This window comes from Zophobas morio, unplaced genomic scaffold, assembly GCF_036711695.1.
Source record: "Zophobas morio isolate AGI-343-1 ecotype UQ-CSIRO unplaced genomic scaffold, CSIRO_AGI_Zmor_V1 ptg000007l, whole genome shotgun sequence".
In the NCBI taxonomy this organism is placed as follows: Eukaryota; Metazoa; Arthropoda; class Insecta; order Coleoptera; family Tenebrionidae; genus Zophobas; species Zophobas morio.
The window spans coordinates 8518858-8631286 of record NW_026972112.1 but is presented as its reverse complement, the minus strand read 5'-3'; the positions used below and the strand labels follow the sequence as shown (position 1 = coordinate 8631286).

The 112429-nt window shown below is 32.9% G+C and overlaps 11 protein-coding genes across 14 annotated transcripts; 6 read left to right on the top strand and 5 right to left on the bottom strand.

Annotated features, from left to right (window-relative positions):
* Positions 1-2025: 2025 nt before the first annotated feature.
* Positions 2026-3755, top strand: Rbsn-5 (Rabenosyn-5). Its single transcript, XM_064049479.1, has 3 exons — positions 2026-2204; positions 2254-2667; positions 2717-3755. The coding sequence occupies exons 1-3, from the start codon at positions 2069-2071 to the stop codon at positions 3469-3471; spliced, it is 1305 nt and encodes a 434-aa protein (XP_063905549.1). The 5' UTR covers positions 2026-2068; the 3' UTR covers positions 3472-3755.
* Positions 3756-3837: 82 nt separating this feature from the next.
* On the top strand, positions 3838-7423 carry LOC135124426 (uncharacterized). The gene is made up of 5 exons (XM_064049478.1): positions 3838-3984; positions 4032-6480; positions 6534-6791; positions 6839-7150; positions 7196-7423. Exons 1-5 carry the CDS (start codon positions 3838-3840, stop codon positions 7375-7377), a joined length of 3348 nt encoding a protein of 1115 aa, XP_063905548.1. The 3' UTR covers positions 7378-7423.
* Positions 7424-7518: 95 nt separating this feature from the next.
* On the top strand, positions 7519-17597 carry LOC135124425 (Fanconi anemia group M protein-like). Its single transcript, XM_064049477.1, has 12 exons — positions 7519-7659; positions 7712-7850; positions 7898-8491; positions 8537-8661; positions 13315-13427; positions 13480-13601; positions 13719-13943; positions 13999-14500; positions 14554-14733; positions 14783-14875; positions 14924-17301; positions 17349-17597. Exons 1-12 carry the CDS (start codon positions 7622-7624, stop codon positions 17526-17528), a joined length of 4689 nt encoding a protein of 1562 aa, XP_063905547.1. The 5' UTR covers positions 7519-7621; the 3' UTR covers positions 17529-17597.
* Positions 17598-22200: 4603 nt separating this feature from the next.
* LOC135123916 (UMP-CMP kinase-like) lies at positions 22201-22994 on the bottom strand. The gene is made up of 2 exons (XM_064048775.1): positions 22908-22994; positions 22201-22849 (listed from the first exon to the last, which is right to left on the bottom strand). Exons 1-2 carry the CDS (start codon positions 22937-22939, stop codon positions 22201-22203), a joined length of 681 nt encoding a protein of 226 aa, XP_063904845.1. The 5' UTR covers positions 22940-22994.
* On the top strand, positions 22922-32736 carry LOC135124424 (T-complex protein 1 subunit gamma). The gene is made up of 7 exons (XM_064049476.1): positions 22922-23006; positions 23068-23129; positions 23285-23659; positions 23715-23951; positions 31589-31672; positions 31729-32052; positions 32108-32736. The coding sequence occupies exons 1-7, from the start codon at positions 22970-22972 to the stop codon at positions 32639-32641; spliced, it is 1653 nt and encodes a 550-aa protein (XP_063905546.1). The 5' UTR covers positions 22922-22969; the 3' UTR covers positions 32642-32736.
* Positions 32737-32909: 173 nt separating this feature from the next.
* LOC135124423 (uncharacterized) lies at positions 32910-62089 on the top strand. The gene is made up of 14 exons (XM_064049475.1): positions 32910-33043; positions 33200-33402; positions 33449-33598; positions 40817-41070; positions 41120-41309; positions 41429-41604; positions 41657-41804; positions 41865-41987; positions 51354-51454; positions 51681-51864; positions 51926-52543; positions 60730-60953; positions 61006-61583; positions 61702-62089. Exons 1-14 carry the CDS (start codon positions 33009-33011, stop codon positions 61835-61837), a joined length of 3120 nt encoding a protein of 1039 aa, XP_063905545.1. The 5' UTR covers positions 32910-33008; the 3' UTR covers positions 61838-62089.
* Positions 62090-62247: 158 nt separating this feature from the next.
* LOC135124421 (centrosomal protein of 104 kDa) lies at positions 62248-86632 on the top strand. 3 transcript variants are annotated; one of them, XM_064049471.1, is made up of 11 exons: positions 62248-62452; positions 62502-62666; positions 69271-69494; positions 69542-69749; positions 69804-70015; positions 70063-70364; positions 74516-75001; positions 75050-75181; positions 75327-75540; positions 81065-81363; positions 85833-86632. In XM_064049471.1, the coding sequence occupies exons 1-11, from the start codon at positions 62413-62415 to the stop codon at positions 86233-86235; spliced, it is 2685 nt and encodes an 894-aa protein (XP_063905541.1). In that variant the 5' UTR covers positions 62248-62412; the 3' UTR covers positions 86236-86632. The 3 variants fall into 3 exon arrangements, 2 of the variants coding, with proteins under 2 accessions (XP_063905541.1, XP_063905542.1); XM_064049472.1 differs by having other exon boundaries at positions 81065-81367; positions 85833-85880; XR_010279788.1 differs by lacking the exons at positions 62248-62452; positions 62502-62666; positions 69271-69494; ... (5 more) ...; positions 75327-75540; positions 81065-81363 and adding an exon at positions 82155-85495 and having other exon boundaries at positions 85833-85896.
* LOC135124422 (tRNA (cytosine(34)-C(5))-methyltransferase) lies at positions 85757-93564 on the bottom strand. The gene is made up of 11 exons (XM_064049474.1): positions 93391-93564; positions 93253-93339; positions 92998-93203; positions 92770-92947; positions 92372-92724; positions 92130-92317; positions 91932-92076; positions 91245-91864; positions 91028-91195; positions 86634-86711; positions 85757-86035 (listed from the first exon to the last, which is right to left on the bottom strand). Exons 1-10 carry the CDS (start codon positions 93442-93444, stop codon positions 86644-86646), a joined length of 2067 nt encoding a protein of 688 aa, XP_063905544.1. The 5' UTR covers positions 93445-93564; the 3' UTR covers positions 85757-86035; positions 86634-86643.
* A 210-nt stretch (positions 93565-93774) lies between these two features.
* On the bottom strand, positions 93775-95552 carry LOC135124420 (DNA-directed RNA polymerase II subunit RPB1-like). 2 transcript variants are annotated; one of them, XM_064049469.1, is made up of 2 exons: positions 95447-95552; positions 93775-95398 (listed from the first exon to the last, which is right to left on the bottom strand). In XM_064049469.1, the coding sequence occupies exons 1-2, from the start codon at positions 95489-95491 to the stop codon at positions 93917-93919; spliced, it is 1527 nt and encodes a 508-aa protein (XP_063905539.1). In that variant the 5' UTR covers positions 95492-95552; the 3' UTR covers positions 93775-93916. The 2 variants fall into 2 exon arrangements, with proteins under 2 accessions (XP_063905539.1, XP_063905540.1); XM_064049470.1 differs by having other exon boundaries at positions 93776-95394; positions 95447-95533.
* Positions 95553-96070: 518 nt separating this feature from the next.
* On the bottom strand, positions 96071-102768 carry LOC135124419 (DNA-directed RNA polymerase II subunit RPB1). Its single transcript, XM_064049468.1, has 8 exons — positions 102643-102768; positions 101714-102134; positions 101502-101663; positions 101155-101446; positions 99730-101098; positions 97911-99665; positions 97353-97851; positions 96071-97297 (listed from the first exon to the last, which is right to left on the bottom strand). The coding sequence occupies exons 1-8, from the start codon at positions 102718-102720 to the stop codon at positions 96174-96176; spliced, it is 5700 nt and encodes a 1899-aa protein (XP_063905538.1). The 5' UTR covers positions 102721-102768; the 3' UTR covers positions 96071-96173.
* A 2804-nt stretch (positions 102769-105572) lies between these two features.
* On the bottom strand, positions 105573-106157 carry LOC135123915 (uncharacterized). Its single transcript, XM_064048774.1, has one exon. It carries the CDS (start codon positions 106155-106157, stop codon positions 105573-105575), a length of 585 nt encoding a protein of 194 aa, XP_063904844.1.
* Between the last annotated feature and the right edge of the window lie 6272 nt (positions 106158-112429).

Here is a 112429-nt window from a genome sequence, read left to right as displayed (position 1 = left end):
CTATATTTTATTACTGCATCATATTATATTTTTCGTTCTCTTTCTTTTTTGTGAAGTATTTTCTATATTTAAAGTTGGTAGTTATTCAGGTTTTTTACTTTTTTAATGAACATACTGACATATTAAAAGAAACAGAACAAAAAATAGAGTAAGATGCAGTAATAAAATACAAAGTGTTCTGTTTGCAAAAAACTGAAATATGTATCGATATTTGAAAACTGTAAAGTTCATTTTTTTATAAACACTCTGTAGGTTAAAATTATATTTAATTGATACCATAACAAAGCGTGTACCTCTGTTTACCCCTCCATAAAATATTGCAAAACATATATATATAATAAATAACGACATTACGATTTATTTTTTGTGAACTCTTGTATTGTTTTTTTTTTAATCGAATAACGTGGCAAAGTTACATCGGAATTTCCAAAATTAACTAAGATTGTAAAGCCTAGGAAGAGGCTATAAGAATATGTAAAAATATATAGAGCATTCTAGTTAAAAAAAATAAGATGTGTGGTATAACTCGAAAACAAAACACTCTGTATAGTTGAAAATAATTTTAAAAAAGAGTTGTAAACTTTAATCCTTGACTTTTTCCCATCTCCCATGAGATATTGAGAACCGGTCGCTTAGTACCACCTTGTATATTAAATAATATGCAACAATAGATAACAATCGTCGCATCAGTACCTTTATAGAAATTATTTGTCAATTATTTGACCATAATTGGCAAACCAAACAAGGAACGGATTGGTGTTGCCAACATAATTTTTTTTACATTAAATTCTAATGGTTGCTAGACGATTTTTTTCCGATCATATTATAACTAAATATTGACTTATTTTAACCAGTATTTCTGAATTACGGGCTGCAGATACGAGAAAATGTGATAAATTTAAATAAAACAGATAAAATGTGTATACTAATTTCAACAAACACCCTTATTCGGGTTCTGTAGTTAAAATTCCGATATACAAGGTGATTACAAAAGTTTGCACATAAAAAAATTACGTTCTTCCCATGTGGGTAGATAACCAATAATACAGCCCGAATGAGAGATTGTTACCTGCCTTAAATAAAATGCAGTGATAGATTTTCCAAAGTCAAAATTGATATACCTTCTTTTATAATTACCCTGTATTTTATCTAAGAACATCAGAGATTTTTTTTCATAGGAGCTCCACGCATTTTTTAGACCTTAAGCGTCTATTTGACCAAATAGAGTAGATTTTTTTTAATGTTTAATGCCAAATTATGTGACCTGAAGCTGGAATTAAACTCACTAGTTACGAAAAGCGTCATCAGTTTTTTGTTTTATGACTAGTTCACGTATATTGTAACCAAATAGAAAAAAACAACTTTTCTCAATTAACAAATTTGTCCTAAAAGCTGGGTCAATGTATTTAGTTAATGAAATGTTTCTTCAATTTTACCTATTCGCATATTCCTTTAAGGTAACGGAGTATCTATCCTTTACAATAGTTAACAAAAGCGTTGACATCATAGACTTTTAGTTCTTGAATTCGTTGACACTTAGTATCTGTGTTTACACGTTTAAAATTATACTTAATCAGTAATCACAGTTGACCATGATTGCGAATCCAAGGTTACTAAGATATAATTTACTAATTTTACGAGTATTTGTAATTTTTTGCGTCTGGACACCAATAGGTATAAAATTAGTTAGATACTAAATAGACTGAAACATTCTAGTACAAAATAAACCATTTTATTCATTATTATTATCGCCACAGTAACATTATCGCTTTCATCTTCTAATTTATGGAAATTGTAATTACATAAACACCTTCATGTAAATTAATCATTTGCTTCTGTACCTTGAATACCTTGAAAATACGACACGATTAAAAAAAATGACCTAAATACCTATAAATTTACGTCAAGTAATAGTTACGAACAATCAACGCTATTTATTTTTTCAAATGCTACCCTGTTGAAGAGACGGTCCTGCCTTCTGTCACTGTTAACTTCACCTGTCAACTGTCAAGTGTCAACCAGTGCCAGATGTTTGACGTTTGTAATGGTGCCAAATTAACAAAAATCGATGGCCGAGGCAAACCTAATCAAAGAAGGGTTTTTATGCCCCATTTGCCACAAAGACCTACGCTCTCCGAATAACCTCATAGCCCATTTCCAAGACTTACATTCCGAAGAGCAGGACATTCTCAAATCCATAAAAGGTGAGGTTATGTGGAACGTCAATCATGAATTAAATTCGTAATTACCCAGATTTGTACGGAAAGGCGAAAAAGAAGATTCTAAAATTAGATGAACAAGACTTAGAATTGTTCAAAAACGAGCTTACTTTGGAAAAACATTACTTAGAAATAAGCGAACCGCAAAACCCTGGTCAAATCCGAAGCCACACAGATTTTTTCAAAGCTGTCCGCAGAGAGCGTCTCGATCATCGCACGACTGAAACTAACAAACTGATTATTCGATTGGATAGGTTACTGAGGTTTTATGGATCCGACCGCAAACAGCAGGAGCAGGAACTTGTAGCTTGGTTGGATGGGACGACCGTGACTAGGTGTCCGTCTTGTGCAGCTAGTTTTAATATAACGAGACGGCAGCACCATTGTAGGTTATGTGGGAGTATTATGTGCAACTCGTGTTCCTACTTTTTGCCCTATGAGACAGCCCGTAAGCTCAATTTTTGTGTTTTGTCATGTAAAAAAGTCAATGTTTACAGAAGCCATCGTCGCACCCGTCCATAACGTTGACGTTAACAACAGGGAGCAAGTTTCAGGGAAAGAATCTGATAGTTTACGCATTTGCAATCACTGCCTGGGCATGCTGGAATGTCGCAGACGGGTGCAAATGGAGCAGATGAGACAACCTCTCATTTGTCAGTTATATAACCACTTACAAAATCTGAAATCTCAGACTCAGAGTTCTGTTGATTTATATTTAAAAATGTACAATTCTCTTACGTCGGGTGAAACTACATTCCATTTACAGGATACTCAGGCGTTACGGTCTACTATTGCTAAAAAAGCCGAATCTATTGATATTTTGAGTAAAAAAATTGCTTCTTTACCTAGTGAAGAAGAAACACCTAAGTTTGTACTGTTACAAAACAGCATTAGGAGAGCTACTTCTAACTACATTAAGGAGTATTTGTTGACGTTACCAGCGCCCCCTTCTATTCAAGAACTTGAGAAAATTAAACGTGAACGTTCTCTGAGAAACGTTGAAGAAGAAAGTTATTTAGCTGTGAGGACAAATATTAAAAAAGTGACTGTAACAACAGGGTGGTCACCTTCTACTGTGAACAATGACAATACTGAAGCTGAGGACCCGTTAATTGAACAGATGAATATTGTTAGGAATTATATAGAACAAGCAAGAAAAGCACAAAGGTTTGAAGAAGTCGCCTCACTACAAGAAAATTTAAAAATGTTGAAGGAAACATACAGACAACAACAACTGGTAAAAGACACTTGAATGGAATAAAAGGTGTTGACAAGTCACGCGTGGACAAAAAAGAATGAAAGCGGGTAAATTGAGGGTATATACACTTGGCTTCACAATGCTTTTAATGTTACAATTCTAAAATTCCTGTTAAGTTAAATTAAGAATTCATATATTTTTTATGAAATGAGATTTTTATAAAACGAGAAATATTTTGTTATTACGAATTCCCACAATAACTCATTGTCACGTTAATTAATTTTAAGTACCAAATAATTTAATTTCCAGCTAGTCACTCCAGTGTAGGTGTAATCTATTGATATTCGTGTTTATTTAGCAACAAAAGATGTATTTATTTTTATTAAATCCCAAAACTTCAAATAAATTTTGGTGTTGACAATGTCAAAAGTCCCTAAATTTCAAAGCCGCCTCACACAATTGTATCAAAATTTCAAAATGGCCATCGAAGCTCTTGATGACAACCTTATCGCGCAATTACGCAGCAGTTCTTCAATTAATAGTGTCACCCAGTGTGTGACAGAACTAGTAAGGGTGCAAACACCACTTTCACCAAAGTCATCATTCAATTCCAGGTCCTGAATTCCCTAGACGCCAAATCTTCGTCCATCGCAGTCAGAGTCAATCTTTCCACCTTTCGCATTCAAGTCGTAGATAACGGAAGAGGCATTTCACGCTCGAATTTGGAGTCAGTGGGCATCCGTTACATGACCACCAAGTGCCACACTCTGGAAGATTTGAAAAAGCACCTAAAGTACTACGGCTTCAAAGGCGAAGCTTTAGCCAACATTGCGAAAATTTCACATCGCGTGACTGTAACAACAAGGCAACAAAGCAGCGACGAAACGTGCGAAAAAACTATCGAGAAAGACGATCACAGAGTCGATTTGGCGAAAATCCGAGCGAGTTTTGGTACCACCGTTACAGTTGAAGGTTTTCTGAATAATTTACCGGTAAGGCAGCAGTGTGTTAAAACTAACGAATTAGAAAACATTAAACGGAATATAGAGAGTCTTATCATAATCCATCCGCGCGTATCTTTCACTCTGCGTAACGACGTCGGCGCCAAATTACTCCTTTCTAGCGTAAAATGCCCAGACATTGCTAGTTCCTTCAAAACGATACACCCGGAAGTGAACGAAAACGACTTCGCGCTACTTAAAGTAAGCAAAAACAAAATCAGCGTTGAAGGTTTTATCCACAAGGAGTGTTGCGACACCAAGCGATTACAATACATCTACGTGAACAAAAGACCCATCACTTGTCCCAAAATTCAAAATTTGATTAACACTCTTTTCAAGAAGTGTAACAAAAGCGAGAAAAAGAAAAATCCGATTTTTGTTATCCACATCAAGTGTCCGTATTCGGACGTCGATGTTAATTTAGAACCTACGAAAACCGTTGTCTTTTTTAAAAAGTTCGATACTGTGAAGCGGTGTATTGAAAAATTGGTTAATACGTATCTGGGTGCGGAAAATATACAGTGTGTCAAACACAAAACGAAACCCAAGGACGATAATAGCGAGTTTGGGGTTTCACAGATAGGGGGCGTGGTTAGAGGCTTTGGTGTTAAGAGAAAAAGTGACGAGTTGGACGACGTCGTGTCAGTTAAATCGGCCAGAATTATAGACGATACACCTTTTATGGAAGAACCGAAGATACCGTCGAGGCAGACCATGATGGCACTACCTATAGAAATCAGAAAGAGTGACAAGAAAGAAGTGTGTGAGACAGAGAGCGTTGCTAATAATAGTTTGTTTACCAATTTTCCTGAAAATGAAAAAAAAGGGAAAGGTGTTATTATGGATATGTTTATATTGTCGTTGAAGGCATTTCCGGCGGAACAAGATAATGTCGAAAAACACGGTCCTGTAGAGGTTTCCAGTACAATTGAAGCTACTAATAAAGTTTCGTCCGGTGTTCAGACGTCCTTTAATGAGGTGCGGCAAACAGAAATGGTTTCTGTGGGTGTACAAACCAACTACACTATGTTGGAGCCTGTCATAGACGCTGACTTTACGTTTTTCCCTAGAAAACCCCTCACAAAATTTATATCCGACTACGATTTTGATTTTTCTCAAGTCGATGTTTTCTCTGTGGACAATGCTGATCCGACTTTTCCACTTGGTAATATGAACCAAACTAGAAAATTGTTTGATTTTAGAAATCACAAAAATTTTAATGTGTCGGCAAATTTTGATCAACGCTCGATTTACACTGAAGGAAATTACATCCAAAACAAGGGTGCTGCTTCTTTGGGACTTGATTTAAACATCCCACGATATTTTCCCAAGAAAAAAATTTTTCCCAAAACACCACACATAGATCGTGTTCAAAAATCACCCTATTTTGTGAAAAAAAACACACTACCTGTGCCGAAGAAACCAGTTATTAACAATGAAACACCAACAATGTCTAGATGTAGAACACCTCCAAGAAAACACGATTTAAATTTTCCTGAAGTGACTTTCATTAAAAAAAATAACACCAAAAAGCGTCTCAATGAATCGAGTATTAGCAGATATTTCACACCGAAAAAGATCAAAAGTTGTACAAAATTGCAATTTTTAGACAACAAACAAAAGGATTTAAAAAATGCGTCTTTAGATGAATCTAAAGATTTATTCCAGTTTACTAAATCAACTCGACCCGATTTTGAAAGCGACCTTGTCAGCACTGAAGTGGAAGAATATCAAGGAAGAGAAAATAAATATGACAATGAAATAACGGAAGATATCATAGCCCCTACTGTTACTCAAGCTGAGGGAAAATGGGTTGAAGAAATCAACAATTGCACTAATCACCCAAAAAACTCAAAAATTGTCGACCCCAAAAAAGACTCTAGTTTTGAAATAACTGAAAGATTTGAATTTGTACCAAAAGGATTATCACCTATTTTGAAAAATTACGGACACGTGGATGATATGAGTCCCGAATCTAAAGAGCAGTTGCAGAACGCTCTGATACAGTCGTACGAAGACGAACTGCTTTTAATCAAGTGGCAAAATTACATTAGCAACAAAGGTATCATTTAATTTAACCAAATTAATTATAAACCACCACAAAATTCATTCTAGATCCGAAAAAATTCTTCGAAGAAATTTACCTAGAAAAATCTAAACTGATCGAAAATTCGATTCCTAACATCACCAAGTGTGCCAGACACAGAGGTTTTGAAAACATGAGTTTCACTAAAAGCATATTCAAAAATTTGGAAGTCATTGGACAAGTAGACAATAAGTTTATAGCAGCTTTGGAGAAAACAAAGAATTTAGTGTTATTGTTTGATCAACACGCTGTTCATGAGAGAGTGCGGTTGGAAGAACTTTCAGAAAGTAATCACTTAATTATTTTAGTACAGTTAACTACTATAATTCTCTAGGTTATAAAAGCACGTCTACAAAACTCGATCAACAGATTACCATTTTCCTTCCACACAATGAACTTACTTTACTAAAACGACAAAAGGTTAATCTTAGTGCTTTAGGTTTAGGTTTGGATTTTTTCACTCACGGTATAACAATTTCCGAAGTACCGTTGTGTGTTTATAATAAGTCTAAAAAAGGAGTGGACGTAGTTTGCCTCACCGAAACTCTAATTAAAGAAATTATAGAAACTTTAAAACTAAATAACGGAATTATTGTAAGCACTCCAAAAATTATCCAAAATATTGTCAACTCAGAAGCTTGCCGAGGTAAGTTTTTCTTAGACAATTACGTGATTGTATAAATATTTGTAGGTGCTATAAAATTCGGCGATTTATTATCACGGAATGAGTGCATTATGCACCTTAAAAAATTGACAGGTTGTAATTTACCTTTCCAGTGTGCCCATGGACGACCTACTCTTACTCCACTAATAAATCTTAATAAATCCAGTGATTCCTTTAGTTTAAAAGCACATTTGTGCAATTTGAAGTAGATTTTTGTTCTATATAAAACACCTTTATAGTACTTTCTGGTTACTGTTTATGATGTTAATTTGAAATAAAGTTTTCCGCCAATACTAAGCTAGGGACTTTTCTTTTATAACCAAGCTGGACTTGGTGTCAAAAGTGTCAAATGTTCAATCTAACCTATGCACACAATGTAAATAAATAATATTTAATAGAAAAAATGTACACTCTTTATAATTAACAATTAAACATTGCTTTTTTTATTTTATAATGAATGTGTCCAACGTCAACACGCAAAAAGTAAATGAGTAAGTACCCATAGACATTATTATTTTTGTGTATTTTAATAAAAAATTGTAGTGTTGGAAACCTGTGCCAAGATCCTGACACCTCAGGCTTCGATTTACAAGCTGGTCAGTCATGGATTTACCCCACAAACTACTCAGTTCGAGACTACCAGTACAACATAATCGAACAAGCTTTACACAAAAACACACTAGTGAGCTTTATTACTCCCACAATTCCGTGACCCATTAACTGTTTCAGGTGAGTCTACCCACTGGCTTAGGCAAAACCTTCATAGCAGCTGTCGTCATGTACAATTTCTACCGCTGGTACCCCCACGGTAAAGTAATATTCATGGCCCCCACGCGACCTCTAGTCAAACAACAAATGGACGCTTGCTACAACATTACAGCCATACCTAAAGAAGTCACCGCCGAATTAACAGGCACGAAAGTGCAACAATCCCGCGGCGAAATCTGGCAAAATAAAAGGGTATTTTTTATAACGCCGCAAGTGCTGCAGAACGATTTAGCGATTATTATTGAATTAGCGAGTAAAATAAAGGTTTTGGTGTTTGATGAAGCGCATAGAGCTAAGGGTAATCATGCCTACTGTGAGGTTGTGAGGAAGTTGTTACCGAAAAATAAACTTTTTCGCGTTCTTGCTTTGAGTGCTACACCTGGGAATAGTTCGAAGGATGTGATTGATGTTATGCAGAATTTGTTAATTGCTCATGTGGAGTTCAGGAGTGAGGATAGCCCAGATGTGAAACCTTATGTTTTTGAAAGGGCTTTAGAGACGGTTGTGGTGCCTTTAGGAGAGAAGTTGCAACAAATAAAGGATCGATATGTGCAGGTTTGGGTGAAAGGTTGGATAATGAGTGAGGGTTGTCTTGTTTAGATTTTAGAAAGGTATACACGGACGTTGATGAAGTATAAAGTGATTTATGGAAATTGTTGTAATTTGACTAAAGGCAGAATTTTTATGGTAATGAAAGAATTCCAGGCAAGGAATGCAGGAAATAGGTTTGTTATGTTTATTTTTATTATATTATATATTTTTTTTGTTTATTGAAAACACCCCATAAGGGGGTAACATTTTACTTCTCAATTTATCCGTTTGACTTCTATTAACTGTCCTTAATTTTAAAGACTATTTTTTGAATTACGATCCTTTATAAATTTGATTGAAGATTGTTGATTTTAAAAAATGTTTTCATTAACTTTGCAAATAGTATTAAAAAAAAAATCTTGTTTTTCCCGGCGCCTCCGCCAGTTTTTCCGATAGATAGAATATAGGTATGGACTTTCAGCATGTTAATTTTTCGATTCAGCTCTTCGAAATATATCTTCCAGAATTTATTATGTTTTTTTAGGTATATTCGTCAAAAGTTCAAGTTTTTAATTAATCAGATTATTCGAAATTTTTTACCATTCTAAGACGATCATCGAAAATTCCCAAAAAAATTACCTCTCTTATGTTCAACATGCATTAGTTTCCTACGGCATCATTTTTTCTCTAGCTGCTACCATTTTCCCAGAATCGCTAAATTGAAATGTGATAAATTTTGAGATTGTTCAAGAATTTGAATTTGAAAGCGAATATTTCGAAAACCAGTTGTCGTATCGACTTTATCGTAGAGTTATACCGTACCGTAATTAATAATGTTTTCATCTTTTTAACAATGCACAAAACTTTAGTCGCCTTTGAAGCACTATCAAACAAATCCAGTTTTTCAGAAAAACATCTAGTCACAGTGTAAGGAAAAAAGTTGCCCATGATAGGATCGAATCCGACCTAACCACTTGGGTTAACGAGTTCCTCTTCCTCTTATATTAGTGTCAAATGTTGTTATACAATTTTGTTTTTTTTTTACGAAAATTTGGATGGCTCTGGTAAAGACTCAAGGCAGATTCATAAACCACAAGTACAAGAGTATGTTATTCGAGAAAACTTAAATAACATTTACCATACAAAATTTTCAGGTGACGTCATCAAATCGTTGGTGGGGACGATTAGACAAGTTTTTGTAAGCATTTCTTTCAATACATATAAAATTTGACAATAGTCGGTCCAGTGGTGTCGAAGATTATTTTTCTAATAAGAATTGACTTTTCGATTTCAGATTTTTCTCGATTTTTGTACTTTCGATTTCAAATTTTTCGGTTTTTCAATCGATTTTTAAAATTTTTGATTTTCCGATTTTTCAATTTTTCGATGGTCCAGTTTCCCGATTTTTCAATTTTTTTAGGTTTTCGATGTTTCGATTTTGGGATTTTTCAGTTTCTCGATTTTTTGTTTTTTTTTTTAATTTTTTAATTTTACATTTTACAATTTCTTGACATTACAATTTTTCGATTTTTCGTTTTTTGCGGTCTCGATTTATCTAGGTTTTGACGTTTCGATTGTTCAGTTTCCCGATTTTTCGATTTATCGATTTTTAAAAATTTTTCAGTTTTTAATTTTTTGATATTTCGATTTTTCGATTTTCCAGGTTTTCGATGTTTCGATTTTGAAATTTTTCAGTTTTTCGATTTCTTGTTTTTTGAGTTTTCAATTTTTCGATTTATTAAATTTTACATTTTTCGGATTTTCGATTTCTCGACATTCCAATTTTTCGATTTTTAAAATTCTTTGACTTTTCGTTTTTTCGATTTCTCGATTTATTTAGATTTTGCCGTTTCAATTGTTCAGTTTCACGATTTTTCTTTTTCTTAATTTTTCGATTTATCGATTTTTAAAAAAAATTCAGATTTTAATTTTTGGTTTTTGATTTTTCCATTTTCCAGGTTTTCGATGTTTCGATTTTGGAATTTTTCAGTTTTTCGATTTCTTGTTTTTTTGATTTTTCAGTTTTTCGATTTCTTGTTTTTTTGATTTTTCAGTTTTTCGATTGTTTAAATTTTACATTTTTCGGATTTTCGATTTCTCGACATTTCAATTTTTCGATTTTTAAAATTCTTCGACTTTTCGTTTTTCGATTTCTCGATTTATCTAAGTTTGGACGTTTCGATTTTTCAGTTTCTCGATTTTTCAATTTTTTAATTTCCGATTTATCGATTTTTTAAAATTGTTCAGTTTTTAATTTTTTGGTTTTTCGATTTTTCGATTTTCCAGGTTTTCGATGTTTTGATTTTGGGATTTTTCACTTTTTCGATTTTCCGAATTTTTAAATTTTACATTTTTCAATTTGTCGACACTCCAATTTTTCGATTTTTAAAATTCTTCGACTTTTCGTTTTTTCTATTTCTTGATTTATCTAGATTTTGACGTTTCGATTGTTCAGTTTCCCGAATTTTCAATTTTTTAATTTTTCGATTTATCGATTTAAAAAAAAATCAGTTTTTAATTTTTTGGTTTTTCGATTTTCCAGGTTTTCGATGTTTCGATTTTGTGATTTTTCAATTGTTCGATTTGTTTTTTTGCTTTTCAGTTTATCGATTTTTTAAATTTTACATATTTCGATTAATCGATTTCTTGACATTCCAATTTTTCGACTTTTAAAATTTTTCCACTTTTCGTTTTTTCGATTTCTCGATTTATCTAGATTTTAACGTTTCGATTGTTCAGTTTCCCGATTTTTCAATTTTTTAATTTTTCGATTTATCGATTTTTAAAAAATTTTTCAGTTTTTAATTTTTTGGGTTTTCAATTTTTCGTTTTTCCAGGTTTTCGATGTTTCGATTTTGGGATTTTCCAATTTTTCGATTCCTTGTTTTTTTTTTAGTTTTTCGATTTTTTAAATTTTACATTTTTCAGATTTTCGATTTCTCAACATTCCAATTTTTCGATTTTTAAAATTCTTCGACTTTTGGTTTTTTCGATTTCTCGATTTATCTAGGTTTTGACGTTTCCAATGTTCAGATTTATAGATTTTTTTTAATTTTTCAATTTTTAATTTTTCGGTTTTTCGATTTTTCCAGTTTCCAGGTTTTTGATGTTTCGATTTTGGGATTTTTCAGTTTCTCGATTTCTTGTTTTTTGATTTTTCAGTTTTTCGATTTTTAAAATTCTTTGACTTTTCGTTTTTTCGATTTCTCGATTTATCTAGATTTTGACGTTTCGATTGTTCCGTTTCTCGATTTTTCAATTTTTTAATTTTTCGATTTATCGATTTTTTAAAATGATTCAGTTTTTAATTTTGTGCTTTTTCGATTTTCCGATTTTTAAAATTTTACATTTTTCAAATTCTCGACATTCCAATTTTTCGATTTTAAAAATTCTTCGACTTTTCGTTTTTTCTATTTCTAGATTTATCTAAATTTTGACATTTCGATTGTTCAGTCTTCCGATTTTTCAATTTTTTAATTTTTCGATTTATTGATTTTTAAAATATTTTTCAGTTTTAATTTTTCGGTTTTTCGATGTTTCGATTTTCCAGGTATTCGAAGTTTTACTTTTGGGATTTTCAGTTTTCCGATTTGTTTTATTTTTATTTTTCAGTTTATCGATTTTTAAATTTTACATTTTTCGATTAATCGATTTCTCGACATTCCACTTTTTCGACTTTTAAAATTCTTCGATTTTTCGTTTTTTCGATTTCTCTATTTATCTAGATTTTGACGTTTAGATTGTTCAGTTTCCCGAATTTTCAATTTTTTAATTTTTCGATTTATCGATTTAAAAAAAAAAAAATCAGTTTTTAATTTTTTGGTTTTTCGATTTTTCAATTTTCCAGGTTTTTGATATTTCGATTTTGGGATTTTTGCATTTTCTGGATTTCTTGTTTTTTGATTATTCAGTTTTTCGATTTTTAAAATTCTTTTTTCGATTTTGACGATTCGATTGTTCAGTTTCTCGATTTTTCAATTTTTTAATTTTTCGATTGATCGATTTTTTAAAAAACTTCAGTTTTTGATTTTGGGATTTTTCAGTTTTTCGATTTCTTGTTTTTTTGATTTTTCAGTTTTTCGATTTCCCGATTTTTTAAATTTTACATTTTTCAATTTGTCGACATTCCAATTTTTCGATTTTTAAAATTCTTCGACTTTTCGTTTTTTTCTATTTCTTGATTATCTAAATTTTTGACGTTTCGATTGTTCAGTCTCCCGATTTTTCGGTTTTTCGTTTTTTCGATTTTACAGGTTTTCGATGTTTTACTTTTGGGATTTTTCAATTTTTCGATTTCTTGTCTTTTTGATTTTTCAGTTTTTCGATTTTTTAAATTTTACATTTTTCAATTTCTCTACGAAAACCAGTTGTCGTATCGACTTTGGATTATTTTTCCCGATAGTACGTAAGTACGATTTTTTCATAATTTTTGACCGCTTAGTTTTTCCAAAATTATACAACATATGTGCAAATAAAAATACCTACAATGATTGTTCTTTCATTTTTCATTTTCGCTTGGAATCTTGGTCTAGAACGATCAACACCTTATGTTTTTTTATTCACCTCGTCAAAATCTATCTTCGAGAATGATTAAGGATTTTTAGGCAACTTCGCCAAAACCTCAAATTTTCTCTACTCGGGCGTCTCCTACCAGGTTACACCAATCTTGACATTTGAAGTTGTTACATGAAATTTCAAACGTTATATAACAAATAAATTAAATAAATTTAATGTTTCGTTTGAAATAAAATAAATACTTCTTAAAGTCAATTTTTGTGCGCCTAGAAAAGTAGTTATTTACATTGACCCATTATCTGAAAGAAGTTCGATGTAGTTAAAATTTTCAGAAATCCGAATTACGCAGAAATCATGAAAAGCCTAAATATTTGCATCACTCTGTATCACGCCTATGAAACTTTAATTCGCTGTGGATTAAGAGCTTTCCTTAACTTCTACGAAGGTACAAGATCAATCAAGCCAAAATAATTTTGTCTTATTAAGATATATTTTAGAACACATGAATAATCCTTTGTTAAACGGAAACGTAGATCTGCGAAGAATACTAGAAGATTTGAGAGAATACTTAGGGCCTGATGCTGCAGTGCAACCATTACCAGATGGAACTTTTACCGAAGTAAGTCGATCCCATTATAGATTTCGTTTGGTTACACTTTGATAGGAAACAGGGGAATTTATGGCCTTTATCTATGTCACAATTATCAGATAAAATTTTAATCTAAAAAAATTTTAGATCCCCTCTTCAACAAAATTCGGACACCTCAAATTTTACAAACTTGAGGACATTCTAGTGACGCATTTTAACAATTCCGAAGCCTCCACCCGCGTTATTGTGTTCTTTGAATATAGAGAAAGCGCCTCAGAAGCGTACGCTTTATTATCACGAAGTCACCCATTGATAAAATCCCGAGTTTTCGTTGGACAAGGTTCCGGAGTGACGCAAAAAGACCAAATAAATGTAATATTGTAAAAACACAAAGCAAATAAAATCAAGAATTATTCGAATGTTCCAGACCATAAAAGCCTTCAGAGAAGGCACTTGCAATACTCTTCTATCAACTTGCATAGGCGAAGAAGGGTTAGATGTAGGCGACGTCGACTTAATTGTATGTTTCGACATTGCCAACAAATCACCGATTCGCATGATCCAAAGAATGGGAAGAACGGGTAGAAAGAAAGAGGGACGAGTGGTGGTTTTGGTCACCGAAGGAAAAGAACAACAAACTTTAAAAGACTGTTTAATTTACAAAAACAACCTAGGGAATTTCGTATCAAACTCCGGCCAGCTCGAAGACGGAAAATACGGAGATAACCCCAAAATGATCCCCTCTTATATCCAACCCAAGTGCCAAAAAATGTTCATCACAGTAAAACCTCAGGTTTCGGGAAAAAGCGGCAACCTGAGAGACATGTTAAAACGGATAACTTCCAGCGGTCCGATATTTAGCGACGATTTAGAGATTGTCGAAATCCAGGAGCGGATCAAAACTAAGAACGAAAGTTTTTGGGATAAGGGTACAAACATTGAATGGTTGTAGGCAGTTTTTTATTTGTTGTAATAATTGTAGAGTCGCCTCTTGAATTCGATTTCGAACAACCTAAAATAAATTTTTCGAAACATTTGGAAAAACAAAGGTCGTTTCAGGATAGTGGGACTATCAAGCATTCTAAACAGACAGAAATTTTTGTTTCTTTGCTGCAGTTTGCGGATTCTAAAAGATATAACCTACCGGTGACTCAACAAATAAGTAAATTTTACGATTGTGCTTTCTTTTTTATATTAAGTATGTACTTTAGGCAAATTCAGCGACTTCAATCAAGATAGGGTTCTAAAACAAGGCGACATTAGGAGTATGTTTGCTAAACCTGCACCCATTAGTTTAACTCAAGGTGTTATTAATATGTTTATCATAAATCAGTCTAAACTTGTTTTTACAGAAACATACCTCCCAATTAGTCAGCAACATATTTTTGATAAAGAAAAGGACACAAGTCGGTCATTTCCACAACAACTATTCGACGAAATCTCGACATATTTATCAATTGAAATATCATCAACGCAAAATTGTAAAACATGCGACCTTTTGTTTGAATGCCCAAAAATTGACTGCACAGAATCGGCCAAAATTGACTTAAGTAGTTGGACTGTACCTGACGTCTCAATTCTAGACAGTATAACAGCGAAAGATCTGGAAGTTTTTGCCGAATCTTTAACCCCCAAGTCGAAAGAAATATACAAAGATTTTTTAGAAGTAGATAATGAAGCGTTTGACGAAGTCACATTTAGCGAGTTTGATGACGCCCACTCTTCCACCATGGACATCAAGGAAAAAAGTTTGGCCTACGAAACTCCAAGGAATTTCGACAAAATCCTTAAATCGTTCCAAGTTAACGAAGATCCAGATGAACCACTTACTAAGGCAGCTGAAGAAAAATCGTTCGCTTATGAAACTCCAAAAAATTTTGGCAAAGTTTTGAGTATTTTGGGAAATTCACTGGTGGAAGAATTTGCAGACGAAGCGCCATTTCCACAGACCACGTCTGTCAAACCTACAACTTCTAGAAATCTAGAAACGATCCAAGAAGAGTTCGAAACCGTCACAAACCAAAGTCAAGATTTAGCTACACGTTACAAGCAAGCTTTGATTTTTTTCAAATTATCGTCTGTGGAAGAAATTTTTGCAGCAGATTTGGACGAAACAGTGATCTACACACCCCAATGCGTCGAACAATCCCCAAAGAAAAGTCCTGATCTTTTTGATGAATCTCCTGACTTGTTTCCTTCTTCTGAAAAGGAGCAAGATGATTCCGTTTGCGAGGAAACACCAGGGTCACCAATTTTGTGCTCCTATGAAAGAGTGCAAATTTTAAAAGCGAAGAAAAAGCTTTTCGATTCGAAAGTTGAAGAAGTGGCCAAGAAACCGAAATTGTCAAATTTGAAACTAAAGCGTAGGAGTTTTTATGAATCGACAAGAAACAAAGTTGCAGAAAATAGGAGCTTTTTGGATGTTAGTGATGTATGTGATTTGTCGAATTTTATTAGTAGCGGGCAGACAGATCGTGAAAGATCAAGTGAAGATCGAAGAAAAAACAATCCAGAATCGTCGAAAAAAGAAGAAATAGACGATTTGGATATTCGTGATCTTTGCGATTTATCTGTTTTTGGTTTAACGACACCTGCTAGCCAAGCAAACCAGAAAAATAACAAATTCGAAAGTACCGTCCAGGAGGAAAGAGTGTCAAAATTGGTTGAAAATAGTCCGGGGGTTGGTTTTGAAGTGGCCGGACCAAGTAAAAATGAAAAGAGGAAAGAATTAACCATTGACGATTTATGTGATATATCTGACTTTTTTGGGGAACCGTCTGATCAAAATAATACGCAAAAACGAAAAGACGAAAAGAAAGAAGAAACTTCAAAAACAACTAAATTGTCAGATTTGGAGGATTTTTGCGACTTTTCTTCTTTTCTGGGTACCCCCCAAAAAGACACAGTTGTAGATTTAACTCAAACTCCAGGTGTTAAAGCCGATTCACAAAATCGCGATAGAAAAACTCCTAAGAATGAAAAAAACCTAAAAACTAATGTTATCGACTTGACAGATAGTGATTTTGAATCTAGTCCTGCTAAAGTAGAACCAACCCAAACAGCCAATAAGACACTGAGTCAGCTCTCTATAACCCAGATGTTGAGTTTAGTTGAAAAAAACACTGCTCCATTAAGTCATAGTCAAAAAGAAAACGCGACACAGAGAACGAAGAAACCGCAAAAATCTGGTGTTAATCTGAGCACTAAGAAAAATATTCTGCAGCTAAAACAAAACCTCGACAGTCCTAAACCATCCCAGAAGAAAACCAACACACAAAACACCCCTAAGAAAAAAACGACTATATTTAATATTCCCCTAGCCGGGGATAGTGACGATGAGTTCGAAGATTCATGTAAAAGTCCAATTTTTGCCAAACCGAAGCCCGTGGCTGTTTCAAGCCACAAGAACAAACCAGAGAACCCAATAATAAGACGACCCAAGAAACGCAAGAAGTTGTTTTCGGACTTCATAGAAACAGAAGCGGAGGTTTCCGAAGACGAACGAGTTGATATTTCGGCCGACGAAGACAGCGGTGAGGATTGCTTCGAGGCTAGTTTTGTGGCCGACGACACCCAGGATTGTTTAAACACGACCAACATGCACGCTAGGTATTTGCAGTCGGTTAAAAGTCCGCGCAGAGGGGTGTTTAAAATACCGCAGAAGTTTAAGCACAACATTTCGAACGTGTTTTCTCAAGAGGTTAACAATGAAGATAATACTTATTTGAACGTGAGTTGTAAAAGTGTGGTTGTTGTTTTACTGTGAGGCGGTTTCAGGATTCGTTTTGTGTGGAGGAGACTGAAGAAGTGGAAGCGGGAAAGCACGATGTGTCCGAGTTGGAACTGCTGGAAAAGAAATTGAAAGAGATGAAGAGAAGTAGGAAGCGGAAAAAGTCTAATGAGAAAGAAAAGGTGAAAAGACGAAGAATAATGGTGCTTGAGGATGATAGTGATTGATGATTTTAGAGGCTGTTTCAGGTTCAGGTAAAAATTTTGTACTGAAAAATAATAAAAATATTTTTGTAACGTTGCCTATTACTGATGATTAGAGAGTAGATTATATGCAATTTACATATCCCGTATTTTCGATATGACAAATAAATGCTTTGGTATAGGCCTCTGTGATTGAATCTCTACAGTTATTATTTTCAAATCAATAATTTGAATATTTCAGGAAAAACAAGCGATTCTGTAAATAAAAAAGTAAAAGAGGTAATTAATGATTATTAATGTGGAATTACGTCCGGACATTATTATTAGTGCGTTAAAGTACACACATAAGATATTTTTATTTTTTGGTTTTTCAATTGTTGATTTTTCCGTTATCCGATTTTTTAATTTCGCTATTTTTTCAACATTTCGGTATTTAAATTTTTTATTGTTCAGTGTTTCGTTTTTTTTCAATTTTTCGACTCTTCAACTTTTGAATTTTACAATTTGTCGATTTTTCTATTTCTAGAAAATTTTGTTTTCCATAGTTTTCTATTTCTGGATTTTTATTAGAATTATTATATAATAGATTATATAATTAATCAGTTTTTCGATTTTACAGTTTCCTTTTTTTTCAATTTTTCAAATTTTCAGTTTTTTCAATTGTGGAAGTTTTCAGTTTCTCAAGTTTTAAGATTACAATTTTTAAATTTCTCGGTGTTTCAAGTTTCGTTTTTTCTATTTTTGTAGATTGTAAAATTAAAAATAAAGTACTTCCAAGTAGGTAATCCCAAATTATTTTGTTTCTTCGATTTTTTTATTTCTCAATTCGAGATTTTTATATTTTTCATTTTTCTAATTGATAATTTTTCGATTTTCATTATGAAATTGTTAGATTTTTTAGTAAAATTTTTGTATTTTTCTATTTTTTAATTTGTAGATAAAAAAATCGATTTTCTACCTGTTGAATTTTACAATTTTTTTTTTATTTTTCAATTCCTCGATTTTTAATTAATCACTTTTTAAGGTTTCAATGTTACAAATTTTCGATTTTACAGTTTCTATCTTTTTCTCAGTTGTTCCATTTTTTAATTGCTTTTTTCGTTACCCAATTTTCAGTTTGCCAATTTTTTGAATTTTTCGATATTTCAAGTTTGGTTTTTCAATTTTTCCATTTATATTTTTTTTTCAAATTTACAATTTTGTATTTGTTTAATTTTTAAATTTACCGATTTTTAATTTTTCGCTTTTTTCAAATAATTATCAGGGTTTTTATTATTCAATTGTGCAATTCTTGGCTTTTCCACTACCCGATTTTTCAGTTTCTGTGTTTTTTCAATTCTTCAATTTCTCAACTATTACATTTTTCGGTTTTTCAGTGTTTCGTTTTTCGATGTTACAATTTTTTAATTTTTCTGTTTCGTTTTTACAATTTCTTAATTTTTAGTTTTCCGGTTTTCATTTTAAAATTTTTGGATTTTGAAATTAATTTTTCTTTTGTATTTTTGATTATTTCATTTACAGAAGTTTTTGTTTTTCGTTTTTTCAATTTTCTCGATTTTTAATTAATCAGGGTTTTCAGGTTTCAATATCACAATTTTTCGATTTTTCAATTATCCAATTCAATTTCTCAATTTTTTCATTTTTCGATTTGTCAATTTTTCGATATTTCAAGTTTCATTTTAAAATCTTTGGATTTTAAAACTGAAAATGTTTGTATTTTTGATTTTATAGAAATTTTTGTTTTTCGTTTTTTCACGTGCTGTAATTTTTTTTTATTCTTTGTTAATTCACCGATCAGGTTAGGATTTTAATCGTTAACTGGTTCTAACATAATTTAACAGAAATGAGATTTGCTTAGACAGACATTTACTAGGAGATTTCATGAAATTCATTTAGTCAGGATAACACCCTTTGTTTACAAGTTATGAATGAGGTTTCTGGATGCTAATACGTAAGTGTGTTCTTAATTCTTTACACAAGATTGCTAATAGTTCATTAATGGCAGTTAAATTAACAAGATTCAAAATATCGTGAACTAGCGGGGGGTTAAAATAATTTTTTCCCTTAGGCAGTTATCATCGTTATCATTATTACCGAGGCATTTCCTCGCAACGTTAAAGATTGATCACATCACCGAGGCATGTCCTCGCAACGCTAAAAATTACATCACCGAGACTGGATATTTTTGTGTTTATTTATCATGTGTTTTGTTTGGGGTAAGCAGTTCACGATATTATAAACTCTCAAAGTTAATTGTTTTAAGTAACCAATCACGTGGTCAATACATAATTTAACATTTAATGTAAACTCTTTGTTTGAATCGTTAATAAAGTATGGCAAGTATTAATCTCATGTAAATTTGTTAGCTTTGCAATTTTTCACCTCATACAATATTTCTCTATCTATACAATTTTAACTTCAGTAATTTTCTTTGTTGTATAATTTAAATTAAACGTAAACTTTGATGCTCTCTCACAAGTTTATTTCACACCAAATCTTTCGGGTTTTTTTCATAAATCTTTGATCGTTTTGTTTTGTAAATATTTTGTTGATGAATGTTTCCATCGTACAAATAAACTGATATCAAATTTTAATCTCACATAAGAATTATTTGTTGTTTATTGCTCTTTTTGAAACTTTAACACTTGTTCAGTTGTCATTAATACCAGAGTCATAGAAATTGAACATTTAAAATGGAATTGAGGTTAAAGAACACCGAAATACATGGCTGAAGCGGAGGGCGCGGTTCCTGGTCGAGCTGGCGGGATGTATCGCGTCATCTGCACAAAGGATGCAGGCTTTGTATAGAAATCAGGGGACGGTCTGCACATGATTGTAACAGTTATTATCCATTTTATAATTACGTTGAACAACGCACCATAAGAGTCACTTTACACGGTTACAATTGTAATAGATTAACAGGTCACCATTTGACGTTTTTACCAAAATTTGCATAATCATCCCCACCAATAATGTGATTACGTCACTTCAAAATTGTAGTTTATGACTGAGAATTGAGTTTTTACCCGAAACGTCCAGATTTTTTGAAAAAAAAAAATCAAAATTGTGAAACAACATTTTGCAATTTAATTTGGAATCTGCAAAACCAAATGCTCTGAAATCTTGCAGATGGGTTACAGTTATGATAATCATGATAAATTTTTATTCAAAATATATTTACTTGTCCCCTCCAAAAAATTGATGACGTCACCTCAAAATTTTGCTGAATAAATCCTATCTTAAATGTGCAAAGTATGATGAGACAATACTTGTGATTTATCATTCCATTCATATTTTTTGGATTTGCATATACAGGATGACTAAAAAAAATAATGAATGCGTGAATTTATTTTATTTATTTAATCAGGAACTACAAAACCGAATGTTTTGAAATCTTGGAGATGTTTTACAGTTATCATAAGCATGGTAAATTTTTAATCAAAATGTATTTGCTCATCCCCCTTAAAAAATTGATGACGTCACCCCAAAATTTTGCTGAATATGCCCTATCTAAAATGTACATAATATGATGAGTCTGTACTTGCGATTTATCATTCCATTCATATTTTTTAGATTTGCTTAACAGGGTGCTCAAAAAAATTAATGAGTCAATTTCTTTAATTGATTAAATCAGGAATAGTTCACTATATTTTCGTGTTTTCCAGAAAATTTGGAGATACAACAGTTATTATTTGCATTATATTACATGTAATAAAATAATATGTAATAAGAAAAAAAATAGGCATGCAGTCGTCATGTTTCCGACAGCGGGGGAAGTACTGTCTAAACTCTTTAGACCATTTTTTTTACTTCTAGCACATGCGTAATCTACTTCTCTATTTTCCTTTGATCTCCACAATTGAAATTCTTCCATATTTCTAACTCAAGTCAGTCTGTTAATTAGCATTTCCTGGTTTACGAGAGTTTCCTGTTCTATGGGCATAAAGAGCAACGGATGTGTTTAAATTTTTTTTCTTCGATTATTATATTGTGCATTGTCTTCATGTGCCGATTTTTTGTCGAAACACTGCTAAATATCTTGTGACATTCATTACAAGTTGGTGTACTTACATGAAAATATTCAATACTTAATGAATAATTATACAACGTAACCTCAGACATACCTTTCCACTTTTCAATTACCTATTGAACAGTGAACTAAATTGATTGCAGTGAGAAAATTAAAGCAATAATAATTGCTGATTTTTTAACATCTTCACCATACACGCTTAAATTGCGTGAGAACAGTGACTTTTACGGACAAATGTTTTCTCGCTTAAAACACTTTCTACTCTGCACGTAAGAAGGGAGAAACACGCAACATGAGTTCAAGCATTTTTCGTTTTGTATTTGGCGCGCTAAAGTGATCTCTACCTTTTATTGGGCTCTGTAAAGCGGATCGCTCATTGGTCGGCATAAAAGTGCGCATATTTTGACAAATATTTATGCATATAAATCCGCTCTTTACTGAAGAGTGCCCGTTGTCTGTCAGAAATACCAATCATAACCTAATTTTCGTAGAGATTTTTATAACAACTAAAATTGCTTTTTGCATTTAAGCGTTGTATGTGTTTCTATTATGTGGTAATTTGGTACCAGAACCTGACACAATGAACTTAGCACCTGGTACTACCTGGTCATTTGTTGTGTAGCGGAAAAAATGTGAAATAAAAAGCAGAGGAATACTTTTAACTATTTACTTTCCCACAGGGTGAATATCGTAAGATTCGAATATCTTCTTAATTTGTTCAAAAACCTTTTCTTTACTTTGATTCCCGTTGACAAAGTGAATTATTCTTTGCGATTCAAAATAAGCAATGGTAGGTCGCGTTTCTGTAATGAACGTAGTAATGGTCTTTTCTAAAATCTCCAAGAAATCTTCGTTTCGCGTACTGCTGCTTCTTTGTAAACATCTGTCCATGCACACATCCTCAGGACACTCAATACACAGGATAAACTCAACGTCTACCTTGTGTTTTGTCGCTTTGTTCCACGCCTCGCGATTTTCCTCATTTTTCGGAAAACCGGCAATCAGGAAGTTGATCTTCCTGGCACTTTGCAAGTACCTTTCCAATAATCTGCAGGTGATGTCCCCAGGTACAACCTTCCCATCTGTCATGTACGATTCAATCCTCGCCTTATACTGCGACCCCGCGCTTTGCAACTCATTCCTCAAAAGTTGGTCAGCTGAAACATACATGAACCCAAACGCCTTAGCGACCATGCGGCACTGGGTGTTCTTCCCGCAGCCCGGGGGCCCCAGCACGAACACGACCCTTTTCGTGGCCAATTTCGGTGTTTTTGTCATAGATCTTGATTTCGAGTAGGTCGGGCCTATGCTCACGCTAAAATTTGAATTCTGTCAGTAACACAGCGACCTACTAGCTGCACACGCATGCGTACAAGCTTGCTGTCTGTGGAGGAGGATTTCGCATTGTTCCGGTGTTTTCTCGAAAAAAGGCAAAATGTTCGGTGGAGGACGTGCACCGATTTTAGTTTTAAGTAAGTCGAAACATTTTTTTAGCCACCATTTACCGTTTCACGACAAATTTCATTCTTTTAGGCCAGAACACGAAGCGCGAATCCGGCCGAAAAGTTCAGCTGGAGAACATAAACGCCGGAAAGGTATGATGAGCACGTGTTTTTTCATCGCGACATTTTTCGAGAAATTCGCACTTCAGCGCGAATTTCCGCAGCCGATTTGCGTTTTTTCGCGAAAAAGTTTCATGTGCTCGACGTTTTGAGGTTAGGTTAGTCACACCCTATTCTTGTCTGTGTAGCAAATAGCGGACGTTATTCGGACATGCCTGGGCCCGCAAGCTATGTTGAAGATGCTGATGGACCCCATGGGGGGCATCGTCATGACCAACGACGGGAACGCCATTCTTCGAGAGATTACGGTGCAGCATCCGGCTGCCAAAAGCATGATCGAAATTGCGAGGACACAGGATGAGGAAGTGGGGGATGGAACCACCTCGGTTATTGTCTTGGCGGGTGAAATGCTGGCGGCTGGTGAACAGTTTCTCCATCAGAATATGCATCCGACAGTCATTATTAGACAATATAAAGAGGCCCTTGAAGACATGGTGACGTTATTGGAGGGGCCTTTGAGTGTTCCCATTGACCGGAATGATAAGGCAGCTCTAGCCAATGTGGTAGGTTTTGGGTAGTTGCTGAAGAGTAATAAGTTATTGATTGGGATTTTTTCAGGTAAAAGGGTGCATTGGGACCAAGTTTATAGGGCGTTGGTCAGATATAGCAGTCAATATTGCTTTAGATGCAGTTAATACAGTATTGATTGAAGACAATGGCCGCACTGAAGTTGATATTAAGAGATACGCAAAGGTGGAAAAAATTCCAGGAGGGTCAGTCGAGGAATCTCAAATTTTGAGGGGTGTAATGGTCAATAAAGACGTTACACACCCCAAAATGAAGAGATATATTCAGGTAGGTTTACTCCAAAGTGACACTGACATTTTCTATCTGCGTCAGTTGTCACTTTTTGTAAAAAGAAGGAAAAGAATTTGGTGAACATTTTCAGTGCCTTTGTTTCCAATTTCTTCAGTCAAAATAAGTACCATCTGTTTTGCGATTTATAAATTGAAATGTTTCTAAAATTTATTGATTATTTAAATAATTATGGAACATGACTATAGTCGGGAAAAATGATTTTTAAGAACACTGCTGCTCTATATCTAGAAAGAATTTAATTTATACATCGACTAAAAACAATTATTTTTCAACGGAATACGAGATAATATACAAGGTGATCATAAAGAATCAATTTGAATGAAATTTCCTGAATTTTTGCCGCTTCGTTGTGATCATAAACGATTACTCATCGCTCGTGACAACTGTCAATCCTAACCTCACTTTCTGTTGAAAATGTGCTTGTCACTTCGAACATTTCTGTTAACGTTGCCCTACTGAAAATATATTTTTAAAAATATAGCCCAGAATATATGTCAACATTTATTTTTCATAATTTTTGGAAATTGGATGTTGAAGAAAATATTATATGGATTAAATAAAACAAAAAGTTGTATTACACAAAATCTGAGTTAAAAATTATCCAAACTCAAATAAAAATGTTTGGTTTCAAACATTGAGTGACTTCTGTTGTAATAACTCTAAACAGAACGGATAGAGTAGTTTAGAAAGTTACTTTAAATCACAATATATTATTACGCCTTCATAAATGATTACGTAATTGTCTGGTTACAGTACAAAAAAATACAAGGTTTTTTAAAAGCGAAGGCGAGTATTAATTTACATAGGAATGATTTTCTCCCACGATATTTGAATCATTCTGACAGGTTCAAACTTGTACGGAATATTAAGTATTTTCTTCGATAGATTAATTCGTTGTTTCGTAACATAATAATATTAATCTGCATGTGTGGTTTCATTTAAAGCAAAATTAATTTTTTTGAAGGCAAATGAAACAATAAATAAATTCCGCTACATACTTCCAAATTTTACAAAAAATAAAATTTACTATACAGAGAAGCAAAGCAAAAGAATGAAAAATTGGTCGTAGGTTATTTCGACAGAACTTCCCTTGCCTCTGAAGTGCAGTCCAACGAGTCCTTTTTTTTTATATTGTTAAACAAGTTTGCGATTCTTTTCTGATAATCTCTATAAAGTAAAACCAGTGACGAAAATGATACTCCCGTCCCTGTGCCGCAGGGAAAAATCGATAAACCGAAAAAACTAAACTTTAAAAATTTGAAAAATTAAAAAATCCAGAGACGGGAAAAATTCTGAAAATTGACAAATCGAAAACTTGAACGATTAGGAGTTTAGAAATTGGAAAACCGAGATGTCGAGAGATAGAAAATTCGAAAAATCGAAAAACTCGCAATTCAAGAAATTAAAAAAATCTCAAAACTAAAATGTCGAAAAATTAAAATAAGAATAAAAAAACGAGAAATCGAAAAAACTAAAATTTAAAAATTCGAAAAAATTAGATATCATAAAATTGAAGAATTGGAAAATTTAAAACCCCCAAAATAATTGACAAATCGAAAATTTTAAAAATCGAAGAAAAATGTTTCAGTTTTTCGGTTCAAAAAAACCGAAAAATCGTGAACTCAAAAAATGGAAAATTTTTAAAACCGATATAATGAAAGATCAGAAGCCTGAAAATTTGAAAACATGGAAAATCGAAAACAAGCGGTAAATGAGAAAATTAGAAAATCGAAAAACTCACAGTTCAACAAATTAGAAAAATCTCAAAAATGAAATGTCGAAATATTTGGAAATCCAAAAATCGAAACATCGAAAAATTTAAATTTAAAAAAGTTATAACTCGTAAAACTGAACCGAACAATAAAAAAAAACTAAAATTTGAAAGTTCTAAAAATTAAATATCAAAAAATTTAAGAATTGGAAAATTGGTATAGCGATAAATGGGAAAATTAGAAAATCAAAAAACTCACAATTCAAGAAATTAAAACATCTCAAAACTGAAGTGTCGAAAAATCAAAACATCGAAAAATTGAAATTTAAGAAAAAATTATACATCGAAAAACAATAGAAAAATTGAGAAATCGAAAAATAAAAAAAACGAGAACCTGAAAAAACTAAAATTTTAGACGTTCGAAAAAATTAAATATCAAAAATTGTAGAATTAGAAAATTTAAAACCCCCCAAACAAATATCGAAAAAAAAAACGAAAATTCTAAAAATAGAATCGAAAAACTGAAAAATCCCAAAACTGAAACATCGATTCGATTCAATTTTCCTTCGATTTTTAGAATTTTCGATCTATCATCGAGAAACCGAGAAATTGTGAACTCGAAAAATCGAAAAATGAAAAATTTTAAAAACCAGTATAATAAAAGATCACAAGCCTGAAAATTTGAAAAACCGGAAAATCGAAACAAGCGATAAATGGGAAAATTAGAAAATCAGAAAACTCACAATTCAAGAAATTTTTAAAAAATCTCAAAACTGAAATGTCGAAAAATTGGGAAATCCAAAAATCGGAAGATCGAAAAATTCAAACATCAAGAAATCCAAGGCGAATAGCCCAAGGTCGAAAAATTGAAAAATTTAAATTAAAAAAATATAAATCGAAAAATTTGACAACCGAAAAATTGAAAAATCGAAAAAAAAACAAATCGAGAAAACTAAAATTTGAAAGTTCGAAAAAATTGAATAACTGGAAAATTGAAAACCCCCAAAACAAATATCGAAAAATTAATAAATCGAAAAAAAATTGACTCGAAAAACTGAAATTTTGGATGTTTCAGTTTTGAAATTTTTCAGTTTTTCGATTCAATTTTTCTTCGATTTTTAGAATTTTCGATTTATCATCGAAAAACCGAGAAATCGTAAACTCGAAAAATTGAAAAATGGAAAATTTTAAAAACCGATATAATTAATGAAAGATCAGATGCCTGAACATTTGAAAACCTGGAAAAACCAAAAACAAGCGATAAATGGGGAAATTAGAAAATCGAAAAACTCACAATTCAAGAAATTAAAAAAACTCAGAACTGAAATCTCGAAAAATTGGTAAATTCAAAAATCGATACATCGAAAAATTTAAACAAGAAATCGAAGGCGAATAGCCCAAAATCTAAAAATTGAAAAATTAAAAAAAAAAATTATAAATCGAAAAATAAAACCAGAAATCGAAAAAACTAAATTTGAAAGTTCGAAAAAATTAAATATCAAAAAATTGAAGAATTGGAAAATTGAAAACCCCCAAAACAAATATCGAAAATTTAATAACTCGAAGAAAAATTGAATGGAAAAACTGAAAAATTCCAAAATTGAAATTTTCGATGTTTCAGTTTTGGGATTTTTCAGTTTTTCGATTCAATATTTCTTCGATTTTTAGGATTTTCCATTTATCATCGAAAAACCGAGAAATCGTGAACTCGCAAAATGAAAAATTTGAAAAACTGGAAAATTGAAAACAAGCGATAAATGAGAAAACTGGAAAATCGAAAAATTTACAGTTCAAGAAATTAAAAAATCTCAAAAATGAAATGTCGAAATATTTGGAAATCCAAAAATCGAAACATCGAAAAATTGAAAAATTTAAATTTAAAAAACTCGTAAAACTGAACCGAACAATAAAAAAACAAATCGAAAAAACTAAAATTTTGGAAGTTGGAAAAATTAAATATCTTCGAAAAATTGAAAAATTTAAATTTAAAAAAGTTATAACTCGTAAAACTGAACCGAACATTAAAAAAAACAAATCGAAAAAACTAAAATTTTGGAAGTTCGAAAAATTAAATATCAAAAAATTTAAGAATTGGAAAATTGATAAAGCGATAAATGGGAAAATTAGAAAATCGAAAAACTCACAATTCAAGAAATTAAAACATCTCAAAACTGAAATGTCGAAAAATCAAAACATCGAAAAATTTAAACATCGAAATCGAAGGCGAATAGCCTAAAATCGAAAAACAACAGAAAAGTTGAGAAATGGAAAAATAAAAAACGAGAACCCGAAAAAACTAAAATTTTAGACTTTCGAAAAAATTAAATATCAAAAATTGTAGAATTGGAAAATTTAAAACCCCTCAAACAAATATCGAAAAATGATAAATCGAAAATTCTAAAAATCGAAGGAAAATAGAATCGAAAATCTGAAAGATCCCAAAACTGAAACATCGATTCGATTCAATTTTCCTTCGATTTTTAGAATTTTCGATCTATCATCGAGAAACCGAGAAATTGTGAACTCGAAAAATGAAAAATTTTAAAAACCGAAAAATCTCAACTGAAATGTCGAAAAATTGGGAAATCGAAAAATCGAAACTTCGAAAAATTTTAACATCAAGAAATCCAAGGCGAATAGCCCAAGGTCGAAAAATTGAAAAATTTAAATTAAAAAAATATATAAATCTAAAAACTTGACAACCGAAAAATTGAAAAATCGAAAAAAAAACAAATCGAAAAACCTAAAATTTGAAAGTTCGAAAAAATTGAATATCTGGAAAATTGAAAACCCCCAAAACAAATATCGAAAAATTAATAAATCGAAGAAAAATTGACTCGAAAAACTAAAATTTTGGATGTTTCAGTTTTGGAATTTTTCAGTTTTTCGATTCAATTTTTCTTCGATTTTTAGAATTTTCGATTTATCATCGAAAACCCAAGAAATCGTGAACTCGAAAAATTGAAAAATGGAAAATTTTAAAAACCGATATAATTAATGAAAGATCAGATGCCTGAAAATTTGAAAAACTGGAAAATCGAAAACAAGCCATACATGGGAAAATTAGAAGATCGAAAAACTCACAATTAAAGAAATTAAAAAATCTCAGAACTGAAATGTCGAAAAATTGGTAAATCCAAAAATCGATACATCGAAAAATTTAAACAAGAAATCGAAGGCGAATAACCCAAAATCGAAAAATTGAAAAATTTAAATAAAAAAAATTATAAATCGAAAAATAAAAAAACCAGAAATCGAAAAAACTAAAATTTGAAAGTTCGAAAAACTTAAATATCAAAAAATTGAAGAATTGGAAAATGGAAAACCCCCATTATAAATCGAAAATTTAATAAATCGATGAAAAATTGAATGGAAAAATTGAAAAATCCCAAAATTGAAATTTTCGATGTTTCAGTTTTTCGATTCAATATTTCTTCGATTTTTAGGATTTTCCATTTATCATCGAAAAACCGAGAAATCGTGAACTCTCAAAATGGAAAATCTGAAAAACTGGAAAATTGAAAACAAGCGATAAATGGGAAAACTGGAAAATCGAAAAATTTACAGTTCAAGAAATTAAAAAATCTCAAAACTGAATTGTCGAAAAATTGGGAAATCGAAAAATCGAAAAATTTAAACAACAAGAAATCGAAGGCGAATAGCCCAAAATCGAAAAATTGAAAATTTTAATTTTAAAAAAATGTATAAATCGAAGAACTTGACCGAAAAATTGAAATACAGAAAAATAAAAAAAGAGAAATTAATAGGAAAATTACAAAATTGAAAAATCTTAAATTTAGAAAATTGAAAATTGAAAAATCGAAAAATGGAAAATAAAAAAAACAAATCGAAAAAACTAAAATTTGAAACTTCGAAAAAATTAAATATCAAAAAATTGAAGAATTGGAAAATTGAAAACACCCAAAACAGATATCGAAAAATTGATTATCGAAAATTCTAAAAATGAACAAAAACTGAATCGAAAAACTGAAAAATCCTAAAAACTGAAATTTGCGATGTTTCAGTTTTGAGATCTTTCATTAATTATATCGGTTTTTAAAATTTTCCATTTTTCAATTTTTCGAGATCACGATTCCTCGATTATTCGATGATAAATCGAAAATTCTAAAAATTGAATCGAAAAACTGAAAAATCCTAAAAACTGAAATTTTCAATGTTTCAGTTTTGGGATTTTTCAGTTTTTCGATTCAATTTTTCTTCGTTTTTTCGAAATTTTCGTCAGTGTTGGGATTTTTCAGTTTTTCGAATCAATTTTTCTCTGATTTTTCGAATTTTCAATTTATCATTGAAAAACCGAGAAATCGTAAACTCCAAAAATGGAAAATTTTAAAAACCAAAATCATGAAGACCAGAAACCTGAAAATTTGAAAAACTGAAAAATGGAAAACAAGCGATAAATGGGGAAAATTAGAAATTCCAAAAACTCACAGTTCAAGAAATTAAAAAATCTCAAAATGTCGAAAAATTGGGAAATCCAAAAATCGGAACATCGAAAAATTTAAACATCAAGAAATCGACGGCCTAAAATCGAAATATTGAAAAATTTAAATTACAAAAAATTATAAATCGAAAAATAAAAAACCCGAAACTTGGAAAAAATTAAATATCAAAAAATAGAAGCATTGGAAAATTGAAAACCCCCAAAATAACAATCGAAAAATTGATAAATCGAAAATTCTAAAAATCGAAGAAAAATTGAATCGAAAAACTGAAAAATCCCAAAAACTGAATTTTTCAATGTTTCAGTTTTAGATTTTTCAGAACAATTGAATCGAAAAACTGAAACATTGAAAAATTCAGTTTTTGGGATTTTTCAGTTTTTCGATTCAATTTTTCTTCGATTTTTAGAATTTTCGATTTATCACCGAAAAACCGATGTAATGAAAGATCAGAAGTTTGAAAATTAAAAAAAAAATAGAAAATCGAAAACAAGCGATAAATGGGAAAATTAGAAAATCGAAAAATCTGAAAGTTGAAATATTCGAAAAATCGAAATATTGATTAATCGAGATATCGAAAAATATAAATTTAGAAACGTCAAAAATTGAAAAATCTGAAAATTGGGTAATCAAAAATTGAAAAATTGAGAAATCTAGAAGTCGAAAAATCGAAAGGTTGAAAAATCCGGGAAATCGAAAATTTAGAAAACGTTAAAAATTGATCGATTGAAAAATCGAAAAATGGAAAAATCCCAAAACTGGAATATAGAAAAATTGAGCAATCAAGTTCGATTGAAAATCGAGAAATTGTAAAAAATGAAAAATCGAGAAATCGAATAAAATAAATTGTAAGATGACATCAATTCCTGGGGGGAGCATGAACGGATAAATTTTCATTAGGCATGCTTTCGATAACCTTAAAGTGTGCAAAATTGTTGTTCCTCCCCCCAAAATCGGAATGCGTAGGGGAAAAGTTCAACATGGATTCATAAACCACAAGTGGAAGAGTATGTTATTTTTTAAAATTTAAATAACATTTACTATTGTAAAACTTGGAAATGACGTCACTCCATTATTGATGGGGATGATTATACAAATTTTGGGGTAGCGTTTTATCGTCCGTATGATATTTCTGACATGCTCGTACATACAAAATTTGAAAACAATCGGCCCGATAATTTCAGATATTATCTGCCTAATAAAAATCTACACAGACAGCGAACAGAGGGAAACAGGCGACCTATTTTTTCGAATTCTAGGGGATCATGAAACGTCATACGCTCGGGAAGTAAAAAGCATAATAATTTATTTAAAACTATAATTCCGTACAGAAGAATAATTATGTTACTTATTTTTTGATGACGTCATCGATTTTTTGAAGAGAATAAATAAAATCAGTTGGATGCGTACAGGAAAATTTAAAAAAAAATCTTTCATTCCAGAATCCAAGAATCATGCTTCTGGACTGTTCTCTCGAATACAAGAAAGGTGAATCTCAAACCAACGTGGAAATAACAGCCGAAACAGTGAGTTTGTATACCTAGTTACCGGAAACATTTCTCTAACCCGTATTCTTCGACAGGATTTTACCCGCCTTCTTGAACTCGAAGAAGAACACGTCCGCCGCCAGTGTGACGAGATCATCGCGCTTAAACCCGACGTGGTATTCACCGAAAAGGGCGTTTCCGACTTGGCTCAACACTTCCTCTTAAAAGCGGGCATCAGCGCCGTCCGGCGCCTGCGCAAATCCGACAATAACCGCATAGCGCGCGCTTGTGGCGCCACCATAGTCAATCGTACCGAAGAACTCCAGGAATCGGACATAGGAACCGGAGCCGGCCTCTTCGAAATAAAGAAACTAGGAGACGAATATTTCTGTTACATCACAGAGTGTAAAAATCCAAAAGTAAGCAAAATTCTGAAAAATAGAATTCAAAAAAATGTGTATTCGTTTTTTACAGGCGTGTACAATTCTTCTACGTGGTGCTAGCAAAGACATACTCAACGAAACCGAGCGCAACTTGCAGGATGCACTCCAGGTTGCTAGGAACATCATGTTGTTACCAAAATTAGTCCCAGGGGGCGGTGCTATCGAGATGGCGGTAGCTCAGAAACTGCTCCAGAAAGCCACACACGGGCCGTACAGAGCTTTGGCGCATGCGCTTGAGATCGTGCCGAAGACGCTAGCTCAGAACTGTGGGGCTAACACTATTAGAACTTTGACAGCTCTAAGGGCCAAGCATGCCAACCACACCGACCAAAATACTCCTTGCACGTGGGGTATAGATGGAGAGAGTGGAGAACTCGTGGAACAAACTACTAACGGGTTGTGGGAACCACTAGCTGTCAAACTACAAACTTACAAAACTGCGGTGGAAACCGCAATTTTGCTCTTGCGTATCGACGATATTGTGTCGGGTTCGAAAAAGAAGGGCGACAAAGAGGTGGCAAGACCGGCGGAAATGCAGAAGGAGGAACAACAACAGCAAGATTAATCAATTAATTAATGACGATTTACTTTAATTGTAGCTTTGTTTGAGTATTTAACTTCATTGTATTACACGTTTTGCTAATAAAGATATTTACACGATGTTGCGTTGTTTCCCACGCAGGTGTGACTGAGCAAGGTTATTGAAGGACTTAAGCCAGTTCAGGTGAATTCGTGTCAATAAACCAATCGGGTGAACCCACCTGTTGCTCTCCGGGACTAACTGTCGAACAGGTTGCCTATTGTTTAACACTACCACCAAAAGAGAAACTTGTTCACATCATCGTAAAATTTAGGCAAGCGATCATGCGATTCAAGGACTTTTCTATTTATACAAGCATTTCAATTTCACTATGCGTGTACGGCATGTTTAAATGACTACCTCATTCAATAATTTGGTGCAGAGCAAGTAAGTAAATAGTTTTTTTATTCATCAGCTTGCATAACCGTCACTTGCGGTATGTAGACATAACACACTTAGCGTGATGTTGACTGTCAACAAATAAACTTATCTTTACCATTACCGTCTTCGACTCAGTTCGTTATTCTCGGTGTGTTCTTGCAGGCGAACTAAAATGCTCACTTTGAGCCTTCTTCTAACAATAGCCATATTAGTGCGACAGTCGACGAGCATCAACCTGACTTATATAGTGAAAAAAGAAGGCGAAAAATTGCAACCCAATTGTATCGCGGAAGAGAATGACCGGTATTCTGCGATAGGCTGGATCTATCCTTTGCCTACCAATGAAGAGGAGGAACCCAAAATAAGTGAGTGCAGCCCTTGCAAAAAACAAATGCCAAGGTTTTATTTTAGCTACGAAGTTCGTGCCGACGATTCAAAACGAGTTCAATTGCAAGTTCTCAAAACAGAGTAAGTGTAATAAGATCTGGGCGCTGAAAAATTGGGAGGTTGATGAAAATTCGACGAGGACGTTGGATTTGTTGTTTGACACGAGGTGGGAAGGTGAGTAGGCGGGACAATTTTTGAAAAGTGGCTGTGACTATAGTGTGATAGGACAATGGGAGGAAGCACATTTTTGTCACCGCTGTCATAGTTCATCCTCAATTTACCGAATTTGTTGTGAGACCATGAAAATTACACAAGTTTTGTGTTTACGTCAATGTCAAAAAAACATTGGCAATAAAGCGAAACAGTGTTGGACATCATTTCTACATAAATATAATCAGGGTTTAATGATTAGAAAGACTGATTATTTGATGGTATTAAATTACAAAGAAAAAAAACATTCAGATGAGTACAAATATTTTCAGTCAGTATGGTAAAGTAGAGTCCGCCAAATAATGAACATGAATAATTACTGAATTTCTGTTTCCAAAAGTGTTTATTGAAATCACCCCATAAACTTCTTACAGTTATGTATAATCAGGGTGATTTACAACGCTTGCTTGCTTTTGGGTTGCTTATTGTCTGAAAGGAGCATGACCTAACGACGAGGATTTCTATTTTTAATTTGTTTTAATAAATTTTAGAACAAAACTGAATCAGTTTTTCCTCCGTTTTAATTGTTCTAAATTGTCTTCAGCGGAACGCATTTAACCTAAAATGCACGTCTGATTCATAGAGCCTTTGTCGCCTTCAGACAAGAATTCAGAGCAAATCAGGCCGCAAACTATCATTACACGCAAAAGTATTGTCGGTGCGCAGGTATTAGTCTTCTCCGCCTCGCTGTGGGTTTTCATAATTCCATAAACGCTGGATTAAAATAAATTTGAACTTGATACGAGAACTTTTTGATATAATATTTTAAACCATACACTAGAGTGATTTATTTAACAAAAATGAATCATTATTTAAAAAATGTATGCGAATTATATAGTATTTTTTTATTGAGAGGTAAGCTTGCTCCAGTGAGCAATCGAAAAAACTGACTAATATTGATAATTAGAAAAAGACAGAATAACTACAAAACCTCCCAATAAAATGTATAAAAAATTAACATAACATTTAAATGATGAAATATGTTTTCAGTTATTTAATTGTTTGATAAATGGATACATTTTGATTAACATTTACAGTGCTTAAAATAAATTTAAAAGGTTGCAACATTTCAGAGCATTCGATTTTGCAATTTCAAAGTTAAATTGTAAAATGTTATGTTGTTTGAAAATTGTATAATTTCAAAAAATGTGGACGTCTAGGGGAAAAAATCAAGACGGATTCATAAACCACAAGGAGTAATGGGATAATTCATAACATTTAAAAAAGTTGTTTCGACAACTTCTCTCGCACCTAAAGTACCTACAATTAAACATTTTTCAGTTGAGTTTTTACTTTAATTTTCTGGGGAAATGGAGTGAGACCTTCCTGATTTAATTAATAAAATAAATATACTCATTCGTTAATTTTTTGAGCCACCTGTATAAACAAATAAAAAAAAAATCACAAGTAAAAACTCTAATATCAATTTTTTGGAGAGAAACAGATATATTTTGATTAACAATTTACCATGCTTACAATAACTTCAAAACGTTTGTAAGATTTCAAAGTATTCAATTTTGCAATTTTTGATTTATTCAGTAAAATAAATTGACTCAGTCATTAATTTTTTGGAGACACCCCGTAGAAGCAAATCTAAAAAACTGGTCGAACGTTTTTTCAACAGAACTTTCCTCGCTCCTGAAGTAGAATGATACAAAAAATAAACATCCAATCAGATTTAGGAATTTAACTCGTTGCTATGGAAATTTGCAATTTACCTAACACCTTTTAAATTTAACAAGTTTTTACAAGATTAATGGAGGCAGAATTAGTCTTATCTTAGCAAGTACTAGCCCCGCCCACTCGCCCTCTATTTTCTCAAAGGATATGTAATTCGCCTAAATAAATCTTATCTTAGCATATAAGCATATAATATAATAAGACTGATTTTGGCAAATGACAATTCTCTGATAAAATAGGAGGTGGGTGGGCGGGGCTAGTACTTTTATTAAGACAAAACTGATTTTGGTAAATGCCATACTCTCTAAAAAAATAGAGGGCGGGTGGGCGGTGCTAGTCCTTGCTAAGATAAGACTAATTTTGACAAATGACAAGTATAGTTTTGGAAATTTCATTCTACCCTATAAAATTTTATCGTTACAATAACCAGGTGGACAGTTGTACAATGGTAAGAAATATTTATGGCTCACACCCGAATTTATCGGAGAACATTTAGCAGGTAGTTGTAATGCTTATTTTCGTTCTTGAGTAAGTAAAAAATTGCAACTCGAAAAATTGAAAAAAGTCAAGAAACTGTAAAATTGAAAAATCAAAAAAAAAACAAAAAGTATATAATGAAAACTTGAAAAATGTCAAAAGTGAAAATCAAACTTGAAAATTTAAAGAAACGAAAATTTGAAAAATCGAAAGATTAAAAATTGAAAAACTTGAAATTCGAAAAAGTGAAAAATAAAAAAAAAGAAATATGTATTGTAAAATCAAAATATTGAAAATTAAAGAAAAGGTGCAAGGATATAATCGGCGCTATTTTTAAACACGAGGCGAAGTCGAGATTTGAAATATATGTGGCAGATCTCAGATTTTGTTTAAAAAGGAATATTCAAGATTTTCCTTTCTTATCAATTTTGAATAATATACATTTTGAAGAAAAGTTGGGACTTACCCGAGGCGGAGCCGATTGTTGAAAAATAAATGAACATTTAATTTTAATGATATTTTCATGTTGTGAAAAGAAGTCTACACATGTTAAAACAAAAAGGCAAAATATAAGCCCGCCCACCCGCCCTGTCTCTATTGTGATGATTTTTTTATTCGCCGTGAACCAAGAGGGCGGAGCTAAACTGCAAAATACTTATTTCTTTACAAGAAATTAAAAGCATGTTTTTGAGTATCGTGTTGTCCGTCTCGTTGTTGAAAATCAAATTTTATAGGGTAGAAAGAAATTTCCAAAACTATAAAAACTCATTTTGGGTAGAATTTATTCGACAAAATTTTGAAATGACGTCATCAATTTCTTGGGGGAAATAAACGGATATATTTGTTTATATGCTTGCAATAATTCTACAACATCTGCAAGATCTCAAAGTATTCATTTTTGCAATTCTTCATTTATTCAATAAAATAAATTGATTGATCCATTAATTTTTTTGAGTCAACCTGTATAGGCAAATCTAAAAAATATGAATGCATTAATAAATGACAAGTATAGAATCATCATATTTTCCACCTTTAAGATTGGATTTATTCAGCAATATTTTGAGGTGACATCATCAATATTTTAGGGAGGATGAGCAAATACATTTCAATTAAAAATGTATTATGCTTATGATAATTTTAAAACATTTCCAAAATTTCAAAGCATTCGGTTTTCCAATTCCTGATTGAATCAATAAAATTAATTCACGCTTTCATTAATTTTGTTGTCACCCTGTATAACCAAATCCAAAAAATATGCATAGAATGATAAATCACAAGTATAGACTCATCTATTTTGGACATTTTAGATAGGATGTATTCGGCAAAATTTTGAGCTGACGTCATCAATTTTTTGGAGGGGATAAGTAAAAATATTTTGATTAAAAATTTATCATGCTTATCATAACTTTAAAATATTTGCAAAATTTTAAAGCATTCGGTTTTGCAGATTCAAAATTAAATTGCAAAATATTGTTTTATGATTTTGATTTTTACTATCTACAATTTTGAAGTGAGGTCATCACATTAGTGGTGACGATATTGGGGATGATTACACAAATTTTGGTTAGCGTTTTACCATCTACATGATATTCCTAATATAAATACAAAATTTGACAACAATCAGCCCAGTACTTTCGGAGATTATTATCTGTCTAATAAAAATCCGAGCCGGCAGACAGACGGACAGACAGACAGACGGAAACAGGAGACCTATTTCTCCGTACTCTAAGGGTCTTGAAAGATCGAGAAAGTGTAATAGTAGAGAGTTGGCCGATGGACTCGATTACAATACTTCCTTCGATTACGCTCGGGAAGTAAAAATTAACCAAGCACAATTTTGAGGTGATGTCATCACACTGATGGTGGGGAGGATTAGACAAATTTTGGTTTTGCCACCTAGACGGTATACCCAAGGAACATATAGAATCTGACAGTAATCAATCTGCTAGTTTCGGAGATTATCTGCCTAATAAAAATCAACACAGCCGAAAGACAGGCGACAAACGGGTGATCTACTTTTTCGTATTCTAGGGATCATAGAACGTCGAGAAAACACGAAACTGCTCCACTAGAGCTTATCAGAAAACAAATCACCGATATTTTGCTTTCCAAGCGTAAGCTAGGGAAGTATTGTAATATGGTCCTTTCGTCGAACGATTAATTTCATGTTTATTGGACGTTTCATATCTCTAGAGTAACAGAAAAAGGGGTTTCCCATTTCAATACAGATCAATGTCGGCGGTTTATTAAAAAAATCAGTCTATTGAATAGTTTAAAATATTATCTCAAAAACTTCTCATTTCTACTTCAAAATTTTCTGTAATCAAATAAAAAAAATTGCTTCTTGTCGACTCTATTCAACCTTAGCGTTTATGGGATTATGAAGACCCGCAACGAGGAGGTGAAGAAGACTAATACCTCTCGCTGCTGGATACTGACGTGATAAAACTTCTGCGTGCGACAGTACACAATAATGAATAAACTTGGACTTGTATCTATATTAAAGAATTCCCAGATCTTGTCTTTGGGGTTTAATTTATTTGATTAACAATTATCAATACTATTTTAAAATATCAACGTTCAATGTTTAAGATTTTGCTGTCAAATGACTACAAATAAAAATGACTCGTGAGTTTAGATGTAATTACCTATTAATATAAGTCATATCCAACATAGGAAACTCACAAGGGCATTCTTATAACACTAAACGTTGCGTGTATTTGATTATCAAGTTAGCTCAGGTCAGGTCGGGTAGAATCAGGGTAATTACACTCACCGGCAAAAAAATCGAATCATTAGTATTTTTGTAGAAATCTTCAATAAATTCTGGTGTGCGTCACATTTATAAGACAAATTAGTTTATCTAGGACAAAGGAGATGAGAAGGTAACGGGACCTTCGCTGAAGTTGCAACAATTACGAGTTTATTAAAAAATACCAGAAAATCCATTACATTAAACCAACAAAAGACTACTTAACATATCATTAATAACGACTGTTGCCGCTTCTAGCTTGCATTAGGGTTGCCATACGTCTTGCCATGCCTTCTATGAGGTGTCTAATCTCAGCCTGGGCTAATTGGTCAAATTCTTCAACTAGAGCATTTGCAAGATCTCTTATGTGTTGTATGGCCGGCACACGTGCTCTGATACGTCTACCTAACATGTCCCACACATGCTCAATTGGATTCAGGTCGGGAATGCGTGCTGGTCATTCCATACGTGAAATCCCGAATTCGTCGAGGTAGGTTTGTGCAACTCTAGCGATATGTGGTCTAGCATTATCATGCATTAGAATAAAATTATCGCCAATAAAAGGAGCAAAAGGTACGACATGCTCTTGAAGAATATTTGCTACATATCGATCAGCATTCATTGTGCCTCTATCCACCACTACAAGTTCCGTGCGAGCCTCGGGAGAAATTCCTGCCCAGACCATCACTGAACCTCCATGAAAACTTTGTCTGGAAACAATATTGCACTGAGCCTACCTTTCGCCTCTTCTTCGCCATACTCTTTGACGGCCGTCAGGAGAACGTAGACAAAAACGCGACTCATCTGTAAAGAGTACTTGGCCCCATTGGGCAAGATCCGAGTTAACGTGTTCTCGAGCAAATGCAAGTCGGGCTACTCTGTGTCGTGGGAGAAGTTCTGGACCACTTGCAGGTCTACGGGCCCTCAATTCAGCTGCAGTCAACCTTTTTCTTACAGTTCTTTCACTTACACTAACTCCTCGTGTTTCTTCAAGTTGATTTCTGGTCTCAACTGCGGTCGTATCCCTATTACGGAACACGGCCAGCGTTAAAAAACGGTCATCCCGAGCCGATGTTTTCTTTGGACGACCCGAATCAGGTCTTCGGCTGTTTGATCCAGTCTCATTAAACCGTCGTACAGTTCTGTGAATGCTCACTGGTGATACCCCTAACGTATTGGCAACGTACCGTTAACTTCGACCATCCTGAATAAGAGCAATTGCTCGTGCTGCATTAATGGCCACAATACTCATGTTAATTGACAAAAACACAGTTTTCATCAAATCACAATGACAAACCGTCTGTTAATGCCCTCTAAACGTCACAACTGCAAATCTCATTGTTGGAAAAAACTTATCATCTTCAGATTTGAGGTTCATATCATGTACAAAAAAGAACCAAAAACCTAGTGTTAGTATATTTTGTGTGATTTTTTCAAAACTGATATTGACTGTAGCCAAACGTTTAAAAAAGGAACCATTTTCAATACAAACTTTGGGTGATTCGCTTTTTTTGCCGGTGAGTGTATATAGTGGGGCTTCTAGACCAGACCTGGTTTACATTCGTCGACCAGAGAACCTCAACTCTGATCCAGGTCGGGCGTTCACTAATCCGACACATTAACTCCGGTCCGTTGTCATCCTTGCTCGTGGTTTGGCATTAACTTCGATCGGCAAATATCAACCATTTTAATAATTGTTGATTTAAACAATATTACAATATTTGTGTCATATTTAAATGAGACATCCTCTCTACTTTCTGAATTATTTAGTTTCACGTTTGTTTCTATTTGTATGGATTTTAAAACTGGAATTTAAAAAGGGACAGCTAAAATTTATGCAAAGTTTACAATAGGTGCTCCTATTAGTTTGAAGGGGATTAAGGCACTCCAGGTACCAGTGTAACGAGATGTGACCTTGGACCGGAGTTTATGATCTCGGGTCAAAATGAGCTACAACCCGCATGTGGGTTCTAGGCCGGATGAGTTTATGCAACGTCTTACGAAACTCCTAAATTTAGAATGCTAAAACATTTTTTTTTTTTATTAAAATAAATCTATCATGTAAATCAGTTAATTATAAGATCTTGTTACATTATCCCCGATTCTGTTACTAAATTATTGCGAAGCAAAAAACAACAATCAGTTTCACACTAATAAAATATCCTTGAAGTCAGCCACAAAATTTATAGACGAGCATTTACTATACACAATATAAATCATCCACATTACCTTCCTTTTTCACGAAACGCTGATTCTTATTCCTTTTCTTGCAGATTTCCCCACAGTTTTCACCGGAAACGACACAAAAGAATTCGAAGCAAGAACCGAAATTCCTAGCGTTTTTAAAGCAGGAATTTCCGTGCGTGCCTCCGAAAATGTCGAATTATTGTTATGTGAGGGCTGGAACCCTTATCACTACCCCTGCTATCACTTAAATATCAGCACGACCGAAATAATTTTGCGCAAATTCCCAACTCTACCTAAAAGCGTTTTCAACAGTACCCAAAAATTTCTAGATTCTTACGCAGTGAGTGTCGTCCTGTATTTGTTTACCAAGTTCAGCATTTGTTCAACAGGCTTTTGCCAACATTTTATCCGGAGATGAGTGGAGAAACTTCGGCGTGAGTCTTGATGATGCAGGCATTTTCAGGCTGCTGGATGTCAGCGTTAATAGAACTGTTATTGAATACGAAGATAAGGAAGCTTTAAAACCGCTGTATTTGCTGATGAGGAGCGAAGAACCCGCGTTGTGGAAAATACACCAAAGTAAATATGTTTTTTTTCTCGTTACTTCGGGTAATTTTCGAGTGTTACTGAACTTGAACTTTGTCACACAAAATTTTTTCTTGATAAAAAATCAAATGTCGCGAATTTTCACTTTTTAGACCAGTTTATGTACACAAAAACGGTCCAAACTTCCCGACTTGGTCCTATCCTACACCTCAAGTCGAAGGAGATGTGTGTGGCTCTATACGTATCCACCTGTCCTACTTGTAGCATGAGTTTTTTCGTGGTAAAAGACCAAGCAAGAAAATTTATAAGTGAAGTGGAGCCCAGTGAAGTATACCACCGCGGTTCTACGCGATTTTTGACTAACTGCAACGACTTTTCAGAATTTCGAATGGAAATTAGTAAAACTAAAGGACGACCACATCGAAATCGACAAAGTAAACATTTTCGTGGAAACAAAATTCACCAAAAATTTGAACCAAAGCGAAGGTTTCTGGGCTGTGGATGAGGTTCGCGTGTGTCATGAAAACGGTAATTGCAAATTTTACAACTCGGTTTATCGCCCAATAAAATTTTATCGTTGTTTTTCAGAGGTAAAAGTCACTTTCTTGAAACTGAAAGACGATAAAGCCGATTCCGCGGAAGATATTTCTTGCCAAATCGTAGAACATCCGAAGTGGCGCCCCAAAAAGCTGGTCTACGACAAAATCCAAGGTAGGTTCAAATTCTGTCGATGTTCTAATTTTGACGCGATCTGGCGACTACGGTTATGAAATATTGTGAGTTAAAACAGTGATGATTTGATATGTGTGTGCTTAATACGACGCGTGATGATGTAACACAAAACAATTAAAGCTAATTTGAACGGGTATTAACCTCGATGCAGCTGAAAATAGCGCGTCAAGAAATCCTGAAGTTGCAAATATTTCCGGGGGTTATGATTCTCTGGAAAGTCTAAAATTAAATTAATTGTTGGGAGTGATTCATCGTTTTTATTTGATTTTACAAGCGCATTAATTTTCTATAATTACATTTTTATTGCAACTCTGGGAATGTTGTTTTAATGCAAACTGCCGTAGTTAAACGAGACGCATTTTAAGCAAAATCAACAGCTGTGTTGTGTAAACACTTAACTGGAGGTTTCAAGTTCATTGTCGTATATTATGTATTGTCTGCAGAATATCAGTTACGTTCATGTTTTTAAGTTATGCGAGAAAATGCAAAATTTATTGTTCTCAAATTCCAGCAGTACGTCAAGACTAAAACGGATTAACTAACGAACCAATTACTTTGAAATTTTAACGGTACTTAAAGTCGTAAAGATTGTGCTTTAGTAAAAATCTGCCCGTTCATCTCATGCAAAATATTAATGAATCATTTTTATGTGCGTTTGAGTCATCTGCTCCTATTTTTAGTTTTACGTATACGGGTTATTCCAGATAAAACTAAGTTTGGACAATAAAATTTTAAGTTATTCCAGAGGTTAGATAACGAACTTCCTCAAAAAATTTGATTAACCATCAACACTGATTTATGTTGGTTTCAATGTGAAATCTGACTCATTTACCCGTGATTTCATAAATTTTAAATTTACGTACTTTTTTAAGTTTGGCTTAACAATGTTTATATAAAGGCAGAGATTTTTTTCAAAAATCTAATCACTGAGTGATTTATTGATTCTCTCCGGAAAGCTGATGACGTCATCCCAAAGAATTAATAATAATAATTTTACTTGCAACAGGAACGTAAAATTGTAATATATTTTCTTCAACTAACCAAAATTTAGCTAATCATCCCCACCAACAATAGGATGACGACATCTCCAAAATTTATATTAATAAATATTATTTAAATTTTATAAAGTCAGATATTCCTGCACATGTGGTTTATGAACCCGTGTTGAGTTTTTACCCTAGACATTCTGCAATTTAACTTTGACACTGCAAAACCGAATGCTCTGAAATCTTGCAAACGTAAGCATGAAATAAATGTTCTTCAAATTTATGAGTGATTTGGGGGAAAAACTGTGTTGAGAAGACAAAATTAATCAAATTTCATTTTCTTTTAACGGCGATGCTTGTAATCTGAAGGTGATAGTAGTCAAATTCTCTCTAAGCATAAACAGAAATGGTCGAAATTAAGCATACACTGACAATATGAGTACATATATCTACATTTTTCCCGTTATTTTTCATTTTGTTCACTCTTGTGCCGCGTCCACTTATTGGAATTTGCACCCTCGCGCACAAATCCAAAAATTAAATTATAATTTTTTTAAAGAAGCGTAATTTGTCGGGGCGAAGGAAGTTCTGTCAAAATAACCTTCCATGTCTTCAAAAAAAACAGAAGGTGGGTGGGCGGGGCTAGCACCTGCTACGATCAGAGTGATTTTGGCAAATAACATTCCTTCAAAGAAAAGAGAGGGTGGGTGGGTGGAGCTAGTACCTGCTAAGGTAAGACTGATTTTGGCAAATAACGTATTCTTTAAGAAACTTAATTAAATTATTATAAAAAAAGTCACTAGAGGCTTCAAAGCACTTTCAAATTCTTTCCAAACAGGAGTACTTAGAACCTCAAGTAGAGGAGTAAGTTAATTTATAAAATTAAAAAAAAATTAACCATCTACAATTTTGAGGTGATGCCATCGTATTGATGGTAGAGATGATTAGGCAAATTTTAGTTTTACCAGCTAGACGGCATCCCCAGGTTACATATAAAATTTGACAGTAATCGATCTGTTGGTTTCGGAAATTTATCTGCCTAATAAAAATCAACACCGCCGAAGGCCGAAAGACAGGCGACAGATAGCCGCAAACGGCCGACCTACTTTTTCGTATTCTAGGGGTCGTGAAACGAAAATAAAAATAAAAATGACTTGTGAATTTAGATGAAACTACCTATTAAATATAAGTTACATCCAATATACGAAACTCACAAGGGCATTCCTACAACACTAAACGTTGCGGTCAGGTAAGGTCGGGTCAGGTAAGAGAGGGTGGGTGGGCGGAGCTAGCACCTGCATAAGAGTGATTTTGGCAAATAACATATCCTCTAAGAAAAGAGAGGGTGGGCGGGCGGGGCTTGTACCTGCTAAGATAAGACTGATTTTGGCAAATAATGTATTCTTTAAGAAACTTAACTAAATTATTATAAGAAAAGACACTAGAGGCTCCAAAGCATTTTCAAATTCTTTCCAAACAGGAATACTTAGAACCTCAAATGGAGGAGTAACTTAATTTATAAAATTTAAAAAAATTAACCAACTACAATTTGGAGGTGATATCATCATATTGAAGGTGGGGATGATTAGACAAATTTTAGTTTTACCAGCTAGACGGCATCCCCAAGGCACATATAAAATTTGACAGTAATCGATCTGTTAGTTTCGGAGATTATCTGCCTAATAAAATTCAACACCCCCGAAAGACAGGCGACAGATAGCTGGAAACGGGCGACCTACTTTTTCGTATTCTAAGGGTCATGAAACGTCGAGAAATCACGAAAGTGCTCCACTGGTTTTTTTAATTTTGTATAGGTGTTCAAAAATGTGGTATTCACGAATTTTTTGCTCTCCAAGCGCAAGCTAGGGAAGTATTGTATTAAGGTCCTTCGTGATCTCTAGAATAAGAAAATGGGGTTTACCATTTGAATGCGGATCAATGCTGGGCCGGAGCTTTTTTTTCATTGATCAACTCCTGTCTAAATGACTTATTTAGACCAATTTTGGTTAAAAAACTCAGTCTAGTAGATAGTGTAAAATATTTTCAAAAAGTTCTCGTTTCTACTTCAAAATTTTCTGTGTTCAAACCAATAAATTTTGTTGCTTGTCGACTTCATTCTACCTTAGTGTTTATGGGATTATGTACACATTAATAAATAAACTTTAAGTTGAATACATATCAAACGATCTTATGATCCTTTGAATTTATTTGATTAACGATTATCAATACGACTTTACAATGTCATTGAATGTTTAAAATTTAGATGAAACTGTCTATTATAGTTATAAGTCATATCCAACATACGAAACTCACAAGGGTATTCCTATAATACTAAACGTTGCGGTCAGGTCAGGTGGGGTCAGGTGAGAGAGGGTGGGTGGGCGGGGCTAGCACCTGCTAAGATGAGAGTGATTTTGGCAAATAACATACCTTCTAAGAAAAGAGAGGGTGGGTAGGTGGGGCTAGTACCTGCTAAGATAAGACTGATTTTGGCAAATGACGTATTCTTTAAGCAATTATTAAATTTTTATAAGAAAAGTCACTAGAGGCTCCAAAGTACTTTCAAATTCTTTCCAAACAGGAATACTTACAACATCAAAATTGTTTTAAATTTTTCAGAAAAAAAACGGGGTCCTAAAATTAAATAACTTGGGTCAGAATTTTTCATAAATAGAACATCAAAGTCCCCAAAATTGTTTTAAATAATTTACAAAAAAAATGTCCACTCACGACTTTTTTAAATTCGAAAAAAATTAAATACTAAAAGCTCAAAAGATTTTTTCAAGTTTATCCAGCAAAAAACACCAGATTGCTTTAAATTTATCCGAAAATAAAATACCAGGGGATCTAAAATTAACTGCGCACATTTTAAACCTACGATTTTGAAAACTTTGGCAATTTTTGATACGTCAAAAACGTCGAAAAAACATCAAACGAGTATTTAAAGAATTATACTTAAGGGGGAACGCTAGACAAGAGACAAGTTTGAATTGGGCGCCATTTGTTGCCTTAAACGCAACCAGCAATTCTTCTTTAAATCTACCTGACGCGCTGGGATAGACGACTACTGGACGTGGGTCATAAAAGCATCGTAAGCCGATAATGCAGAATAATGATAATTTATGACAGGCGGCCCACAACATACCTTCAGCACAGAATAATAATTTCTCGTATTCTTTTCACATATTAATTTTAATATTCGAGATAATTATTATATTATTCAAACACAATTTAGACACTGTAGAGCAAACAAGGCTTATCAAGCCCGTCTATTAGTTTATTCGCCTAAATGTATTATTAATACCGTTTTCAAATTACACCAAAATTGAAAAATCGAAAATTTAATAATTGAAAAATTTAAACATTTTAAATGAAAAAAAATCGGTAAACCGAAAAATTGAAAAATCTATAAATCGAGAAATTGAACAATCTAAAAATTAAACAATTTAAAAATCGAAGAATTGGAAAACCAAAAAATCTAAACCGAAAACTTGAAAAATCGAATAATCGAGAAATCAAAACATCAAGGAAAACAAAAAAATTAACGGAAAATCTAGAACTTAAAAATTGAAAAATTAAAATACCTATCGAAAAATTGAAAAACCGAGAAATCGAAACATCAAAAAATGGAAAAATTGAAGAACCGAAACATTGCAAAATCTAAGAACCGAAATACTGAAAAACTGAAAAATGGAAGGAAAATTGAAAAATCGACAAAGTGAAAAAATTCAAAACTGAAATCTTGAAAAACTGAAATATGGAAAGAAAACTGAAGAATCGGAAAAGTGAAAAAATCCAAAACTGAAACATTGAAAAATCAAGAAATAGAGAAATAAATCAGTTAATCGAAAAATTGAAAAATCGAAAAATTTAGAAACGTCAAAAATTGAAAACTGAAAAATAAAAAAAATTAAAAATCGTAAAACTGAAATATCGTAAAGTTAATAAACTGAAAAACTGAAAATTTTTGAAAAAAAAATCGTATCAAAAACTAAAAATTCAAAAAATCGAGAAATTGAACAATCAAAAAATACATTGAAATCCCAGTAAGTTGATAAATAGGAAAATTTAAAAAACAAAAATTTTAAAAATCCAAGAATTGAACAACAAAAAAAATCTAAACCTGAAAACTCAGAAAATTGAATGATCCAGAACAAAAAATCTAAAATTTAAAAATTCGACAAATTGAAAAATCATGGAACTGAAAAATCGAAAAGTCGAGATAGTGAGAAATCTAAAAACCTAAAACTTTAAAAACTGAAAAATTAAAATATCGAAAAATTTAAAAACCGAGAAAACACAATATCAAAAATTTGAAAAATTAAAGAATCGAAACAGTGAAAAAATCCCAAACTGAAACATTGAACAATTGAGAAATGGAAAAGTCAAAAAAATTGGTCTAAAGAGTTTAGACAGTCCTTCCCTCGCTATCAGAAACGTGACGACTGCATGCCTATTATGTTTTTTTTCACATTAGATTTCAAAGCATTCGGTTTTGTAGTTCCTGATTAAATCAATAAAATAAATTTGCATATTCATTAAATTTTTTGAGTCACCCTGTATATCCGAATCCAAAAAATATGAATGGAATGATAAATTACAAGAAGAGACTCATCATATTTTGTAAATTTTAAATAGGATTATACGGCAAACTTTTGAGCTGACATCATCAATCTTTTGGAGGAGATAAGCAAATATATTTTGACTAAAAATTTATTATGCTCTTTATTAAAACATTTGCAAGATTTCAAAGCATTGGGTTCGGTAGTTCTTGATTAAATCAATAAAATAAATTTACGCATTCATGAATTTTTGGGGTCATCCTGTATATGCAAATCCAAAAAACATGAATCACAAGAAGAGATTCATCATATTTTATACAATTTAGATAGGATTTATTCAGCAAAATTTTGAGGTGACGTCATCAATTTTTTAGAGGGGATAAGTAAATATATTGTGATTAAAACGGTCCTGGTTTAATAACAAAAAAATATTGTTCGTCTATAAAACAAGCTCGTCTTAGACAAAGTATTCGTAAAAAAAATATGTCGTAAAAAAATTTACATATGCTGGTCCCGACTACGATTATGGTTTAAATATTTTTTAGAAAATCCTGTCATGGATGTAGAAACATTTGTTACAGCCTAAGAGGTTTTTCTGAGAAAATTATCTTTGAATTTAGACCAAATTGAAATAGACACTAGGCAACAGGCACATTTGGGCAAAAGAAAGAGAAATTAGGGTTACGGCTTCAAATTTTGGACGTATTTACAAACTTTTATAGACCGACTACAGCAATAGCTAAAACTATGGAGTCTCTGTTGTATAGTACATTTAGAGGTAATAGTCATACATACTATGGACAGCAAAGTGAGGAAAAAGCTGTCAAGTGTTTTGAAATAAATAAAAATATAAAAACTGAACGGTGTGGCTTGTTTATTTCAAAACAATTTCCTTACTTGGCTGCTAGTCCAGACAGGGTTCTAGAGGATAGAAGTGCATTAGTCGAAATTAAATGCCCTTCAAAATCCCAAGATTTGTCTCCCGAAGAAGCGATTAGAAAAAAAAATCAAATTTTGTACATTGACAGAGAATTGAAACTAAAAAAAAAACATGATTACTACTTTCAAGTCCAGGGACAAATGCTTGTTACGGGTATTTCACAAGTTTATTTTGTTGTATGGACACGGACACCCAAAGGAATAAATAAATATAGAAAAAAATTATAAAGACGAAGAAATATATGTAAAAACTTGGCAGATTTTACTTTGGCGCATTATTGCCCGAAATAATTGATTCAAGAAGAAAGAGGAACCTGCCTTTGCGAGAGATTTTTTTAAAATAAATAAAATTTGTTTCTATTTTTTTCTGTACTTTAATAATTTATTAGGACTGCATTTTTCATCATCAAGACTTGCATATTTTTATTATAAATATACTTTGAAAATGATCTCTCGGCAAATGAAAACATATACGAGCACTTTTTTCGAGTAAACAATGAAGGGAGAAGTTACTGGGTGTAGGGCTTTTTTAAAACACCTCCTTTCTGGGATAAGTAGTAGATACACTTAGCTACTTATACGTGTTAAACAAAAGCTGTATTTTATATATTTTTTATTATTATTATAAATATATTTATTAGTTTTATTAATTAACAAAGCAAAATATATATTAACAATAATATTACAATGAATTTTTAGTAATCATGTGTATTGAATTCAGGATCCTGAGTGGAGTAAAAATATTATAATTCCCCAGTTTTAATTCGGTTTTATGATAGTACCTCCTTGCGTAAAAGTTAATTTCCTTAGCAATAGATTACTACGGCCGGTCCTGGCGGCTTGTTATAAAACTGAGTTCCTTGCCATAAATTAGAAAAATCAGCCGAGAACTCTTAACAATCAGCTTATGGTAGAGCAGGCGATAAGGGTTTTACCTGGAAAGTCGCTTCCGTAAATTTTATTGGCGCTCCTATCGGCAAAGTACTGAACTAACTACTCAAATTCTGTCGAATTGATACCCATTTTTTTCAATAATTGTTAGTTTTTGTTAAAAACTCTGCTAACCAATAGATCATTAATTTTCCTCTGATATTCCTGTTAAAATTATTCGACGTAGGTATTTTGCATTAATTTGTGGTATATTTTGATTTTAATAAACACATTATTAGTTAAACAAATTGTACCACTAACAAACATTTAATGACCCTGCGCCCTGTAAAAAGTGATGTTTTATCCATGTGCGAATTTTCAAGCGATTCTATGATGGTTATGACAGAAAAAACTTGAAAAGAAAACATACAATGGTGCTTTTTTTATGATATTTCTCAGCCATATTTTTTTAGGTGATTGAACTGGTCTCTGCGCTCTATAATATGAAAAAAGCTGCAGTTTGATGTATGATACATCCATATTAATATCATTTTTTCATACAAAAAAGCAAAAAAATGTTATACATCGTCTAGCGAGTCCCTTTAACGGCTTAGGTCAGTTGCGCGCTCCGGTCAGAAAAATTTGCAGGTGGTCCTAATCCCACCGCACAGTTACCTGAGAATCAATGCCTGAGAGATAAAGGGCACTTATGCGCAGCGGTCATAAAGATTTGCATGTAATTGCATAACGCCGAACATTTTTCGGAGATTTTGTTAATAAAGCACCTAATATCAAGATTTTATCTCAATTTTACTCTATTAAAATTCATTACGTCGTATGACCTTTTTGGGGATTAGGTCTAGCAAATGGAGTAAACTAATCGCGGTGCGTAAGTGATCATGACCCCAAATTATATCCATATCCTCGTTGAGATGAATATTTTTAATATTTAATAAAGTAACATGTACACAAAAACAAGCCTACAACTTCGCTTTGTGTTAAAAAAAACAATATAACTTTCCATGTACTACTTATTTTAATAAAAAAAAAAGATACAACAAATCCTCACTAGACTTATCCTGGAAAAGTAAAATTTGTCAGTTCCGAATTTTATTTTATTTACTCATTTATTTATTTATTTATTTGTTACTAGAAGGCAGATAAATAAACAAAAAACAAAATAATATATAGATAATATATGTACTAGTTATGCAGCATGAACTATTAAAAATAGATAGATATTTAAATTGTTACACCTTATTAAAAAAATGCCCATTGTTAGTCGTCATAAAATAACGAATTTATTCCCTCGGTGTTTAAAAAAGACCCAGTACTCTGAATACGATTCCAGATGTATGCCGCATGTTCTAATGCGATTTATTATTGAAAAATGCAAAATATTTAGAGCACTAAAGTTAGAATAAGTTTTCCGTTTCCTATATATAAATCCAACGGATTTGTAGCGTACTCCAAAAACATTTAGCACGCTCATTGAAATTTATAATCAACAGTCACGTCCAAATCTTTATTTAATACTATAATTTATTGTAATTTATTTTGAATACTCCATTCTTGATGCCACAGGGATATTAAACAATATTAATTTTACGACTGGAGGGCACTTGGTTATATTTAAATTTATTCTGTTAGTACAACACCTTGACACAACAGCATACAAATTTAATCATATCATTGACGTACTGAAAAAATAACAAAGGACAAAATTTGGGCCCTGTAATACCCCGGGCAAAGAAATACAATTTTTGTAACTAACCGTCAGCTTCGATTTAAACGGTAATAAGAAGAAAGAAAATATACACCACTCAACAAAAAGGAAACACATGTTTTGCGTTTAAAATCGAACTATAAAATCCTTTATGTCACTGACCTACAAAATAAATAAATACGTATTCTATACGTGCAATTGCATTACATTCAACTGCGAGGAAAACGGAAAAAATGGAAAATCATGTCAGACTTATTTTCAGATTTTCCATCAATTCAAGATTGGTCGAATTCCACAGCAATCATGCTGAATTGGACCCAAGAGGACGACAACAATCAAATAAACTACTTTATTACTTATAAGGTGAGCTATTAGTTGTAATTAATAACTACATAATTTGTAACAACCCGTGACTCTAACGATCACTTCGCTGATTAAACATCGTAAACATGTACATACGATCAATTGTGTAAATTTACATAAGAACAGTTAGATCATAAACAGGTGTGACTAATAATACAAAGTGCATAAATACTATTTTTGATAAAGCAAGTTTATACAGTCTAGCGTGGTATTGATATTTTTTTAGGCTAACGACCTTTGTCCCGAGGATGATCCAAACCTAAAACGAATAAAATCAAACGGATTTTTAATGACCAAACATAACGAACTAACAATACCTAATTTGATACCTTATACCGAGTACAGTATGACATTTTCAAGTATGCTACATGAAAATGAGAAACAAATTACTGTTGCAACCAAGGCATCAGGTATGTCTTGTTATTTTTTTTATTTTGATAGTTTTAAACTAAAAGTTGAATCTCTTTATAGATAAACCAATGCTAGAAGAATTCCCCTCTAGACTCAATATTCAGGTGAAGGAGAATCGAGCGTTTGTCTCCTGGGATAAAATCCCTTGCTCCTCCATATACGGACCTATTGAATACGCTATCAACGTAACCAACTTCAAAACAAACGCTACTCAACAGTTTTTCCAGCGCGAAAACACCATCCCAATCAGGGATTTAGAACCATATACTCTATACACCCTCCAGATTAAAACTGGCAGAAGCATAAAAAATATTGACGAAAAAACGGATGCTATCACCAGCAGTTTCACGACTCAACCTGGAAGAGCATCTGCTGTTCAAAATTTTGAACTCTATTCCGTCGATAAGAACTCGGTTTCGTTTCGCTATGAGTTACCTAGAAATTCTAAAGGTATCCCAGTGGCTGGTCAAGTGACTAGGTGTAACGATATTACTTTCAAAAAATGTAAAACTGCCAATTTTGATATTACGAGGTGTAAATTGTGGCCGAAAAAATATTGCATGGATGTTAACAATTTGATTCCGAATCAAAAGTACACCTTTAGGGTTAGTATAAGGAATGACGGCACGCAATTCTATGGAGATGAGGTCAAGGCTGAGGCATTCCTGGACGAACAAGGTAAGAAGGCACTTTGTATTAATATGAGGGGTTTACATAACGGAAGATTTCGGGAGTAACAGTGGGTTAATAATCTCAGATTTTTAAAAAAGTGCGCTTACAGTAATATTTAGCTGACGAAATCATAGCAGATAGAGCAAAGTAAGTTTTTATATTTATTCCCTTGCTTAATAAACGTGTGTAACTTCATAAACTGGTAAATCAGAAACTGATTTTATCTACTTTGTTTCGTGCGTTTAGCGCTACGAAAATTTACAGTCATTTTAAATATTCTTTGTTTGTGGAAAACTTTTTTGAATAAGAAAGTCATATTTTTCAGAAAAAATAAACACACTTGTAAATGTGTTTGTTTGAATAATAAAATAAAAGTAAATTTTTGACTTTTTACAGTTTTTTATAAAGTTGTAACAAGCAGCTTTGAAATTTACTAATTTCGAATGATGAATGAACTGATTTTTATCGTGTAATTAATGGTTCGTTTTTAAGAGTGTTTATTTTCATAAAAAGTACATAAACTTTTTTAAGCTATTTTTTAAATTATGCTTGGCTAAGTTTTCTTAATTCTTAGAATGGTTATACTTTTATAAAAATAATAATAACAAATGTTATATTTTCGAATAACTTAAAATTTTCATCCACCCTCAAAGTCTGAATTTTTTAAATTTAATTATGTGGTAAAAGGCCAAACAAAAATTGGCTAATCATCCCCACCAACAATTTAATGACTGACGTCATCTCAAAAATTTACAATAGTAAATTTGTTTTTATTTTTACCAAATAAGATACTCCGCATTTGGGGTGTGTGAATAAGCTGAGTTTATTCTACTGTACTTCAGGAGCGAGGGAAGTTCTGTTACAATAACCTTCGATCAATTTCTTAATTTACATTTTCTCGATTTTCTATCACAATTTTTCGTTTATTTAATTCTCTAAATTTTCAATTTTCAATTTCTCGATTTTCCAATTTTTAAATTTTGCAATTTTTGGATTTCTCAGTTATTCGATGTGCTGATTTCTTTAATTTTTAATATTTCAACGTTACAATATTTCGTTTTTCGAGTTTAGATTTTTCGAAGCCTTTATACTTTTTCGTTTTTCCATTTTTGATTTATCAATTTTGCAATTTTTCCATTTTTTTTATTTGAAAAGTTGAAGAATAGAAAAATTAAAAATCGAAAAACTAAAAACTCGAAAAAAAGAAAAAATTGAAAAACTGAACAAATGAAAAATTTCAAAATCGAAAAATTGCAAATCCAATAACTGAAGATACGAAAATTCGGAACATTGGACAACTAAAAATCGAAAAAAATGGAAAACCCAAAAATTGTAATATCGGAAAATTGTAGAATCGTTAAAATTGTAACAAAAAACTGTGACACTGAAAGATCGAAAAATTGAAAAATTCTAAAATCGTAAAATTGAAAAAGTGAAAAATGTTTTAAATTATGATTATTATTAGATTCATATTTAACATAAAAAGTAGAAAAATTGCAAATCAAAAATTTAAGAAACGAAAAATAGAAAAATCTAACATTGAAAAAACGAGAAAACGAAAAAATTCAAAAATCTAAAAGTTGAAAAATCCAAAAATTGAAAAATTACATTTTGATTAGAAAATTGAAAAAACCGAAACATCCAAAAGTTGGAAAATAAAAAACTGAAACATTTAGAAACCGAAATCAAACAAATGAAAAATTTAAGAATTTGAAAAATTGAAAAATAGAAAAAACGAAAAATTGAAAACTCGCAAAACTAAAAAACAAAATAGAAATCGAAAAATCTAAATTTTAAGAAATCTAAAAATTGGAGAATCAAAAACTGAAAAATTGAGAACCTCAAATAGTCTAAAATCCAAAAATTCGAGATTGAAACATTTAAACTTAAAAAACAATAAATCGAAAAACTGAAAAACAGAAACATCGAAATTTGGATAAATCGAAAAATTGCCAATCCAATGACTGAACATACGAAAATTCGGAACATTGAACTAAAAGTTGAAAAAATGGAAAACCCAAAAATTGTAAAGTCGAATAAATGAAAAAGTTAAATTATAATAATCAAAAAATGGAAAAATTCTAAAATTGAAAAAGTGAAAAAAAAATAAAATTATAATTATTATTAGATAGAAAAATCAAAAAAATTTAAAAATTATAATTATTATTATATAGAAAAATCTAAAAGTTGAAAAATCGAAAAATTCAAAAATTCAAAAATTACACATTGATAAAAGAATAAAATCAGAAAATAAAACTCGAAGAGATGCATATCGTAAAATTTAAGAAACGAAAAAGAAAATGGAAAATTGAAAAATTGCAAATCGAAAAATTGAAGTAACGAAAAACTGAAAAAATTTAAATTAAAAGAAAACAAGAAATTATAAAATTGGCAAAGTTGAAAAAACGAAAAACTGTAAAAGTAATGAAAATAAAAAACCGAAACCAAACACTGCAAATCGAAAATTTGAAGAAATGAAAATTTAAAGAATCGAAAAATTGAAAACTCGAGAAATTTTTAATTGAGAAATTGAAAAAACAAAAAATTATCGAATCCAAACATTGAAAAATCGAATAATCGAAAAAATAAGGAAATAAAAATGCCGAAACGAAAAATTGCAAATCTAAAAACAGAAGAATTAACAATTTAATAACCGAAACATCTAGAAGCGACTAATAAAACCAAAGATTGAGAAATCCAGACATCAAAAAATTGAAAAATGGTAAAAACGAAGAACTGAAAAATCGAGAAATCGAATAATCTGAATTCTAAAAAATCTAAAAATTGGAAAATCAAAAACTGAAATAGTCCTAAATCCAAAAATTCGAGATTGAAACATTTCAACTTAAAAAAACGATAAATCGAAAAACTGAAAAATCGAAACATCGAAATGTGGATAAATCGAAATATTGAAAAATCGAAAAAGTGGAAAATCGATACTTAAATTTGGAACATTGAACAATTAAAAATCGAGAAACTTAAAAATCGAAAAAAATGGAAAACCCAAAAATTGTAAAATCGAAAAATTGTAGAATAAAATTGTAAAGTCGAAAAACTGTAACATTCGAAGATCGAAAAATTGAAAAATCGAAAAATGAAAAAATTAAATTCCAATAATCAAAAATTGGAATAATTCTAAAATTGTAAAATTGAAAAAGTGAAAAAAATGTAAAATTATAATTATTATTAGATACATATTTAGAAAACTAGAAAACATGCAAATCAGAAACTTAAGAAACGAAAAATTTAAAAATCTAATATCGAAAAAACGAAAAAATTTTAAAATTTAAAAGTCGAAAAATCTATAATTTTAAACATTACATTTTATAAAAGAACAATTAGAAAATCATAAAATAAAAAACCGAAACAAAAAATTGCAAAATCGAAAAACTGAAAAATCCAAAAGTTGGAAAATAGAAAATTGAAAAATTTTAAAATGAAAACTCAAAGAGATGCATTTCGTAAAATTGAAGAAACAACAAAGGAAATGTTGAAAAACTGCAAATCGAAAAATTGAAGTAACGAAAAACTGAAAAAATTTAAATTAAAGAAAATAAAAAACCGAAACCAAACACTGCAAATCCAAAACTTTGAAGAAATGAAAAATTAAAGAATCAAAAAATTGAAAACCCTAGAAATTTTAAACTGAAAAATCGAACAAGAGAAAAAATAAAGAAATTAAAATAGGGACGCGAAAATTTGCAAATCTAAAAACTGAAAAGTAAAAAATTTTAAAACCGAAAGTCAATAAATCCAAAGAGAAATTGAAACATCAAAAAATTGGTCTAAAGAGTTTAGACAGTACTTCCCTCGCTGTCGGAAACTTGACGACTGCATGGCTATTGTGTTTTTTTCTCATTACATTTTTGTAGTGGGAATTTAAAAAAAATTGCGATGACGTCAACATTTTTGCAAGGACACGTATATCAGTTGGGATAGATGTAGTGTAATACTAAGAATAAAATTATTGTATTCCCAAATTTTCGGGAAAATGAATTGGGTCGTTTTGAATATTGATTTTTTATAATCAATAAAATAACGAAACAATTTACTCACGTATACGGCAACTGAAAATCGTTTATGTATAAACATTCTTAATTTAAGATGACAAGCGTAACAGCATACGTGAGAGTCAAACAGAGAAACTGTAAACAAAACGACCATCGGTTTTATTGCTTCGACTTCCGCTTATTATATAAAACATTGGGTTTTATTTTAATTCTTGACGGTGAAATTCACAATTGGTTGATTATAAACATGTCTATTTCACATTCGCGGAACCAAGTGATCGCACAAAACAAATGCAGGTCTGTAATGTTAAAGTCGATGTAAATAAGCGTGCTACCCTTATGTTTCAACCGAGTTTTTCCTTTAACAAATTTTGTGTCTACCAAATTGGGTTGGTTGAGGTGTAATACTAATAATAAGTGTTTCCTTTAATTTAATCAATAAAATAAATTGACTTCACTAATTTTTTTGAACCACCTCTTAAGAAAATCTAAAAAATATGAATGGAATGATAAATCACAAGTACAAACTCATCATATTTTTTGCATTTTAGATAGGATTTATTCAGCAAAATTTAAGGGTGACGTCATCAATTTTTTTAGGAGGGATGAACAAATACATTTTGAACAAAAGTTTACCATGCTTATAATAACTTTAAAATATTCCCAAGATTTCAAATCATTCGGTTTTGTAATTCCTAATTAAATCGATAAAATAAATTCACGCCTTCATTAATTTTTTTGAGTCACCCTGCATATGCAAATCCAAAAATATGAATGGAATGATAAATCACAAGTACAGACTCATCATATTTTGTACATTTTAGATACGATTTATTCGGCAAACTTTTGAGCTGACGTCATCAGTTTTTTGTAGAAGATAACCAAATATATTTTGACTAAAAATTTATTATGCTCTTTATAACCTTAGAACATCTGCAAGATTTCAAAGCATTCGGTTTTGTAGTTCCTGATTAAATCAATAAAATAAATTTACGCATTCATTATTTTTTTTGAGTCACCCTGTATATGCAAATCGAAAAAATTTGAATGGAATGATAAATCACAAGAAGAGACTCACCATATTTTGTACATTTTAGATAGGATTTATTCAGCAAAATTTTGTGGTGACGTCATAAATTTTTTAGGGGGGACGACCAAATACATTTTGATCAAAAATTTACTATGCTTATGATAATTTTAAAATATCTTCAAGATTTCGAAGCATTCGGTTTTGTAGTTCCTGAGTAAATCAGTAAAATAAATTTACGCTTTAATTTATTTTCTTGAATCACCCTGTATATGCAAATCCAAAAAATATGAATGGAGTGATAGATCACAAGTACAGACTGATCATATTTTGTACATTTTAGATATGATTTATTCGGCAAATTTTCGAGCTGACGTCATCAAGTTTTTGGAGGGGATAAGCAAATATATTTTGACTAAACATTTATTATGCTCTTTATAACCTTAAAACATCTGCAAGATGTCAGAGCATTCCGTTTTGTAGTTCCTGATTAAATCAATAAAATATATTTACGCATTCATTAATTTTTTTGAGTCACTCTGTATATGCAAACCAAAAAATATGAATGGAGTGATAAATGACAAGTACAGACTCATCATATTTTGTACATTTTAGATATGATTTATTCCACAAACTTTTGAGCTGACGTCATCAAGTTTTTGGAGGGGATAAGCAAATATTTTTTGACTAAAGATTTATGATGCTCTTTATAGCCTTAAAACATCTGCAACATTTCAAAGCATTCTGGTTAGCAGATCAAAAATAAATTTCAAAATGTTGTTTTATAATTTTGATTTTTTTTCCAAAAATCTGGACGTTTCGGGTGAAAAGTCGATTCAGAGTTGTAAACTACATGTGTAGGACTATGTTATTTTATACAATTGAAAACCCATTTACTATGTACAATTTTGAAGTGACGTCATCGCATTAGTGGTGGGGATGATTAGACAAATTTTGGTTAGCGTTTTACCATCTACATGATATTCTTAATATAAGTACAAAATTTCACAACAATCGGTCGAGTACTTTCGGAGATTATCTGTCTAATAAAAATCCGGGACAACAGACGGACAGACGGACGGACAGACGGACAGACAGACGGAAATGGGAGACCTATTTCTTCGTCTTCTAGGGGTCATGAAAGATCGAGAAAACGTAAAAGTAGAGAGTCGGCCGACGGACTCGATTACAATACTTCCTTTGCTTACGCTCGGGAAGTAAAAAGTGAAAAATCTAAAATTTAAAAATTTGAAAAATTGAAAAATAGAAAAAACGAAGAATTGAGAAATCGAAAAATCGAGAAATGGAAATATCTAAAATTTAAAAAGTCGCAAAACTAAACAAAAATAAAGAACTAGAAATCGAGAAATCGAATAATCTAAATTTTAAAAAATCTAAAAATTAGAGAATCAAAAAACTAAAAAATCGTACACCTGAAACAGTCCAAAATCCAAAAATTCGAAATTGAAACATTTAAACTTAAAAAAAATTGAAAAATAGAAACATTGAAATTTGGATAAATCGAAAAATTAAAAATCCAATAACTGAAGATATGAAAATTCGGAACATTGAACAACTAAAAATCGAAAAAAATGGAAAACCCAAAAATTGTACAATAGAATAAATGAAAAAATTAAATTATAATAATCAAAAAATGAAAAAATTCTAAAATCGTAAAATTGACAAAGTGAAAAAATTTAAAAATTATAATTATTATTAGATACATATTTAACATAAAAGCTAGAAAAATTGCAAATCAAAAATTTATCGAAAAATTGAAAAATTCAAAAATGACACTTTGATAAAAGAACAAAATCAGAAAATAAAACTCGAAGACATGCATATCATAGAATTGAAAAGACAAAAAAATGTAAACTTGAAAAATTGCCAATTGAATAATTGAAGTCACAAAAAACTCGAAAATTTGAATTAAAAAAACAAGAAATTATAAAATCGGAAAGTTGAAAAATCGAAAAATTGTAAAAGTAATGAAAATAAAAAACCGAAACCAAACACTGCAAATCAAAAATTTGAAGAATCGAAAAATTGAAAACTCCAGAAATTTTAAATTAAAAATTGAAAAAACAAAAACTATAAAATCGAAACATTGAAAAATCGAATAATCGAAAAAATAAAGAAATTAAAACACCAAAACGAAAAACTGCAAATCTAAAAACAGAAGAAAGAAAAATTTAATAACCGAAATATCTAGAAGCGACTAATAAAACCAAAGGCTAAAATTTAATAATTTGAAAAATTCGAAAATGTAAAAAATGAAGAACTGAAAAATCGAATAATCTAAATTTTTAGAAATCTAAAAATTGGAGAATCAAAAAACTGAAATAGCCCAAAATCCAAAAATTCCAGATTGAAACATTTAAACTTAAAAAAAGATAAATCGAAAAACTGAAAAATCGAAAGATTGAAATTTCGATAAACCAAAAAATTGAAAAATCGAAAAAGTGGAAAATCGAAAAATTGCAAATCCAGTAACTGAAGATACGAAAATTCGCAACATTGAACAACTAAAAATCGAGAAACTTAAAAATCGAAAAAAATGGAAAATCTAAACACTGTAAAATTGAAAAATTGCAACATTCGAAGATCGAAAAATTGAAAAATCGAATAAATGAAAAAATTAAATTCCAATATTCAAAAAGTTGAAAAATTGAAAAAGTGAAAAAAATTTAAAATTATAATTATTATTACAAACATATTTATCATAAAAACTAGAAAAATCGCAAATCAAAAATTTAAGAACCGAAAAATAAAAAAATTCATTTTGAAAAAAGAACAATCGGAAAATAAAAAACCGAAACGAAAAATTGTAAATCGAAAAATGCAAAATCTCAAAACTAAAACATCCAAAAGTTGGAAAAAAGAAAACTGAAAAATTTAAAAATGAAAACTCATCGCTTCGAGTTTTCATATCATAAATGAAGAAACAAAATAAATGGAAAATTGAAAAATTAAAGAATCCAAAAATTGAAAACTCGAGAAATTTTAAATTAAAAAATTGAAAAAACAAAAAATTATAAAATCGAAACATTAAAAAATCGAATAATCAAAAAAATAAAGAGATATAATATTAATTTTTTTTCACCATTTTAATTTTTATCAAATAATTCCCATTTCACGATTTGTTTTTGTTGTAGTACCCGGTGCTCCTTCAAACATTACTTACAATATGGTCGACTGTAATAACACTCTCGACTACTGCCACTTAAACATAAGTTGGTTGCACCCTTTCTATCAAAACGGTACCATCAACTCCTTCCACATCGTCCTCAATGGAACAGACGACGGTACCACCAAAAATATACAAGAAGTACTAAAAATTTTCAACTCTTCTCATTACTTGCCCCACTATGAATACCAAGTGAGTAACTAAAGAATAAAATTAGACCCGAAACACTCACATTTCTTTTCAGATTAAATTTATACCCTACAGTACCCACTACGACCTCTACGTCCAATCGGTCAACTCAAAGTACAAAAGTGAATACGCCCACACCCATGTCAAAACCGACGACATAGGAGACCACATTAACCAAAGCCCTGAGCTGTTACAAACCCAAACGACTTCAGTTACTTTCAAGCTTCCTGTATTAGACCCTAGACTGAAATCTTACACTCTTACAACAGTAGTGCAAGATTTTGACAAGGAGAGAACGGTACCTTCCGACATCCAAAACAATAATAAAGTCGCCGGTCACTTGTGTCACAATTTCGGTGACACCTGGATTTTGGACCAAATTGAAGTCAGTTCCAGGGATAGTAAAACTATCGATATAGGAACTGGCGATGAGGGGAATAAACACCTGGAGCCAAAAACGCAGTACTGCTTTACTTTCATCGTGACGAATAAGTACAGAAATTCGGAACATGATGTGGTTTATTTCAAGAAGGCGACGACCTTGCAGAGTTCAATAGGAAAGGGTGGCTATAACCATTTGTACCTGCTACTGTTGCTACTTTTCCTGATTCCGATAGGATTTTTGGCATACAGGTGAGTTTTTATTACTAGTATAAATTTTGTGGTTTTTAGAATTTTCAAAATTCACTGAAATAATCGACATATGTATTGGGATTTTTTATGATATTGTTCGAATTAAAATCTCTTCCAGGTACATGAAGAAGCGAAGACCCCGGAAAGCTAGGCAGTCCGAAAACAAAGAAAACGTATACGAATCCTTGCCTTTCGAAGAATGTGAAGAAAATTGCGTGACTAATGATACTTACGACCATCTTCTTCACAAATAAAATAAAACTTCATGTGTACTTATGTGTTCTCTGTGATAACATTGTGTATTGTGTGAAATGCGAATTTAAACAGATTTTAGAAATTTGTTTTTAATTTGCCCCCTTTATAATTAATTAAGTCGTAGGATACAATTTCATTACTAACCCCTCTTTATTGTTAACAATGTGCCATACTAAGTGTTCATGTCGCAAAATTGTGAATTTTATAGAATCAACACTAAAAGTTAATAAATTTCGATCGATTTTGTAGGACGTTTTATAAAAATATACACATGTAATAAAAAATTCAGTGTTTTCGTACCCGCCCCCTCTTACAACAAAGCAAACCAAAAACAACTCTTCTCTTTCATTCAAAAACCCACGGCAGCGGCGCGAACTCTAATCCCACAAAATCAATAAGACAACTAGAAAGGAAAATGAATCGCACAGAATTTCCCGAGCCACGTGAGAATCCTCCACAAAATAATCAATAAAACGTGAAAAACCATAAATCATTAAACAAAACACCGTTCTAGTGCGTTTTAAGTAAAAATGGTGAAAATATCGAGATAGGGAAGAGAAAACCGGCTTCAGAGATGCCGAAGAAGATAGACTTCAGCGTAATCCACGTCACTAGTGAGTAGACAAAGCCGGAAATGTGGTGAAAGACGGGCTATTTTTGTAGGCGAAGACCCCAAGTATCGGGCTACTGAATTAAATACGCACGGCCCCACTGTGAAGGGGTGGCAGTCGGCCAGAAACTGCGAGTACCCCCAGGAAGTCGTGATTCAGCTGGACAAGCGGTGTTCGCTCAACAAGATACAGCTTCTAGCACACCAGTATTTAATTCGTAAGTAGAGTGTGTTCTCAAAATATTCCAAAAATTACAAAAAAAAAAAAACAAATGCGGTATCGGGTATGTGCTAAAAGCTAAATGTGATAACAAGTTGACTAATACATACGGAATGTGCAAAATTTTATGGAATTTAACCACCCATGCACCATCACTTCACAGTTTTTAATATTAAGTAAAATCATATGCTTGTTTTAGTGTTTACTGCTCTTAAAAAACGTAATTGATAATATTTTTTTACGACTAGTGTTTTATTCCTAAAACATCAATTTTTGTGTGTCATCAATATTATCCAACTGTTTTTTGACGAGCATGGTTATCGCCAAAATATAGTTATACCTACTTCAAAAATTATAAATTTTATCATTCCGTCAAAAAAGATTATCCGCTAAACATTTAAAATTTAATTATGAGCTTTGATCGTTAGCAAAATGGGGGACCTATGTTGTGTTTTGAAACGTCAAAGTTGGAAAAGTTAATAAAATTAATGCTTTTCACATGCGTTTCTTGCTATCTTTTCTTTTATCAAAAGAAACAACGCCATCTTGATGACTTTTGCAATTGAAAACCCGTTACTAAATAATAAAGGAATAGGAACTCGGAAATAAAACCCAGAGCATTGTGTATTTTTTCTTCAAACATTTCTTGTGCCAGACTTAAAGTAAAGGAATAGCTATTACATTAACTAAAAAGGAAAGCAAAATAACTAGAATGTTGTCTATTTTTTTCTACAACCATTTCATGCGTCACATTTATCAGCCTGTTATGCGTACATTTGTATTAATTCGACGGCAATCAATAGATACGTTTCTGAACATTCGTTGACGAAAACACACCCACACAAACAGAGAAACAGAGAGAAAAAATAAAATTCTAAAGGGTACGTATTTCTCAAATAGTTATTTTAAATTAGAATCTTGAATATGTTGCTCTTTCTACACTTAATTTACTGTACTAAGGACACAAGAGTTACCTAAAGACCGATTATCGTCAAATTTTGTATGTACGGGTATATTAGAAATATCATGTAGATGGCTAAATTGTAACCAAAATTTTACTAATCATCCCCACCAATAATTTGATGACGTCATTTCAAAGAATTCTATGTTTATTTGATTTAACTGTTATATAACAATCTAGTTCTATAACTGTGGTATACGAATCCGCTATGAGTTTTTCCCTAACCGTCCAAATTTTTGCAAAAACATTATGCACGGTATAATAACAGTTTACCATTAGCTTAAGGCATCCCGGTCGTGGTCTAGTGGTTACAAGTCAGCAATGCGGACCCGGACGCCGCGCGTTCGATTCCAAACTTGGCCTTTCCTTTTGTTTTCTTTTTTTTTTCTCTCTTTTTTTCTCGCATTGTTTATTATCTGTGTTTTATTGATGAAATTACCCCACTTTTTCTAAAAAATGAGAATATGCCCCTCTTTATTTAAAAATGTAAAAGCTTCTCCGGGGCGCCAAATGCCTTTTTTTTAAGAATGTGAAACCTCAGGGGTCCTGACTGTCTTTTTTAAAAATGTAAAACCTTCTCGGGGGCCCCAAATGTATTTTTTTTATGAATGTGAAACATTGTCGGGGATTCCAATTGTCTTTTTTAAAAATGTAAAACTTTCTCGGGGGTGCCAACTGTTTCTTTTAGTATGTGAAACATTCTCGGGGGCGCCAAATGTCTTTTTTAATAATGTGAAATCTTCTCAGGGGTCCCAACTGTCTTTTTTAATAATGTGAAACCTTCTCGGGGGTCCCAACTGTTTTTTTTTTTTTAAGAATGTGGAACCTTCTGGAAGGTCTGTATAGCAGCATGCTATGCATAAGTTTTAAGTGAGTTTTTCTACAAGAAAATTTTGTGATGACGGCAACACTTTATATACATATATACATATAAATGTCAATAGGTGCAATGTAATCCATTAACAACAGTGCTGTATCTTTAGATTTTCGACAAAAGTGGGTGAGTCGTTCTTAATTTGATCAACAAATTAAATTGCCTCATTCATTTTTGAGTTGGCCTGTATAAGTACTTCTTAAAAATATGAATGCAATCCCAATCATAAACCACAAGTGTGTATTCATAATATTTTATGTTTTAGATAGGATTCATTCAGCAAAATTTTGAGGTGACGTCATCAATTTTTGGGGGGGAATAAACAGATATATTTCAATTAACGATTAACAATGCTTACGATGACCTTACAACGCTTGCAAGATTTTACAGGATTCGGTTTTACAGTTTCAAAGTTATGTTGCAAAATGCTGTTATACAATTTAGAATTTTTTTCCAAAAATCTGGATGTCTAGGGTAAAGACTCAATACAGTTTCCTAAACCACAAATTGAGTAATCAAAAACTGAAAGATCGATACAATTTTTGAAAAGTCGAAACGTCGAAAAATTCAAAACATCGAGAAATCGGAAAGTCGAAAAATTTCGAAATTGAAATAGGCCAAAATCGAAAAGTTAAAAATTGAAAAATTTTAAAAATTGAAGAATCGATAAATCCAAAATCGAGAAATTGAATAATCAAAAAATCGGAAGATCGAAATTTCGATAAATGGGGAAATCGAAAAATTGAAAAACTGAAAAATCTAAAACCGAGAAGTTGAAAAATCGAAATAACGAGACTCGAAACATTGAAAAATTGAAAATTCAAAAATTCGTAAAATTGAAAAATTAAGAAATCCAAACATTAAAAAATCGAAAAATGAAGAATCGAAAAACAGAAAAATCGGGAAATTGAAAAACAGACTAATCGAAAAATGGGAAAACTGAAAAATCTAGAACCGAAAAGTCGAAAAATCGAAAGAACGAGAAATCTAAACTTCGAAATTCTGAGAAATCAAAAATTTGAAAATTCGAAAAATTGAAAAATATAAATAAGTATCGAAGAACTGAAAAATCGAAAAATCGAGAAATCGGGAAATTGAAAAATTGAAGAGTCGAAACATGTATCGAAAAATTTCAAAACGGAAACATCTAAAAATTGAAAACTCGAGAAATCGAAAAATCGCAAAATTTAGAAATCGAAATAGGCCAAAATCAAAAAATCGTAAAGTTTAAAATTGAAAAATTTTAAATAAAAAAAAAAAATCGATAAATCAAAAATCGAGAGATTGAACAATCAAAAATTCGGAAGATCGAAATTTCGATAAATCGAAAAATCGAAAAATTGAAAAACTGAAAAATCTAGAACCGAGAAGTCCGAAAACTCGAAATAACGAGACATCGAAACACTGAAAAATCGAAAATTCAAAAATTCGATAAATTGAAAAACAAGTATTTATCGCAGAACCGAAGATCGAAACATCAAGAAATCGAGAAAACGAGAAATCGGCAAATCAAGAAATCGAGAATTGAAAATTTAAAATATCGAAAAACTGAAAAATCAAGAAATCGAAACATAAAAAATCGAGGAATCGAAAACCCAAAATTTTAAAAATCGGAAAACTGAAGAATCGAAAAACAAAAAAATCGAAAATTCGTAAAGTCGATAAAACCGAGGAATCGAAAAATCGAAACATCGAAAAATTAAAAAATCTTACAACATCGAGAAATCGAAACATTAAAAAATCGAGAAATCGAAAGGACGAAAAATCGAAAGAACGAGAAATCTGAAAAATCAAAAATTCACAAATTCCGAAAATTGAAAAATATAAATACGTATCGAAGTACTGAAAAATCGAAAAATTGAGAAATCGGGAAATAAAAAAAATCGAAAAATGGAAGAACCGAAACGTGTATTGAAAAATGCTAAAATTGAAACATCGAAAAACTGAAAAATCGAAGAATCGAAAAGTGGAACTTGAAAAATCGAACAATTGAAAATTTGAGAAACTGAAAAATCGAAACTTTGAAAAGTTGAGAAATTAAGAAATGGGAAAATCTAAAAACCGATTCATCGAGAAATTGAAAAATCGAAAATCTAACATTTAAAAAATCGGAAAATTGAACAAACGAAAAACAGAAAAATCAGTAAATTGACAATTCCAAAATCTAAAAATTGGAAAATCGGAACTTTGAAAACCCGAAAAGTCGAAAAATCAAAAAACCGAGGAACCGGAAAATTTCAAACATCGAGAAATCGAAACATCAGAGAAATTGAGAAGACGAAAAATTGAAAAATTGGAAAACTGAAAAATCTAAAACCGAAAAACTGAAAAATTGAAAGAACGAGGAGTCTAAACTTCGAAAATCTGAAAAAACGAAAATTCAAAACTTGGAAAAATTGAAAAATATAAATATGTATCAAAGAACTGATATATCGGAAAATCTAGAAATCGGGAAATAAATGAAATCGAAAACTGAAGAATCGAAGAATAGAAACGTGTATTGAAAAATAATATAAATAATATTAATAAAACTGAAACATCAAAAAATTGAAAAATCGGGAAATCTAAAAGTGGAAAAATCAAGGACAAAAAATTGGAAATTAAAAATTGAAAAATCAAAAACCTGAAAAATCGAACCATTGAAACTTTGAAAAACTGAAAAATCGAAACACTGGAAAGTCGCAAAAATTGAGAAATGGAAAAATTAAAAAATCGATTCATCGAGAAATTGAGATATCGATCATCCAAAATTTAAAAAATCGAAAACATTGTGAAATCGGAAAATTGGAAAATCGATACATTGAAAAATTGGAAACTTGAAAAATCGAAAAACCGAAAAGTCGAAAAATCAAAAAACCGAGCAATGGAAAAATCCAAACTTCGAAAAATAAAAAATCTGGAACATCGAGAAATGTAAACATTAAAAATCGAAATAAGCCAAAATCAAAATATCGAAAAATTAAAAATTGCGAAAAAAATCGATAGATCAAAAATCGAAAAATTGAACAATCAAAAAATCAGAAGATGGAAATTTCGAGAAATTGAAAAACTGAAAAATGGAAAAGTCCAAAATTCGAAAAATTGGAAAACACAAGAACCGAAAATCAAAATTATAATCAGAGAAAATCAGATTTCAATCGAAAAATTGAAAAATGAAGAAATAGAAACATCAAAAAACCAAAAAAGAAGAATCGAAAAACAGACAAATCCGGAAATTGAAAAATTCCAAAATTAAAATGACGAAAACATTGTGAAATCGAAAAATTGAGAAATCAATACATCGAAAAAACATGGAGAAATTAAAACATTAAAAAAACAAGAAATCGAAAGGACGAAAAATCGAAAAATGGGAAAACTGAAAATCTAAAACTGAAAAGTCGAAAAATAGAAAAAAGGAGAAATCTACAATTCAAAAATTCGAAAAGTTGAAAAATATAAGTATGTATCGACGAACTGAAAAATCTAAAAATCGGGAAATAAAAAGAAACGAAAAGTGGAAAAATCGAACAATTGAAAATTTGAAAAACTGAAAAATCGAAACACTGAAAAGTTGAGAAATTGACAAATGAGAATATCACAAAATCGATTAATAGAGAAATTGAGAAATCGAAAAATTGAAGAGTCGAAAACCGACAAATCGTAAAACTGAAACATCGGAAAATTGAGAAATCAAAAGAATGAAGAAATCGAGAAAACGAAAATTTGAAGAATCGAGAAATCGAAGAATCGGGAAATCGAAAACTGAAAACTCGAAAAATTGTTATATCTACAATTTAAATTTTTTCACAACAATCTCGATATCTATGATACACACTCAACACAGATTCATACACCACAAGTGCAGAAGTATCTTATTCTATAAAATTTACTATTTCCAAAAAAACATTTACTATTGTCAATTTTGGAGATGACGTCATCCCATTGTTGGTGGGGATATTAGACAAATTTTGGTTGACGACAATCGTTTCAGTAGTGTCGGAGATTATATGTCTAATAAAAATTGACACAGACGACAGACAGACAGACGGACGAAAACGCTCAGGAAGTAAATAAAATTCGCAAATCTAAGAAACTAACTTTGTTTTACTATCTGCTGCAGGAGTAAGGGAAGTTCTCTATAAACAACTTTATACCAAATTGTGATCAATAGTTGGCACAAAGTTTAAGCGATTTCCAAACTTTCAGTTTGTTTGAGTTATTACTCAAACAATGTCTACGATCTAAATGTAAATCTAGGTAAAGTTTCACATAAAATAATTCTGATAAACGCTCAAAAATACTCAAAGATTCATAATGTTTTATGAAAAGTAGAAGATAAGGGTTAATTTCCATGTTTTAACGACTGTAATTTGGGCATATTTAATGAAAATCATGTAAATTTTAATGCGTACAACGGAACACTGAAAAAGCGCTTCAGTTTCAGCTAGAAATCGATTGTCTTGTCAAGTTTCAACAGTTCCCAGGCACACTTAAGTGCACCTAAATCATCTCAGATTACAAGACGATTCATCGGTTTCCAGTTTTTGACGACCGAGGTCACAATCTCGAAAAATATTAGTTTTAGTATTTCTAGGCACGTTTTTAAGAGTTCACAGGCTACTGGAGACGCACACGGAAACATTAATAAGTTTCGTAGTTATATGAAAATTAGTGTACAATTTTACGTTACTTCTATGAACTATTTCCCTTTATTATAATCAATACTGCGCCGTTTTTTAAGCAGAAAAAAAGTTTTGTCAAACAACTAAGTATTATCTTCGTTTTCAGCTTCTAAAATCGAGCTTTTTTCGAGTAATGAAGACACTAACACCGTCGCCGATGTCAATACCATCAACTGGGATTACCTAGGTTACATCACTTTATCAGATAATCAAAGCACAGGGTTTAAAAGTAGAGAACTGAAGTCTGCTAACGTCCCAGTTACCACCGCTTCATACGTCAAATTAAAACTGGGTAAAAACCATGCCAATTCCCACAATAACAACAATCAGGTAGGTACTAATGGTACCAGTTTTTACACTAACTGCCAAATTTTCAGGTGAGTTTGATCGCAGTGAATGTCCTAGGAACAGAGATACTAACCAGGAGACACTCAAATCCTGAAAACGCTGAAAAACTTAACGACTTAGTAAATGATCCAGAGTACTGGTCGCCTTATGATGATTTGGCCTTTGAAATGTATGTGGATGTTGATGTAGCGAAAATTATAAGGGAAATGGAAACCAAAAAGCGTCTGGCTGTGATAAGTACTTAAGTTTTATTTTAAAAGTACTTAAGTCCTTCTGAAATATCTATTTCAGGTGAAAGATTCGAATACGCCCGTAAACTCAAACTCGCCATGGAGAGTATCCGCGCGGCCGGGGAAAAACTCGGGAAGTACGAGCTCGAAAAGCGGCATGCCATAGAGCTAGAAGACTACGAACGCGCTCGTCACAAAAAGAACCAAATGGACGACTACAGAGCCGCCATCTATCACGAGCTCTGTATAGAGCAACTCCTAGAAACCGACGGTGTAAGTGGCGTCTTCTCGTGTTGAACACTTCTGACTTCTAGTTCTAGCACTGCCCCAAAAACGACGAATGCAACGATGAAACAGACGCCTCTAGCAAAAACCCTCTCTCTCCGACGCTTCTTAGAGTTTCGAACGATAAAAGAGCCAATTCGCCCCAGATTAACCAGTCGCAGGTTTCTCCTTTACACGTGCCAAGACACCAAAGTCCTAAGAAGGGCTCGCCGAGTACGGGAAGTCCGACGAATATAACGACTAGGGGGAGTTTTCGCAGGAGGAACAAGTCCGCGGGAGCTATAGTTAAATCGACTTACGAAATGTATGAAGAAAAGCCGCTTCCGGCGTTAAGGCAGTATGAAAACATAGGATTTAAGGCGAAATGCTACTATTAAGACCTGTAGGGGCGAATATTTACGTAAAATTTGCTTTATAAGCAATTCTAAAAAATATCAGGCCATGATATTTTGTATATTTTAGATTTATTTAGCAAAATTGTCATACATTTTTTGGGAGGACACTTTGTATACAACAGTAGATGTTAAAGTTTTAAAATGGGCGTCACTGTCATCAGATTTCTCAATTATTTATGCAAAATGCAAAAAGTGTTTATTGTGTGCGGCGTGGAAGCGTCGAGTGTAATAATAACAATTTTTGCACATACAACATAAACATTTTTTCTACGATTTGAGTCAGTATAACGAAAAAAATGTAGTTTTTGCTGCAAATTCAGTATTGCGAATTTATTAAACAAACGTCATATGGGAAAATAAGCAAACGTTTTTAAAAAGTAAGGTCTGGCTTGTGCTGTTCAGCATTAGTTCGACATTAAGTAAACACAAATAAACAGAATAAATGGTAAATGTCTTATATAATATGTATTCAATTTATCATTAAATTTAACTTTCACCACATAACACTGTTAAAATTAATAAGGATGGGAGCCAAAAATCTAAAATTTGAAAAACTGAAAAATTAGAATATCGAGGAAACATTGAAGAATCGAAAAATTGAAAAATCGAGAAATTGAAAAATTCCAAAACTGAAATAACGATAAATTGAGAAATCATAAATTGAAAAATCGATACATCGACAAATTGGAAAAAAATCGAAAAGCCCAAATGTCGAAAAATCAATAAATCGAAACATTGAAAAATTCAAAAATCGGAAACATCGAGAAATGGAAACATCAAAAGATTGAGAAATCGAGAAATCAAAAAGTCGAAAAACCGAAAAATTTTATATGAAAAAAAAAATTGATAAATCAAAACTCGAGAAAATGCACAATCAAAAAATCGAAAGACCGAAATTTCGATAATGAAATGGAAAAATTGAAAAACTGAAAATTCTAAAACCGAGAAGTGGAAAAATCGAAATAACAAGACATCGAAACACTGAAAAATGGAAAACTCAATAATTCGACAAAACGAAAAATCGAGAAATCGAGAAAATGAGAAATCGGGAAATCAAGAAATCGATGAATTGTAAAATTAAAATATCGAAAAATTGAAAACTCAAAAATTTTAAAAATCTAAAAACGGGGAAATCGAGAATCCAAAATTTAAAAAATCGGAGAACTGAAAAATTTTTAAATTGAACTGCCAAAACAGGGTGAAATTGAAAAATTGATACATCGAAAAATTGAAAACAGCCGGAAAGTCTAAAAATCAAAAAACGAGAAATCAATAAATCTGAAACATTGAAAAATCGAAAAATTGAAAAATCCGGAATTTTAAAAATTCGAAAAATCGAAAAACTGAAAAATATAAAACTGAAAAGTCGAAAAATCGTAAGAACGAGAAATCGGAACAACGAAAATCTGAAAAAATGAAAATTCAGAAATTCGAAAAATTGAAAAACAGAACTATTTATCGAAGAACTAAAAAATCGAAAAATCAAGAAATTGCAAAATTAGAATACCTATCCAAAAATTTGAAAATTCAAAGATCTAAAATTTAAAGAATCGATTAATCGAGAAATTGAAAATCCAAAATTTTAAAATCAGAAAATTGATGTTTCAAAAAACAGACGAATCGGGAAACTGAAAAATTCCAAAATTGAAATCAATATATCCTGAAATTGAAAAGTCGAAAAATCGATAGGTATATCGAAAAATTAGAAAATCGACAAGTCAAACAGCCGGAAAGTCTAAAAATCAAAAAAACGAGAAATCGAAAAATCGAAACATCGAAAAATTTAAAAATCTGAAACATTGAGAAATCGAAACATTAAAAAGTCGAAAGAACGAAAAATCTAAACTTCGAAAATCTGAAAAATCGAAAATTCAAAAATTCGAAAAATATAAAGTACCCAAGAACTGAAAAATCGAAAAATTAAGAAAACGAGAAATCGGGAAATCAAAAAATCGACAAATCAAAAATCCAAAATTTAAAAAATCATAAAATTGAAGGATCGAAAAACAGGAAATCGGGAAACTGAAAAATTCCAAAATTGAAATGACAAAACATTGTGAAAATGAAAAATTGAAAAATCAATACATCGAAACATTGGAAAAGTGATAAAACAATCAGCCGGAAAGCCAAAAAATCAAAAAACCGAGAAATCGAAACATCGCAAAATTAAAAAATCTGAAACATCGAGAAATCAAAAAGACGAAAAACCGAAAAATTTTAAAATTGGAAATTTTAAAAATTCGAAAAATTGGAAAACAGAAACCTAAAACGAAAAAGTTGAAAAATCAAAAGAACGAAAAATCGAAAAAACGAGAAATCAAGATAACGAGAAATCGAGAAATGAAAAAATTGAGAAATTGAAAAATTAAAATGTTGAAAAATTCAAAAATGTAAAATTAAAAAAATCGAAAATCCAAAATTTACAAAATCAGAAAACTGAATCATCGAAAAACAGAAAAATCAGGAAACTGAAAAATTCCAAAATTGAACTGACAAAACATTGTGAAATTGAAAAATCGATACATCGAAAAATCGAACAGCCGGACAGTCGAAAAATCAAAAAACCGAGAAACCGAAAAATCGAAACATCAAACGATCGAGAAATTGAAACTACGAAAAATTGAAAAACCGGAAATTTTAAAAATGAAAAAAAGAAAAATCTAAAGCCGAAATGTCGAAAAATCGAAAGAACGAGAAATCGAAACTGAAAATCTGAAAAATTGAAATTTCAAAAATTCGAAAAATAAAAATATGCATAAAAGAACTGAAAAATTGAAAAATTGAGAAATCGCGAAATAAAAAAATTGAGAAATTGAAAAATTAAAATATCGAAAAATTGAAAAATCGAGAAATCGAAAAATCGAAAAATTGAAGCATTAAAACGTGTATTGAAAAATACCAAAACTAAAATATCGAAAAACTGAATAATCGAGAAATCGGAAAGTGGAAAAATCAAAGTCGAAATATAGAAAATTGAAAAAATTGAAAAGCTGAAAAATGAAAACCCTGAAAAATGAACAACTGAAAAATCGAAACACTGAAAAGTCGAGAAATCGTGAAACGGGAAAATCAAAAACTCGATTAATCGAGAATTTGAGAAATCCAAAAATTATAAGATTAGAAAGGCCAAAAAACTTGAAAAATTGAAAAATCGACAAATTTAAAAATCGAAAAGTTGAACAGTCGAAAACTTGAAAAATCTAACACTAACACATCAGAAAACTGAGAAATGAAAAAAATCGGGAAACCAAAAATTTGAAGAATCGAGAAATTGAAAAATCAAAAAATTGAAGATTTGAAAAATCGAAGAATAAAAATACTGAAAAATCCCAAAGTTGAAATATCGAATAATTGAGAAATTCAAAGTTGGAAAATCAAGAAATCAAAAAGCCGAGAAATTTAAAACAGGAAAAATTGTTACAACTACAATTTTAATTTTTTTTTTTTTTTTTAAATCTCGATAAACTCTCATACACCAGAACTATATTACTTTTTAACATTTAAATGTCATTTATTTAACCAAATTTTAAAGTTAAAGTGTAACATGTTATGCTATTTTGAATTTTTTCCAAAAATCTGGATGCCTAAAGCAAAAACTCGACATATATTCGTAAACCACAAATGGAGGAGTACATTATTTCATAAAATTTAAACATTTGTTACTATTGTAAAAATTGCAGATGACGTCATTCCATTATTGGTGGGGAAGATCAACACACGAATCACGTTTTACCATCTATATGATATTCCTAACCTACATACAAAATTTGAATTAGTCCAGTAGTTTCGGTGATTGTCTGTCTAATAAAAGCCTGGACAGACGGCAGACAGACAGACAGACAGACGGAACTGGTAGACCTATTTTTTCGTACTCTGGTAGTCATGAAACGTCGAGAAAATAGAAAAATAGCTAATTGCGCCAATCGATTACGATACTTCCCTAGCTTACGCCCAGAAAGTAATAATAAAATAAAATTAATTTACCAATTTTATTTATAGCCTGTGCTAAACTAGTGCATAAATATTTGCCCCGCAAAGATGATGGTAGCATTTCGCCTTAAACTCACCCATTATTCAACCCATTACATTTTAGTTCTCAAACGAACGAGTTTCTCCGAGAGTGCCAGATGGATAACGACTTCAAAGCAACATCCAAACTCACCGAACGAGAAAAAAAGCAAGCGGCTCTCCCTATCCTAGTTTTCGGGAACGATTTAGTCGAAAAGTTCTACTCGAAACACTACTGTGACAAAGAAGAAGGCCTTAACCGTCTAAAGGAGGAGCTGTTATCTTACGACAACTCCCGAATGCACACCGCTAACAAAACTGCCAGAGCGGCCATTTTTATTCTACATCGTACCCTCCGCGACAAAGTTTTTTCTGTGTACAACTTAGCTAATGAAGTGATTCGATTATTTTTCGTTCAATTCGTTCCTGGTAGAGTCTCTCCGGCCGAAGTTTCCCGAAGCGTGGACAAACTCCTTCCCGAACTCCTTACAAAGTCAGGTGATACTAGTGCTAGAATACACCACATGGCAGTTCACACAATACTAACAATGGCCGACTGTAAGAACGTCAGGTACGTGTAGATTTAGTTTTAGAAGTTGCTTAACCGAGTTACTTGTAGAGATCTTCATATTATCCCTGTTCATTTGAGTAGGCCAGTTAGCAGCAGTACACATCCTAGACTAGCCTTAAGTAGAGCAGAGATGGTCGAGCAGCTCATTATTAACCATGGGATATCGACTGATAAGCAGAGGTAGTATACCTCTTCAAAAGATATATGAATTTTGACACTCTCTTTCGTGCCATGCATTTTTTATATCTTTTGAAGGAGATACATTTAGTTGCCTTCTTTCTGGCGGATCTAGGGCTTGGTATTTAGTGGTCTTGTTGCATTGTAGCGGTTTAACATGTAGAACCTTGTCTGAATTTGGTGCGAGCGGCTTGCATCATCCTGCAGAAGCTGTAAGAAAAGTTTCAGAACGCATTCTGGTGCTGGTGTACAAGGTGAATCCGAGATTGGTGAGGAAACAGTTGCCCCCAGATGATGATATCACCAGGAGGAATCTGCTGTATCGGCAGTTATTTCACGAGTTCGACAAAATCGATTTACAGGTACGAAATGATCCGGCTCGAAGGACCAAAGAACCAGAGCTTTTTTTGCACGTTTAGCCTGGTTTCTATATTTTACTGCAAAATATATCTAAACACATTTTTTGTTTTGTGTACGTGTACGAGGGAATTTGGGAAAAACTGAAACTGATGCCACTGCGGACTTGTACAAGTAAATTACAAAAATATAGCAGAGTGAAGATTTTTCCTGTTTCATGTTTTCTGGATGTAAAGATTTAAAGGGAATCAGTAAAGCAAAGTGTCCCTGTTGCATTTATTCGAACCCAAAATCCAATTTCTAATTGAACTCACTGTTACAAGTGAAAATTTTGTACAAAAATAAAAAAACACTTTTCTGGAATCTCGACTTAATTTTTATACAAGTTTTATTGGTTTATTCTAGTGTGAAGTAATTTAAGTAATTTAAGGTTATGTTTCATTTCATTTTCGTTGATAGTTTCTTTCCATTTTTAAATTTCAAATTAGAATAATTAAACTATATAATACTGAAAACAACATGTATTGTGGTGGATCTTTGATTTTGGCATAACTTACAATTCATCGTAATGGCATCAAGTAGTTTTTATTGATTTTTAATATTACGTCTGATTTATAACTTCTCCATAACATTTTACATATAAACAGGACTTTCATTTACGTTTGTAATATAGTATGCCATGAATTTTTAAAATCGATTGGTACTTCCTGCACCTCTAATATGTCAAATACCATAACACATGAAACGTCAAATTTCAAACTGAACTTGACAATCTGTCAGTAGTACCAACTTACAAATCAAATGCAAGGTCTACTAGATATCAAATGATGAAAGCCCTGTAAATATTAACTAATAAAGCCTTGCACAGTCCATCGGGTAAATGGCTACTTTCATGTTTTCTCAATGTTTCATGATCCCACGGGTACGAAAAAATAGATCTCCCGTTTCCATCTGTCTGTCCGTCGTCTGTGTCGACTTCTATTACACAGAAAATCTCTGAAACTACCTGACTGACTGTTGCCAAATTTCGATAGTACGTTAGGAATATGATGTAGATGGTTAACGTTTAACCAAAATTTGTCAGCTCCAAATTTTACAATAGTAAATGTTATTTAAATTTTATAAAATAACGTACTCCTCTACTTGTGGTTTGTAAATACATGTTGAGTTTTTACCCTAGGCATCCAGATTTTTGTAAAAAAATCAAAATTGTATAATAACATTTTACAATTTAACTTTGAAATTGCAAAATCGGATGCTGTGAAATTTTGCAACGGTTTTAAGGTTATCGAAAAATCGAGATCTTTTGGAAAAAAACAAAAGTGACTAATCATTTTTGGATTTTTTGGATTTTCGATTTTTGAATTATGTACTAAATTTTTCGAAATTTCAGTTTGAAGATTTTCGATTCTTCAATTTTTGGCGTTTCTAAAGTTTCGATTTTTCCCATTTATCCATTTGTCTTTCTCAAGTTTTGGATGTTTCAGTTTTCGATTTTTTTCGATTTTTCATTTTTTTTTTGTTTTTGCTTTTTCGATTTTTTAAATTTTATGGTTTTCAATTTTATAATTTTTCGATGTCTTGATGTCTTGATTACTCGATTGTTTCAATCTTTAAATTTTTCGACTTTTTAAATTTTAGATATTTCGATTTCGCGATTTTTCAGTTCTTTGTTTTTTTTTTAATTTTAGCTCTTTTCACTTTTATGATGTTTAGATTTTTCAAACCTTCGAGTTCTCGACTTCTCATTTAAATTTTTCGTTTTTTCAATTCTTCGATTTTTAAAATTTTTCCTTTTTCGAGTTTTCAATTTTTTGGTTTTTAATTTTTCGATTTTTCGGTTTTCGATTTTCCAATTTTTCTATTTCTCGGTTTAGCTAAATTTCGATGTTTCGATTTATCGTTTTTTTAACTTTGAATGTTTTAACTTCGATTTTTTCGAATTTAGGTCATTTTAATTTTTCAATTTTTCGTCTTCTCGACTTTCGATCTTTTATGTTTCGATTTCTCGATGTTTGAATTTTTTTATTTCGATTTCTCAATTTTTCAACTTTTTGATTTTCCAATTCTTCGATTTTTCAATTTCTTGATTTTTCAATTTTTCGACATTTCAGTGTTGGGAATTTTCAATATTCCGATTCTTTATATATTTAAAATTTTTCGATTTCTTGATTTTTAGTTTTTTGGGTTTTTTAGTTATTCAGTGTTTTAAATTTTATATTTTTGAATTCTCCATTTTTCGATTTTACGATTTTTTTATGTTTCGATTTCTCTACATTTCGGTTTGTCGATTTTTTAAAATTTTAATATTTGCATTTCTAGATTTTTCAGTTCTTTTTTTCTATTTTTCAATTTTTTGAATTTTTAAATTTTAGCTTTTTCACTTTTTTGATGTTTCGATTTCAGTCTTTGAAATTATCGACTTTTCGCTCTTAGATTTTTCGGTTTTTAAATTTTTCGATTTTTCAGTTTTTCGATGTTTCGACTTTTCGATTTATAGGCGTTTTCAACCCTAGTTGTTTTAATTTCGATTTTTTCGAATTTGGGCCATTTTGATTTCTCAATTTTTCGGTTTTTCGTTTTCTCGACTTCTCGATCTTTGATATTTCGACTTCTCGATGTTTCAATTTTTTTAATTCGATTTCTCGATTTTTCAACTTTTTGATTTTCCAATTCGATTTTTTTTTCGACATTTCAGTTTTTCGATTCTGCAATTTTTAGATTTTTCTATTTTCCGATTCTTTAGATTTGAAATTTTTCGATTTCTTGATTTCTAGTTTTTTGGTTTTGGTTTTTTAGTTTTTCGATTTTTTAAATTTTGCACTTTCGATTTCTCCATTTTTAGATTTTTTTATGTTTCTATTTCTCGACATCGGTTGTTCGATTTTTAAAATTTTTTGACTTTTAGTTTTTTCGATTTCTCGATTTTTCAAGTTTTCTTTCTCAATTTTTCGACATTTTAATTTTGGGAATTTTTCAATTTTTCGATATCATTTCTTCAATTTTTTAGGATTCCGAATAAATGTTTTAATTTCGATTTTTTCGATTTTGAGCAGTTTCGATTTTTCCACTTCTCGACTTCTCGGTTTCTCGATCTTTGATGTTTCAATTTTTTTATTTCGATTTCTGAATTTTTCGACATTTAAATTTTGGGAATTTTTCAATTTTTCGATATAAGCATTTTTTAATTTTTGAAATTTTAGATTTTTTGACTGGTCGATTTAAATTTTCATTTAAATAAAAAAAAATCGATTTTTCAATTTATCCAGGTTTCGATGTTTCTATTTTTCAATTTTCTGATTTTTCGACTTATAGTTTTTAAATTAGTTAATTTCTGTTTTGTTCTGTTGCTCAGTTTTTGTTTTGTAATATTGTATTTTAATTTATGTATTATAACCTTGCCGTGTTATTGGGATTTAAGTCCCTTGGGCACTGTATTGAAATAAATAATGTTTCTTTCAATTTTTTTACTTCGATTTCTCGATTTTTCACTTCTCGATTTTTCAATTTTCGATATTTCAGTTTTGAGATTTTTAGATATCATCACTTTTTTCATTTTTGATATTTTAGATTTTTTGATTGGTCGATTTTCGATTTCTCGATATTTCGGCTTTGCAATTTTACGATTTCTCAATTTATCCAGGTTTCGATGTTTCGATTTTTCAGTTTTCCGATTTTTCGACTTACAGTTTTTAAATGTTTCAATTTTTTCGAATTTGAGCCATTTCGATTTCTCAATGTTTTATTTCGATTTCTCGATTTTTTACTTCTCGGTTTTTCAATATCTCGATTTTTCAGTTTTCCGATTCTTCGGTTTTTAGATTTTCCAATTTTCCGATTTTTTAAATTATAGATATTTCGATTTTTTAAATTGTACATTTTCGATTTTTCGATTTTACAATTTTTGATGTTTCAATTTCTTGACATGGGTTTTTCGACTTTTCAAGTTTTCGATTTCTCAATTTTTCCACTTTCAATTATGAGAATTTTTCAATTTTTAAATTTTAGATTTTTGGTCTATTTTCGATTTCTCGACTTTTAAGATTTTGGCTTTCCAATTTTTCGATTTTTCAATTTATGCAGGTTTCGATGTCTCTTTTTCAATTTTCCGATTTTTCGATTTTTCGATGTTTCAATTTTCTTTTTTCGATTTCTCGATTTTTCGCTTTTCCAATTTTTCCACATTTCTCGATTTTTCAGTTTTTCTATATTTCAAATTTTTAGATTTTTCGATTTTCCGATTTTTTAAATTTTAGATTTTTCAATTTTTTAAATTTTACATTTTTCAGACTTTTCCATTTTTCGATTTTTTGATGTTTCAATTTCTCGACATCTCCATTTTTCGATTTTCAAAAGTTTTTGACTTTCCGTTTTTTCGATTTCTCGATTTCTCAATTTTTCGAAATTTCAATTTTGGGAATTTTTCGATATTATGACTTTTTTGATTTTTGATATTTTAGATTTTTTGATTGGTCGATTTTCGATTTCTCGATTTTTCGGCTTTGCAATTTTTCGATTTCTCAATTTATCCAGGTTTCGATGTTTCTGTTTTTCAATTTTCCGATTTTTCGACTTATAGTTTTTAAATGTTTCAATTTCGATTTTTTAGAATTTGGGCCATTTCGATTTCTCGATGTTTTATTTCGATTTCTCGATTTTTCGCTACTCGATTTTTCAATTTTTCAGATTTCAGTTTTTAGATTTTTTAATTTTCCGATTTTTTAAATTATAGATTTTTCGACTTTTTAAATTTTACACTTTCGATTTACGATTGATTTTTCGATGTTTCAATTTCTGGACACCGGTTTTTCGATTTTTAAAATTTTTTGTTTTTGGATTTTGCCACATTTAATTTTCGGGAATTTTTCAATATCTGGATTTTTCAATTTTTGCGATTTATTAATTTTAGATTTTTTGATGTTCAGTGGTCCATTTTCGATTTTTTAACTTTTAGGATTCCGACTTTTTGGTTCTTCAATTTTTCGATTTTTAAAATTTTTGATTTTTCAATTTTATTTACATATATTTTTTTAATTACTCGATGTTCCGATATTTTAGTTTTTTGGTTGTTCGATTTCTCGATATTTCGATTTTTCAGTTTTTTTTATTTTTCGAAAAGTATTTTTTCCTTAAATATATTTCATGCTGTCTCCATGAAATTTGCGCCTTCTGGCGCAGGGGTTGGGGAGTGTTATTTACTTTATTTTATAGAGGTTAGCAAAAAATTTTTATAATTTTTCAAAGAATATACAGAGTGTGGCAACACACATCTTAAAAATAACGTTATTACAATTTTTTGTGAACCCTTGCATCGCTAAAAAAATAAAAAAAATTGAAAGAGCGTGGCAACGTTGCATCTGTTTCAAAAATAAAACGCCTATATACCAACATGTTCTCCCAGTATTTTTACTCTAATTTATTTAAAAGTCTCTTGGACATTTTTCAAATAAATAAAACTGAACAAAAAAACAACAGAGTTCTGACAATAAAAAATATATTTCTAGTTTCTATCTTTTCTGGATATTTCAGAGAAAGAAAGAAATGCTGGAAAAAACGCGAGTGATCCAACAATGCTCCGTGCCTCCGAACTCAGACTTTCTGAGCCCCGAACCCACTCCAAACGAGATCAACAAATGCCCAAGCACCTCGAACATCCAAAACATCTTCAACTACGACAACGTAAACGGCCAAAGTAAAAATTACACCATTTCTAAAAGCCAAAGTGGCGGAAACATCCAAAACAACGGCACGGCCAAAAATGAGAGTTCCAGCTCAGCAAGCGGGATTTCTTCGCCTAGCAACAACTCTCAAAAGGAAGAAGATGAAAAGTAAGTATGTAACAGTTTTTAAGTAGTAATGCAACCTTTCTGGTATTTTACATTTTAAAATTTTTATTTAACTCGGTTATATCATTGTACGAGTACGGTCCTGACTGCGATAAGCAGAACACGCTCCGAAATCCAAACTCGAAAATCGAGAGATACCGAGCGTCAAAAGCGAAAGAGAAGTAGTAGAAAACAAAGAAGTGAAGTAGAATAAGAGTAAGAAGCAACAAGAAGTGTAAGGACAGCAATTATTCGGGAAAGTGTGGAATCAAAAGAACCTAACCTCCGAAGAGATAGTCTGGGTGACAGTTCTTATCGCGGCGCGAAGTAAACAACACAGGAACGTACTAGATACACAGGAAGCAAGAAAGTCGGCCAGGGAATGCTAAACGAGAATCCTGAACCGGAAAAAGGACACAAACTAGCAATAGAAGAACAAGACAACCAGAAACGAAAAAGAGAAACCTCCTTTTCACCATCACCGGAAGGTCAAAGAGTACAGAGGAAGCAGAAGAGGGTACAAGCAGGAGACATGGACGAAGTAAAGAATATGTTCAAAACGTTAATGGAGGAAATCGCAGAAATGAAAAGAGACCAAAGAGCATACCAAACAGAAGTAACAACACTAAGAGAAGAAAACCAAAGACTGACCGAAAGATTAGAAAGAGTGGAGCAACACTTAGAAAAACTGGAAAAAGCAGAAAGGAGAAAGAACATCGTAATCAAAGGAGGGAAACTACAAGGAAGCGAAATAACAGCAGAGGTTGAAGAACTCCTAAAAAATAAGGTAGGAATCCTAACTAAGATACAAGACGCAAGATTAGTCAGCGAAAAATACGACATAGTAGTAGCAAAGATAGAGAACTGGGACACAAAAAGAGCAATCATGAAACAGAAGAACTAATTAAAAGGATCAAAAACGTTTATTGAAGACGATTACACCAAACAAGAGAGCGAGATACAGAAGAAAATAAGAGGAATAGCAGCAGCAGAAAAAGGGAAAGGAGTCGAGGCAAAAATAGGGTACAAAAAGAAGATATGGGCAGGAGAAGTCTGGCATTGGGACACTAAATTAGACAAATTAGTGAAAGCACCGTCGCACCCCAAAGAAAACCCAAAAAACTAACAGAGGAAGAAACCACACACCGGAAAACAATGACGACGTATGCAAAGCTCATGGATGACCCGATAGGAATTACGAAGAGAAAGAAAAACCCGAAAATTAGAATAGGAACATGGAATGTTCGAGGAACATATAGCGAAGGAAAACTCAAACAAATAGTTCAAGAATTACAAAGGTATAATATAGATGTAGCAGCTATACAAGAGACGAAACAAAAAGGCAAATTCCTCACTGAAATAGATAACTACATATTATTTAATAGCGGAATTGACAACAGAGAACTAGGAACAGGATTCATGGTGAAGAAGAGCCTGAAAGGAGCAGTAATTACCTTCAAACCGATCTTAGAAAGAATGAGCTATATAAGATTGAGAAGTAAGTACAGGAAAATAAGCCTACTGAATACACATGCATCGACTGAGGAGAAAGATCTAGAAGTAAAAACAGAATATTACGAAGAACTAGAAAGAGAATATGTGAAAATACCAAAGCATGACATTAAAATGGTTATAGGAGACGCCAACGCAATGATAGGTAAAGAGAATTGCTACAGGCCAACAATCGGGAAAGAAAGCAAACACCAAAAAACGAATCAAAATGGAGAAAAACTGATAGAGTTTGCAGAAGAAAATAAAATGGTAGTCAAAAGCACCTTCTTTGCGCAGAAAGAGATCTACAAAGACACATGGATGTCGCCTGACGGAAAAACGGTCAACCAAATAGACCACATACTGGTAGAAAGGAGAGATGCCCAACTAATAACCAGATTAAGAAGCTACAGGGGAGCAGAAGCGAATTCAGACCACTTTCTAGTAAGAGCAGACCTCAAACAAGAAATACCGAAGAAAAAAGAAGGAAAGAAGACGCAACGTGATATAAATGTAAACAAACTTAAGAAAGCTGAAGTACAACAGGAATACGAACAAAAGATGAATGAGAGAATAAGATCAACAGAGCAAGACATACCTATAGAAGAGAGGTGGGAAGAACTACAAGAGAACATATGGAAGACCTCGGAAGAAGTACTAGGGTTCGTCAAAAAAGACAACAAAAATAGAAACGAATGGTTTGACGAGGAATGTAGAAAAGCAATAGAAGCGGGGAGGTCAGCCAGACAGAAATATCTAAAATCAAAAAATGAGAAGAACCAAAAAGATTACCAAGAAAAAAGGAAAGAGTACAAGAAGATATGCAGAAATAAGAAACGAGCAAAAATGGAAGAACAAATACGACAAATAGAAGAAAACTTCAACAAGAATGAAATAAGGAACTTCTACCAGGACGTGAAAAAAGAGAAAAGAGGCTATCAACCACGAGTAATATATAGTAAAGACAAGGACGGCAACCTGATAGGAGACGAACAAGCAAGAATAAAACGATGGGCAGAATACTTTGAAGAGCTGCTAAATGAACAGGATACACAGCAAGATACGAACGAAAGAGTGAACGACTCGGATGACCCAGATGAAACAATAGAAATTGACGAAGGAGAGATCAGAGAAACACTAAGGCAGATGAAAAACAACAAAAGTCCTGGTAGAAACGGAATAAAGGGCGAGATGCTAAAGTACGGAGGAGAAGCAGTAGCATCAGAGATACATCGATTAGTGCTAGAATGTTGGAAGGAAGGAAAAATGCCAGAACAATGGAGTGAAGCAGTACTTTGCCCGATATTTAAAAAAGGAGATATTACGAAATGCGAAAATTATCGCGGAATAGCGCTGCTAGACGTAACGTATAAGGTAATGGCCACTTGCATCAACCGAAGACTAAAGCAGCATATGGAAAAAATAGTAGGAGAATATCAAGCAGGGTTTAGGAAAAATAGATCTACTGCAGACCAGATATTTATATTGAAGCAACTACAAGAAGTACATTACGAACAGGGAATCAACTTATATCTGCTGTTCATAGACTTTAAAAAAGCCTATGACACGGTTAACAGGAAAGAACTGCTAGAAGCCATGCAAGAACTGGGAGTCCCAAGAAAACTAATAAAACTGACAAAGATGACCCTGCAGAGCACCAGAAACAAAGTCAGGATAAATGGCCTGTTGTCAGAACCATTCCAAGTAAGAACAGGACTCCGGCAAGGAGATCCAATATCAACTACCCTGTTCAATCTAGAACTCGAGGCAATATTAAGGAGAAGTGGCATCCACAGAACGAGCACGATATACGAAAAAAGACACCAAAATATAGCCTTTGCAGATGACGTGACATGTATAACGAGAACAGAAGCAGAAATGAAGAAAATGACAAAAAATCTAATCAGAGAAGCGAAACGAATGGGTTTAGCGATCAACCAAGAGAAAACGAAGTTTATGAGAATCGAAACAAAACAAACCCCAGCAAAACCACTGAAAGTAACTACAGAAGAAGGAACAACATACGAATTCGAAGAAGTAAATAGGTTCAAATATCTAGGAGTAGTAATTACAAACAAAAACGAAATGAACGAAGAGATAGAAGAACGGATCGCGAAAGCAAACAAGAGTGTAGGAAGATTAAACAGATTTCTGAGGAGTAAGAATGTAACACGACGAACAAAGAAACAAGTATATAAGACAATAGTAAGACCTACAGTCCTGTACGCTAGTGAAACATGGACGGTCACGAACGAAAAGGAACAGAAGTTGGAAGCATGGGAACGCAAGATACTACGAAATATATATGGAGGTATAAAAGAACTAGACCAACGGAGAAGAAGAACAAACCGAGAGATCGAGGAAATATACGGAGAACCAACAATCACGAAGATAATCAGAGCACAGAGACTAAGATGGCTAGGCCACGTGGAAAGAGCACCAGAGGAAAGGACAATAGGACAATTGGGAAAGTATTAGACCGCCTAAAAGGAGGAAAGAAAAAGAGAGGAAGGCCAAAACTGAAGTGGAACTTAGGCATTGAAGATTGGAGATCCAAAGCAGCCGACAGGAACAAATGGAAAATTATTGTTAAAAAAGCCCAGGGCCTTTAAGGCCTGCAGAGCTGAATTATATATATATCAATGTATGTTTAAACAAAAACTAAACAATGCCGTTAAGATTACTCAAAAATATTGTTTTGTTTTTCTTTTTTAAAGTAATTGTTCCAATCACTGGTGAGAAAACATATATGTATATTAATTCTCATTCGTACAATGTAACACTAATAATAATAAAATTGCGTTTTTCCAATTGCAATTTTTTCAACAAATTAGGAGATTTTCAAAATGACCTCATTACGTCTTTATCTTCACTGAATTCCAGGAATTAAAAAAAACTAAATACCTAAACTTAATTTAAATTATTATTTAACAAATTACTCGTATAATAATAATACATATAGTTTGTGTATATTTTTGCAGACAGTGTATATTTTGCAACCAATCCGAGAGCAGCATCCTGGCCGTGAGCAACTCCATGAACTCCCACTACTGGCGGTCCTGTCCCATGCTGGTCAGATGTAAAGAGTGCAGCCAGGTGGTGGAAGTGTCAATGTTGACGGAACACCTACTAATGGAATGCGAACGCCGGGAAAGCTACACTCAGTGCTCCCAATGTTCCGAGGCTGTAAAAATATCCGACATCAAGCATCACGTGACCAGCTGCCGAGGATTAGTAGAGGGCTACAACCGGTGCCCCCTGTGCCACGAAAACCTCGAAGACGAAGAAATGTGCTGGAAGAAACACCTAATGGGCGAAAAACCCTGCCCGAAGAACACTAGGATTAAAGTGCAAGTCCAGAAAACAGTCACGATTCAAGTTTAAAATTATTTATCCACGCACCACGTTTTTTCAAGTAGATTCACGTCACGATTCTTTTAACCGTCCTCAATTTTGTACAGTTCTTATTTAGATTTAGTCAATTGAAGTCATTCGTCCATTGAGAAAATTGTTAGCGATGTTATTTGCACTTGTTCGCTGCAGATTGATATTGATAGATAATATTTTTCGGTTGTTGTTTTGTTTTGGGGAGAGTTCTGACGGGTTTGGTGGGTAATTGTTCTAAATTTATAATAATACCAATCAAATTATTTGTGATATAGTGTGAGAAAACTGTCTAGTGAGACACTAATACGCAATTTTGTGACCTTCTTGGAGGATTTTATGCTTTTTCTGTACATAATTCGTAATTATTCCAAATACATGATTTGAAAATTACTAACCTGGTTGTTTTTATTGGGATTCGGATTTTTCTTCGGTTTTATCTTCGTCTTCGTCGGACTTTTTGAACTTGTTTACATCTGCGAAATTAAAGAAATTAAATTTAGGCCATTCCATTCATTGTTCAAATTTATATTTTTTATCACAATTTTTCGTTTTTTCATTTCCTTTACTTTTTCAGCGTGTCTTTTGGATTTCTCGATTATCCGATTTTCCGATCTCTTTATTCAATATTTCGTTCTTTCGATTTTTAAGTTTCTCAATTTTTCTTTTGATTTTTCAATTTTTCAGGTCCTTGATTTTCAATTTTTAGATTTTTCAAAGTTTTCATTGCATATTTTTTCCAATTTTCCAATTTTTCCATTTTTTTTTTATTCGAAAAGTTGAAAAATTGCAAAATCGAAAAATTGTAAATCAAAGAACTGAAGAAACAAAAATTAAAACATTGAGAAGCTTAAAAACAAAAAAAAAAAACGGATCGAATCCAAAAATTGGAAAACCCAAAAATTCCTCAATCGAAAAAGTCATAAATTTTAAAAATTAGTGTTATTAATATATATCTAAAATGAACACTAAAATTGAAGAAACAAACAACTGTAATTGAAAAATCTAAAATTGAAAAAACGAATAATTATAAAATCAGAACACTACATAACCGAAAACTTAAAAAATAAAGAAAATAAAAAACCGAAACGAAAAATTGCAAATAAAAAATTTGAAGAAATGAAAAATTAAAAATTGAAACCATGAGAGATTTTAAATCGAAAAATTGCAATCTAAAATGTGAAAAATTCAAAATTTCGAAAATTGAACAACTGAAAAATTTTGACTTGAAAACCCGAAAAACTGAAATCGAAAAACTGAAGAAACAAAAAAAATGCAATTTTTCCATTTTTTTTATTGGAAAAGTTGAAAAATGAAAAATCGAAAAACTAAAATATCGTAAAAAAATGAAAAATCGAAAAACTGAAGGAACAAAAATCGGAATATTGAAAAACTTAAAATCGAGAAAGATAAAATCGAAAAAATTAATAGATAGAAAAACTGGAAAGGAAAAACGAATCCAATTAAAAAATTGAAAAACCCCAAAAACTGTAAAATCGACAAATTATTATAAAATCGTCAAAATTGTACAGTCGAAAAATTGTAACATTGAAAGAACGAAAAATTGAAAAATTAAATATCGAGAAATTGAAAAGTTAAAAATCGAACAAACGAAAAACCGAATAAATGAGAAAGTTTTACAATCCAATAATTGAAAAATGGAAAAATTCAAAAATCGTTCAATTGAAAAAGTGACAAATTTTTAAAATTATAATTATTACTAGAAACATATTTAAAATGAAAACTAGAAAAAAATGCAAAAAATTGAAGAAACGCAAAATTAAAAAATCGTGAAACTGAAAATCTAAAACAGAAAAACCGAAAAATTAAAAAATCTAAGAGTTGAAATATCTAAAAATTGAAAACGCAAAAATCGCAAATAGAAAAATTGATATATCCAAAAATTGAAAATTTTATACTAAAAAAAGAAAAATCAGAAAAGCAGAACATTGAAAAACCGAAAAATTGAAAAAATCAATAAAATAAAAAACCGAAATCTAAAAATCGAAAAACTGAAAATTAAAAACTCGGTGAAATCAGAATTCGAAAAATTACAAAATGTAAAACTGAAAAATTTAAAAATGATCTTCTCGATATCTTGATCTTTTATGTTCCGATTGCTCGATTTTTCAATTTTTTACTTCGATTTCTAGATTTTTCAATTTTCCTATTTTTAGATTTTTCAACTTTTCAATATTTCAGTTTTGTGATTTTCCAATTTCACGATTTTTCAGTTTTTCGATTCTTCAATTTTTAGATTTTTCAATTTACCGATTCTTTAAATTTTAGATTTCTTAATTTTTGGTTCTTTAATTTTTCGATTTTTTAAATTTTACATTTTATTTTTTGATGTTTCGATATCTTGACGTCTCGATTTCTGGATTTTTAAATTTTTTTGACTTCGTCTTTTAGATTTTTCAAGTTTTCAACATTTCAGTTTTGGAATTTTTCAATTTTCGATATTATCATTTTTCGACTTTTTAAATTTCAGATTATTTGATTGGTCGATTTTCGATTTCTCGAATTTAGGATTCCGATTTTTCGGTTTTTCAATTTAGAGTAAAATAGGATATTTTTGAACTGGATCACAATTTTTCGTTTTTTTCATCTCCTTTATTTTTTCAGTGTTTTTCGATTTTATCATTTTTCGTTTGTTTAATTTTTCAAATTTTCAATCTTTGATTTTTCAGTTTCAATTTTGCAACTTTTGAATTTCTCAATTATCCGTTTTTTCGATTTTTTAGTTTCTCAGTTTTTAATCTTTTGATTTTCCAATTTTTAGATTTTTCAAAGTTTTCATTTTATATTTTTTTGTTTTTTTCATTTTTGATTTTTCAATTTTACAATTTTTCCATTTGTTTTGATTAGAAAAGTTGAAAAATTAAAAATCGAAAAGCTAAAATATCGGAAAAAATTGAAAAATCTAAAAACTGAAAAAATGAAAAATTGCAAAATCGAAAACGTGGAAAATCGAAAAACTGCCAATCGAAGAACTGAAAATTGAAACACTGAAACACTAATAAAAATTGAGAAACTTAAAAATCCAAAAAAATTAATGAACGGAAAAATTGGAAAAAGGAAAAAAGGAATCGAATCGAAAAATTGGAAAACCCAAAAATTGTTAAATCGGAAAATTATTGAATCGTCAAAATTGTAACATGAAAGATTGAAAAATTGAAAAATTAAATATCGGGAAATTCATAAATTGAAACTCGAAAAATTGAAAAGGTGATAAATTTCAAAAAAAATAGTTATTAATGTTATGTATATCTAAAATGAACACTGGAAAAATTCCAAATCAAAAATTAAAGAAACAAACAACTGGAAAGTTGAGTAGTTGAAAAATTGAAAAATCCAAAAAATGAAAAATTTCACAATGAAAAAAGAAAAAGAAAATCACAACAGTACAAAATCGAAAAATTGAAAAAATAAAGAAAACAGAAAAACTGTAAATCGGAGCATTGAAGAAAAGAAAAATTGAAATTGAAAAAACAAAAAATTACAAAACTATGAAAAATCGAAAAATTGTAAAAATAAAGATAATAACAAAATCGAAACGAAAAATTCTAAATCGGAAATTTGAAGAAATGAAAAATTAAAGAATCGAAAAATTGCAATCTAACAAGTGAAAAATTCAAAAATTGGAAAATTGAAAAACTGAAAATTTTAAACTTGCAAACCCGAAAAATTGTGAAATCGAGAAACTGAAAAACAAAAAAAAAAATGCAATTTTTCCTTTTTTTTAATTCGAAAACTTGAAAAATTAAAAATCGAAACACTGAAAAAAAGGAACATTGCAAATCGAGGAACTGAAGAAAGAAAAATCGAAATATTGAAAAACTAAAAAACGAGAAACATAAAATCGAAAAAATTAATGCATAGAAAAACTAGAAAGACAAGATTCGTTGAAAAATCGTGAAATTGAAAATCTAAAACAGAAAAAACGAAAAATAAAAAATCTGAGAGTTGAAATATCGAAAAACTGAAAACCCAAAAATTGCAAACAGAAAAACTGATACATATATCCAAAAATTGAAAATTTTACACTGAAAAAAGAAAAATCAGAAAATCAGAACATTGGAAAACCGAAAAACAAAAAATCAAGAAAATAAAAAACCGTAAATTTGAAGAAATGAAAAATTAAAAAGTCCACAAATTAAACCGAAAAACTGCAAAATCTAAAAATTGAAGAAACAAAAAAAATTGCAAATCGAAAAAGTGAAGAAACGAAAAATTGAAAAAAATAACAAACAAGAAACAAAAAATTATAAAACACTGAAAAATCAAATTATTGAAAAAATAAAGTATAAAAAAACCGAAACGAAAAATTGCAAATTAAAAAACTGAAAACTCGAGAAACTAAAATCGAAAAAATGGAAAATCTAAAAACTGAAAAATTCGTTATTTGGAAAATTGAAAAACTTAAAAATTTAATCTTGAAAGCTAGGAAAATTGTAAATCGAAAAACTGAAGAAACAAAAAAAAAAGAAAAACTGAAAAGTCAAAAAAACTGCGAGAGTGTTATCTACGCCACTGGTTTTTACTTTATACAGGTTATCAGAAAACAAAAATCGCAAATTTTTGATAATTTTCCAAAGAAATACTTCAGGCTTGAGGGAAGTTCTGTCCAAATAACCTTTGACAATTTTTTTATTCAAGTGTGGTGTTTTCATATGGAACGATCCTACACTATTTTATTTTATACATATGTATTTTACGAGCTTTTTCGTGTGATTCTTTAAACCTTTTTAATAGAAAATAAAAACATTTTTTCTTTCTAATTTTTACCTACCATATTTGGATATGTCTCCACCCAGCAGCCTCAAAAGATGCACTGTACTATACTGTGCCATATAACACCTCAAAGAAGTCGTCCCCCTCCACCCACTAATATGAATAACCAACGGCTCTTCACTCCCTTCAATCTCTTCCTTATAAATCAAAACACAACTCCCAGGACCTAAAACCACCCATCAAAAAAACCAAAAACCTCCACTTCGCCAACTTACTCAAACCCTCCACTTGTTTCTGAATAACCTCACTCAACGACGCAATCGGCGGCGACTTCTCCGGATTCGTATTCAACAACAAAGTAATCAAATCCTCCTTCGGAATATTAACCTTCCTACTCTCCCCTATGTACGGATAAATACTTTCCAACCCGTCATTGGCAATCCTGAAGGCACACTTCATATTTTTATTATCACAGCGTACAAAAGCCTTAACTCCCGTGTTAATAAACTTGATAACACTCTGATTTTGGACCACCAAATCTCGGACCGCGTTCGAAGTCAAATAAATATTCTTCTTCTTGCCAAAATGACAACGCGTCAGAAGACACTTAGAATCGAACGAGTCCGAGACTTCGTAAAAGGACTTAATGTCGTTCCAGACGGGTTCTTCGTCTTTGAAAAACACAAACGGATCTTCCCTGTAGCCGTCTTTCCGCCGCTTCTTGCGCTGATTTTGGGGCAAATTGTCCTCGTTTTCGCGCTTTTTGTTCGCGTTTGTTTCTTCGGCAACTTCGTGTGTTTTGAACGACTTTTCTTTGGAGTGGAGAGGTCTGATTTTTTCTATGACGGCGACGAAAAAGGCGCCTGTGTTTTGGTGATGGGGGAGAATTCTCATACTGACCAAAAAAAAAAAAAAAAAATACAGCTGAATTGTACAAAATTAATTAAAATAATCATACTTACCACCTATTTAATTGGTATTTTTCTTTATCTTCCGGCTTAGGTGGAAACATCTGAGGTCTTATTGTAGTTCTCCATTTTTCATCAACTTCTTCATATGAAGAATAAAATTCCAAATTTCTGCTGCCCACTAGCCAATTTTCCATACCTAAACAACAAACAAAGATAATGATAATACTAATAATAACAACAATAACAGACCTGGCATAAATTTTAACCCCGGTAATGAACTACTAACATCAACTAACTGAAGTGCCCCATCAGTCTCTGACAGCAATCTGTGAATAACAGCTTCATTCTCTATTGGATTAATAGAACACGTGGAATACACTAAGCGCCCCCCTGTAGTCAATAATTCAGCCCCTCTTCTCAAAATTCTGGACTGAATACTATAATATTACCCACATATAACACACATTTCTTTGTACATATTAAAATAATACCCATGCAAATTTAACCCATTTGCTGGGGTCCACTTCATCCAAATATCAGGATTTTTCCTCAAAGTTCCATCCCCAGAGCACGGAACGTCACACAAAACCCTATCAAACTGAACTTGTTCAATTGATCCATCAGGTAATGACGCTGATAAATTGGGTAAAATAGCACTATCATGGTTAATAATGGCAACACATGGGGAATTCAATCTTTTAGCTTGGTGTACCAACATATAGCACCTTTTGTTATCAACGTCATTTGCAATAACATATCCTGAAGGAATGGGGTCGTCATTGGCGTGCAACATTTCTAAAATTTGGGCTGTTTTTGAGCCAGGGGCGGCGCACATATCTAAAACCTGAACAAACTGTAGTGTATACTAATTAAGTGAAAATAACCATACTTTGTGGTGGGGTTGTACATCTAAAAGTAAAGGCGGAATCATACTGACGGTTTCTTGACGCGAAATCGTGCCGTGTTCGGTTTCTGAGATAAGAAAATTGTGAAGTTTGTAGTAGGCTTCACAGCGTCTGATATCATTGCGAGTGAGTTCTAATTGCCACGCTAATTTATCAGGATACCTGTAAAAACAACTATAACAAAGTCATTTTTGTTGTAATAATACTTCTACCATGGTAGTGGAAAAATGCTTGGTGGTTTACCCTCACCTTCACCACCCTCTTGATTTAAACAATCTTTAATAAACTGGCCTTGAACAATTTCCAGCATTTTACAAGCTACTCCTTTAGACCCCGTTATACGAAACGTAGCAGGCAAATCTTTCTTTAAACTTGCAATAAAGTCGTCAAATTCTTCCTTTTTACAAACATTCTGAGTCTGCAACAACCCCATTTTAGTTACTGTCAAGTTTACCATAAATACTCACGTCGTAGTACTTAACAAACTTCTCATTTTCTCTAATAATATCGGAATACGGTTTCCTGTTGTCTTTCCCGTCATTGCTTTGATTTGCCTAATTATTTAAATTATAAAATTACAATTTTGAGGTTATAATTCTACTCACTCTTTGATTTGCAAATTGATGGTTTTTCCTAAAACCTGCTTTCCTGCGCCCCATTATAAAACAACGATTTTTTACAACAGAAAAAATATAACCCACAATATTGGTACTATTTTTTATTAAAACAAAAACTAAAATAACCTCTACTATGTGTCACTTGTCGTTTGTAAACACGTGGACCGGTTACCCATCACTACCACCAACATGACAACCATTTTTTACTACAAATCACACCTATTGTTACATTTGCGCTAGTAAATTTTCCTCGTGTCAGAGTGGCAGACACTTTTTTATTAGCGGCAAAATTCAAATAAAATAACGCATCCAAACACTAATATTTTATTGACGGTCAATGTAAATACCAAAATATCACAAAAAATATGTATCAATTTTAGTTTTTGAAATAAACAACAACTCAACATTAACAGCATAACAGCAAACGTATATAACATCAAAAATACATTTCAGAAACATCAATTTCACATTAAATGAATATCGATTTCGTGTTAACATATTGACATACACCATTTTAATACCTTGGAGGAGACGGCGAACAACATACACACGGTATATCATCATCTGGGATACTCCTGCCGTTGAATTTCGGAGTATAGCGACGTGGAGAATATTCCGGAGATAGCGGATAATACGTCGGTGACGTCGAGCGATATTTCTTTAAAGTATTAGTTTTATTTATGTACTTTACTATCGGTGGAGAATATTCTGGTGAGTACGTCTGAGAATACGGGCAAGTTGGCGACTGACACCGATATCGAGGTGAGGACGGAGATTTAAATACATTGTTATTAAGGGAATCACAACTTCGATAATACTTGAGTGACGTGGGAGAATATTCCGGGGAGGAATATTGTGGAGAAAAGGGGCAATATGACAGTGAGGAGAGCGTATATGTTGGAGAGGAAGGTGAGTCTATGAATGTAGGAGACTGTGATTTGTTGTCGTTTAAAGACATGGATGAAACGTGAACGTAGTTTGGAGAAAGGGGGGAGTAGTCAAGAGAGGAGTTACTGTAAGTGGGGGACTGGGGAGAAGCGAGTGAATAATCAAACGCTGCGGGTTTATATTTGGGGGGACTAGGGTGATAGGTTGGAGAATCGGGAGAATAATCCAAGTTTGTTGATTTATATTCCGGCGACAATGAACAGCATTTGGGGGATGCTGTAGGTGTGCACTGTGGGGAAGAAGGTGACGAATATTTTGAAGAAAGAGGTGAATATTCTCGACGAAAGTTTGTCCGACGATAGGGTGAGGCGTACACGGGAGATAGTGGAATGTATCTTCCTCTGGGGGGTGAATTTTGGGGTGTGGTGCGTCTACTTAGAGAAGATAGAGAACAAGTCCGGGAGGAGAGCGAGTTGTTACTGGACGACGTTGAATAGTAGATTGAGGGAGACGAGTCTATGTCGGGGCTACAGTTGGAAGATCGTTCTGTGGACGAAAAAGAATACTGTTTTAAACTTGAGCGATATGTAGAAGACCCTGTATAGTTTGACGGAGTGGAAGGCTTGGCACCATCAGGTGGATATTTCTGCGGGGATGACGCAATACTTTCTTGTGACTCATATGGTGGAGAATCGTGAGACGACTGTTGGTTTATAGTCAGCTGAGAATCTCCCAAACATGTTGTTGATGGAGATTCTCGTGAGCTGTTTGAAGTTAGAGGAAATCTCCATTTCACCGACGTGCGTAAGTCTAATGGAGAAGAAGGAGAATCTCGTGGAGTTAGTCGCAAGTCTAATGGAGATGACGAGCAAGTTCTTATTGGTGGCTGTGGTGAACAATACTTGGGAGAATCACTTGTAGTACTTGAAACCTCCTTGTCTGGCGACATTGAAACAGATGGTGGGTATTTTTTGTTATATTGGAGTATTGACGAAGTGGAAGAAAGTTGTCGATGAATATTTCTTTGGATATTTCTCACAGAAGACAGATCGTTTACACAGTTGCAAGAACAACTTGAACATTTTGAGCAATAACTGGTCCCATCTGCCTAGATGGTACAAATTAATTGATCCTAAAGGTGATTTCTAGAACTTACCCGGTCGTGATAAATGTACGAGTTATTTTTTCGTCTGCAACCCATGATATGTAAATTTAAATGCGTAATTCATTGTCGGTCGTGAATTTTTAACTAAAATCAATACTTGCGAAAAAATAAACAACATAACCTGTAATAGGAAAGGATCATAAGCCATCTATTGGGAAAAAACCCAATTTGTTTAAATTCCGGGATATCCATCTGCTTTTTCTAATTTTCGAGCACCGAATTGGCAAGGGATTAGAGAAAATTTGGAAGGACTCAGGGTAAAAGTCACACAATAAAAAGATGGAGGTTTATGGAACGGGACATAAAGATTCCGAAGTTGCAGGAAAAAAGTGGGCACATAAAGTTAATTTCGGTGAGGTTTCAAAAATCACATGCTTTCTCTTACACCTGGAAGTCTGAAAAATGAAATTACTGGAACTGGTCAACAGCAAATTTCTAGACATCGTAGAAAGACTAGAAGTGGGTAAAAACTTTCTGTGGATTTGTCAACTTTTATTGAATAATTTTAACATTTACAATAATAAAATATATTCTATATACATGAGACTTTCTCTCAAACTCAATAAAGATCAAGTTGAACATAAAATCTATAAAATACAGTCTTTTACTTACAATAGTGCTGACTCTAAAAAAACTTATTCCAACGCATAAATAACCCAAAGTACAAACTACGAATCTAAATAAAAAAAGTAGAAAGTTAAACATTAACACAAGGTCCTTAGTCTTGATCCTGACTCGGACTTGTCGGTGAGTAGCTCGGACTCGACGGAGAATACCTCGGTGGCTGAGGTGAGTACGTCGGTGAAGCCGGCGAGTAACTCGGGGACGTCGGTGTGTATGTGGGAGAAGTCGGCGAATACTTTGTACTGTGTGGTGAATATTGAGGGGACGTGGGAGAATAACTCGGCGAGCTCGGCGAGTAATTCGGCGACGACGGTGAATACCGCGAACTCGCCGCCGGAGTATGTTGTGGACTTGACGGCGAGTAACTCGGCGATGTGGGCGAGTAACTCGGTGAAGTGGGCGAATATTGCGGACTGCCTCCTGCGAACGACGGAGAAGTGGGGGAGTAACTGGGAGAAGTCGGTGAATATTTGGGCGACGACGGTGAATAGCTGGGGGACGCGGGAGAATATTGTGGTGATGAAGGCGAGTAGCTTGGGGAGGTGGGCGAGTAGCTGGGGGACGCCGGGGTGTATCTGGGCGACGACGGACTGTAACTCGGACTGGTGGGGGAGTAACTGGGGGAAGTGGGGCTGTAGCTGGGACTCGTGGGTGAATAGCTGGGGGAAGTGGGGCTGTAACTTGGACTGGTTGGTGAGTATGAGGGTGATGTGGGGGAGTAACTTGGACTTGTGGGGGAGTATGACGGAGATGTGGGGCTGTAACTTGGACTGGTTGGTGAGTAAGACGGTGATGTGGGGGAGTAGCTTGGGCTTGTGGGGGAATAACTCGGAGATGTGGGGCTGTAACTAGGACTTGTCGGGGAATAACTTGGAGATGTGGGACTGTAACTAGGACTCGTGGGGGAATAACTCGGAGATGTGGGGGAGTAGCTGGGGGATGTCGGACTGTAGTTGGGGCTTGTAGGGGAATATCCAGGGGAGGTTGGAGAATATCCAGGAGAGACGGGTGTCATGGATGGCGAAGTCGGTTGGAATGACGGGCTTGAGGGACTGTATGACGGAGATTGTCCGTGTGGGGACGCCATGAATGGCGACATCGCCGGAGACTGAGGGGTTGGAGACCAGGCGCCATACGCTGGTGACATTCCAGAGGCATCTGAAGCCGCAGAAGGTGAGAATGCTGGTCCTCCAGGAGTCATACCACTCCCCATTAAATCTGCAACAAAAAACACAGTTTATACACGTATTTTTAGAGTTGTAGATTAACTTACTGTGTGGTGACCAAGCGCTACCAACGTAAGGTGTTGTGCCTTGAGTCCACGGTGTCATCGCACCTCCGGGACTCATGCTTGGTGTAGCGGCAGAACCGAAGAACATTCCGGACGACATTATATCCCCACCATGAGCTTGAGGAATCGGAATGCCCATTTTACACTTCTCCGCGTCTAACAATAGATCAAAGCAACCAGTACCCATGCGAGGTAATTGACCCAGAATGATGTTTTCGGATACACCCCTCATAGGATCGACCTCTGCGTGGGAGGCGGCATCCATTAACACGTCCACTGTTTCTTCAAAGGAGCACCTCATAAGGGCACCGGTATCTTGCCTGTTGATACCGTGACGTGTAATAGCCATAAGATGGCCTTTGGCAGTCATGACGTCACACAGCAAGGCCAAATGCCGGTAGTTTACGTACAGACCGTAGAACTGAAGCACGGCGTTCATTTCTTTCTCGACGGATTTACGGACAGCTTCGATACCCAATACCTGCAAGTGAACACAAATTGCAACATTTCCACTTAAGTAATGATGTTAAGTCGACTTACCGAAAATATCTCACAAATGTCGTTGGAGAAAGTTCTCACAGGGTCCACATCCCTTTCAGACAATACCTTCATCATGCTCGTGCCGTCCGTTTCAAGCAACCACTCAGCGATAGCTTTAAATTCTCCCGTCTCAGTTATAACAATCCTTTTCTTTGAATCGTTCTGTGGCAAGTGCATGTACACTTTTGAAATAGCTTCAATACCTTGTAGAGTCATGTCGCTCAACATATTAGCTTCAATACACCTCAAAAACATATCGTCGTCCATTTTGTCTACGTCTTCGTCAGCACCATCTCCGAATTTCCCGTCGTCGCTGTTCATAATTCGGATACGTAAGACCAACTTTTCAGCGTTGTCGTCATTAAAAATACAATTCAAGTCATCTCCAAATCCGGCATTGATTTTTTCGGCGATCTGTTCCATGGTCAGTTTCTTATCAGTCATTCTCTTTCTATCCAGTTCTATACGTAGCAACCACGGCGAGATTCTCGTCGGGTCGAAATCGGGCATTTCGTAGTAGACATTAACGAACTCTTGATCCTCTGGAATGACGGTATTCTGTGGATCAGGATCATAATAAATAGCTGTGTTGGCAGTCACTTTTCTAAGAGTGGTGTGTTCAAGCCTACACAACACGTTCTTCGCTTTTTCAGCGTCACGAGCCGCCGCACCCGTCAAGAAAACAGTCAAAGACGGAGCTTTCGGTTTTTTCGAAATATTAATAATTTCCTTCAAACGTGGCACACCCAGAGTTACGTTCTTCGACGACACACCAGCGAAATGGAAAGTGTTCAGTGTCATCTGAGTGGCGGGTTCACCAAGTGACTGAGCAGCCAAAGCTCCCACCATCTCGCCTGGATTAGCCTGTGCCTGTTGGAACCTAGTTTCAATTTCACCAATCAACCACTCAAAAGCTTCAGTGCTCAAACGAAACTCTTCTGAGACACATTTAGTGCAAAGAGTCGACCTGACTAGACACTGGAACAGAAGCGTAGCGTTCTCGTTCGCTTGCTTGGAAAGTCTGTCCTCTCCAGCCACAATAACACACTTGTTGAGAAGCTCGCGGACTCCTTGAATCACTCTCAACGGCGACAAATCAGTCGGCGCCCTCTTATTAATGTGGAAGATCTTCTGTACGTTCCAAATCATACGCTGCAAGTTACACGGTAGTACAACTTTGGACTCTCCACTCGGGAAAATCTGCCTCAACGCCTCTCTATCCTTCTGGAGTTGTTCCCACTCCGTTTCCAACTCGGAGATGACTTCACCCGAGCCCATCAGATCTTTGATTACCTCTTCGTTGAATACTCGTCTCAAGTACCTCTCGTTACTCGGGTCGAATCGGAATTTTCTTTCGAACGCTTTATTGGAGAGCTTCACCGTGGGCAAAGTCTGGAATTCTACCATTTCTCCGCAAAGACCGTCCTCTCCGTAACGCAGCTGGATGAGCTGACCTACCGAGTTTCGCACCGTGCCGTCGTAGTGTACCATTACGGACTCCATAGCTTTGATGAGACGACGCTGGATGTAGCCGGTTTCTGCGGTTTTGACGGCGGTATCGATGAGACCTTCACGACCACCCATAGCGTGGAAATAGAACTCGGAAGGCGTCAAACCGGCGAGGTAGGAGTTCTCGACGAAGCCACGAGATTCGGGACCGTAATCGTCCTTGATGAAGTGAGGGAGGGTGCGCTTGCGGAAGCCGAAGGGGATTCGCTTACCTTCGACGTTTTGTTGACCCACGCAAGCAATAACCTACGCACGAAAAAAAACAAACAATCAGATATTATAATCGCCCTACATTTTAGTATTTCCATACCTGTGAGATGTTGATGTTGGAACCTTTAGAACCCGACACCACCATAGCCTTCAAGTTATTATACTCAGTCAAAGATTTCTTGGCTGAACCACCAGTCTTGTCACGAGCGTCGTTCAAAATTCTGTTGACTTGGTTCTCAAAAGTCTGCCTCAACGTATTACCGGGAGTAGGCTCCAACTCCATATTGTGAGCCTTTTGAATAACCTCTATTACATCTTCCTTGGCTTTTTTGATGGCTTTCTGAATTTCTAAATAAGTTTGAGGATCAGCAATAGTATCGCCGATTCCAATACTATGACCCTCCAGAAGAAGCCAATTGTTGACCACAGTTTGAATATTACCGTAGAAGCGACCACACACCTCGTGACCCAGCTCCAACATACAAATATGAAGCAAAGATCCGGCGGACGTACCGAGGGTTCTTTTGCACAAAATCCCCATGACTAACTCGCCGTGTTCTACCATGACCTTTGTATCTCCCGGTGAAATCCACTTATATGGGCCGTCGTCCTCATCGTCCGGATGAGTTGAGTGTGTGCGGATCATGTTTACGTTTCCTGGGATAATCAGGGAGAAAAGTTGTTTGCCGGTCCACAAAGGTTTAGGTTTGAGGATGGCAGGTCTGGGCATTTTACCATCCCAAATTGGTAAAAACATCAACAAATTCATCATTTGTTCCTTTTCAATAAAAACGTCTCTTTTTGTCATTTTTCTGATAGCGGTGAGTGTGTCCTGTACAATACCCATGACTGGTTTATTCGCCTGTGGGGTAATAATCTGTCTAGGAGTAATATGCAAATTTTCCACTTCAGCTCTAGTTTCCATACTCTGTGGCACGTGTAAATTCATCTCGTCACCATCAAAATCGGCGTTGTATGGTGAGGTACAAGACAAATTCATCCTGAACGTGGACCATGGTAACACTTTCACTCTATGCCCCATCATACTCATCTTGTGTAGAGTGGGCTGTCGGTTGAAAATGACTAAATCGCCATCTCTGATGTGTCGTTCGACTTTATAGCCGCACTGTAAGTGCAAATCTGACGATTTCGGATGGAACCGTAAATCGATTCTTTCGCCGTTGTCGCGAATAATGTATTTGGCTCCGGGATACTGAGAGTTGCCTCTCTGGACTAGTTCTAACATTTTTTCGAAATTGAAAGGGGTCACTATTTCTGGAAACGTTAAATTTTGGGCGATGCTGCGGGGAACACCGACTTGATCAATTCGGAGGTTTGGATCAGGGGTGATTACGGTACGTGCGGAGAAGTCCACACGTTTACCCATGAGGTTACCACGAATACGACCTTCTTTGCCCTTGAGGCGGGCTTTTATTGCTTTGAGCGGTTTCCCCGATTTTTGCATAGCTCTGAAAAAAGAACACATTTGAAATATGACATAATTTTCTTAATCAAATCAAGTTACCTTGGCATGCCGGGCATGTCATTATCTACCAACGTTGCCACATGGAACTGCAACATTTTAATATTTTCTGCGATAACATGAGCTGCAGCGCCAGCAGCCTCATTCTTTTGTAATTCATTATTAGCTTTAATAATATCAGCTAATTTGTGTGTTAAATCGTCCTGATTTCTAGCTGAACCGTACATCACCACAGCAGGGCGGACCGGCAGGGGTGGAACCGGCAATACTGTGACAATCATCCAATCAGGACGCGCGAATTTGGGGTCCATACCCAATATGAAACACTCTTCATCTATAAATATAAACAACAATAATAAAAAAAATTGTGACGATTTTACTAATCCAACCTGTGATATGTTTGAGGATTTCCCAGACCCTTTCAGCTGATAAAGCAATCTTTCTTTCTTGTGAATCCTCATTTAAATGCTTCCATTCTGCTGTGAGATCAAGGCCTGTGCGACGGATATTAGGTTGGTAGCGGCCACAACCACCGTGACCTTGTTTCTTAGCTACAAAAAGAAAAATAATAACAAGCAACTAACACACACGATCGTATTACCTTGATTGGGGTCTTCGCCCTCTTTCCCTACATCCATTTCATCACCGCCCTCGCAAATATTCTTTCCTTTACAGAGATCATACACAAAGGCCAACCTTTTCCTGGGTTGACCTTTTGACTTCATCACAACCTCTTTTATTTTTGGATTATTCGGACTAACGAGTAATTTGCTGCAGTAAAAGCAGACACAGCGCAGGATTTTTATCGTTTTTGTGACAAAACCAACGTGGAAAACTGGTTTGGATAAGTCGATGTGGCCAAAGTGTCCTGGGCATTCGGTCATGTTCCCGGCACATGTCTGGCATCTCGAGTGGCGGTCGATAACGCCCTGTCTGGGGTCCATAAGACCACCCATTTTGGGGCGACCCGCTTCCATGGTCTCTGGAAAACGGATGCCGCCCTCGGTGACGGACATTCGACGCTGCAAAAAAAATTGTTGTTTACCATTGTGGCAATTTTTTGTATTTTGCACGTATAATAAGCTTCAACGTTAATAAAAGTGGCATAACAGCCTCGAAATGTAGCACGAAGAAAATACCGGAATGAGTTTTAATTTATTTGAACTTGGAGCCAAGGTGAGTGGCTTTGGTTTTCCCCAAATCTGCGTTGGCAGCACTGATACGTCAGATGTTTAGGAGGGGACATTTTTTTTATTAGTAAATGAATTATTGTTGCACAATAGTGTTTTTGTTGGCTACTTCTCGATTACAAGTGTTGATTTAATGAAAATCTGCGTTTTTGTGTGGGGATTGGGCGTCAAATGTTCATTTTGACTTTAGTTTGACGCAGAAGCCAGCGCACTCGATTACATAGGAAATGGTTCCTGGAAGACCGTTTCAATATTGAACGATTTTTTGCTTATTTCGTGCTTGTCGGAGATAAATTTATGTTCAAATTGTGGGGGACGATCTTAGGAATGGTTTACTTACTATTTCATCTGGACTTAATATACCAAACTGCACTCTTTTCACTGTTCTAAGCGGAGCTTTACTGTCACTTGCGGCCATCTTGATGGCTAACGCAAGACTGCTGCGCTACGATCGTCCCCTCGTCTATGCGCTATATTTTGCGCTAAAACGGCAACCGAGTGGATTATCCCCACTTTTAGGTGGCGCATGCGTCTAAGAGGACCCAGTGGCGTCGAGGCAAATCGAGAAAAAGGAAAATGAATAATGACATGATACTTAATGCATGTGCGTGCTCATGACATAAAAATCTTTAAGGAAGAGTCTTGTATTTTTTAAAAAACGTAACAGTTTTTAAAATAAAAAAAGTGCGTAAAACCCGAGCGGATTTTTAGCGAAAACTATAACTCGGTGTGCTTTTAAAAAATATCGAGGTGGTAGAGAATTTTGTTCTACTTTAGGCGCCATTTTTCTTTTTCTGTTAAAATTTTACTTTTAATGTTTAATTTATTAACGGAAACTTCCAATTTACAAAAAAGAAAAAAATTAATGGAAAAGAAAAATCAAAACAGAACATAGTTAATTCCTAACAGTGGTTAACAACATATCATTAACTTATTTAGATAAATTGATTAATGTGGATATTACAATTAGAAATGAAAAAAAATTACACCTGCCTATAAAATATTGATACCTGGCGTCTAATTTTGTTAAAATTCAAATTAAAAACGAGCACGTTACCGTTAGACAATCTGTTTGCTGCCATCATTATCCTATGTACAGGATGATTTCGACATAGATTTGTTGATACGTTTGCAACTCTAAAAATATTTCTACTTCTAGTAGGGCGACTGTTAGAGAATGGTACCAGAAACAATCGCGCCAACAAATCCGAATTTTCAATAAAATCATGAATAATATTATGGAGAACACGTGCATGTGATATATGTCTTCTAACACTTCATTGTGTAATGTTAAAACTGTGCATAATCCAGTTATAATCACCCTTAATATGCTTATATCCAATCCTAAATTCCAACGAACGAAGAAATTTTAGTTATTGTAAAAAAAACTGCAAAGCACTTCGGGCAAATTTTGGTAAGTTAGGCATCCCAAAATATTAGCTGAAGTGATAAGCTATAATTTATGGCCCACATAATAGAGCACCTTTTAAATACATTAAGCTTATTGAACCACCCTTTGAAGTACCTGACAATATCATTAAGAAGGATAAAGGCAGGTAAAATTTTTACAGAAATATGATGAACATTTCTACGTTGTTGTTTTGTTTTGATTCCCCCTTTTAATTAAATGGAATTTTATTATTGGAATACATTCAAGCTATATTAGGGATGTAGGATATGTCTATGACAATATGTGCAGTAAAGCAAATAAAATTGCAGCTATAAATTACTACAATTCCTAAGAGAGGAGTACTTATACTGCACAAATGGAAACGGGTACATACAAACTCCGACAGTACGAAAGGAAGAGATAGATTTTATGATACCAAAGAATTTTCAAGCAGAAATTTATAGATAGTGTTTCGGCTTGAATGCCAATGTTTCGTACAACCCGAATCGTAGTACCAACGTTTTTTGTAATTGTTGATACGACCATGTATGGTCTTCCGAATTGTACCTTGATATTGCTCGAAGGACCTTTTTTTGTTATAATTGAAATAATGGACAGCGTTCGGTTTTGATGTTTAATGTAGGACGGTTACAGAAGTACTAACATTACAGTGCTATTTACAAATTCAGGTAAAGATACCCAAAAGGGTCAGTGGCCGCTTCCGGAAATGCAACAGATAGCCAAAAAGGTGTAATCGTTTTGCGTTTTGTGAGTTTGGTAAACAGAGTGCTGAGATCCCTGCCTCTATACACTTCATTTAAATATTAAACAATCACAGGAAAATATCATCATCAATAAATTAATAAAATAAAAATAATAACAAAAAAGTAAAGACCTCTTCAAAGCATAAAATTCAACATTTTACACTTATTGCAAAAAAAAAAACTTAACATTTGTCTATAAATCTTTTTTCAATATATTTCGGAGTTACTGATTTCGACTCCACCACGAGTCAACAATTTCTGGTAGCATGGCATTTAAATAAAAATTTTCTAATGCATCTACCATATGTTTATTTCAGAAGTCATCATCTCTTTCAGTCAAAAAATATTCTAAATCTACGTTAGTGTAGATGATAAAATAACACTATTTTCTTTAAGTTATATGCAGTGGACCTTGTTATATTCTACGACGAAAGATATTTGCAAATTACTCCAATTATGGGAACTGCAGCTGTAAAATTTCCGACCACTTTGAAAAGTGCCCCAGCATAAAACTGTCAATCAAGATTACTCGCCACCCTTACCTTTCCACGACCGTATTTGTTTCAACACGTGAACAGGTAGATTGTTAAACGGTCCGCTTTCAAGGAATTTAATCTTAAAATGAACACATGAAAGTGTGGTTCTTAAAACTATTTAAATCTTTGCAAATACATATTTCCTCGAAAAATTCCAACAAAAATTAACTCTACCATGATTCATATATGAACGCTCCAAAATTTGAAGTCCGGCTCTGGCTGAAGTCGTATAGTCGTCCAGATCGTACTCCGTTTTTATGGCACTGCAATAACAATTACCGCAAGCATTTGGTGGTCTATTGAAAGTGTGAACAGCCGTCTCATAAATCGTCTTAAAGGTTTTTGAGAGCTACCTATGCAGGACCGGATCCGCTTTCATTCACAGAAGTGTGGGATGTGGACAAAAATCAGCGTAATGGTGAAATAAATATATTTATTCACAGTTTTTCATATAATATAAACAAAATATTTTAAACAAAAGAGAACAAATTAACAATATTAATAAATAAATAAATAATTTACATACTATTTTCAGATCCACATATAGTGTTATTTTATAATAAAAATATGTAGTTGCAAATCAGTCGTTATCACTATCAAAAAAATAGTCTACTACATCGTCGTCATTGTCTTCGTCCTCTAAATGGACAACAAATTCTTGAAAATTAGGTGAAACATAGCTGTTTTCAATGTCTATTACATGCTTTACACAATTTTTCCACAAATCTATTGTTATGTTATTAACCTCTTGTCTAATCAGATCCACCACTTGAGCGCTTAAATTAGGGGTTGTGTTATTTCGTCGAATTGATCTTTTCAGACTACTCCATATTAATTCAATGGGATTCAGAACACAGTAATACGGCGGAAGTCTCAACACAATGTGTCCATGTTCTTTGGCTATTTGATCGATTCGATATTGTTTTGGCATATTCAGTTGTTTTATACAATTTAAAAGATCTGTCTTTGTTGCTTTACCTGCCGGGATGTCTATGTCATTGTGCCTCATAAAATGTATAATATCATCTTTTTTTGTGGACGTTGTTGGTATTTTGTTTAATAGTTTTGAATGATAGCTGGCATTGTCCATAACTATCACCGTTCCTGCAGGAAGATTGGGAATTAATTGCTGTCTAACCCAAGATTCGTACAACGTCGCATCCATATCACAATGATAGTCAGCTGAACAATTCTTAATTTGTTTGGCTGAAAGAATAATCCATTCGGCACCCACCCATCAGTTCCGCCAGCATGAAGAATTATTATTCTTTTATCTCTGGAAGGTGGCCCTTCTAAGTAACAATTCTCGGTCCCGTCTGTAAGACCCTTCTTTACTAAATCAGTTTCGTCAACACAAACAATATAGCGGCCTTCTTCACGAAATTGTCTTATTTTCGTAATGTATTCCCATCTCATTTTTTTTAAGCGAGGAGTTTCCATTATACCCAATCGTTGATTCAGTGTATTATAATGAAAGCCTACACTTCGCAAATACTGTCGAAATGTCTCATCCGAATACATGATTTCAAATCCCAATTCTTGTAATTTCAGTTTTAGACTTCTTGTTGTAGGCAACTGATTGTCTTTATACATTTTATAAATAACTTCCTTTATTTCAGTTCCCAGTTCGTCCAGAATTCTTGGAAATTTTTGGTGGGTTCTAACTTTTTTTTCAACATTGTTGCTGTTTATAATATCTCGTACTGTGGAATAGGGTTTTTTCACTAATTCACTGCAAACTTTGATGGGAGCAGAACATTCCTTTTCTAGTAAACTGTGGTAGACGTTCCTGATTATTTCTTTGGCGTCTGGCGATAGGTAATGATGATGTCTTGTGTTTTCTTCTAAAATATTTTCTTCAACCTCCATTCTCTCCACTCTAAGTTCGTTGTTCACAGTTTCTTGATTTTCCCAAGGACGAAACATTTTCACACAAAGGTAAGCACTATGCTATTATTCGCAAGAATGTTATACAAAATGAAAGAAAATTCTTGAATCCGTTTAATTTTATACCCCGTATACAAATATTTATTTCTAAGAGCCTTTCATTCACTGTTAATGAGTTTGTTATTTCTAACAATACCCCTTCTGCTCTTAATGAGTTTGTAATTTAAAATTTATTTGTAAAGAGAAAGATAAAACAGATTTATAAGTTTACAACTTCCCTTCTTTCAAAATTAATAGATAGTTAATGTTTTCTAAATTACTACTACTGACAGTAGTAGTAATAATAATAATAATTACTAATAAGATTCAGAATAATCATTTAATAAACACTTTCATCCTGAAAAAAACAAGCAAATACATATTTCGATATCTACATATAATAATAGTAAGATAAGGTACATATTTTAACAACATGCTGGGGGAAAGTACGGCCCTGTGTAGTGTAGACAGTTGGTCTGTTGATGGTTTATGAGCGCTGGATCACTTGCGGCACGGACCCATTGTGAAGGGATTTAACTCCTACACAATAGGGTGCAGTCATAAAAACGAAGTACGATCTGGACGACTATACCTCCGTTGCGAAGGATTCGTAATGCTTTTATTGCAGGTTGCGGTCCAAAGTGCTAAAGACCCCCTCATAAAATAATTGACGGCGTTTGCAATTATCTTTCACAGTAAAGTACTTACTCCAAAAACTAGTTATAAGGTTATATGGCCATCCAAAAATTATCCCATTGTGTCGAAGTTAAGTTGTTTACAATAGAAAAGGTTTCAAGGTCGTAAATACGTTACTACTGTCGGTTCGTTCAGGGGTGGTTTTTACTAAATATCTATACTTCATGTGTTATAATTTTTCCAGGATATCGTAAACTCATTCTCTCTTTTTTCCACTACCCGTACTTTGGGTTATGCTGTGAGAAACAAGAACAACAAAACGCTATCTCATTTTAACTTTAGCGGATGTGCGAGAGAGAAAACACATAAACCCGAAATTTGACAGCGGTTCTGAGACAGTTATGTTTTGTTGCAGGCAAAATCCAAGATCGAATAAACAGTTTCCATCGTCCATTTGGACAATCTTAATGCGTTTTCCCATTAATAAGGTATTCTGAAAATTAAACATATTACTAACTTAAAATTTATATTTCATCTGTTTCATTAAACATCTCCTTTTCAAGTTCAACAAAACAGTACTTTTTGTTTGAGGACTTCTGCTTTGTACGCACCTACGGTAGAACTTTAGGACCTCCCCTAAAATGCTAAGTAATACATCTCATCTCACCCGCAATAAGAGAAAGTGAGACAAAAATAGTAACGTTTGAGAAATATTATTTGTTACGGTTTTACAAGACTATGGAATTCTTGTAACAAATAGACTTTAACTACCTCCTGCTACTACCATCTGCAGCCACAAAGGGTTCCGAAATAACCAGTCGCTTTGAAAGTCGGCCCTGTTAAATGTGAGCAAGAAAAGTTTAGAAGACGATTTATTGCCAACTGGTAAGCTCAGTGCGAACCACACAAAGGGGGTATTTATTTGCGGTCAACTACTTTTATGGTGCTCATACAACCTTATACCTTTTGGGCTACTATACTTTAGAACACACAACGGTCCTCCAGTGGCGGCCTAGCGTGGTTTGGCACCCAGGGCGGCTTTCTATTGAGCGAGCGGGGCTTATTTGCAAGATCCATATTTGTTTACAAGAATTTACCATTTAAAACATGTTTTAGATTTCTTGTTATGAAAAGTTGGCCCACCCAAGCAAGCCCTATCTCAATTGTGATGTTTGATGATTTTTTTTTAATCGTCGAGATCTTTTTTTTAGAATTTAAATGCAAAATTTTTATGATTTCTCTATAAGAAATTACCATGTAAGACATTTGTTTCAGTGTCGTGTTATTCAAAGAATATTATGTATACAGTATAACCTCGATAATCCGAATTAATTGGGGAAAGGTGTGTTCGAATTGAACAACAACTTCATACACTGCTGAAAACAAATAATTTCAAGAAATAAACCTTAATTTTATTAAACAGAAATAAAGTATTCTTAACCAACAATGGATAATAGATACTCCTACATTTGGAAAATAAAATATATTACTCCGTGACCATAACCACGCTATATTTTTGGAATCAACACGTCGGGATCTATATCCGTGAATTTAATCAGAATTTTTAGATGACTTTCAAAAATGAAATTTCCCATTATGTATTCGTATTATCTACCTTATGCAAATTTCGACCCATTCTCGACGATTTTCGAAATTTAACAAAATACTCCCATGTAGATTTTGGGCCACAGAACTCACTTCTGGCTTCATTTCTTCGATAACTTAAACCGTTTTTCCAGAATCGTCCATTGAAATATCGCAATTTTCAAAAATTAAAAAAAAATTGGAATTTCACATCGAATTTTCCGCAAATATTGCTCCGTTACCATAAACATGCTATATTTTTGGAATCAGCACGTCGGGATATATATATCTGAATTTTTTCAGAATTTTTAGACAACTTTTTCAAAAATGAAATTTTACACTATGGTAGTACTTGCCAAATGACTTATCCTCTAAGAAAATAAAAGGCGGGTGGGCCAGACTCATTTTGACAAATGACCTACGCTTCGAAGAAGGTACTAGCCCCGCCCACCCACCCTTTATTTTCTTAGAAGAGTAGGTCATAGTAGACTGATATTTGCAATGACATATTCTCTAAGAAAATAAGGGTGTGTGGACGGGGCTAGTATTTGTCAAGATAAGACTGATTTTGGCAGATGACCCACTCTTCTAAGAAAATAAAGGGTGGGTGGGCGGGGCTAGTACTTGTCAAGATGATACTGATTTTGGCAAATGACATATCCTCAAAGAAAATAAGGGTGGGTGGGCGGGGCTAGTACTTGTTAAAATAAGACTGATTTTGGCAGATGACCCTTCTAAGAAAATAAAGGGTGGGTGGGCAGGGCTAGTAACTTTTCTTAGTTGAGTAGGTCATTTGCCAAAATGAGTCTTATTTTGGCAGATACTAGCCTGGCCCGTTCGCCTTTTATTGTCTTAGAGGGTAGGTTATTTGGCAAATACTAGCAAATTTCTACCCATTTTCGACGATTTTCGAAATCACAAAAGTCACTTCCGGCCTCATTTCTTCAATAACTGCAACCTTTTTTCCAGAATTAGTTAATTAATACAGTGCATTGAAATATCACAATTTTTAAAAATTTCAAAAAAATCAATACAACACGTACAGAAAGATCTTGCGGCATTTTTGCAAGCAGGTGCATGTTTTCAAGTTCACGTCGGATTGCAGAGTTTTTGTTCGGATTAAAGAGATATCGACTTCAACTAGCCTCTGTTCGGATTACTGGATTTTCGGATAATCGTGGGTTCGGATGATATCTATACAGGGTTAGTCACGAGAGAATTACCACAGTAGAGATAACAATCAGTAGGGACGGCTCGCCGTTTTTCGTGACCCGTTTTCGTGGATGGTCGTTCGCTTTATGACCGAATGAGGGCGCCCAACTGACGTCTAAAATATTTGAAATTTGGCAGTTTTGTTACAATATTTTTGCCGGTTTTGCTTGTTTAAGACTGCTTTTCCAGTAGAATTGTACAAATAGTATAAAAATGTAATTTTCACAATAAAAGGTAAAATCTTCGTCCGATGAATTTTCATACAGGATCCCTGTTGTGCGCCTGCCTTATTCTCTCCCTCGTGTTTGGAATTCTTGGAAAAGATAGTAAACATAACACACTTTTTGTTTAAAAAGTCGTCGCAAACGAACAACAACGGTGGTTATGAAATAAATATAAAAAATTTATTATATATGATTCCGTTGTTGTGGTAAAATTAAATATAAAAGTAATAAGAAACAAACTACACGTAACAAAAAATTATATAAGCAGACCTTCACTCAATAAACAATTTTTTTATTCATCATGCATATATATATATATATTTTTGACCTACACAATCTTGAGTTTTATTTTGAGACGTTGCTTAACCCATAAGCAGTCGCGCGTGGGTAAAAATGACCCAAGCCGTACATTTTGTCAAATATCTTTTTTCGCTTAATCCCTATGGACTTCCGGTTTCATGAATTCCTTAATTATTCTTACCTGCGTCGACCCATACCAATTACCTGCACTTTATGCGAGTCGACAAATATGTATTTTTTTTTGTAATATTTTTTTTTAATAAAAATTTTACTTTATATGATATTACGCTTACGGGTTAAGTTGTTAGGTAAAATGCGTTTTTTTCGTAAAATTTTTGAAATTATTAAACAATTTAACAGGTGCTGTTCTTATTTTTATATTTATTCTTGTATAAAGTAATTACCATAATTACATTATCATGCCTGTCTGTTTATTTCTCTACTTTTTTTTAGCTTTCTACATATATAAATAATATGGATACTTTCTTTAATAACTAAAAGAGTCTATTCTCGAAAAATATTTAGTCCTCATAAAATACTCCTTTACCTACGGTCCATTACAAAGTGTACCATTTCCGGATTAACATTTATGACTGTATAAGTAATAAAATAAAAACTGTAACAAATCATCGTGTTTATAATTTAAATATCGACTTTTTTTTTCTTATTGCGATTCATGATTATACGATTTGAGCAAACTACACAGTTTGCAATATTGCGTACACGAATCAATTTTTGAAATTTTAAATGAAGTGATACTTTTTACACGGCCAGCTCCATTAACTACATACGGCCGTCCCATTTTTCAAATTTCCATTAGGCAAATTGTTTCTGCAGATCTGTCAAAATCGCCCCTTATACAGTGACATCTATTGATTACTAGTGTTATCAAACACGACATTTTTGGTCAGGTTTGTTGATTTTAATTGTCATGTATGTCAGTGAATCGTCGATGTCCAACGTAATTGAACTAAAAACGGTTTGTAAATAGTAATTTTAATCAATACTACTCTTGAAAATCGCCTTGAATAGTACACAAATATATTATAGGGCACTAAATTATACAACCAAACAGTTTTATTGAAATGCTTACAAATTACCAAAGTCTAAAACGACAAGTACCTACCAAAACAACAGTAAGGGACTTACTAAGGAACATAATTTCGTGAAAATATCTTGGACAATGCGATCGCAAATGTATATTTACATTATTTATAATTTCAGTACTTTTCTACTTAATGGCTTTTGGCGTAATTGTAAATTCTTAACCATGTCCGTTTTTTCTAGACAAATGTTGTCAAGAACAGGCTTCACAGTTAGATTGATAACCATACTAGACAATTTATCCTTGTGCAAGGGGCAACAAAATAACGAATTTTCCTTCAAATGAGGATATAAGCACTGAAATGCTTGATATAATGGCATTTCATATTTTAAAAAAGGTGAAATTTCTTGCACAATGTCAGCTATTCTCTTAATGATTCCAACAAAAGTTTCGTTTGGATACGTTAGACCTCCACGATCTTGCAAGAATATCAAACGGAGTAAAGGCCCT

What these genes read in the sequence shown, in the direction of transcription:
- Rbsn-5 (XM_064049479.1), top strand. Translation starts at nt 2,069, where the DNA reads ATGGCCGAGGCAAACCTAATCAAAGAAGGGTTTTTATGCCCCATTTGC. An exon ending in CATTCTCAAATCCATAAAAG is followed by an intron (nt 2,205 to 2,253) that starts GTGAGGTTATGT and finishes GTAATTACCCAG; the next exon opens with ATTTGTACGGAAAGGCGAAA. An exon ending in TTTGCCCTATGAGACAGCCC is followed by an intron (nt 2,668 to 2,716) that starts GTAAGCTCAATT and finishes CAATGTTTACAG; the next exon opens with AAGCCATCGTCGCACCCGTC.
- LOC135124426 (XM_064049478.1), top strand. Translation starts at nt 3,838, where the DNA reads ATGTCAAAAGTCCCTAAATTTCAAAGCCGCCTCACACAATTGTATCAA. An exon ending in AAATTACATTAGCAACAAAG is followed by an intron (nt 6,481 to 6,533) that starts GTATCATTTAAT and finishes AATTCATTCTAG; the next exon opens with ATCCGAAAAAATTCTTCGAA. An exon ending in GTTGGAAGAACTTTCAGAAA is followed by an intron (nt 6,792 to 6,838) that starts GTAATCACTTAA and finishes ATAATTCTCTAG; the next exon opens with GTTATAAAAGCACGTCTACA.
- LOC135124425 (XM_064049477.1), top strand. Translation starts at nt 7,622, where the DNA reads ATGAATGTGTCCAACGTCAACACGCAAAAAGTAAATGA. An exon ending in AACACGCAAAAAGTAAATGA is followed by an intron (nt 7,660 to 7,711) that starts GTAAGTACCCAT and finishes AAAAAATTGTAG; the next exon opens with TGTTGGAAACCTGTGCCAAG. An exon ending in CGCAAAAAGACCAAATAAAT is followed by an intron (nt 13,944 to 13,998) that starts GTAATATTGTAA and finishes CGAATGTTCCAG; the next exon opens with ACCATAAAAGCCTTCAGAGA.
- LOC135123916 (XM_064048775.1), bottom strand. Translation starts at nt 22,939, where the DNA reads ATGCGAAATCCTCCTCCACAGACAGCAAGCTT. An exon ending in CCTCCACAGACAGCAAGCTT is followed by an intron (nt 22,850 to 22,907) that starts GTACGCATGCGT and finishes TTCAAATTTTAG; the next exon opens with CGTGAGCATAGGCCCGACCT.
- LOC135124424 (XM_064049476.1), top strand. Translation starts at nt 22,970, where the DNA reads ATGTTCGGTGGAGGACGTGCACCGATTTTAGTTTTAA. An exon ending in TGCACCGATTTTAGTTTTAA is followed by an intron (nt 23,007 to 23,067) that starts GTAAGTCGAAAC and finishes TCATTCTTTTAG; the next exon opens with GCCAGAACACGAAGCGCGAA. An exon ending in AAATGAAGAGATATATTCAG is followed by an intron (nt 23,952 to 31,588) that starts GTAGGTTTACTC and finishes CTTTCATTCCAG; the next exon opens with AATCCAAGAATCATGCTTCT.
- LOC135124423 (XM_064049475.1), top strand. Translation starts at nt 33,009, where the DNA reads ATGACTACCTCATTCAATAATTTGGTGCAGAGCAA. An exon ending in GTGAAGTGGAGCCCAGTGAA is followed by an intron (nt 41,605 to 41,656) that starts GTATACCACCGC and finishes ACGACTTTTCAG; the next exon opens with AATTTCGAATGGAAATTAGT. An exon ending in TGCCCCACTATGAATACCAA is followed by an intron (nt 60,954 to 61,005) that starts GTGAGTAACTAA and finishes ATTTCTTTTCAG; the next exon opens with ATTAAATTTATACCCTACAG.
- LOC135124421 (XM_064049471.1), top strand. Translation starts at nt 62,413, where the DNA reads ATGCCGAAGAAGATAGACTTCAGCGTAATCCACGTCACTA. An exon ending in CCCACAATAACAACAATCAG is followed by an intron (nt 69,495 to 69,541) that starts GTAGGTACTAAT and finishes CCAAATTTTCAG; the next exon opens with GTGAGTTTGATCGCAGTGAA. An exon ending in GCCGACTGTAAGAACGTCAG is followed by an intron (nt 75,002 to 75,049) that starts GTACGTGTAGAT and finishes AGTTACTTGTAG; the next exon opens with AGATCTTCATATTATCCCTG.
- LOC135124422 (XM_064049474.1), bottom strand. Translation starts at nt 93,444, where the DNA reads ATGGGGCGCAGGAAAGCAGGTTTTAGGAAAAACCATCAATTTGCAAAT. An exon ending in ATCAATTTGCAAATCAAAGA is followed by an intron (nt 93,340 to 93,390) that starts GTGAGTAGAATT and finishes TTAAATAATTAG; the next exon opens with GCAAATCAAAGCAATGACGG. An exon ending in ATGTACAACCCCACCACAAA is followed by an intron (nt 92,725 to 92,769) that starts GTATGGTTATTT and finishes CAGTTTGTTCAG; the next exon opens with GTTTTAGATATGTGCGCCGC.
- LOC135124420 (XM_064049469.1), bottom strand. Translation starts at nt 95,491, where the DNA reads ATGGGTTGCAGACGAAAAAATAACTCGTACATTTATCACGACCGG. An exon ending in CGTACATTTATCACGACCGG is followed by an intron (nt 95,399 to 95,446) that starts GTAAGTTCTAGA and finishes TGTACCATCTAG; the next exon opens with GCAGATGGGACCAGTTATTG.
- LOC135124419 (XM_064049468.1), bottom strand. Translation starts at nt 102,720, where the DNA reads ATGGCCGCAAGTGACAGTAAAGCTCCGCTTAGAACAGTGAAAAGAGTG. An exon ending in GGGCGAAGACCCCAATCAAG is followed by an intron (nt 101,664 to 101,713) that starts GTAATACGATCG and finishes TTCTTTTTGTAG; the next exon opens with CTAAGAAACAAGGTCACGGT. An exon ending in ACATTTGTGAGATATTTTCG is followed by an intron (nt 97,852 to 97,910) that starts GTAAGTCGACTT and finishes GTTCACTTGCAG; the next exon opens with GTATTGGGTATCGAAGCTGT.
- LOC135123915 (XM_064048774.1), bottom strand. Translation starts at nt 106,157, where the DNA reads ATGGATGCGACGTTGTACGAATCTTGGGTTAGACAGCAATTAATTCCC.